The sequence below is a fragment of the Eleutherodactylus coqui genome, chromosome 11 (assembly GCF_035609145.1).
Source record: "Eleutherodactylus coqui strain aEleCoq1 chromosome 11, aEleCoq1.hap1, whole genome shotgun sequence".
NCBI classification, from domain to species: Eukaryota; Metazoa; Chordata; class Amphibia; order Anura; family Eleutherodactylidae; genus Eleutherodactylus; species Eleutherodactylus coqui.
Window position 1 is genome coordinate 106,152,916 of NC_089847.1, and position 142,657 is coordinate 106,295,572.

The 142,657-nt window shown below is 47.5% G+C and overlaps 1 protein-coding gene across 1 annotated transcript; it reads left to right on the forward strand.

The window, feature by feature from the left end:
- The first annotated feature begins 36,792 nt into the window (after window positions 1-36,792).
- On the forward strand, window positions 36,793-98,925 carry LOC136581769 (uncharacterized). Its single transcript, XM_066582393.1, has 7 exons — window positions 36,793-36,943; window positions 49,829-49,972; window positions 50,512-50,612; window positions 94,793-94,883; window positions 95,154-95,306; window positions 96,587-96,718; window positions 98,840-98,925. Exons 1-7 carry the CDS (start codon window positions 36,793-36,795, stop codon window positions 98,923-98,925), a joined length of 858 nt encoding a protein of 285 aa, XP_066438490.1.
- The last annotated feature ends 43,732 nt before the right edge of the window (window positions 98,926-142,657 follow it).

Genomic DNA, 142,657 nt, shown 5'->3' on the forward strand with positions numbered 1-142,657 from the left:
CTGTGTCATCATTACAGAATGTGAAGGCGCTGAGTATACCTGACTAGTAAAACAATAAAACATTCAGGCTTTAATCAATTGAGAACTAAGCGGATGGAAGGGGTGGGGGGGGGGGGTGAGACTACAAAAACAATATCTCAGCAGCTTTGTAAAACAAGTTCTAACATTATATTGAAAAATTACATGTTATCACCTTATAAAGCCTCGAATTTTCACTTTAAATAATCAAAAAACTCCTTTAACCCCTTGAGTGGCGGGTTTCCTACCACCCTGTTGTGCCCACCAGGGCAGGTTTTTTAAAATGGTCTAATCATTGAATTTCAACTAATTTTGCAGTTGCGTCTCAAGAGCCATAACTTTTTCATTTTTCCATTGACATGGCCATAGAAGGGCTTGTTTTTTGTGGGACAAGTTGTGATTTTTTTAAAACGGGGGAGGAAAAAAAGAAATGGGGGGGAAAAAGAAAAAAAGGGGCCATGTCATTAGGGGTTAAATAATGTATTAACTTCCTTCTCTGGGTCATTACGACGCATGGATACCACATGTGTGATTGTATTTTTGATTTTTTACAAAGTAAAGGGAGACAAGTGTTTTTATTATTTTTTTTATAATTTTTAAACTTTTTTTTATTTACTTTTCTTTTTAATTTTAATTTTTTGTCCCTTTAGGGGACTTCCACAGGGACCCATCAGGACCCCCTGATCACATTCCGGGGGTCCGATGGGGACAGCCCTTTACATGCTGCAGTGACAGCCCTTTACATGCTGCAGTCACATAGACTGCAGCGTGTAAAGGGTTAACACAGCAGAGATCAGAGGTTTTCTCTGACCTCTGCTGTAAGAGCAGGTACCTAGCTGTCCTCTCACAGCCAAGCAGCAAGCTCTCCCTGCCACAGAGACCATCGGCTTGCTTCTGACAAGCCGATGGTCTCTATGGCAACCTGTAAACAAAGCAGGAGATTGCCGGCACATCGGCAATATCTTCTGCTGGTTTTTCAAAGTCCTGCACTGCTCTATGTGGGTCTGTGCAGGCAGAGCACAGTGCCACAGCTTGTGGCATTGTGCTCTGCAGCTCCCATAGTGATACATAGCCCGGAAATCTTCCGGGCTATGTTGCTATGAGCAGTGGAGCTCGTCCCGGAAAATTTCCGGGCGTGCCACTCAAGGGGTTAATAGTCATGTTGTGCCTAAATTTGCTGACAGCACTTGTGTAAATTTTCTGTGCCACTGAGAGACCGAGAGTGGCTACTCCCTACCACAACATGTGCCGCCTAGGCATTGCTCACATGATTGCACCCGTCACTTCTTCATCGCCCAATATGCGCATAGCCTCTTGGATATAGGAGGACTTGTCACGTAGAACAATGTCCCCTGATTTCTCAGCTTTGGCCCATCCTATCACAGGATCCTTAGCTCACCAAACATATTCCACAAAATCTACAAATTACCTTAAGAAGGGCACGTATACCGAAATCAATATTGGCACCTTGTAAACTAAAATTGGCAGCAAAACCACAATGGCGTGCCCTTATTTTCCAATTAATATGTTGTTACCATTGTGGGAAAAGAGGCTACAAGAAAAAATGTTTTACAAGCTACGTGACTGACGAGAGCTTTCCAATTAAATCACCTTTAAATTGTTACTGAATTTTGTTATGTATTTACTAGAATGTCCCTGCCGCTTACATTGAATGTATCACCCAGGCATTAACCAGATAAACAAGCACAGATCCAACTCCAACTTTTTTAAACACAGCCTTTCCAGACATTACCCATAAGGCCAAATGCCCACGGCCGGGTCGGATTCCGACTGCAAAATCTCTGCAGATCCGAAACTCGCAGTGGGACGGACGGCTTCCATTCACTGCAATGGAAGCTGCCTGTGCAAGGCCGGCACTAGAATAGGACATGCTGCGATTTTTCTCCGTGAGCGGAAAATTGCAGTCGATTTCCGCTCGAAGGCATGGAAAATTGTTTTCTTTTCATGTCCCATGGGGAGTATCTACTGCGAGATCCGGGGGCGAACGCTCACTCCAGATCCCGCAGTACAAATACGGCCATGGACATTGGGGCTAACAAAGATTTTACAGTATTCTCTGTTACCATTTTGGAACAAGAAAGACTAGATAATCTTTATGATGGGCCATGGATCCCACAGGAAAGCAGCAGTTTGAAAAAAAAGTTTTTATTACGCATGTTCCCCGGCACACGAGGCGGCACTTCCACACACATCCACAGAAAAAAGAAGACCTGGACAGGTAAGCACTGGCCGTGGGCAGGTTCAGATTCCGCAGTGGGCTCTCGAATGCGGAATCTGACCCGCCCGTGGACATGAGGCCATAATGCAGCGGATGAGTAGATGCCAGAGAGTTAAACTTCAAAATATATTTATGAAATGTAATGTATCAGAATAAGGAACTCACAGGGCAATAGGCTTCTCGGTCTTGAATTCATGCTGCCCGTAGTTCAGGTAGCATAAATCTTTCAAAATAATCCCTTTAAACAGGAAGACAATGCAGAATGACAGATTATTCCCATTACTGAAGACCTGAGATTACTTCGGAATAACAATGGGTGTTTTTATAACCTGACAGCTATAGTAGGAATTGTAGCTCTGGAATTGCACTTCCATCAGCAAAGAGTTTGGACCCTGATCCTTGTTAATGGTACAACCCTAAATGATCATTAACAAAACCACCAGTATTATTTGCTGTACACATTTTTAAAAGGAGAATTACAACTAAAGGCCATAAGGTTAAATACAAGGTAGAATCTCAATGCTACGCTGTTTTGCTTCAGAGCTTTTAGTAGAAGACTCTGTTTCCAAGACCATCGGTTACCTCAAAAACTTGCATGGTGTTCTTGTTTTGAATGATTCGCTACCAACATAGCAGCATGCAATTAAGGCAGTTAGTAGACGATAATAAATGTGTAGCATGTGTTTACATCTGCAAATAAAGTTGAAGGCTAGAAAACGGCAAATCCCATCTACAGTTGGCTAGGGTACAAAATACAAGATTGTCTTATGTTTATATGTATTCATCCATTCCAACTGTATTCCCTCTAGCGAAGTACAGGAAACAATGCAAAACCGATCCTGCCGTTTTCTAAGGGGTCGGTTCGGATCAGGTGATGACAATGTTTGGACCAAATATATCAAGGAAAATGTATGTTACTGAAAGCACAGTTGGGTGGGGTCATGGTCTGTTTTTAAAGATGTTCTATGGTTTGTGTAGTGTCATGTCTATTTCTCATGTGTGGGTTCATTAAGGGGTTGCATCAGAATCACAAGTTACAACCTATTCACAATATAGGGGATAGCTCACTGATCGGTAGGGGTCCGACCACTGAGACACCCATTGCTCTCGAGAATGGGCGGTCCTGTGTACCCCTACTTTCCTACACCCCTCGCAGTGATGAGGAAGCTGAATGGTTAATTTTATATGGGACCGCCAGAGATAACCAAGTAGCAAGCACTCAAGTACTTCCGTCATCCCCATTGAAATTAATGGAGTCGCGACTGTGCATGCTCAGCAATCTTGGGATTGGTTTAAATGTGAACTAATAGTGCTTCCCCTGTAGGTTTAATCTCCAAAATGCAGCTATGCTCCGTACCGGTGATCGTAGTTGCGCATACGCCCATTTGAAGAAGTACTAAGTTAAATAAACTTTATTTGTGCAGTACTGAAACCCCCAAAAGTGTATCTGTTTGCTAGGGACATTAAAATTAATGAAAATGCTTAAAAAAAGTATTGCCCTCTAATAGCTAGACAGTGCAATCTTAGACAGTCTGAAAATGTATCTGATTTATCAGAGTGATGCATCCTGAATATCCATTGGATAGCGCCGATCGCAATGCTGGGGGGGGACTTCCCGCAGCACAGGATGATAGCTCCATGCTGTCGGCTACCTGTGGGCACTGACAGCATTGAGCTGTCACGTCTTCAGCTAAGAGGGCATTAATCCTAAGAGGACGCATGTTTCTACGTCCTCTAGGATTAAAGCCCACTTAGTGAGGACGTAGAAACATTATGGGGCCGTCACTAAGGGGTTAAAGCCCTGGAATGTTAGCTTGTGGGAAGAGTGAGCCGTGTGCATCAATTGCTCTTTAGTGCGGTGGAAGTGAAGTTTTAACACAATGTCCCTAGGGGGGCCGTTTGGGTTTGGTGCTTGCAAAGCTCTATGAACTCTGTCAAGTTCCAATCGGTCAATTGCGATGCTCGGGCAGAGCTCCTGGAACAGCACCGTCACTGTTTATTGTAGATCTTTGATCGATTCGGGGACTCCATGGGTGCGTATATTGTCCTGGCGTGCCCTATTTTCAACAGCTTCCAACTTATCATAAAGAAAGTGTATCTCGAAAACAAAGGTTTGGTACCGTGTTGGCCAGTAGAGCAGAATGTGATTGTTCCCAGCAAGAGAAATCACGTAATCTTGTAGATATGATACCCTTTAATGACTAACAAAAATACATGATGTTACAGCGAGCTTGCGAACCAACGCAGGGTTCTTCTTCAGGCTTATGGATTGGGTCTGAAGAGGCATGGATATTTATACACACTTATAACATACATACTTATGACAAGGCACAGATATGGATGTGATTGGTTCGCACTTAAAAGGAATTCTGCAACAGCAAACAAACTTTTTTGTCTAGGCACTGATAGCGGAGTAAAAGTTTTATGGTCCTAAATTACTGTTGGGGGGGGGGGGAGGTCATCAGGCTAGAAATGCTACAAGAGGTACACAAACATTTTTAGCTAAACACTGATAAGGGAGGGAAAGTTTATGGTCCCTGAATTACTGTTGATGGGGGTCTTATCTGTGCAATAAATGTCTCACACCTCCCATTCACACATAAATCCAGGGGAATAATTTAACCCAGCATTCCGTGTGTCAAAGGTTGTTATCAATTTATATTCCCAAATTCTTCTGTGGTTTTGTGACTTGAAACCACCCTTTAATGTCAAAACTCTCATATCTCCTATGTCATGTGCATGGTTAGAGAAGTGCTCGGCCACAGGTAATTCTCTCTTTCTGTGTTTAAACACAATTTAAACACGATTAAACGCAGAAAGAGAGAATTGCCTGTGGCCGAGCACTTTTCTAACCATGGACATGACATGGGAGATATGAGAGTTTTGATATTGAAGGATGGTTTGAAGTTGCAAAACCACAGAAGAATTTGGGAATATAAATTGATAACAACCTTTGACAAGCTGAATACTGGGTTAAATTGTTCCCCAGGATTTATGTGTGAATGGGAGGTGTGAGACATTTATTGCACAGATAAGACTGCTGGCCTGGTAAAAACCCCCATCCACAGTAATTCAGGGACCATAAACTTTCCCTCCCTTATCAGTGTTTAGCTAAAAATGTTTGTGTACCTCTTGTAGCATTTCTAGCCTGACGACCCCCCCCCCCCCCTTGAACAATCATTTAGGGACCATAAAACTGTCACCCCGCTATCAGTGCCTAGACAAAAAAGTTTGTTTGCTCTTGCAGAATTCCTTTTAAGTGCAAACCAATCACATCCATATCTGTGCCTTGTCATAAGTATGTATGTTATAAGTGTGTATAAATATCCAAGCCTCTTCAGATCCAATCCATTTAAGCCTGAAGAAGAACCCTGCGTTGGTTCGGAAGCTCGCTGTAACATCATGTATTTTTGTTAGCCATTAAAAGGTATCATACCTACAAGGTTACGTGGTTTCTCTTGCTGGGAACAATCACAAAAGTGTATCTCTTCGTGGCGCTGCTCTATTTCTTTTTCATGGGAGTTTAGGACTATGGTAGCATTGTCCATTCTGTCTTCAAGAGTAATTGTCCTCTGGCTAAGCTCTCAGAATTCGTTGGAAAGTTTAGTCGGTATTTTGGAGTCGATTTTGGAGAGTTCTTTCTGTAATAATATTTGCATTTGGGCTAGCAGATTTTCAGGCAGGGTGGAGGTTTGACTCTCTGAAGGGTTATGGTTAGGGCTCCCAGTGTTGGCCTTTGAGGGAAGCTGTAAGTCCTCCATCGACGAGCGAGATGTATCATCAGAGGAAATAGGGGGCCTCCTGCAGCGTTGACGATTTTTATGGACCCTGCTGCGAGCTTAGGCTATTTTTCCCTGCTCTGGATTGAATGGGGCGCATGGTTGCTGTGTTAGAGGTAAGTAGGCTGAAAGATGCTTCGTTCGGGTTCCTGGATAGGGTGGGTCTTAGGGTCTCTCCGGAGTTGTGATCACTATTCGTAGCCGTATGTGGGTAACGTTGCATTAGTATGACAACATTCTATTTAGAAACCAAAGTCTCTTTCTTGATACACTTTCGGTAGGATGCACTGGTGTGGCGATGCGTGCGTTATACGTATGTTTTACTGCAGAGGCTACGGCAAGCTTTCGTCTGCGCTGTAACTAAAGCACGATTGCTTTTTGCTTGTTATAGCAATACCGACCACTAGGTGGCAACAGATTCCTCCTACTATGCATATCTGGCAAGGTGTACTGCAGTTGGAGAAAACTTAGAGCTTTGCAGTGGGTCATGAACTACCAGCACTGGCCAATGTAGGTGAGGTGTTGTTCACAGTGCTGGGAGGGATAGAGAACCCTGCATGGGTCCACACAAGGTGGAGAATGCCCTTTTACAGAGCTGGCACTGGTTGTGGGGTGGAGCCAACTAGGAATGGTGGGAGAGTCCTGCCTTAGTGCAGGTGGTGGCCTTACAGGGATTGTAGCAGTAGGGACTCTATTATAAGAGGCCATATGCAGGGTGCCGTCTGTCCTATGTGGCGCCCCTGTGGTTCTGAGTGGCCTCTTGGTGTATGTGCTGCCGGCTCTGCTGTGCGGGGTGTAGCAGAGCAACAGGGGACTCACCCTGGTAGATGTTGCAGTCATTTCACCAGCACTCTGCAGGTCCAGCTGCCGTGCCTCCGCTGTGAATAGGGTTGCCACCCGACCTGTAAATCACCGGTCTGGACAGTATTTTTACCGCCCTGGCTGGTGCCGGTATTTTTTTTTACCGGCCCTATTACAGGCCGGTATTTTTGTCGGGCCCCGGGGACTGCAGCAGGCTGCGACAAAAATACTGGCCTGTATAGTCTGCAGGAGGCGACCCATGATGCAGGGCAGCGTCATTCAGCAGCCAGCAGACTATGGTGATGACGCGCCCCTGTCGAGTGTCCGCCAGAGCACAGGAAGTCTCGCACATGCTCTTTAGCCTCCTGGACTACTAGCGTGCGCGGGCAGCAGAGAGATACAGCCCGCGTGTGTATGGCGGGAGTCAGGACTCAGGTGTGGGAGTACTGACTCGGGACTTGGTCGGACCTTGGACATCGGTGGCTGTACAGGCAGGGCTGAGTCTGGTGGTGAGACCGTGACTGAGAGAGAGGTAAAAAGGCTGCAGAGCAGAACAGAAGACAAGTCAATATGGTGGCGAGGAGGGGGCTGCTCGCTGCTTGGGGAGTGGGGACTCGGGAGTCTGGGTCCCAGGGAGTGTGGGACACACAAAAGAGCCTGAACGGTGCCTGACTGCAGACATTCAATATAGGAGCACTGGGTGGATGGGGCTGTAGGAGCACTGGATGGGGCTACTATAGGAGCACTGTTATTGTATGGAGCTATAGGAGCACTGGATGGAGCTATAGGAGCACTGTATGGACTCCTATAGCTCCATACAGTGCTCCTATAGCTCCATACAGTGCTCCTATAGCTCCATACAGTGCTCCTATAGCTCCATACTGTGCTCCTATAGCTCCATACGGTGCTCCTATAGCTCCATACGGTGCTCCTATAGCTCCATACAGTGCTCCTATAGCTCCATACAGTGCTCCTATAGCTCCATACAGTGCTCCTATAGCTCCATACTGTGCTCCTATAGCTCCATACGGTGCTCCTATAGCTCCATACAGTGCTCCTATAGCTCCATACAGTGCTCCTGTAGCTCCATATAGTGCTCCTGTAGTAACACCATCCAGTGCTCCTGTAGTAGCCCTATCCAGTGCGCTTATAGCTCCATACTATGGAGATATAGGAGCACTGGATGGGGCTGTAGGAGCACTGGATGGGGCTACAGAAGCACTGAATGGCGCTGTAGGCGCACTGGATGGCAGTATATGGCATACTTGTACGGCATCCAGAGGTCAGGCACATGCTGCTGTCACTCCTGGTGGTCTGGGGGGTTTCTACAGTAGTCAGTGAGTGACACCAACTCTCCAGGTTGGATCACAACTGTTGCAGGAGGGGCAGGGGGCAGAGCAGTCACACAGAGATGTAGCAGAGCTCTGCTGCAGCCTGCGCCACATTACAGAAAAGTCACACTGAGATGTAGCAGAGCTCTGGGCATCTCCTGTATATAGTGATGTGCGGTCCGAATTTTCAATTGTGGGAAAGGGCACCAAGGGGGGAACTATAACCTCTGGAGCTACTGAGGGGGCACTATCACCAGCAGAATGCCGTGATAAGCCACACCCAAGCCACGCCCCCATTTAACCATAGCCGGTATTTTTTCGTGACAAAGGTGGCAATCCTAGCTGTAAAGCTTCTTTCTCCCGGGGTCAGGGGGTCTTCTCTGGCACCCGGGAGTACCTCAACCTGCAGAGGAGTGCTGTGAGCGTCTCGCGCTCTGTCCCTGATGGGGAGCCGCTGGTCCCTCATACGTGGTTCTCTGAGCTGCGTCTAGCTGCCGGAGCTCCCGCTACCAGCGGTATGAGGAGTGCGGTGTGTGGCCTGCTGCTACTCTCTCTGTGGGAGCCTGCAGCGGTCCTTCCAGGTTTGCGGCAGATGAAGTGTGGCTCCCGATTCCCGCTCTCCACATTGTAAACCATGTAAAATCACATTTTTTTCTCACACTCGCAGATACGAATTATGTATTCCGTGACCAGGGGAAAAATTGCCGCATGTCATATTTTGCTGCGGACTCCACACAGACGGCCTCCATTGAAGTCAGTGGAGTCAGTCTAACCTTGTGTATGGCCCGCGGGTACCCACGCCATTGCTAAGCGACTGCACCGGAAATACAAGTATTAAAAAAGGGAAAAAAACTACAGCACATGACCGACGGACAGAAAATTCAGGTATGTGGGGTCACCGGCTTCATAGCCCGAATCAGCTGCAGGCCCTTCCGCATGCGGAATCCGGTCTGCCTGTGTGCCTGTGTGAATCCGGTCCGCCCGTGTGAAGCCGGCCTATATTGTATCTTATCCATACAACGTTTCACAAATCTCTACTTTTTTATTTATGGCCCTAGGTCGCAGCAAAAAACAACCCAAGCATCCAGAGCTTCAAGATGCTGAACAAACTAATCAGGACGATGAAGCTGCTGTGTCACAACCTTCAAGGAGCCAAGAGGTATGTTATTATTATTTAGAAGGTTTTCCAGGACTACACTACTGATGACCTATCCTTAAAAGTAGGTCAACAATAGTTGATCATGGAGGATCCAGGGCTTGGGATCCCCTCCGATTGAAATGCTGTGCTTTGATGAGTGCCACGTCTTCTTCTCAGGCATGTGACATCACGTTCATCGGTCACATGGCTAGAGAGCAGCTCAGTCCATTTCACTTGAACTGCAGTACCAGGCACAGGCACTATACAGTGTATGGCGCTGTGCCTGGTATGGACTGAAGTGACAGAGGTTCTTATCCGAGTGTTGCTGTCTCTTCAGTCAGCTGATTGGTAGGGATCCCAAATAGTGGACCCTCACTGATCAACTATTATTGACCTATCCTGAGCATAGAAAAGCCCTTTAATGTTATTGGTCACAGCGTTCATCTGTTGCGCAGGGGGACATAATCTCTGTGGTAATGTAGGGAGTGCGGCATTCCACGTCAAATGATCTAATTTGGGAGAGGGTCCCTGCTCGAATATCCTTCAATTTTTCTGAAATTTTTACAGAATGTTCATTGTTCATACACCACCTGTATGAAGTTTTGCAAAGTTCCAGCTTAGGGCGCAGTCACACGGGCGTTTGTAACCGGCGTTTTTCCGCACGTCCAAAAATTCGCACCAGTTAGAACCAATGCTTTTCAATGTGAGCGGTCACATGGGCAAATTTTACATGCAGAAAAACGCCTGAGGTGAAAATTATAGAACAAACCAGTGTTCTGTGTATGCTGTCGCATCCGGGGGTTTCACCTTGTGCTTCATGTGGCCGGTGGAAGCAGTGCCGACCCCACTGAGAACAGATAGTGAAGATAGTGATCCTCTGCCATAGCTGTGAGAGCTGTGGAAGAGGAGAAAGATGTTCTTCCATTGAATTCAATGGAGCCGGCAATACAGCCGGCTCCATTGAAAGCAATGGGCTGCCAGCCAGCGCTGCAGTGATTTTCGGGGAAGGGCTTAAAATATAAGCCCATCCCCGAAAACCATCCTAAAAATGTGTAAGAAATAAAAAACAATGTATACTCACCTCTCTGCAGCTGCCGGGGCTCAGCCGTGTCCAGCCGCCTCTTCTCCTGCACTGCTCTGAGGAGCTTTCAGCAGGTGGGGATTTAAAATCAGTGCTATCAGTCGCCCCCCAGCCGGGGCGGCTGATCTCACACAGGGAGTGAAGGGTTAGGCTGCCTGTCCACAGGCGTCGCGGAGATTCACCGCAGCAGCAAGAGCCAGCAGACAGATCTCCGCGGTGAGCCTATCTGACAGCCTATATTGTGCTGTGCATATAGAAGAGCTGTGTGTGTAAATACAGAGCGGATCATGGCACCACACTGTTATAAAAACTGTCTCTGTTACCCATAGCAACCAGACACAGCTGTGCTGTGATTGGTTGCTTAGCCTCTAGCTTAGATGTAATCTGTGCTACAGATGGAGGCTCTAGTACCCTGTTGTCCCACCTCTAGCTTGGATACAAGGTGTGATATGGGTTGGTATGGAAGCCCTAGTACCCAGTTGTACCACCGCTAGCTTGGATACAAGATGTAATAGGGGGCATGGGGGCTCTAGTACCCTGTTCTACCGCCTCTAGCTTAGATACAAGATGAGATGGAGCATGGCGGCTCTAGTATCCTGTTGTACTGCCTCTAGCATGGATACAAGATGTGATACGGGCAGGCATGGAGGCTCTAGTTCCCTATTGTACCGACTCTAGCTTGGATAGAAGATGTGATACGGGCAAGCATGGAGGCTCTAGTACCCTATTGTACCGCCTCTAGCTTGGATAGAAGATGTGATACGGGCAGGCATGGAGGCTCTAGTACCCTGTTGTACCGCCTCTAGCTTGGATAGAAGATGTGATATGGGCAGGCATGGAGGCTCTAGTACCCTGTTGTAATACGGTACCTGTACCTTGGATAGAAGATGTGATATGGTCAGACATGGAGGCTCTAGTACCCTGTTGTACCGCCTCTAGCTTGGATAGAAGATGTGATATGGGCGGGCATGGAGGCTCTAGTACCCTGTTGTAATACAGTACCTGTACCTTGGATAGAAGATGTGATATGGTCAGACATGGAGGCTCTAGTACCCTGTTGTACTGCCTCTAGCTTGGATACAATATGTGATAGGGGCAGGCATGGAGGCCCTAGTATCTTGTTGTACCACCTCTAGCTTGGATACAAGATGTGATACAGGTGGGCATGGGAGCTAACGTAACCTGTTGTATCACCTCCAGCTTGGATACAAGGTGTGATATGGGTGGACATGGATGCTTAGTATCTTGTTGTACCACGTCTACCTTGGATACAAGATGTGATGCAGGCGGGCATGGAGACTCTTGGAGGCTTTTGTACAGCCTCTAGCTTGGATACAAGAAGTGATATGGGTGGGCATGCAGGCTCTAGTACCCTGTCGTACTGCCTCTAGCTTGGATACAGTATGTGATACGGACAGGCATAAGGGCTCTAGTACCCTGTTGTACCGCCTCTAGCTTGGATACAGTATGTGATAAGGGCAGGCATGGAGGCTCCAGTATCTTGCTGTACCCCCTTTAGCTTGAATACATGATGTGATACTGGCAGGCATTAAGGCTCTAGTACCCTGTTGTACCACATCTAGCTTAGACACAAGATGTGATACAGGTGGGCATGGAGGCTCTAGTACCCTGTTTTACTGCCTCTAGCTTAGATACAAGATATAATATAGGCGGGCATGGAGACTCTAGTACCCTGTTGTACCACCCCTAGCTTGGATACAAGGTGTGAGATGGGTTGGCATAAGGGCTCTAGTACCCCGATGGGCCACCTCAAGCTTGTATATAAAATGTGATACGGGCGGGCATGGATAATTTAGTATCGTGTTGTACCACCTCTAGCTTAGATACAAGATGTGTGACGGGCCACCTTAAGCTTGTATATAAGATGTGATACAGGTGGACATAGAGGCTCTAGTATCCTGTTGTACCGCCTCTAGCTTGTATATAAGATATGATACAGGTGGGCAAAGATGCTCTAGTATCCTGTTGTACTGCTTCTAACTTGTATATAAGATATGGTACGGGTGGGCATGGAGGCTCTAGTACCCTGTTGTACCGCCTCTAGTTTGCATACAATATGTGATAGGGACAGGCATGGAGGCTCTCGTACCCTGTTGTACCGCCTCTAGCTTGGATACAAGATGTCATACGGGTAGACATGGAGGCTCTAGTACCCTGTTGTAACGCCTTTAGCTTGGATACAAGATGTGATACAGGCAGGCATGGAGATTCTTGGAGCCTGTTGTACCACCTCTAGCTTGAATACATGATGTGATACGGGCGGGCATGAAAGCTCTAGTACCCTGTTGCACCGCCTCTAGCTTAGACAAAAGATGTGATACAGGTGAGCATGGAGGCTCTAGTACCCTGATGCGCCACCTCAAGCTTGAATATAAGATGTAATACAGGCGGGCATGGAGGCTCTAGTATCCTGTTGTACCGCCTCTAGCTTAGATACAAGATGTGATACGGGCGGACATGGAGGCTCTAGTACCCTGTTGGGCCACCTCAAGCTTGTATATAAGATATAATACGGGTGGGCATGGAGGCTCTAGTATCCTGTTGTACCCCTTCTAGCTTGTATATAAGATATAATACGGGTGGGCATGGAGGCTCTAGTATCCTGTTGTACTGCCTCTAGCTTGGTACAAGGTGTGATATAGGCGGGCATGGATATACATATTTTCTGTATGATACCCTGCAGCTCATCACTTCACATTTGCTGTTACTGAGCCTCTAGATCGTCCAAACTTGTTGTCTGTCGTAGTTGGCGCCAACGATGGTCCCATATATTAATCTGGTGCCCGGGCAGCCACGAAACTGTGACAATGTTGTGGAGGCTCCTGTGATGCCCTTGTGTGCGCGGCCAAGCATTATCCTGCTGGACAATATACAGAAGATGAATAACTTATACCAGCTGTACATATATACAGGTATACAAGGCCCCTGCAGCCTTTCTTTGTGTGTGCCCTCGCATCACATCTCCCATTGATTTCAATGGTGCCGGCGGCATCATCGTACCATGTGCTGGGTGCATGCAATGCGATGCCAGGTTTCCCTGTTGAAACTACTTCCCCAGAGTGATGCAAGACATTTTTGATACAAAAATGCCTCGCATCCGCGGTGAATTCGCATATTGGCGAGCGCGATATCGGGCCGTGATTCCTGAAGCCACTCTCATTCAGACTTTTTTTTCAATGATTACAGCGGCGTTTTGAACGCCGTGGTAATCGCAGTATAACGCTCTCATTGATTTCAATGGGGGCTCACAGACATGTGCTCAAACGGGGCGCTTTTCGAGCGCTGTCTGTTTTATTTTTTGCCTATAGCGCACTTCATCAATGATGTGGTGTGCTAAAGCCACTGTTGCAGCCAGAAACGCTGCCTCCGAAAACGAAGGTAAAATGGCGGCAAAGCGCGGTGCTTTGCCAGGGCCATGTGTGATAGAGGCTTAAGGGGTCCAGAAATAAGTCATGTTTGGAAATGCCACGGCGCCAGATCATGTATGGAAATTTGCTTTGCAGCTGTATGCAGCACGGTTTAGGTATGGGTGCCGGTAAAGAAAGGGGGGGCCCAAGCTGAACTTTTGTATCCGGGCCCCTGAGCCTTTAGTTACGCCCCTGCTATATGTGCACGCTGGGAGCTACAGCAGCTGTAAACTGCAATACGCTAGGGCCTAGTGGCCCATTACATATAGTGGGGCTTCCCGGTTCCCTTCACCCCTATGTGCCATCCTCATCCACCATGTCGTCCATGTAGTCCTCCGGTTCACTGAATGACATCTCCTCCTCGGTGGCTTTCTCTTCCTCCATGTCGCGCTCCGGCCCATCTATCGTGTTATCCGCCTGGTGCATTTCCAACTCTCACCGCTCCGCTCGTACTCGAGGTCTCCGTGCTTCCCCATGGAGCTGCAAGTTCGGTTCGGGATCTCCCTCAGACTTTGGGGGTCACGATGGAACGACGTTCGAGGCTCGGCGGCACTAACAGGCCATGTGCACTGGACCCGGCGGCGGGCGAAAAAGGAGCGAACCAACGGACGGCAGAGGGGAGTACTCATCCCGGGTCATGGCTCTACATAACCTGTGCTGATATATAGAAAGATAATTATTGCTGACCTGTCAGTGCCGTATCCAGTCTCTTGTAGTTACAGGAAATGAACGTGACACAGCAGCCTCTGATTGGCTGTAATCAACTGACTACCTGTGGTGGCCGCTGTCACAACAAACACCAGTACTGCAGCGCTGGATCCTATCAGAGTGGTAAGTGTAGCGATGTATTAATTTAGTACAGACAGCCCTATTAGGCCGCGTTCACACATGGCGTTTTTTGTTGAGTTTTTTTTTTATTCAGTTTTTAATTGCCGTTGAAAAACGCCATGTGTGAACACAGCTTTAAAGAGATTCTGTCTGGTAGTTGGACAACCCCTTTAAAAGCAACCAGTCGTCCCCTATAAGCACTATGAAGTTTTGGTGCACATAGGACAGGTTAGGAGGAGTCCGGGGTGTGTTCTGCTTACCTCCCCAGCTCATGGTTCCTGCGGCGTAGCCCCTGGAAGTTGGCACGCGGTCTGTGTGATTCTTCAGTCAGTGTGCGCGCATACTGATCTCCAAGGGAATGCGCCTGCGCTGGCTGAAAAGTCCCGCTCACATCCCCGGACTACTTCAGACCTGAACTATGGGCGCCATAAGGCCGGCTTCACATGGGGGATACAATCACTCAAGATTTGTGCATTTTGAGACGCACAAATATGAACCACCACCTTCTGAATGGAGTCACACACATGAGCGATGCGGGAAACAAACCGCGGCATGTTCTATCTGGCTGCGTGATCTCGCATCCCAGCATCCATTGTTTTCAATGGGGCCGGCGGCAGCAATGGGGGAGGAAAGCGATTGCGGAGTTCCTCCCATGCTCTGCGACAGCCGCGGCAGAGGATTGATTCCTTCCCGAAGCCGTGCAAGGCCGTTTTCACATGAAAACGCCTCTCACCCCTGTGAATTCACATGGTGGGGGCGCGATATGGTGGTTTGGATTCACGGCCCCGTATCGCGCTCACCCGTGTGAAGTTAGCCTAACTTAGTTGTGACTTTGGACAGTATTGTGTCTCCCATTACACTGTGCGGCACATGACCTGTACATAGAGACTGGCCTAATGTAAGCAATAATGCACTGCACTACAAAAGTACTGCAGTGCAACATCATAGCAAACAGAGCTTTTATGGTTCAAATCCCCCACAGTGACAAAAAAAAAAAAAAAAATAGAGTTAAAAACAGAAGTAAAGTTAAATTAACAAGAAAACTCTTTTACGCACTTTCTCCTTTCATTAAAAAATATATATATTTAAACCCACAATTTTGGTATCTGTAACGACTTGGACAGTAAATTGAACGCGCTATTCATCTTGCACAGCAAAAAACGTAAATATAAACCCTTAAAAAAGCAGAGGCAAAATGCTAATTTTGTTCATTTTGTCTCTCAAAATAACTCCAAGTCAGCGGAAAAATAAAAAAGTTATGTCTTTTGAAAATTGGAGATGAAAATACCCCAAAAATCTTCACGCCTTTATGGCCAAAATAGGCGGAGCGATCAGCTGGGGGGGCTGGACCACCTACTAGCAGCTTATTAGGCTTCAAAGTCCACCCCTCCCAACTCCTTAGCCGTGGATAACACAGTAGGCGTCATCCATGTAGCGCTGCCAAGTCTCACATGTGCGCCGCGAGGTCTTCCGCTGGCGCATGCACAGATGAACTGTCTCTTTGTGGGAATATTCCCGTTACTCGTTGTTCATGCAGCGGTTGTGACCTCACGGCGCACACAAGTGCAAGTGCAAAATAACGCAGCATGTCCTGTTTTCAGGCAATTCCACTGCAAGAACTGCTCATTCTTTCTTTTTTATTATTTTTCACGTTTAAAAACGCACCTACAGTGATGCGAATAGCGCATTTTGAACATGGGAACGTTTCGCAGAAACCTGAAAAACGCAGGTTTACAACTGTGATATATATATACGATTTTCTCTCACCTATATCGCACTGGCCTGTGTAAATACAGTGTAAAGCGCGCGGTGCGGAGCGCGGTGCGTAAGGGTATAGTCACACCAAATCTGAGAACCCCGCCAGTTTTGGCGCAGATGTGAAATGTGTTTTTTGGTCACATGGTTTTTACAGGTAAAAGTACTCGCGGTCTTTGATGTGGTTCTCAGCCGCACCCTGACTGCGACACGTGAATACACTTTACGGACGCTTTTACTCTCGCGCATTTATAGTGACGTATTTTTCGTGACGTTTTTCTGGATTATTTTTTTCCATAAACCCTGCGGCCGGATTTTAGCAGATCAACAGCGAAGTGTGGAGCTCCATAAACACTACAGGGATCCTTTGTGGGGGGGAGGGTTCTCCTTTAGTCGGGCGTTTCTTGGGTCAGTGGCTATTTTTGTAATCGCAGCATCCTGCAGGTTTGGCGTTACTGCAGGTCACCGCATTGTATGTGGTGCGGACTTGTCAGCGCTGGGACAGGAAGAACAGACGGCCTTGTTGCCCATAGCAACCAATCAGAGCGCAGCTGTCATGTAACTAGAGCCATTTCAGAAATCAGAGCTGTGCTGTGATTGGTTGCTATGGGCAACAAGGCCAAATTTTTTTTTCAGACAGCTTTGATAAATGAAGGCGAGAGAAGGGTGGTATCGCCAGCATCAGGGGGCAGGAGAGCGGTGGAAGACCCTGGTAGTGCCGGTATCTGGGGGCAGGAGAGCGGTGGAGGACCCTGGTAGTGCTGGCATCAGGGAGCAGGAGAGCGGTGGAGGACCCTGGTAGTGACGGTATCTGGGGGCAGGAGAGCGGTGGAGGACCCTGGTAGTGCCGGTATCTGGGGGCAGGAGAGCAGTGGAGGACCCTGGTAGTGACGGTATCTGGGGGCAGGAGAGCGGTGGAGGACCCTGGTAGTGCCGGTATGTGGGGTCAGGAGAGCGGTGGAGGACCTTGGTAGCGCCAGTATCTGGGGTCAGGAGAGCGGTGGAGGACCCTTGTAGTGCCGGTATCTGGGGGCAGGACAGCGGTGGAGGACCCTGGTAGTGACGGTATCTGGGGGCAGGAGAGCGGTGGAGGACCCTAGTAGTGCCGGTATCTGGGGGCAGTAGAGCAGTGGAGGACCCTGGTAGTGCCGGTATCTGGGGGCAGGAGAGCGGTGGAGGACCCTGGTAGTGCCGGTATGTGGGGTCAGGAGAGTGGTGGAGGACCTTGGTAGCGCCAGTATCTGGGGTCAGGAGAGCGGTGGAGGACCCTGGTAGTGCCGGTATCTGGGGGCAGGAGAGCGGTGGAGGACCCTGGTAGTGCCGGTATCTGGGGGCAGGAGAGCAGTGGAGGACCCTGGTAGTGATGGTATCTGGGGGCAGGAGAGCAGTGGAGGACCCTGGTAGTGCTGGCATCAGGGAGCAGGAGAGCGGTGGAGGACCCTGGTAGCGCCGGTATCTGGGGTCAGGGGAACAGTAATGTGACGGCTTCTTCTCTTATCTTACAAGATATATGATGTTTAACCCTCGCGATTCTATTGCACTAGCCGTTTTTATTAAGTCCAGGTCTCTGCAGGGTGTTAATGTGAGTGATTATCACATGTTTATGCTATATTGCCCTGCGATATTCCTTGTAGTATTCGCCTACAGGAACGCATTACACTGAATCTGTACCTGCAGCGTCATGCGGATCTGATCTTGTGATGGTGAAAATCCTGCATTGTCGTATTTTTTAGGTTTTTGACAGAAATCGTATTACAGAGCCCTCCCCAAGTAGCAACAAACGCGGCTCACACATTGCAGTATGGCGGCATAAGCTGCGTAACGCTGGTCTAAATATGGGGCGCTTCATCAGAACGTATAGCCAAATATTGGTGAAAGGGTCATAGTCCGGTTTGGTTGCTGATTTAGCACCGAAATTCCAATTAGAGCCAAATACCGGTGAATGGGGATTTCACTCACAGCGGAAAACAATCTGCCGTGGATTGGAGTCTCGCTGCGGATTTTCACCTTCCCAGCATGCTCTGCAGGTTGTGGATATTTCAAGGCGGATTTTATTCATTTTAATACGAGTGAAATCTGCGCCAAAAGCCTCAGAATTTGTTGTGGATTATTCTGCTGAATTCCAGTGTGGATTTACGCAATATGTGAGAAATGAGCCTAAAACGTGTATAGAAGATCCCTGGTTAGAGAGGCCTGCGGCCGGTCCTGCCCACCTGTGAGGGTGTGTGTATGTGCGGTCGAGTGAGGTCACAGGGGTTTCCATAGAATTCCTGTGAGGTCACAGCGGTCTGCAGTTCTAGAAGCAGATAGAACCCGTCCACACAGGCAGTTCCTGCAGCAGTGGCACTACAACAGTCACCGGAGCTCTGCTGCCTCTGCTACACCCCATAACTTCTCCTCAACCGTTGGCTGCGTACATCATCTCTGTCCGAGAGGAGCTTCTGGGCGCTCTAGGTGGACGTTACGTGGATATACCCGCTGCTGCTCGCTGTTAGCAGCCTACATCATCCCTGTCCGGGAGGAGCTTCTGGGCGCTCCAGATGGACGTTACGTGGATATAACCGCTGCTGCTCGCTGTTATCAGCCTACATCATCTCTGTCCGAGAGGAGTTTCTGGACGCTCTAGATAGACGTCACGTGGATATACCCGCTGCTGCTCGCTGTTAGCAGCCTACATCATCCCTGTCCGGGAGGAGCTTCTGGGCGCTCCAGATGGACGTTACGTGGATATAACCGCTGCTGCTCGCTGTTATCAGCCTACATCATCTCTGTCCGAGAGGAGTTTCTGGACGCTCTAGATAGACGTCACGTGGATATAACCGCTGTTGCTCGCTGTTAGCAGCCTACATCATCTCTGTCCGAGAGGAGCTTCTGGACGCCGCAGGTGGACGTTACGTGGATATAACCACTGCTGCTCGCTGTTAGCAGCCTTCATCATCCCTGTCCGGAGGAGCTTCTGGACGCTGCAGGTGGACGTTACGTGGATTTAACCGCTGCTGCTCGCTGTTAGCAGCCTTCATCATCCCTGTCCGGAGGAGCTTCTGGACGCTGCAGGTGGACGTTACGTGGATATAACCACTGCTGCTCGCTGTTAGCAGCCTTCATCATCCCTGTCCGGAGGAGCTTCTGGACGCTGCAGGTGGACGTTACGTGGATTTAACCGCTGCTGCTCGCTGTTAGCAGCCTTCATCATCCCTGTCCGGAGGAGCTTCTGGCCGCTCACAGATAAGTGTCACATCTCTCTGTGTTTTCATGTTTATATACTGAGCCGGTGATTGTTAGATATAAAGTCCTTCCTTTATACTGCAGGCGCATTTTTTTTGTGTGTCTTTTTGATGCGCTTTGCTGCTAAACTGCTGTGAAAAATCATTTTTTTAAAACCCCTTAAGGACCACTTTTTCTGGATTTTACCCGTATGGTGATTTTACTCCCCTATGTTTTGTTTGTTTTCTTTAGCTACCAAATTGATTTTTGCTGCATTTTTCTTTCTATGACATATAGGGCCATTATTTATTAATTTTTTTATTTTTTTTTAAATATCTAGTAATAAGCTAAAAAATGTTGTTTTTTTAAATAATAGTTGTTTATTTGTAAAATTGGAACATTTACACTAAAATAAAGTAGGGAATGGGTCCCTCATTTCGGTTTCGCTGTATAGATATATAATTTGTATAGTTTTAGATTACAGGGCGCAAATAGCGCTGATTTTGGCTGGCGTCGGTGTTGAGTCGTTTTATTTAATATATATTTAATTCTGTATTTATTTATTTTTACATCAAACACCTCCTGGGGGGTCATTCATATTACCTCTTTTCTATTTCACACTTTCCCACTATAGCTGAAGCATCCATATCAGCCCCAGTTAGGGCTCATGTCCACGGGCGTTTTCCCACCACGAATTCCGCATGCATTGCACGCATGAGTGATATGCAGAGAATGGAGGCAATGAAAGTATATGGGCTTCCATTGCGCCATACCCACCTGTGTGTGGGCACTGCCTATCGATACGCAAGGGAAATAAATTGCAGCATGCACTATCTCTCTGTGTGTCATATGCAGCCCTTGTTTGGGCTGCGTATCAATACGCTGTCCATACACAATACATTGATACAGGCAGCGTTTCCATACACATCCCTGCGCTGTTCAGAGCAGGGAATTAAAAAGAGAAAATCAGACTGCGCATGTGCGTGACGACAGATTCCCAGGCATGCGCAGCCATACACAGCCCATAAAAGGTCTCTGCCGGAGGAGTGTATTGGCTATATATGTGTACAACACTGCGGGAGACCCGGAGTATTTTATATATATACCCGTGGACATGAGCCCTTAAAGGGGAGACATCCCCCTATAGTGACAATAGTGTGGAGGAGGGGAAGAAAAATGGATGGAGCGCCCCCGGGGAAGAGGAAATGGGATAAAAATGGAAGTGGGACTGCTTGATCTCAGGTGTTTTGTCAAAAAAACTCAGTTTTTTTTCATTTAAAACCTGCTTGTATCCGCGTCTGGGGGTTTGGGAACGTCTTCCTCAGTACTTGCTGGGGTTACACGATACAACACATTCATATATGGTGTAGAGTCACAGTGGAGTAAAAGGTGACGTGGACAGTAGTTGGTAGTGTGATATACCAGGCGCTTTTACGCCACGCAGGAAAGATAGTCCTGGAACTATCTTTCCCGGCCGGAATATAGCCACTGCCATAGACTCCTATGGGAGCCAATGACAGCTGCCGGAGAGGGGAGGTGGGAGGGAGTTTAGCAGCGTGACTGCTGAACTCTCTCCCCCTTCTCTCCTCCTCTTTGCCCCTCGCCAGTTGTTTGCAATGGGAGGGAGCGGGGCGGGGACGGAGCTAAGCACCACCCCTCCTATTGCTGGCGGCCAACAAGGGACGGAGAGGGGGCGGGAGCTTGGCACACTAGCTCCTGCCCCGTCCTGCCTCCTCCCTTTGCAGAGAGTCGGTGAGGGGAAGGGAAGGGGGAGAACAGCTTAGCAGAGCTAAACTGTCTTCTTCCCCTGCCCAACGGCATTGCGGCCCGCAGTGCGATTGGCTGTGTGTTGGAAAAAGAAAAAAAAAGATGCCCGCAGTGTGATTGGCTGTGTGTGGCAAAAGGGAAAAAAAAAAAAAGATGCCTGCAGTGCGATTGGCAGTGTGTGGAAAAGAAAGGGTGTCTCTTATGCAATTGGCTGTGTGTGGTAAAAAGAAAAGAAAAAAAAAAGATGCCCGTAGTGCGATTGGCCGTGTGTGGCAAAAAGGAAAAAAAAAAAAGATGCCCGCAGTGCGATTGGCTGTGTGTGGCAAAAAGAAAATAAAGATGCCCGCAGTGCGATTGGCTGTGTGTGGCAAGAAGGAAAAAAAAAAAAAAGATGCCCGCAGTGCGATTGGCAGTATGTGGAAAAGAAAGGGTGTCTGTGATGCGATTGGCTGTGTGTGGCAAAAAGAAAAAAAAAAAGATGCCCGCAGTGCGATTGGCAGTATGTGGAAAAGAAAGGGTGTCTGTGATGCGATTGGCTGTGTGTGGCAAAAAGAAAAAAAAAACATGCCCGCAGTGCGATTGGCTGTGTGTGGCAAAAAGGAAAAAAAAAAAATAAGATGCCCGCAGTGCGCTTGGCTGTGTGTGGCAAAAAGAAAAAAACAAAAAGATGCCCGCAGTGCGATTGGCTGTGTGTGGAAAAAAAAGGGTGCCTGTGGTGCGATTGACTGTGTGTGGCAGAAAGCAAAAAAAAAAAACATGCCCACAGTGCGATTGGCTGTGTGTGGCAAAAAGAAAAAAAAAAACATGCCCGCAGTGCGATTGGCTGTGTGTGGCAAAAAGGAAAAAAAACATGCCCGCAGTGCGATTGGCTGTGTGTGACAAAAAAAGTCTGTCTATGGTGAGATTGGCTGTGTGTGGCAAAAAGAAAAAAAAAAGATGCCCGCAGTGCGATTGGCTGTGTGTGGCAAAAAGAAAAAAAAGATGCCCGCAGTGCGATTGGCTGTGTGTGGCAAAAAGAAAATAAAGATGCCCGCAGTGCAATTGGCTGTGTGTGGCAAAAAAAGTGTGTCTATGGTGAGATTGGCTGTGTGTGGCAAAATAAAAAAAAAACATGCCCGCAGTGCAATTGGCTGTGTGTGGCAAAAAGGAAAAAAAAAAAAAAAGATGCCCGCAGTGCGCTTGGCTGTGTGTGGCAAAAAGAAAAAAACAAAAAGATGCCCGCAGTGCGATTGGCTGTGTGTGGAAAAAAAAGGGTGCCTGTGGTGCGATTGACTGTGTGTGGCAGAAAGCAAAAAAAAAAAACATGCCCACAGTGCGATTGGCTGTGTGTGGCAAAAAGAAAAAAAAAAACATGCCCGCAGTGCGATTGGCTGTGTGTGGCAAAAAGGAAAAAAAACATGCCCGCAGTGCGATTGGCTGTGTGTGACAAAAAAAGTCTGTCTATGGTGAGATTGGCTGTGTGTGGCAAAAAGAAAAAAAAGATGCCCGCAGTGCGATTGGCTGTGTGTGGCAAAAAGAAAATAAAGATGCCCGCAGTGCAATTGGCTGTGTGTGGCAAAAAAAGTGTGTCTATGGTGAGATTGGCTGTGTGTGGCAAAATAAAAAAAAAAGATGCCCGCAGTGCAATTGGCTGTGTGTGGCAAAAAGAAAAAAAAGATACCCGCAGTGCGATTGGCTGTGTGTGGGGAAAAAAAAATAATGCCCGCAGTGCGATTAGCTGTGTGTGGAAACAAAGGATGTCTGTGGTGCGATTGGCTGTGTGTGGCAAAAAGAAAAAAAAAAGATGCCCGCAGTGCGATTGGCTGTGTGTGGAAAAAAAAGGATGTCTGTGGTGCGATTGGCTGTGTGTGGCAAAAAGAAAAAAAAAAAAGATGCCCGCAGTGCGATTGGCTGTGTGTGGCAAAAAGGAAAAAAAAACATGCCAGCAGTGCGATTGGCTGTGCGTGGCAAAAAGAAAAAAAAAAAAATGCCCGCAGTGCGATTGGCTGTGTGTGGCAAGAAGAAAAAAAAAAAAAAGATGCCCGCAGTGCGATTGGCAGTATGTGGAAAAGAAAGGGTGTCTATGGTGCGATTGGCTGTGTGTGGCAAAAAGAAAAAAAAAAGATGCCCGCAGTGCGATTGGCTGTGTGTGGCAAAAAGAAAAAAAAGATACCCGCAGTGCGATTGGCTGTGTGTGTGGGGAAAAAAATGATGCCCGCAGTGCGATTAGCTGTGTGTGGAAACAAAGGATGTCTGTGGTGCGATTGGCTGTGTGTGGCAAAAAGAAAAAAAAAAAAAGATGCCCGCAGTGCGATTGGCTGTGTGTGGCAAAAAGAAAATAAAGATGCCCGCAGTGCGATTGGCTGTGTGTGGCAAGAAGGAAAAAAAAAAAAAGATGCCCGCAGTGCGATTGGCAGTATGTGGAAAAGAAAGGGTGTCTGTGATGCGATTGGCTGTGTGGCAAAAAGAAAAAAAAAAAAGATGCCCGCAGTGCGATTGGCAGTATGTGGAAAAGAAAGGGTGTCTGTGATGCGATTGGCTGTGTGTGGCAAAAAGAAAAAAAAAAAACATGCCCGCAGTGCGATTGGCTGTGTGTGGCAAAAAGGAAAAAAAAAAGAAGAAGCCCGCAGTGCGATTGGCTGTGTGTGGAAAAGAAAGGGTGTCTGTGATGCGATTGGCTGTGTGTGGCAAAAAGAAGAAAAAAAAAGATGCCCGCAGTGCGATTGGCTGTGTGTGGCAAAAAAGTCTGTCTATGGTGAGATTGGCTGTGTGTGGCAAAAAGGAAAAAAAAAAAAGAAGCCCGCAGTGCGATTGGCTGTGTGTGGAAAAGAAAGGGTGTCTGTGATGCGATTGGCTGTGTGTGGCAAAAAGAAAAAAAAAAAAGATGCCCGCAGTGCGATTGGCTGTGTGTGGCAAAAAAGTCTGTCTATGGTGAGATTGGCTGTGTGTGGCAAAAAGAAAAAAAAAAAAAGATGCCCGCAGTGCGATTGGCTGTGTGTGGAAAAGAAAGGGTGTCTGTGATGCGATTGGCTGTGTGTGGCAAAAAGAAAAAAAAAAAAGATGCCCGCAGTGCGATTGGCTGTGTGTGGCAAAAAGAAAAAAAAAAAGATGCCCGCAGTGCGATTGGCTGTGTGTGGCAAAAAAGTCTGTCTATGGTGAGATTGGCTGTGTGTGGCAAAAAGAAATAAAGATGCCCGCAGTGCGATTGGCTGTGTGTGGCAAAAAGAAAAAAAAAAGATGCCCGCAGTGCGATTGGCTGTGTGTGGCAAAAAGAAAAAAAAGATGCCCGCAGTGCGATTGGCTGTGTGTGGCAAAAAGAAAATAAAGATGCCCGCAGTGCGATTGGCTGTGTGAGGCAAAAAGAAATAAAGATGCCCGCAGTGCGATTGGCTGTGTGTGGCAAAAAGAAAAAAAAAAGATGCCCGCAGTGCGATTGGCTGTGTGTGGCAAAAAGAAAAAAAAGATGCCCGCAGTGCGATTGGCTGTGTGTGGCAAAAAGAAAATAAAGATGCCCGCAGTGCGATTGGCTGTGTGTGGCAAGAAGGAAAAAAAAAAAAAAGATGCCCGCAGTGCGATTGGCAGTATGTGGAAAAGAAAGGGTGTCTGTGATGCGATTGGCTGTGTGTGGCAAAAAGAAAAAAAAAAAAGATGCCCGCAGTGCGATTGGCAGTATGTGGAAAAGAAAGGGTGTCTGTGATGCGATTGGCTGTGTGTGGCAAAAAGAAAAAAAAAAACATGCCCGCAGTGCGATTGGCTGTGTGTGGCAAAAAGGAAAAAAAGATGCCCGCAGTGCGATTGGCTGTGTGTGGCAAAAAGAAAATAAAGATGCCCGCAGTGCGATTGGCTGTGTGTGGCAAGAAGGAAAAAAAAAAAAAGATGCCCGCAGTGCGATTGGCAGTATGTGGAAAAGAAAGGGTGTCTGTGATGCGATTGGCTGTGTGTGGCAAAAAGAAAAAAAATAAGATGCCCGCAGTGCGATTGGCTGTGTGTGGCAAAAAGGAAAAAAAACATGCCCGCAGTGCGATTGGCTGTGTGTGACAAAAAAAGTCTGTCTATGGTGAGATTGGCTGTGTGTGGCAAAAAGAAAAAAAAAAGATGCCTGCAGTGCGATTGGCTGTGTGTGGCAAAAAGAAAAAAAAGATGCCCGCAGTGCGATTGGCTGTGTGCGCCAAAAAGAAAATAAAGATGCCCGCAGTGCGATTGGCTGTGTGTGGCAAGAAGGAAAAAAAAAAAAAAGATACCCGCAGTGCGATTGGCAGTATGTGGAAAAGAAAGGGTGTCTGTGATGCGATTGGCTGTGTGTGGCAAAAAGAAAAAAAAAAAAGATGCCCGCAGTGCGATTGGCAGTATGTGGAAAAGAAAGGGTGTCTGTGATGCGATTGGCTGTGTGTGGCAAAAAGGAAAAAAAACATGCCCGCAGTGCGATTGGCTGTGTGTGACAAAAAAAGTCTGTCTATGGTGAGATTGGCTGTGTGTGGCAAAAAGAAAAAAAAAAGATGCCCGCAGTGCGATTGGCTGTGTGTGGCAAAAAGAAAAAAAAGATGCCCGCAGTGCGATTGGCTGTGTGTGGCAAAAAGAAAATAAAGATGCCCGCAGTGCGATTGGCTGTGTGTGGCAAGAAGGAAAAAAAAAAAAAGATGCCCGCAGTGCAATTGGCAGTATGTGGAAAAGAAAGGGTGTCTGTGATGCGATTGGCTGTGTGTGGCAAAAAGAAAAAAAAAAAAGATGCCCGCAGTGCGATTGGCAGTATGTGGAAAACAAAAGGGTGTCTGTGATGCGATTGGCTGTGTGTGGCAAAAAGAAAAAAAAAAACATGCCCGCAGTGCAATTGGCTGTGTGTGGCAAAAAGGAAAAAAAAAAAAAAGATGCCCGCAGTGCGATTGGCTGTGTGTGGCAAAAAAGTCTGTCTATGGTGAGATTGGCTGTGTGTGGCAAAAAGAAAAAAAAAAAAAGATGCCCGCAGTGCGATTGGCTGTGTGAGGCAAAAAGAAATGAAGATGCCCGCAGTGCGATTGGCTGTGTGTGGCAAAAAGAAAAAAAAAAGATGCCCGCAGTGCGATTGGCTGTGTGTGGCAAAAAGAAAAAAAAGTTGCCCGCAGTGCGATTGGCTGTGTGTGGCAAAAAGAAAATAAAGATGCCCGCAGTGCGATTGGCTGTGTGTGGCAAGAAGGAAAAAAAAAAAAATGATGCCCGCAGTGCGATTGGCAGTATGTGGAAAAGAAAGGGTGTCTGTGATGCGATTGGCTGTGTGTGGCAAAAAGAAAAAAAAAAACATGCCCGCAGTGCGATTGGCTGTGTGTGGCAAAAAGGAAAAAAAACATGCCCGCAGTGCGATTGGCTGTGTGTGACAAAAAAAGTCTGTCTATGGTGAGATTGGCTGTGTGTGGCAAAAAGAAAAAAAAAAGATGCCCGCAGTGCGATTGGCTGTGTGTGGCAAAAAGAAAAAAAAGATGCCCGCAGTGCGATTGGCTGTGTGTGCCAAAAAGAAAATAAAGATGCCCGCAGTGCGATTGGCTGTGTGTGGCAAGAAGGAAAAAAAAAAAAAAGATGCCCGCAGTGCGATTGGCAGTATGTGGAAAAGAAAGGGTGTCTGTGATGCGATTGGCTGTGTGTGGCAAAAAGAAAAAAAAAAAAGATGCCCGCAGTGCGATTGGCAGTATGTGGAAAAGAAAGGGTGTCTGTGATGCGATTGGCTGTGTGTGGCAAAAAGAAAAAAAAAAACATGCCCGCAGTGCGATTGGCTGTGTGTGGCAAAAAGGAAAAAAAAAAAAAAAAGATGCCCGCAGTGCGATTGGCTGTGTGTGGCAAAAAGAAAAAAAAAAAAAGAAGCCCGCAGTGCGATTGGCTGGGTGTGGAAAAGAAAGGGTGTCTGTGATGCGATTGGCTGTGTGTGGCAAAAAGAAAAAAAAAAAAGATGCCCGCAGTGCGATTGGCTGTGTGTGGCAAAAAGAAAAAAAAAAAGATGCCCGCAGTGCGATTGGCTGTGTGTGGCAAAAAAGTCTGTCTATGGTGAGATTGGCTGTGTGTGGCAAAAAGAAAAAAAAAAAAAGATGCCCGCAGTGCGATTGGCTGTGTGAGGCAAAAAGAAATAAAGATGCCCGCAGTGCGATTGGCTGTGTGTGGCAAAAAGAAAAAAAAAAGATGCCCGCAGTGCGATTGGCTGTGTGTGGCAAAAAGAAAAAAAAATGCCCGCAGTGCGATTGGCTGTGTGTGGCAAAAAGGAAAGAAAAAAAAAAGATACCCGCAGTGCGATTGGCAGTATGTGGAAAAGAAAGGGTGTCTGTGATGCGATTGGCTGTGTGTGGCAAAAAGAAAAAAAAAAAGATGCCCGCAGTGCGATTGGCAGTATGTGGAAAAGAAAGGGTGTCTGTGATGCGATTGGCTGTGTGTGGCAAAAAGGAAAAAAAACATGCCCGCAGTGCGATTGGCTGTGTGTGACAAAAAAAGTCTGTCTATGGTGAGATTGGCTGTGTGTGGCAAAAAGAAAAAAAAAAGATGCCCGCAGTGCGATTGGCTGTGTGTGGCAAAAAGAAAAAAAAGATGCCCGCAGTGCGATTGGCTGTGTGTGGCAAAAAGAAAATAAAGATGCCCGCAGTGCGATTGGCTGTGTGTGGCAAGAAGGAAAAAAAAAAAAAAGATGCCCGCAGTGCAATTGGCAGTATGTGGAAAAGAAAGGGTGTCTGTGATGCGATTGGCTGTGTGTGGCAAAAAGAAAAAAAAAAAGGATGCCCGCAGTGCGATTGGCAGTATGTGGAAAACAAAAGGGTGTCTGTGATGCGATTGGCTGTGTGTGGCAAAAAGAAAAAAAAAAACATGCCCGCAGTGCAATTGGCTGTGTGTGGCAAAAAGGAAAAAAAAAAAAAAGATGCCCGCAGTGCGATTGGCTGTGTGTGGCAAAAAAGTCTGTCTATGGTGAGATTGGCTGTGTGTGGCAAAAAGAAAAAAAAAAAAAGATGCCCGCAGTGCGATTGGCTGTGTGAGGCAAAAAGAAATGAAGATGCCCGCAGTGCGATTGGCTGTGTGTGGCAAAAAGAAAAAAAAAAGATGCCCGCAGTGCGATTGGCTGTGTGTGGCAAAAAGAAAAAAAAGTTGCCCGCAGTGCGATTGGCTGTGTGTGGCAAAAAGAAAATAAAGATGCCCGCAGTGCGATTGGCTGTGTGTGGCAAGAAGGAAAAAAAAAAAAAAGATGCCCGCAGTGCAATTGGCAGTATGTGGAAAAGAAAGGGTGTCTGTGATGCGATTGGCTGTGTGTGGCAAAAAGAAAAAAAAAAACATGCCCGCAGTGCGATTGGCTGTGTGTGGCAAAAAGGAAAAAAAACATGCCCGCAGTGCGATTGGCTGTGTGTGACAAAAAAAGTCTGTCTATGGTGAGATTGGCTGTGTGTGGCAAAAAGAAAAAAAAAAGATGCCCGCAGTGCGATTGGCTGTGTGTGGCAAAAAGAAAAAAAAGATGCCCGCAGTGCGATTGGCTGTGTGTGCCAAAAAGAAAATAAAGATGCCCGCAGTGCGATTGGCTGTGTGTGGCAAGAAGGAAAAAAAAAAAAAGATGCCCGCAGTGCGATTGGCAGTATGTGGAAAAGAAAGGGTGTCTGTGATGCGATTGGCTGTGTGTGGCAAAAAGAAAAAAAAAAACATGCCCGCAGTGCGATTGGCTGTGTGTGGCAAAAAGGAAAAAAAAAAAAAAAAGATGCCCGCAGTGCGATTGGCTGTGTGTGGCAAAAAGAAAAAAAAAAAAAGAAGCCCGCAGTGCGATTGGCTGGGTGTGGAAAAGAAAGGGTGTCTGTGATGCGATTGGCTGTGTGTGGCAAAAAGAAAAAAAAAAAAGATGCCCGCAGTGCGATTGGCTGTGTGTGGCAAAAAGAAAAAAAAAAAGATGCCCGCAGTGCGATTGGCTGTGTGTGGCAAAAAAGTCTGTCTATGGTGAGATTGGCTGTGTGTGGCAAAAAGAAAAAAAAAAAAAGATGCCCGCAGTGCGATTGGCTGTGTGAGGCAAAAAGAAATAAAGATGCCCGCAGTGCGATTGGCTGTGTGTGGCAAAAAGAAAAAAAAAAGATGCCCGCAGTGCGATTGGCTGTGTGTGGCAAAAAGAAAAAAAAAATGCCCGCAGTGCGATTGGCTGTGTGTGGCAAAAAGAAAATAAAGATGCCCGCAGTGCGATTGGCAGTATGTGGAAAAGAAAGGGTGTCTGTGATGCGATTGGCTGTGTGTGGCAAAATGAAAAAAAAAACATGCCCGCAGTGCGATTGGCTGTGTGTGGCAAAAAGGAAAAAAAAAAAAAAGATGCCCGCAGTGCGATTGGCTGTGTGTGGCAAAAAGAAAAAAACAAAAAGATGCCCGCAGTGCGATTGGCAGTATGTGGAAAAGAAAGGGTGTCTGTGATGCGATTGGCTGTATGTGGCAAAAAGAAAAAAAAAAAAGATGCCCGCAGTGCGATTGGCAGTATGTGTAAAAGAAAGGGTTGTCTGTGATGCGATTGGCTGTGTGTGGCAAAAAGAAAAAAAAAAACATGCCCGCAGTGCGATTGGCTGTGTGTGGCAAAAAGGAAAAAAAAAAAAAAAGATGCCCGCAGTGCCATTGGCTGTGTGTGGCAAAAAAGTCTGTCTATGGTGAGATTGGCTGTGTGTGGCAAAAAGAAAAAAAAAAAGATGCCTGCAGTGCGATTGGCTGTGTGAGGCAAAAAGAAATAAAGATGCCCGCAGTGCGATTGGCTGTGTGTGGCAAAAAGAAAAAAAAAAGATGCCCGCAGTGCGATTGGCTGTGTGTGGCAAAAAGAAAAAAAAGATGCCCGCAGTGCGATTGGCTGTGTGTGGCAAAAAGAAAATAAAGATGCCCGCAGTGCGATTGGCTGTGTGTGGCAAGAAGGAAAAAAAAAAAAAGATGCCCGCAGTGCGATTGGCAGTATGTGGAAAAGAAAGGGTGTCTGTGATGCGATTGGCTGTGTGTGGCAAAAAGAAAAAAAAAAAGATGCCCGCAGTGCGATTGGCTGTGTGTGGCAAAAAGGAAAAAAAACATGCCCGCAGTGCGATTGGCTGTGTGTGACAAAAAAAGTCTGTCTATGGTGAGATTGGCTGTGTGTGGCAAAAAGAAAAAAAAAAGATGCCCGCAGTGCGATTGGCTGTGTGTGGCAAAAAGAAAAAAAAGATGCCCGCAGTGCGATTGGCTGTGTGTGCCAAAAGGAAAATAAAGATGCCCGCAGTGCGATTGGCTGTGTGTGGCAAGAAGGAAAAAAAAAAAAAAGATGCCCGCAGTGCGATTGGCAGTATGTGGAAAAGAAAGGGTGTCTGTGATGCGATTGGCTGTGTGTGGCAAAAAGAAAAAAAAAAAAGATGCCCGCAGTGCGATTGGCAGTATGTGGAAAAGAATGGGTGTCTGTGATGCGATTGGCTGTGTGTGGCAAAAAGAAAAAAAAAAACATGCCCGCAGTGCGATTGGCTGTGTGTGGCAAAAACGAAAAAAAAAAAAAAAGTTGCTCGCAGTGCGATTGGCTGTGTGTGGAAAAGAAAGGGTGTCTGTGATGCGATTGGCTGTGTGTGGCAAAAAAGTCTGTCTATGGTGAGATTGGCTGTGTGTGGCAAAAAGAAAAAAAAAAAAAGATGCCCGCAGTGCGATTGGCTGTGTGAGGCAAAAAGAAATAAAGATGCCCGCAGTGCGATTGGCTGTGTGTGGCAAAAAGAAAAAAAAGATGCCCGCAGTGCGATTGGCTGTGTGTGGCAAAAAGAAAATAAAGATGCCCGCAGTGCGATTGGCAGTATGTGGAAAAGAAAGGGTGTCTGTGATGCGAATGGCTGTGTGTGGCAAAAAGAAAAAAAAAACATGCCCGCAGTGCGATTGGCTGTGTGTGGCAAAAAGGAAAAAAAAAAAAAAAAGATGCCCGCAGTGCGATTGGCTGTGTGTGGCAAAAAGAAAAAAACAAAAAGATGCCCGCAGTGCGATAGGCAGTATGTGGAAAAGAAAGGGTGTCTGTGATGCAATTGGCTGTGTGTGGCAAAAAGAAAAAAAAAAACATGCCCGCAGTGCGATTGGCTGTGTGTGGCAAAAAGGAAAAAAAAAAAAAAAGATGCCCGCAGTGCGATTGGCTGTGTGTGGCAAAAAAGTCTGTCTATGGTGAGATTGGCTGTGTGTGGCAAAAAGAAAAACAAAAAAAGATGCCCGCAGTGCGATTGGCTGTGTGAGGCAAAAAGAAATAAAGATGCCCGCAGTGCGATTGGCTGTGTGTGGAAAAAAAAGGGTGTCTGTGGTGCGATTGACTGTGTGTGGCAGAAAGCAAAAAAAAAAAACATGCCCGCAGTGCGATTGGCTGTGTGTGGCAAAAAGAAAAAAAAAAAGATGCCCGCAGTGCGATTGGCTGTGTGTGGCAAAAAGGAAAAAAAACATGCCCGCAGTGCGATTGGCTGTGTGTGACAAAAAAAGTCTGTCTATGGTGAGATTGGCTGTGTGTGGCAAAAAGAAAAAAAAAAGATGCCCGCAGTGCGATTGGCTGTGTGTGGCAAAAAGAAAAAAAAGATGCCCGCAGTGCGATTGGCTGTGTGTGGCAAAAAGAAAATAAAGATGCCCGCAGTGCGATTGGCTGTGTGTGGCAAGAAGGAAAAAAAAAAAAAAGATGCCCGCAGTGCGATTGGCAGTATGTGGAAAAGAAAGGGTGTCTGTGATGCGATTGGCTGTGTGGCAAAAAGAAAAAAAAAAAAGATGCCAGCAGTGCGATTGGCAGTATGTGGAAAAGAAAGGGTGTCTGTGATGCGATTGGCTGTGTGTGGCAAAAAGAAAAAAAAAAACATGCCCGCAGTGCGATTGGCTGTGTGTGGCAAAAAGGAAAAAAAAAAAAAAAGATGCCCGCAGTGCGATTGGCTGTGTGTGGCAAAAAGAAAAAAAAAAAAAGAAGCCCGCAGTGCGATTGGCTGTGTGTGGAAAAGAAAGGGTGTCTGTGATGCGATTGGCTGTGTGTGGCAAAAAGAAAAAAAAAAAAGATGCCCGCAGTGCGATTGGCTGTGTGTGGCAAAAAGAAAAAAAAAAAGATGCCCGCAGTGCGATTGGCTGTGTGTGGCAAAAAAGTCTGTCTATGGTGAGATTGGCTGTGTGTGGCAAAAAGAAAAAAAAAAAAAGATGCCCGCAGTGCGATTGGCTGTGTGAGGCAAAAAGAAATAAAGATGCCCGCAGTGCGATTGGCTGTGTGTGGCAAAAAGAAAAAAAAAAGATGCCCGCAGTGCGATTGGCTGTGTGTGGCAAGAAGGAAAAAAAACATGCCCGCAGTGCGATTGGGTGTGTGTGGCAAAAAAAAGAAATGTGCTTGTGGTGCAATTGGCCATGTGTGTCGAAAAACAAAAAAAGATGCCCGCACTGCGATTATATATATTATATATGTGTTTATAAACGTTTGTGTGGGAGTGGCCTAAAGTTCAAAAACAGCGAATGTTTCTTGGATGTGTTTTGAGACTTTTCCAGCTTTATGGTTTCTTCACACCTTGCAAATTCACTGGATTTTCTGCAGCTACAAGATTCGCACCAAATCCGTGCTAAATGGCGCAGGTTTTGATGTAGATTTGCCTCGGATTTCAGCCCTTCATATGAAAGTGTGAACATGCCCAGTATGAATTGACCTGCTGTAGATGTAAAATCCGCGGCACGGCTCAATTTATGCTGCACTTTTTTTGCAGCCTGTGGATGGAATTTTTTGAAATCCTATCCATAACGCTCGTACTGTAAGATGCTGCAGATGTTCTGCAGCATTTCTGTCCTGTGTGAACACACTCTAAGGGTGGCTTCACACGAGCGTGTGCGTGTGCTGTGCATAGGTGCGCACAAAAGTGCGTACCCATGTATGTGCACAAACACGCATGAATGCAGGTCTGTGCCCATTGCCTTCAATGGGGCTGCAACTGCTGCCGATGGCCCCATTGCAAGCAATGGGCTGCCAGCAACCCCTGCAGTGATTTTCGGGGAAAGGCTTTAAATATCCCCATAGCGCAGAGAGAGTTGGTGGGGCTAGAGAGTGGGCGGAGCTATAGGGCTTCTCTCAGACTTCCCATAGCAAATATATAGAGGGTGGGGCTAGAGCGTGGATCCTCTAGCCCCACCCCCTCCACCCACGCTTTCTGGAAAGTCCTCAGAAAAGCCCCGTAACTACACCCCCTCTCTATTCCTGCTATATGGAAATCCCTGGGGGAGAGAGTCCCCTACTGCCCCCAACTGCTAGGGAATTGCCACCAGCAGAGCTGGAGGAATACCCCGCTGCTTACAGCAGGACAGTTTAAAACATGCTGCCGAGAAGCACATTGTAAATGTCCTGTTGTAAAGTCCTGTTAGTCCCCGCAGGGATTAAGGGAACCCTCAGGAAGTCCCCTCATCCCCGCGAGGACTAATAGGAGTTTACAGCAGTCATTTAAAACGTGCTTCTGGGCAGCAGGTTTTAAATGTCCTGCATAAGCTCCTGCTCCCATAGGGGTCAATGGAAACTCCTGCACAGAGCACACCAAAAATAGGACAGGTCCTATCTTTGGTGCACACCGCAGAGCTGCATGTGACCTGCAGCATGTCCTATCTTTGTTAGGTGTGCGAACCGTTTCACGCACCTACATTCTTTCATGTGAGCGCTTCTATAGGAACCCATTGGTTATTTTAAAAGCTCTTTTTTTTCCCGCGCAAAAAGTAAACACTTGCCTGACCCAGAAAAAGCCTTTAAATGAAATGTATAACCGGGTCACAAATGAATCATGTCAGCAAGGGGATTGGAATACCTAAGAGATGGTCTCTTGCCAGGAAAAACTGGGACAAGCCGGGAGTCGGCTAATTCTGACTAGGGGGCGCAATTTTTTTCAAATTTTAAGGGGGATTTCCTTTTCAGGTAGACACCTTTTTTCCCCCAGCAGATTTGTAGTGGTCACCTGGTTCATATATTCCCTGTGACACAGAGGGACAACCAACAGCCAATGCATGGCTAATAATTTCATTGACAAATCTAGGATCCACCTTTTAGCTCTCTTCACCGGGGTCATCAGCTGTCAAGTCCACAATACATAGGAATAGGAAAGGAACTGCTGTATCCGCCTATGTATTGTATCTACTATGGTGGACTAATAATTGCGGAAATGAATTCATCTCCAAACCACATGTAAGGTATGGGGCTGATGGATCGAGAACGTAGGATGTTAATGCTGATTTTCTGGTTGCATCGTCTTATTTGGTATTGTGATATAACCTGACTAAGTTTTTGGCAGGTTACTGAAGGCTCGTGGTTGTCATCTGGCAGAGAAGCTACTGGACGAGCCCCCACAGAAGATACTTTGGTGCAGATGGAGAAACAAGCAGGTATGTGAAATTATCCACTTATTGGTATGTAATAAACTATGGTAGGAGCTGGTGCCGTGCGCATGGCTGAACCACCAGGGAGCTGCAGTTACCGATGTGCTACAGAAGACTGGGAGCTCTAGCTATCAATATACCACAAAGGAATGGGAACTATATCACCAGGGCCTTTAAATGTCACCGGGTCGCCAGGGCCTCTGGATATTGCGGGGTCGCCAGGGCCACCAAAGACTGGGTGCTGGCAGTTATGCACTTAAGAATCTTAATGAGGTCATTCAAATCATTTGGGTTTCATTTTCTTGCAGACTTGGAAGAAGAGTGTGCAGTCTGGAAGAGTCATGAGGAAGAGGAAGAACCCCAACCCCAGCCTGAAGTTCTGGAGGGAAGAGAGCTGTCCAGATGCCATACAGATTCATCTTCCCTGTCAGATTGCAGCTGGAACATGCGGAGGACATTGGGTGCCAGATTCGGAATCCTTATTTTCCCAGTTTTCAAAATAAAGATTTCAAAATAAAATGGAGTTTTAACATGTGCTGTTCAAGGTTTTTTTTGAAAAGGCAAAAAAAAAAAAAAAGGGCCAACATTATGGACCGTAGATGCAGTGGTCGGCTAAGGGAGGTTGGTGCAGTAGATGAAAGACACATGCTTTCTTCCCTTCCAAATCAGAAAATGTCCAATAGTGCCATCAGCTCAGAACTAGTAGAGACCAATGGGACCCAGGTACACCCATCTACTGTTCAGAGAAGTCTGGTCAGAAGTGATCTTCATGGATGAATTGTGGCCAAAAAGCCAAACCTTCTAAGTAGAAACCAGACCGAGCGACTCGACTATACAAAAAACATAGTGCAGCAGATGAAAAACACATCAGAGCACATTTACAAAAGAGCACATTTCCCACAGTGAAAAAGTACGCAGGTGCCTGTAATTTCCTGGGACTGAGTCCCTTAGGCCTCATGTCCACGGGGAAAATCAGGCCCGCTACGGATTCTACATGTAGAATCCGTAGCGGGTCCCTCCTGCCCCGCGGACATGAGGGCTGAAAATAAGAATAAATGAGAATAAACTCACCTCCCATCCGCTCCGTTTCTTCTCTGCGTCGCGGCCGGATCTTCTTTCTTCGGCCGGCGGATGAATTCGTCACGCCGGCGGCACGTCGCGCGCGCATGCGCCGGGCACATCCGCCGAGCCGAAGCAAGAAAGATCCGGCCGTGAGGAAGAGAAGACCTTCCCGGTCCGCTCCGGATGGGTAAATTCTTTTATATTCCTATTTTAGGTCTCCCGCGGATCCGGACGGCTTCCATAGGCTTCAATAGAAGCCCGCGGGAGCCGACCCTGCGGGAGACCCGCACGAAAATGGAGCATGGTCCAGATTTTTTCATGCTCCATTTTTTTTTAAATCCCTTTTATTGACCATCCGCGGGTATTTATCTACCCGCAGGTGGTCAATGCATCCCTATGGGATGCGGATCCGCGTGCGGGAGATCCGCTGCGGATCTTAAATCATATTTTCCCCGTGGACATGAGGCCTTAGGGCTATTTCAGACGACCGTATATCGGCTCGGTTTTCACGCCGAGCCGATATACGGTGTCCTTGTCTGCAGGGTGGGGAGGATGGAAGAGCCAGGAGCAGGAATTGAGCTCCTGCCGCTTCCCCGCCCCTCACCACTATTTGCAATGGGAGGGGTGGGGGCAGAGCTAAGCACCGGGACTTAGCTCCACTCCTGTCTCGCCCCCTCCTATTGCAAATAGTGGCAAGGGGCGGAGAGGGGGCGGGAGCTCAGTTCCTGCTCCTGGCTCTTCCATCCTCGTCCCCCTAGCAGACAAGGACACCGTATACATTATATATACGGTTGTCTAAATAAGCCCTTAGGCAGAGATCCCTTCACATGTGCAATCCTCTGGTGAGTCTTATGCCCAAAAGTTTATAAACTAGAGACCTAAGGATGTAGCAGAGCCAGTAGGGTGTAGCTGTGTTTTCTCCAGTCATGGTAAGATTACGGCAACTCGCAATGAATCTTGTGATCATCAAAAGAAAATCTGACTGCATTCTCATAAGTAATTGTTCAGTTCAGAAAATGGTGACTGCCCTGCACTGGTGCCAGGTTGGCATTACCCCCTCAGTATGTGTTGTACATGGTACCAGTAATGCCTTCTTTTGCCTTGACAGAATTTGCAGTCATGATTGTCCGCATGGCTCCAGGATCCAACCTTTACCCAGTCTTGTTTGTAGATGACAAGCCGCTCAGCAATTATGCATTTGTGCTGACAAGTGGGAGCCCCGTGGCCACCGACAGGGGTGAGCATCTCGGAGATGAATGAGATTTACATAGATATTCTTACACTGTGGGTTGACATCTTGATGCCTGAATCTATAACTCTGTACTTGTTAGGTGCACTGTTCAGACACGGTCTTCTGTGTCTGGCAAACATGGATGTCGTCCCATTCTGTCTGTTCCCTGAGCTTGTGTTTGATGTCTTCCAGCACTCCTAGGGTTAATAGCTTCAGGCCTCCTGTAGCTGCCCTGGGCCTTTCAGACCTTGCTGCAGTGTTGTGTAAAAACACATGCATGTAAAGCATACCATTTTTGTTTTTAAGGGCTTATTCAGATGACCGTATATCGGCCGGGTATTCACGCCCGGCCAATATACGGCGTCCCTCTCTGGGGTGAGCTCAGAGCACTGCTCCCGGCTCTTCCAGCCTTCTCCTCCTGCAGAGAGGGACGCCGTATATCGGCCAGGTGTGAATACCCGGCCAATATACGGTCGTCTGAATAAGCCCTAATATTGTATGCACTGTATACCTTTTTGATAAATTTGATCCATTTTTGCAATTTTTTTTTTTTATGTTTAATAAAGTTTTGTAGTTGAACGCCTTTTTTTTTTTAAAGTCCCCTTTATGCCTACTAGAGATGAGCGAACGTACTCGTCCGAGCTTGATACTCATTCGAGTATTAGCGTGTTCGAGATGCTCGTTACTCGTAACGAGCACCACGCGATGTTCGGGTTACTTTCACTTTCATCTCTGAGACGTTAGCGCGCTTTTCTGGCCAATTGAAAGACAGGGAAGGCATTACAACTTCCCCCTGCGACGTTCAAGCCCTATACCACCCCCCTGCAGTGAGTGGCTGGCGAGATCAGGTGTCACCCGAGTATAAAAATCGGCCCCTTCCGCGGCTCGCCTCAGATGCGTTGTGACAGAGATCAGGGACAGTGCTGCTGGTGCCGGAGCTGCTATAGGGAGAGTGTTAGGAGTTAGTGTAGGCTTCAAGAACCCCAACGGTCCTTCTTAGGGCCACATCTAACCGTGTGCAGTACTGTGGAGGCTGCTTTTTGCAGTGTTGCACTTTTTTTTTTTGGTATATCGGCCGTGCAGAGCATTGCGCCCTGCAGTAATACTCCAGGGACAGAAGTGCGTAGGCAGGGACAGAAGACATATATTAATATTATTGATTGAATATAGGCAATAGGCCTTTGCTAAAAAAAATTTGGGCAAAAAATCTATTTGGCCTGCCTGTCACTGTGCTCAGTGTTCTGGGTCTGTCTGTGCTGGGTGTAGTAGTTCTACAAAATCATACGCAGCCAGCTAAGTGTTACAGCAGGCTTGCGCCAAATTATTTCCTGGCGTTCCGTAAGCGAAGTCAGCCTCCAACCACAGGCCAATAAGCGGCACATTTAATTACAGCGTTCTGTTTCTGCATTACTGGTAATACAGCATGCTGAGGGGTAGGGGTAGGCCTAGAGGACGTGGGCGCGGCCGAGGACGCGGAGGCCCAAGTCCGGGTGTGGGCACAGGCCGAGCTCCTGATCCAGGTGTATCGCAGCCGACTGCTGCGGGATTAGGAGAGAGGCACGTTTCTGGCGTCCCCACATTCATCGCACATTTAATGGGTCCACATGGTAGACCTTTATTAGAAAATGAGCAGTCTGAGCAGGTCCTGTCGTGGATGGCAGAAAGTGCTTCCAGAAATCTATCGTCCACCCACAGTTCTGCGCCGTCCACTGCTGCAACTCAGAATCCTCTGGCTGCTGCTCCTCCTTCCTCCCAGCCTCCTCACTCCATGAAAATGACACATTCTGAGGAGCGGGCAGACTCCCAGGAACTGTTCTCGGGCCCCTGCTCAGATTGGGCAGCAGTGGTTCCTCTCCCACCAGAGGAGTTTATGGTGACTGATGCCCAACCATTGGAAAGTTCCCGGGGTCCGGGGGATGAGGCTGGGGACTTCCGGAAACTGTCTCAAGACCTTTCAGTGGGTGAGGAGGACGATGACGATGAGACACAGTTGTCTATCAGTGAGGTAGTAGTAAGGGCATTAAGTCCGAGGGAGGAGCGCACCGAGGATTCTGAGGAAGAGCAGCAGGACGATGAGGTGACTGACCTCACCTGGTTTGCTACGCCTACTCAGGACAGGTCTTCAGAGGGGGAGGCAAGGGCAGCAGCAGGGCAGGTTGCAAGAGGCAGTGCGGTGTCCAGGGGTAGAGGCAGGGCCAGACCGAATAATCCACCAACTGTTTCCCAAAGTGCCCCCTCGCGCCATGCCACCCTGCAGAGGCCGAGGTGCTCAAAGGTCTGGCAGTTTTTCACTGAGAGTGCAGATGACCGACGAACAGTGGTGTGCAACCTTTCTCGCGCCAAGATCAGCCGGGGAGCCACCACCACCAGCCTCACCAGCATGCGCTGACATATGATGGCCAAGCACCCCACAAGGTGGGAAGAAGGCCGTTCACCGCCTCCGGTTTGCACCGCTGCCTCTCCCCCTGTGCCCCAACCTGCCACTGACATCCAACCCCGCTCTGAGGACACAGGCAGTACCGTCTCCTGGCCTGCACCCACACCCTCACCTCCGCTGTCCTCGGCCCCATCCAGCAATGTCTGTCAGCGCAGCGTCCAGCCGTCGCTAGCGCAAGTGTTTGAGCGCAAGCGCAAGTACGCCGCCACGCACCCGCACGCTCAAGCGTTAAACGTGCACATAGCCAAATTTATCAGCCTGGAGATGCTGCCATATAGGCTTGTGGAAACGGAGGCTTTCAAAAGCATGATGGCGGCGGCGGCCCCGCGCTACTCGGTTCCCAGTCGCCACTACTTTTCCCGATGTGCCGTCCCAGGCCTGCACGACCACGTCTCCCGCAACATTGTACGCGCCCTCACCAACGCGGTTACTGCCAAGGTCCACTTAACAACAGACACGTGGACAAGCACAGGCGGGCAGGGCCACTATATCTCCCTGACGGCACATTGGGTGAATTTAGTGGAGGCTGGGACAGAGTCCGAGCCTGGGACCGCTCACGTCCTACCCACCCCCCGAATTGCGTGCCCCAGCTCGGTGGTGGTATCTGCGGGGGTGTATGCTTCCTCCACTAAACCACCCTCCTCCTCCTCCTACGCAACCTCTGTCTCGCAATCAAGATGTGTCAGCAGCAGCAGCACGTCGCCAGCAGTCGGTGTCACGCGGCGTGGCAGCACAGCGGTGGGCAAGCGTCAGCAGGCCGTGCTGAAACGACTCAGCTTAGGAGATAAGAGGCACACGGCCCACGAACTGCTGCAGGGTCTGACAGAGCAGACCGACCGCTGGCTTGCGCCGCTGAGCCTCCAACCGGGCATGGTCGTGTGTGACAACGGCCGTAACCTGGTGGCGACTCTGCAGCTCGGCAGCCTCACGCACGTGCCATGCCTGGCCCACGTCTTTAATTTGGTGGTTCAGCGCTTTCTGAAAAGCTACCCACGCTTGTCATACCTGCTCGGAAAGGTGCGCCAGCTCTGCGCACATTTCCGCAAATCCCACACGCACGCTGCCACCCTGCGGACACTGCAACATCGGTTTAATCTGCCAGTGCACCGACTGCTGTGCGACGTGCCCACACAGTGGAACTCCACGCTCCACATGTTGGCCAGACTCTATGAGCAGCGTAGAGCTATAGTGGAATACCAACTCCAACATGGGCGGCGCAGTGGGAGTCAGCCTCCTCAATTATTTACAGAAGAGTGGGCCTAGTTGGCAGCCATCTGCCAGGTCCTTGGAAACTTTGAGGAGTCTACCCAGATGGTGAGCGGGGATGCTGCAATCATTAGCATCACCATTCCTCTGCTATGCCTCTTGAGAAGTTCCCTGCAAAGCATAAAGGCAGACGCTTTGGAATCAGAAATGGAGGCGGGGGAAGACAGTATGTCGCTGGATAGTCAGAGCAACCTCATGTCTATATCTCAGCGCGTTGAGGAGGAGGGGGAGGAGCATGAGGAGGAGGGGGAAGAGACAGCTTGGCCCACTGCTGAGGGGACAGATGCTGCTTGCCTGTCATCCTTTCAGCGTGTATGGCCGGAGGAGGAGGAGGGGGAAGAGACAGCTTGGCCCACTGCTGAGGGTACAGATGCAGCTTGCCTGTCATCCTTTCAGCGTGTATGGCCAGAGGAGGAGGAGGAGGATCCTGAAAGTGATCTTCCTAGTGAGGACAGCCATGCGTTGCATACAGGTACCCCGCAACACATGGCTGACTTCATGTTAGGATGCCTTTCTCGTGACCCTCGCGTTACACGCATTCTGGCCACTACGGATTACTGGGTGTACACACTGCTCGACCCACGGTATAAGGAGAGCCTTTCCACTCTCATTCCCGAAGAGGAAAGGGGTTCGAGAATGATGCTATACCACAGGGCGCTGGTGGACAAGCTGATGGTAAACTTCCCATCCGACAGCGCTAGTGGCCGAAGGCGCATTTCCGCGGCCCAGGTAGCAGGGGAGGCGCAGAGATCAGGCAGCATGTACAGCGCAGGCAGGGGAACACTCTCTAAGGCCTTTGACAGCTTTATGGCTCCCCAGCAAGACTGTGTCACCGGTCCCCAGTCAAGGCTGAGTTGGCGGGAGCACTGTCAAAGGATGGTGAGGGAGTACGTAGCCGATCGCGCGACCGTCCTCGGTGACGCCTCTGCCCCCTACAACTACTGGGTGTTGAAGCTGGACACGTGGCCTGAACTCGCGCTGTATGCCCTGGAGGTGCTTGCTTGTCCTGCGGCTAGCGTCTTGTCAGAGAGTGTGTTTAGTGTGGCTGGGGGAATCATCACGGATAAGCGTACCCACCTGTCAACCGACAGTGCCGACAGGCTTACACTCATCAAGATGAACAAAGCCTGGATTTCCCCAGACTTCTCTTCTCCACCAGCGGACAGCAGCAATACATAAACAATACGTAGGCTGCACCCGCGGATGGAAGCATCGTTCTCTATCACCATCCAAAACGGGGACCTTTTTGCTTCATCAATCTGTGTATAATATTCCTCCTCCTCCTCCGGCTCCTCCTCCTGAAACCTGACGTAATCACCCCGAACGTGCAATTTTTTTTAGGCCCACAAGGCTCAGTCATATAATTTTTCTAAACAATTTTTATACGTTTCAATGCTCATTAAAGCGTTGAAACTTTCACCTGAACCAATTTTTATTTTAACTGGGCTGCCTCCAGGCCTAGTTACCAATTAAGCCACATTAACCAAAGCGATTAATGGGTTTCACCTGCCCTCTCGGTTGGGCATGGGCAATTTTTCTCAGGTACATTAGTACTGTTGGTACACCAATTTTTGTGGGCCCTCGCCTACAGTGTAATCCAATTAATTTTTTGCCCACCTGCATTACAGCTGACGTAACATCAGCTGTGATGGGCAATGCAATGGGATATTTTTATGTACCGCCGGTGGGTTCCAGGGAGCCACCCATGCTGTGGGTCCACAGGGAGTTGTAAATGCATCTGTGTCCACTTCTAAAGAACCCCAGTCTGACTGGGGCATGCAGTGTGGGCCGAAGCCCACCTGCATTAAACATGACATTATTACCTCAGCTGTGATGGGCAATGCAATGGGATATTTTTATGTACCGCCGGTGGGTTCCAGGGAGCCACCCATGCTGTGGGTCCACACTGAGTTGTAACTACATGTGTCCACTTCTAAAGAACCCCAGTCTGACTGGGGCATGCAGTGTGGGCCGAAGCCCACCTGCATTAAACATGACATTATTACCTCAGCTGTGATGGGCAATGCAATGGGATATATTTATGTACCGCCGGTGGCTTCCTGGCACCCACCCATGCTGTGGGTCCACACGGCATTCCCATTGCGGAGTTGGGAATTCACAGTTGTACCTGCCTGTGACTATTAATAAAAAACCACGGTTTGACTGGGGCATGCAGACACCTTGACAGAATGAATAGTGTGTGGCACATAGGTTCCCCATTGCTATGCCCACGTGTGCAGCTCCAGATGGAGGTGGCACAGGATTGGATTTCTCATTGCTTCTGTACAGCATTGTGGGCTATTGCCCCGCCCCTTTTAAAGAGGGTCGCTGCCTAGCCGTGCCAACCCTCTGCAGTGTGTGCCTGCGGTTCCTCCTCATGGCAGACGCACTTATAAATAGACATGAGGGTGGCGTGGCATGAGGGCAGCTGAAGGCTGGGCAGGGACAGTTTGGTGTGCGCTGTGGACACTGGGTCGTGGGGGGGGGGTTGGTCAGCATGTAACCCAGGAGAAGTGGCAGCGGAGTGTCATGCAGGCAGTGATTGTGCTTTGTTGGAGGTAGTGTGGTGCTTAGCTAAGGTATCCATTGCTAATGAGGGCTTTTCAGAAGTAAAAGTTGTTGGGGGGGGGCCACTCTTGCCGCTATTGTGGCTTAATAGTGGGGCCTGGGAACTTGAGATGCAGCCCAACATGTAGCCCCTCGCCTGCCCTATCCGTTGCTGTGTCGTTCCCATCACTTTCTTGAATTGCCCAGATTTTCACAAATGAAAACCTTAGCGAGCATCGGCGATATACAAAAATGCTCGGGTCACCCATTGACTTCAATGGGCTTCGTTACTCGAAACGAACCCTCGAGCATCGCGAAAAGTTCGTCTCGAGTAACGAGCACCCGAGCATTTTTGTGCTCGCTCATCTCTATTTCTGGTTTTCTTTTTTTTAGAATTTCTGGTTTTGGAGTGCTTTTGAAGTGTAAAATTTGCTATATCAAAATGCCACAAAATTTAGTGAATAATTTTTGTTACATTTGTGGGGAAATAACATTTTCGTCACAGAAACGCAATCTGACGCTTCTTGTGAAGACTGCCTATCATCATTATTTTGGTATGAAGGTCGGGGACCAGGATAAGTCATGGGCTCCACATATATGTTGCAACTCTTGTCCAGTTAAACTATGAGAATGGCTGAAAAATAAAAAATGCTCTATGGCTTTTGCTATGCGTATAGTTTGGCGGGAGCCTACAAACCATACAGATGATTGTTATTACTGCTTAACTCTGTCTATAAAGGCAGGATTGTCAATGAAGAAAACAGGAACAGTTCAATACCCGAATCTTCCATCTGCTATTCGACCTATTCCACATTTAGATAGTTTACCAGTTCCTTCTCCACCACAACATTATGATCTTGAAGTAGAAAATGAAGAAAGTGTGGGAAAAGAAGAACCCAACAAGCCTTCCACGTACCATGACCCTGAGTTTGAGGTAAAAGATGATACAATGCACAGACTGAGTCGAGGGGAATTGAGTGATCTTATTCAAGACCATGACTTGTCAAAGGAGAAGGCTGAACTTCTAGAGTCAAGACTACAGCAATGGAATCTTCTCCAACGTGATGTCAGGGTCTTACAGTACAGAGAACGTCAGAGGGATCTGCTTCCTTTTTTTGAGAAGAAAAACAATCTGGTTGTTTGCTGTGACGTTAATGGCTTGATGAAATGTTTGAATTTGGACCATGATCCAACTGAATGAAGGCCAATCATAGACTCCTCCAAGCTTAGTTTGAAAGCTGTATTACTTCACAATGGCAACTGTCTTCCTTCTATTCCTGTTGGTCATGCAGTTCACATGAAGGAGACCTATACAAACATGACAGCCCCCTCGAATCAATCAAATGTGCTGAACACAAGTGGAGCGTGCTCGCTCATCTCTAGAAATCACGTTATATTCAAGAGGACTGGCCTGCAAGAAACGTACTGTTTGTACGTAGTTTGTAAAAGGGGTTTATGTTGGTGTGTGAGCGGAGTCTGCGGTGGAGGGGCAAGGAGGGTTTATTACTAAGTTCATAGTATCACTGACGGGACCAGCGTACTTTCTGTTCTATGGAGTCAGTAAGACAAAGATCCAGTTCAGTTCTAGCTCGAGATAATGCTTGGAGATTATTTTTAGATGGATGTTTTTTGGACACCTCTTCAAACTTAGAGACTCGTTCTAATTCTAGTTGTTGTGACATACGTTCCTGTTAACGGCGGGCGGCTATTTGTATTAGGTGACCTCAAATCACTACTTTGTGTGCTTCCCAGAGAGAAATGGGGGAGGAGGCGGACAGGTTGTTAATTTGAAAATATTCTTCCAGTTGTGGCGTTAATAGGGATACAACCTCAGGGATTGATAAAAGAGAGTCGTTAAGGATCCAAGATGTGTTTCTGGGTTTAGACATCACGGAATTACAGGTGATGGACAGCGGGCTATGGTCAGACCATGGCACCGACAGGATTTTAGACTGCAGTATTTGAGGTACGAAAATGTCAGGAACTACAATGTGGTCTATTCTCCTGTATAGGGAGTGCGAAGCTGAAAAATGTGTATAGTCTTTAGGGGTTGGGTTTTGTTCTCGCCAAGTCTACTAAGTGGTATTGCTGAGGGAGGGACTTAACGTTGTGCAACAGAGAATGGGCACGGAGAGTGATAGAATTTCTATCCAGATTCGGGTTAAGAATGCAGTTTGAGTCACCGCAGAAAATTACTGTGCCCCTTTTATTGGCCTTAACCAGTTTGAAAAGTTTTGTGAAATATTGAATTTGCCTTGAATTTAGAGTATAGTGGGAGACGATGGACATCTTGCATGGAGCCTGTTAATAATAGGTAGCGACTAGAGATGAGCGAACCTACTCGGCCATGCCCCTTTTTCACCCGAGCACCGCTATTTTCGAGTACTTCCGTACTCGGGTGAAAAGATTCGGGGGGCGCCGTGGGTGAGTGGCGGGTTGCAGCGGGGAGTGGGGGGGGAAAGGGAGAGAGAGAGAGCTCCCCCCTGTTCCCCACTGCTACCCACTGCTGCCACCACGCCATCCCCCGCTCCCCGGCGCCCCCCGAATCTTTGCACCCGAGTAGCCAGGTACTCGAAAATAGCGATGTTCGATCAAGTAATTACTCGAAACGAGTACGTTCGCTCATCTCTAGTAGCGACCCTCTAGGTCCACAATAGTGGAGGCATGTGTGAAAGGAACTGATTTACTAAAGAAGATGGTGACTCCCTTGGTTTTGGTTTGTGCTTTCGCTGAATAAAATGTGGGGTATTGAGAAGAAAGCTAACGTGGGGCAGAGTTGGTGGAGAAGTGGGTCTCTTGCAGGCACACTATATGTGCATGTCTGCTCTTGTAATATCGGAACGCCTTTGAACACTTTGGCGGGGAATTAAAGCCTTGTACATTCTCAGAAATTATTTTTAGGTCCATGGGCAGAAGTAAGGACTATTAAGAATGGAAACTGTCTTAGATCCTTCACCCCATGGGAGGGTAGGTTGGGGGGGAGTAGGGAGAGGGAAGAGGCAGGGGGAAACAGGGTGTGGCCAACAAATACAATTAGCTCTAGGAGCTAAGTCAGCTCCGAAATGGGGTGGTTTATAGTGCTGATGGCTAAAGATAAAAGGTAGGAAAAGACCCTATGGGAGATAGGGAGGGGAAGGGGGGGAAGCAGACAGGAGGGAGAGAGAGGGAAGCTTGTTTGTAGGTATTAATCTGTTTAGAAGGTGCGTTGTTCCATTCTCCTAAAGATTTGTCACCAGGAGCATGCCTGTCGTACTCTTTTCTCCTTGTTTGTTGGGTGGGAACTCATGAGTATTGTTGGGAGGTGATTTCCCACTCATTTGGATGCAAAGAAATGCTCACAACAGGTGAGGGAGAAAGAGCCAGCAGAAGAGTTCCAGGTCACTTTGCCTCGAAAATCTTAAATAACTGTGATACCAAGAGATTCTGTTTCCCTGAAAATAAGCCCTACCCCCAAAATAAACCCTAGCAAGATGTTTAAATAGTGTCCAGGCAGTTATACATGTAAAAAAGAAACATATTGGAGCAAAAATTAATGTAAGACACTGTCTTATTTTCGGGTAACAGGGGATTATGGATCATTTCTGGGAGTTGTGGCATTTTTCTCTCTGACTCCGGTGTAGGTATAGGAGGTGAGGGGATGTAGGAGATGAAGCTGCAGAGCCCAGCTGAGGAGGAGGTTTTTGAAGGTTTAATTCCTTATCAGCTTAAATGGAAAGCCCCATCTGTATTGTATCCTTTCCTGTTGTAGGGTCAATAAGTACGGCTTGAGGGCCCTCCTCTTGGATAGTGTTGATGGTGCCAAGTTGGGAAACAACTGATAGTTAAAGCCCTGGAATGTTAGCTTGCGGGAAGAGCGAGTGGCGCGCAACAATTGCTCTTTAGTGCGATTGAAGTGGAGTTTTAACACAATGTCCCTGGGGGGGCCGTTTGGGTTTGGTGCTCGCAAAGCTCTATGAATTCTGTCAAGTTCCAATCGGTCAATTGTGATGCTCGGGTAGAGCTCCTGGAACAACGCCGTCACTGTTGATTGAAGATCTTTGATGGATTTGATGGGGACTCCATGATTTGTATTTTCTCCCGACGCACCCTATTTTCAACAACTTCCAACTTATCATAAAGAAAGTATCTCTTCAGGGAGCTGCTCTATTTCTTTTTCATGGGAGTCTAGGACTACGGTAGCATTGCCCATCCTGTCTTCAAGAGTAATTGTCCTCTAGCCAAGCTCTCGAAATTCGTTGGAAAGTTTAGTCGCTATTTTGGAGAGTTGGACTCTCTGAAGGGTTATGGTTAGGGCTCCCAGTGTTGGCATTTGAGGGAAGCTGTAAGTCCTCCATCAGGGGAAATAGGGGGCCTCCTGCAGCGTTGATGATTTTTTAGCACCCTGCTGCGATCTTAGGCTATTTGTCCCTGCTCTGCATTGAATGGGGCGCATGGTTGCTGTGTTAGAAGTAAGTAGGCTGAAAGATGCTTTGTTCTAGTTCCTGGATAGGGTGGGTCTTAGGGTCTCTCCGGAGTTGTGATCACTATTCGTAGCCGTATGTGGTTAACGTTGCATTAGTATGACAGCATTCTATTTAGAAACCAGAGTCTCTTTCTTGATACACTTTCGGTAGGATGCACTGGTGTGGCGATGCTTACGTTATATGTATGTTGTACTGCAGAGGCTACGACAAGCTTTCGTCTGCGCTGTAACTAAAGCACGATTGCTTTTTGCTTGTTATAGCAATACCGACCACTAGGTGGCAACAGATTCCTCCTACTATGCATATCTGGCAAGGTGTACTGTAGTTGGAGAAAACTTAGAGCTTTGCAGTGGGTCCTGAACTACCAGCACTGACCAATGTAGGTGAGGTGTTGTTCACAGTGCTGGGAGGGATAGAGAACCCTGCATGGGTCCACACAAGGTGGAGAATGCCCTTTTACAGAGCTGGCACTGGTTGTGGGGTTAAGCCAACTAGGAATGGTGGGAGAGTCCTGCCTTAGTGCAGGTGGTGGCCTTACAGGGATTGTAGCAGTAGGGACTCTATTATAAGAGGCCATATGCAGGGTGCCGTCTGTCCTATGTGGTGCCCCTGTGGTTCTGAGTGGCCTCTTGGTGTATGTGCTGCCGGCTCTGCTGTGCGGGGTGTAGCAGAGCAGCAGGGGACTCACCCTGGTAGATGCTGCAGTCATTTCACCAGCACTCTGCAGGTCCAGCTGCCGTGCCTCCGCTGTGAATAGGGTTGCCACCCGACCGGTAAATCAGCGGTCTGGCCAGTATTTTTACCGCCCAGGCTGGTGCCGGTATTTTTTTTTTACCGGCCCTATTACAGGCCAGTGTTATTGTCGGGCCCCGGGGACTGCAGCAGGCTGCGACAAAAATGCTGGCCTGTATACTCTGCAGGAGACAACCCATGATACAGGGCAGCGTCAGTCAGCAGCCAGCAGACTATGGTGATGACGCGCCCCTGTCGAGTGTCCGCCAGAGCACAGGAAGTCTCGCACATGCTCTTCAGCCTGATGGACTACTAGCGTGCGCAGGCAGCAGAGAGATACAGCCCGCGTGTGTATGGCGGGAGTCAGGACTCAGGAGTGGTAGTACTGACTCGGGACTTGGTCGGACCTTGGACATCGGTGGCTGTACAGGCAGGGCTGAGTCTGGTGGTGAGACCGTGACTGAGAGAGAGAGATGTAAAAAGGCTGCAGAGCAGAACAGAAGACTAGTCAATATGGTGGCGAGGAGGGGGCTGCTCGCTGCTTGGGGAGTGGGGACTCGGGAGTCTGGGTCCCAGGGAGTGTGGGACACACAAAAGAGCCTGAACGGTGCTTGGCTGCAGACATTCAATATAGGAGCACTGGGTGCGTGGGGCTGTAGGAGCACTGGATGGGGCTACTATAGGAGCACTGTTATTGTATGGAGCTATAGGGGCACTAGATGGGGATACTACAGGAGCACTGTTATTGTATGGAGCTACAGGAGCACTGGATGGAGCTATAGGAGCACTGGATGGAGCTATAGGAGCACTGGATGGAGCTATAGGGGCACTGTATGGACTCCTCCTATAGCTCCATACAGTGCTCCTATAGCTCCATACAGTGCTCATGTAGTAACCCCATCCAGTGCTCCTGTAGTAGCCCTATCCAATGCGCTTATAGCTCCATACTATGGAGATATAGGAGCACTGAATGGCGCTGTAGGCGCACTGGATGGCAGTATATGGCATACTTGTACGGCATCCAGAGGTCAGGCACAGGCTGCTGTCACTCCTGGTGGTCTGGGGGGTTTCTACAGTAGTCAGTGAGTGACACCAACTTTCCAGGTTGGATCACAACTGTTGCAGGAGGGGCAGGGGGCAGAGCAGTCACACAGAGATGTAGCAGAGCTCTGCTGCAGCCTGCGCCACATTACAGAAAAGTCACACTGAGATGTAGTAGAGCTCTGGGCATCTCCTGTATATAGCGATGTGCGGTCCGAATTTTCAATTGTGGGGAAGGGCACCAAGGGGGGAACTATTACCACTGGAGCTACTGAGGGGGCACTATCACCAGCAGAATGCCGTGATAAGCCACACCCAAGCCACGCCCCCTTTTAACCATGGCCGGTATTTTTTCGTGACAAAGGTGGCAACCCTAGCTGTAAAGCTTCTTTCTCCCGGGGTCAGGGGGTCTCTCTGGCACCCGGGAGTACCTCAACCTGCAGAGGAGTGCTGTGAGCGTCTCGCGCTCTGTCCCTGATGGGGAGCCGCTGGTCCCTCACACGTGGTTCTCTGAGCTGCGTCTAGCTGCCGGAGCTCCCGCTACCAGCGGTATGAGGAGTGCGGTGTGTGGCTTGCTGCTACTCTCTCTGTGGGAGCCTGCAGCGGTCTTTCCAGGTTTGCGGCAGATGAAGTGTGGCTCCCGTTTCCCGCTCTCCACATTGTAAACCATGTTAAATCACATTTTTGCTCACACTCGCAGATACGAATTATGTATTCCGTGACCAGGGGAAAATTGCCACATGCCATATTTTGCTGCGGACTCCACACAGACGGCCTCCATTGAAGTCAGTAGAGTCAGTCCAACCCACAGCCCATACGCAACTAACATTGTGTATGGCCCGCGGGTACCCGCGCCATTGCTAAGCGACTGCACCGGAAATACAAGCATTAAAAAAGGGAAAAGAAAAACTACAGCACATGACCGACGGACAGAAAATTCAGGTATGTGGGGTCACCGGCTTCATAGCCCGAATCCACTGCAGGCCCTTCCGCATGCGGAATCCGGTCCGCCTGTGTGAAGCCGGCCTAAATTGTATCTTATCCATACAACGTTTCACAAATCTCTACTTTTTTATTTATGGCCCTAGGTCGCAGCAAAAAACAACCCAAGCATCCAGAGCTTCAAGATGCTGAGCAAACTAATCAGGACGATGAAGTTGCTGTGTCACAACCTTCAAGGAGCCAAGAGGTATGTTATTACTTAGAAGGTGTTCCAGGACTACACTATTGATGAGCTATCCTTAAAAGTAGGTCAACAATAGTTGATCATGAAGGATCCAGGGCTTGGGATCCCCTCCGATTGAAATGCTGTGCTTTGATGAGTGCCACGTCCTCTTCTCAGGCATGTGACATCACGTTCATCGGTCATGGCTAGAGAGCAGCTCAGTCCATTTCACTTGAACTGCAGTACCAGGCACAGGCACTATACAGTGTATGGTGCTGTGCCTGGCATGGACTGAAGTGACAGAGGTTCTTATCCGAGTGTTGCTGTCTCTTCAGTCAGCTGATTGGTGGGGATCCCAAATAGTGGACCCTCACTGATCAACTATTGATGACCTATCCTGAGCACAGAAAACCCCTTTAATGTTATTGGTCACAGCGTTCATCTGTTGCGCAGGGGGACATCATCTCTGTGGTAATGTAGGGAGTGCGTCATTCCACGTCAAATGATCTAATTTGGGAGAGGGTGCCTGCTCGAATATCTTCAATTTTTCTGAAATTTTTACAGAATGTTCATTGTTCATACACCACCTGTATGAAGTTTTGCAAAGTTCCAGCTTAGGGCGCAGTCACACGGGCGTTTGTAACCAGCGTTTTTCCGCAAGTCTGAAAATTCGCACTAGATAGAACCAATGCTTTTCAATGTGAGCGGTCACATGGGCAAATTCTACATGCGGAAAAACGCCTGCGCTGAAAATTATAGGACACCGGTTCGCAGAACGCATGTAACTGCGTTCTGCGACAAACCGGTGTTCTGTGTATGTGAAACCCCTGGATGCGACAGCATCCAGGGGTTTCACCTTGTGCTTCATGTGGCCGGTGGCAGCAGTGCCAACCCCATTGGGAACAGATAGTGAAGATAGTGATCCTCTGCCATAGCTGTGAGAGCTGTGAAAGAGGAGAAAGATGTTCTCCCATTGAATTCAATGGAGCCGGCAATACAGCCGGCTCCATTGAAAGCAATGGTCTGCCAGCCAGCGCTGCAGTGATTTTCGGGGAAGGGCTTAAAATATAAGCCCATCCCTGAAAACCATCCTAAAAATGTGTAAGGAATAAAACCAATGTATACTCACCTCTCTGCAGCTGCCAGGGCTCAGCCGTGTCCAGCCGGCTCTTCTCCTGCACTGCTCTGAGGAGCTTTCAGCAGGCGGGGATTTAAAATCAGTGCCATCAGTCACCCCCCAGCCGGGGCGGCTGATCTCACACAGGGAGTGAAGGGTTAGGCTGCCTGTCCACAGGCGTCGCGGAGATTCACCGCGGCAGCAAGAGCCAGCAGACAAATCTCCGCGGTGAGCCTATATTGTGCTGTGCATATAGAAGAGCTGTGTGTGTAAATACAGAGCGGATCATGGCACCACACTGTTATAAAAACTGTCTCTGTTACCCATAGCAACCAAACACAGCTGTGCTGTGATTGGTTGCTAAGCCTCTAGCTTAGATGTAATCTGTGCTACAGATGGAGGCTCTAGTACCCTGTTGTCCCACCTCTAGCTTGGATACAAGGTGTGATATGGGTTGGTATGGAAGCCCTAGTACCCAGTTGTACCACCGCTAGCTTGGATACAAGATGTAATAGGGGGCATGGAGGCTCTAGTACCCTGTTGTACTGCCTCTAGCATGGATACAAGATGTGATACGGGCAGGCATGGAGGCTCTAGTACCCTGTTGTACCGACTCTAGCTTGGATAGAAGATGTGATACGGGCAGGCATGGAGGCTCTAGTACCCTGTTGTACTGCCTCTAGCATGGATACAAGATGTGATACGGGCAGGCATGGAGGCTCTAGTACCCTGTTGTACCGACTCTAGCTTGGATAGAAGATGTGATACGGGCAGGCATGGAGGCTCTAGTACCCTATTGTACCGCCTCTAGCTTCGATACAAGATGTGATACGGGGGCAGGCATGGAGGCACGAAACTGTGACAATGTTGTGGAGGCTCCTGTGACCCCCTTGTGTGTGCGGCCGAGCATTATCCTGCTGGACAATATACAGAAGATGAATAACTTATACCAGCTGTACATATATACAGGTATACAAGGCCCCTGCAGCCTTTCTTTGTGTGTGCCCTCGCATCACATCTCCCATTGATTTCAATGGTGCCGGCGGCATCATCGTACCATGTGCTGGGTGCATGCAATGCGATGCCAGGTTTCCCTGTTGAAACTACTTCCCCGGAGTGATGCAAGACATTTTTGATACAAAAATGCCTCGCAGCCGCGGTGAATTCGCATATTGGCAAGCGCGATATCGGGCCGTGATTCCTGAAGCCACTCTCATTCAGACTTTTTTTTCAACGATTACAGTGCGTGGTAATCGCAGTATAACGCTCTCATTGATTTCAATGGGGGCTCACAGACATGTGCTCAAACGGGGCGCTTTTCGAGCGCTGTCTGTTTTATTTTTTGCCTATAGCGCACTTCATCAATGATGTGGTGTGCTAAAGCCACTGTTGCAGCCAGAAACGCTGCCTCGAAAACGAAGGTAAAATGGCGGCAAAGCGCGGTGCTTTGCCAGGGCCATGTGTGATAGAGGCTTAAGGGGTCCAGAAATAAGTCATGTTTGGAAATGCCACGGCGCCAGATCATGTATGGAAATTTGCTTTGCAGCTGTATGCAGCACGGTTTAGGTATGGGTGCCGGTAAAGAAAGGGGGGGGGGGGCCCAAGCTGAACTTTTGTATCCGGGCCCCTGAGCCTTTAGTTACGCCCCTGCTATATGTGCACGCTGGGAGCTACAGCAGCTTGAAACTGCAATACGCTAAGGCCTAGTGGCCCATTACATATAGTGGGGCTTCCCTGTTCCCTTCACCCCTATGTGCCATCCTCATCCACCATGTCGTCCATGTAGTCCTCCGGTTCACTGAATGACATCTCCTCCTCGGTGGCTTCCTCTTCCTCCATGTCGAGCTCCGGCCCATCTATCGTGTTATCCGCCTGGTGCATTTCCAACTCTCACCGCTCCGCTCGTACTCGAGGTCTCCGTGCTTCCCCATGGAGCTGCAAGTTGGGTTCGGGATCTCACTCAGACTTTGGGGGTCACGATGGAACGACGTTCGAGGCTCGGCGGCACTAACAGGCCATGTGCACTGGACCCGGCGGCGGGCGAAAAAGGAGCGAACCAACGGACGGCAGAGGGGAGTACTCATCCCGGGTCATGGCTCTACATAACCTGTGCTGATATATAGAAAGATAATTATTGCTGACCTGTCAGTGCCGTATCCAGTCTCTTGTAGTTACAGGAAATGAACGTGACACAGCAGCCTCTGATTGGCTGTAATCAACTGACTACCTGTGGTGGCCGCTGTCACAACAAACACCAGTACTGCAGCGCTGGATCCTATCAGAGTGGTAAGTGTAGCGATTTATTAATTTAGTACAGACAGCCCTATTAGGCCGCGTTCACACATGGCGTTTTTTGTTGAGTTTTTTTTTTATTCAGTTTTTAATTGCCGTTGAAAAACGCCATGTGTGAACACAGCTTTAAAGAGATTCTGTCTGGTAATTGGACAACCCCTTTAAAAGCAACCAGTCGTCCCCTATAAGCAGTATGAAGTTTTGGTGCACATAGGACAGGTTAGGAGGAGTCCGGGGGGTGTTCTGCTTACCTCCCCAGCTCACGGTTCCTGCAGCGTAGCCCCTGGAAGTCGGTACGCGGTCTGTGTGATTCACCAGTCAGTGCGCGCACATCCTATTCTCTAAGGGAATGCGCCTGCGCTGACTGAAAAGTCCCGCTCACATCCCCGGACTCCTCCGACCTGAACTATGGGCACCATAAGGCCGGCTTCACATGGGGGATACAATCACTCAAGATTTGTGCATTTTGAGATGCACAAATATGAACCACCACCTTGTGAATGGAGTCATACACATGAGCGATGCGGGAAACAAACCGCGGCATGTTCTATCTGGCTGCGTGATCTCGCATTGCAGCGTCCATTGTTTTTAATGGGGCCGGTGGCAGCAATGGGGGAGAGAACAGCCGCGGCAGAGGATTGAATTCACATGGTGGGGGCGCGATATGGTGGCGGGATTCACGGCCTCGTATCACGCATACCTGTGTGAAGTTAGGCCAACTTAGTTATGACTTTGGCCAGTATCGTGTCTCCCATTACACTGTGCGGCACATGACCTGTACATAGAGACTGGCCTATGGTAAGCAATAATGCACTGCACTACAAAAGTACTGCAGTGCAACATCATAGCAAACAGAGCTTTTATGGTTCAAATCCCCCACAGTAACATAAAAAATGAAAGAAAAAAAAAATAGTAAAAAAAGAAGTAAAATTAAATTACCAAAAAAACTCTTTTACGCACTTTCCCCTTTCTATAAAAAAAAAAAAAAAAAAAAAAAAAATATATATATATATATATATATATATATATATATATATATAAACCCACATTTCTGGTATCCGTAACGATCTCTACAGTGAATTGAACGCACTATTCATCTTGCAAAAAACGTAAATATAAACCCTAAAAGATGCAGAGGCAAAATGCTCATTTTGTTCATTTTGTCTCCCAAAATAACGCCAAGTCAACAGAAAAATAAAAAAGTTATGTCTTTTGAAAAATGGAGATGAAAATAACCCAGAAATCTTCACGCCTTTATGGCCAAAATAGGCGGAGCGATCAGCTGGGCGGGCTGGACCACCTACTAGCAGCTTATTCGGCTCCAAAGTCCACCCCTCCCAACTCCTTAGCCGTGGATAACACAGTAGGCGTCATCCATGTAGCGCTGCCGAGTCTCACATGTGCGCCGCGAGGTCTTCCGCTGGCGCATGCACAGATGAACTGTCTCTTTGTGGGAATATTCCCATTATTCGTTGCTCATGCAGCGGTTGTGACCTCACGGCGCACACAAGTGCAAGTGCAAAATAACGCAGCATGTCCTGTTTTCAGGCAATTCCACTGCAAGAACTGCTCATTCTTTCCTTTTTATTATTTTTCACATTTAAAAACGCACCTACAGTGATGCGAATAGCGCATTTTGAACATGGGAACGTTTCGCAGAAACCTGAAAAACGCAGGTTTACAACTGCGATATATATACGATTTTCTCTCACCTATATCGCACTGGCCTGTGTAAATACAGTGTAAAGTACGCGCTGCGGAGCGCGGTGTGTAAGGGTATAGTCACACCAAATCTGAGAACCCCGGCAGTTTTGCCGCAGATGTGAGATGTGTTTTTTGGTCACATGGTTTTTACAGGTAAAAGTACTCGCGGTCTTTGATGTGGTTCTCAGCCGCACCCTGACTGCGACACGTGAATACACCTTACGGACGCTTTTACTCCCGCGCATTTATAGTGACGTATTTTTAGGGACGTTTTTCTGGATTATTTTTCTCCATAAACCCTGCGGGCGGAGTTTAGCAGTAGATCAACAGTGAAGTGTGGAGCTCCATAAACACTACAGGGATCCTTTGTGGGGGTTTTCTCCTTTAGTCGTGTGTTTCTTGGGTCAGTGGCTATTTTTGTAATCGCAGCATCCTGCAGGTTTGGCGTTACTGCAGGTCGCCGCATTGTATGTGGTGCGGACATGTCAGCGCTGGGACAGGAAGAACAGACAGGCTCATTAATCTAATCTATCTAGAAGATAAACTGGCCTTGTTGCCCATAGCAACCAATCAGAGCGCAGCTGTCATGTAACTAGAGCCGTTTCAGAAATCAGAGCTGTGCTGTGATTGGTTGCTATGGGCAACAAGGCCAAATTTTTTTTTCAGACAGTTTTGATAAATGAAGGCGAGAGAAGGGTGGTATCGCCAGCATCAGAGGGCAGGAGAGTGGTGAAGGGTCTTGGTAGCGCCGGCATCAGGGGGCAAGAGAGCGGTGGAGGACCTTGGTAGCGCCAGTATCTGGGGGCAGGAGAGCGATGGAGGACCCTGGTAGTGCTGGCATCAGGGGGCAGGAGAGCGGTGGAGGACCCTGGTAGTGCTGGCATCAGGGGGCAGGAGAGCAGTGGAGGACCTTGGTAGCGCCAGTATCTGGGGGCAGGAGAGCGATGGAGGACCCTGGTAGTGCTGGCATCAGGGAGCAGGAGAGCGGTGGAGGACCCTGGTAGTGCTGGCATCAAGGTGCAGGAGAGCGGTGGAGGACCTTGGTAGCGCCAGTATCTGGGGTCAGGAGAGCGGTGGAGGACCCTGGTAGTGACGGTATCTAGGGGCAGGAGAGCGGTGGAGGACTTTGGTAGTGCTGGCATCAGGGAGCAGGGGAGCGGTGGAGGACCCTGGTAGCGCCAGTATCTGAGGTCAGGGGAACAGTAATGTGACGGCTTCTCCTCTTATCTTACAAGATATATGATGTTTAACCCTCACGATTCTATTGCACTAGCCGTTTTTATTAAGTCCAGGTCCCTGCAGGGTGTTAATGTGAGTGATTATCACATGTTTATGCTATATTGCACTGCGATATTCCTTGTAGTATTCGCCTACAGGAACGCATTACACTGAATCTGTACCTGCAGCGTCATGCGGATCTGATCTTGTGATGGTGAAAATCCCGCATTGTCGTATTTTTAGGTTTTTGACAGAAATCGTATTACAGAGCCCTCCCCAAGTAGCAACAAACGCGGCTCACACATTGCAGTATGGCGGCATAAGCTGCGTAACGCTGGTCTAAATATGGGGCGCTTCATCAGAACATATAGCCAAATATTGGTGACAGGGTCATAGTCCGGTTTGGTTGCTGATTTAGCACCGAAATTCCAATTAGAGCCAAATACCGGTGAATGGGGATTTCACTCACAGCGGAAAACAATCTGCCGTGGATTGGAGTCTCGCTGCGGATTTTCACCTTCCCAGCATGCTCTGCAGGTTGTGGATATTTCAAGGCGGATTTTATTCATTTTAATATGAGTGAAATCTGCGCCAAAAGCCTCAGAATTTGTTGTGGATTATTCTGCTGAATTTACGGATTTACGCAATATGTGAGAAATGAGCCTAAAATGTGTATAGAAGCTCCCTGGTTAGAGAGGCCTGCGGCCGGTCCTGCCCACCTGTGAGGGTGTGTGTATGTGCGGTCGAGTGAGGTCACAGGGGTTTCCATAGAATTCCTGTGAGGTCACAGCGGTCTGCAGTTCTAGAAGCAGATAGAACCCGTCCACACAGGCAGTTCCTGCAGCAGCGGCACTACAACAGTCACCGGAGCTCTGCTGCCTCTGCTACACCCCATAACTTCTCCTCAACCGTTGGCTGCGTACATCATCCCTGTCCGAGAGGAGCTTCTGGGCGCTCCAGGTGGACGTTACGTGGATGTAACCGCTGCTGCTCGCTGTTAGCAGCCTACATCATCTCTGTCCGGGAGGAGCTTCTGGGCGCTTTAGGTGGACGTTACGTGGATATAACCGCTGCTGTTCACTGTTAGCAGCCTTCATCATCCCTGTCTGAGAGGAGCTTCTGGACACTTTAGGTGGACGTTACGTGGATATAACCGCTGCTGTTCGCTGTTATCAGCCTACATCATCTCTGTCCGAGAGGAGTTTCTGGACGCTCTAGATAGACGTCACGTGGATATAACCGCTGCTGCTTGCTGTTAGCAGCCTACATCATCTCTGTCCGAGAGGAGCTTCTGGACGCTCTAGGTGGACGTTACGTGGATATACCCGCTGCTGTTCACTGTTAGCAGCCTTCATCATCCCTGTCTGAGAGGAGCTTCTGGACGCTCTAGGTGGACGTTACGTGGATATAACCGCTGCTGCTTGCTGTTAGCAGCCTACATCATCCCTGTCTGAGAGGAGCTTCTGGACGCTGCAGGTGGACGTTACATGGATTTAACCGCTGCTGCTTGCTGTTAGCAGCCTTCATCATCCCTGTCCGGAGGAGCTTCTGGCCGCTCACAGATAAGTGTCACATCTCTCTGGGTTTCCATGTTTATATACTGAGCCGGTGATTGTTAGATATCATGGGGAACCCTTTTATATGAGGGGATTGTATTCTCAGCCGCTCGCTAGAGAACATCTAATAGACAAGTCCTTCCTTTATACTGCAGGCGCATTTTTTTTGTGTCTTTTTGATGCGCTTTGCTGCTAAACTGCTGTGAAAAATCATTTTTTTTAAACCCCTTAAGGACCACTTTTTCTGGATTTTACCCGTATGGTGATTTTACTCCCCTATTTTTTGTTTGTTTTCTTTAGCTCCCAAAATGATTTTTGCTGCATTTTTCTTTCTATGACATATAGGGCCATTTTTTATTTATTTTTTATTTATTTTTTTAAATATCTAGTAATAAGCTAAAAAATGTTTGTTTTTTTTAATAATAGTTGTTTATTTGTAAAATTAGAACATTTACACTAAAATAAAGTAGGGAATGGGTTCCTCATTTCGGTTTCGCTGTATAGATATATAATTTGTATAGTTTTAGATTACAGGGCGCAAATAGCGCTGATTTTGGCTGGCGTCGGTGTTGAGTCGTTTTATTTAATATATATTTAATTCTGTATTTATTTATTTTTACATCAAACACCTCCTGGGGGGTCATTTATATTGCCTCTTTTCTATTTCACACTTTCCCACTATAGCTGCAGCATCCATATCAGCCCCAGTTCGGGCTCATGTCCACGGGCGTTTTCCCACCACGAATTCCGCATGCATTGCACGCATGAGTGATATGCAGAGAATGGAGGCAATGAAAGTATATGGGCTTCCATTGCGCCATACCCACCTGTGTGTGGGCACTGCCTATCGATACGCAAGGGAAATAAATTGCAGCATGCACTATCTCTCTGTGTGTCATATGCAGCCCTTGTTTGGGCTGCGTATCAATACGCTGTCCATACACAATACATTGATACAGGCAGCGTTTCCATACACATCCCTGCGCTGTTCAGAGCGGGGAATTAAAAAGAGAAAATCAGACTGCGCATGTGCGTGACGACAGATTCCCAGGCATGCGCAGTGCCATACACAGCCCATAAAAGGTCTCTGCCGGAGGAGTGTATTGGCTATATATGTGTACAACACTGCGGGAGACCCGGAGTGTTTTATATATATATATACCCGTGGACATGAGCCCTTAAAGGGGAGACATCCCCCTATAGTGACAATAGTGTGGAGGAGGGGAAGAAAAATGGATGGAGTGCCCCCGGGGAAGAGGAAATGGGATAAAAATGGAAGTGGGACTGCTTGATCTCGGGTGTTTTGTCAAAAAAACTCAGTTTTTTTTCATTTAAAACCAGCTTGTATCCGCGTCTGGGGGTTTGGGAACGTCTTCCTCAGTACTTGCTGGGGTTACACGATACAACACATTCATATATGGTGTAGAGTCACAGTGGAGTAAAAGGTGACGTGGACAGTAGTTGATAGTGTGATATACCAGGCGCTTTTACGCCACACAGGAAAGATAGTCCTGGAACTATCTTTCCCGGCCGGAATATAGCCACTGCCATAGACTCCTATGGGAGCCAATGACAGCTGCCGGAGAGGGGAGGTGGGAGGGAGTTTAGCAGCGTGACTGCTGAACTCTCTCCCCCTTCTCTCCTCCTCTTTGCCCCTCGCCAGTTGTTTGCAATGGGAGCTAAGCACCACCCCTCCTATTGCTGGCGGCCAACAAGGGACGGAGAGGGGGCGGGAGCTTGGCACACTAGCTCCTGCCCCGTCCCGCCTCCTCCCTTTGCAGACAGTCGGTGAGGGGAAGGGAAGGGGGAGAACAGCTTAGCAGAGCTAAACTGTCTTCTTCCCCTGCCCAACGGCATTGCGGCTTCAGCGTATATGCACTGGGCTCAGGCCGTCTGAACGGGCGCACAAACGTTAGATTTCTGTGCCCGTTCACACGTTTTTATGGCGCCGGTGGGCACACGTCAAAACACCAACGGCCGTGTGAAAGAGCCCTCATAGTAATAAAACCAATAGTAGCGATAATGGCAATAGAGACTATCAAATAAAATGAGTCTTGGCATAACGTTAGTCCCTGCATGGCAGCTATAGGGCAAAAGAAAATGTACATTTAAAAGACGATATAACTAACTGTATATATCGTATTTTTTGCTTTATAAGGCCTTAGTCACAGGGGTGTTTTCTCCTGCGATTTGCGGATCGCATGACGGATGCGCATCCGCAAATCGCGTGACCGGGGCCGAAAAATCGCCCAAATGACTGAGCCCTAAGGGTGCATTCAGATGAGTGTGTGCGTGTGCCATACATAGGTGCGCACAAAGCACGCACCCACGTATGTGCACAAACACGCGTGAATGCAGGTCCGTGTAGCATTGCTTTCAATGGAACACATAGGATGCCGGCAACCCCTGCAGTGATTTTCAGAGAAGGGTTTGAAATATAAGCCCTCCCCTGAAAATCAGCCATGGTTTCTCTTTAAGGAAAAAAATAATAATATATACATATATAGGCTGAAGAATTCCTCTGCCACAGCTCTTCCTGATTGGTTGAGCGCTTTGACCAATCACAGCTATAATATATATATTTTAAATTTTTTTTTCTGCATCTAGGGCTCATTTAAGGGCTTTGACTAAGATTTCATATTGTCAAAGTTGCATCCATTTGCACGAAAACAGCATTTTTGTGCGAATCAAAAAAACGTTGTCCTATTTTTTTGCAGGGGCGAATTGTTCACTAGTAAAAAATGGATATGTGACCACATTCATTAGAAAGCATTTGTTCTATGGATGCGGGGAAAAACGCTCCTCTGACTGAGCCCTAAAAATCTATATATCACTGCCAGACCGCCTTGATAAGCGGTGGACTTGGCGGTTAAATGACAACCTCCTAAAAGATGCCGTATGCATAGCTGACATAAAGGAGCACATTGAACTTTTCTTAGAAACACATGCATCAGACAGCACATCTGTACCCACCCAGTGGGAGGCGCTGAAATGTGTCCTTAGAGGCATCTTAATTAAACACGGTACGCGACTTAAGAAGGAAGGGGCTCATCAGATATCTAACCTCCTCCAAAAAATTCATGATTTAGAAACCGCTCACAAACATACCCTTTCTCCAGCTACTTTAGCAGACCTAGTCATAGCAAGGAAGGAACTCCAATCTAAGCTAGATAAAAAATACCTACGTTTTAGAGATCAATGCAAACGCTTCTATTACGAGTATTCCAACAAAGCGGGAAGGCACCTTTCACGACTGCTGCATCCACGGACGGCACACACTTACATCCCCAGGATTAAAAACTCAGTTGGTTTAGACACTTACAATCCCTCAGAGATCCTCGAGATATTTCGGACTTACTACTCACAGTTATATGATCTTAGGGGACAATTTGCAGACATGAACCCATCTACCCTAACGGAGCGAATCTCTGGTTACATTGCAGAGACAGCCTTACCTACATTAGACACTGATTCCAGAGAGACATTGGAGTCTGACATCACAGAGGAGGAGATAAAGGAGACAATTAAATCCACCCCAACAGGGAAGAATCCAGGTCCCGATGGCTTTACTCCCACCTTTTACAAATTATTTAGGGAACAACTGACCCCCATTCTAGCTAAAGTCTTTTCAGCGGTTTCTTCAGATTCCCCCTTCACACGACAATCCTTGGAAGCGCACATTAGTGTCCTGCCTAAACCTGGTAAGGATCTCACAGTCTCCACTAATTATAGACCTATATCACTGATAAACGTGGACATTAAACTTTTTTCTAAGACACTAGCTAACAGATTGTCTCCTCTCCTCCCTTCCGTTATACACACAGATCAGGTAGGATTTATCAAAGGTAGGGAGGCCAGAGACAACATTATAAAAACTCTACTAATAACATCTAGAGCGAGAGGTGGGCCTGATTCTCTCTGTCTGCTGTCCGTGGATGCAGAAAAGGCCTTCGACAGGGTCCATTGGGGATTCTTGTCAGCAACTCTCAAACAAATTGGACTAGGCCCTAAATTTGTGGACAGAGTACTGGCCCTTTACACGTGTCCTACCGCTAGGATAAGGGTGAATGGATTATTGTCCTCTTCCATACATATCAGAAATGGCACCAGGCAGGGTTGCCCTCTGTCACCTCTTCTGTATGTGTTGGTAATGGAACATCTCGCAGTAGCGATAAGAAACAACCCAAATATACAAGGTCTTCAAATTGGGGGGAACCATTATAAGACGGCCCTATACGCTGATGACCTCCTGCTGTACATCTCCCAGCCCCATACCACACTTCCGTCCTTAATACAGGAGTTTGAGAGATATGGACATCTGTCAAACTTTAAAATAAATTACTCCAAAACAGAAGCTCTGAACATCTCACTTCCGATAGCAGAACAGAAACATATCTCAGAGCAATTCCCATTTAGATGGCAACGGGAGGCCATTCAATATCTTGGGGTGTTTGTCCCTACTGACCAATCTAGGTTGTTCCCCTTAAATTATCAGGCCCTCCTAGAGCGCACACTGAAAGACCTCTCCAACTATGCAAACAGAGACATCTCATGGTTTGGGAGGATAAACACCCTAAAAATGGATGTGTTACCTAAATTCCTATATGTCTTCCAGGCTGTACCTATCATACCCCCTACATCGTTCTTTAATTCATTAAGGTCGGCTCTGATTAAATTTGTGTGGGGTTGCTCGAGACCCAGGGTGGGAGTGCGAACCCTCTTTCGCCCCAAGAAGGATGGAGGTGTAGGTCTGCCAAATTTCAGACTATACCATGCTGCAGCGGTTTTAACACATATTGTGGACTGGCACTACCACTCTGCACGCAAACAGTGGATACAGTTAGAACAGGTGGATTGCTCAATCCCGATCAGACTTCTCCCATGGATTCGTCCCCGAGATAGAGCTCAAATCCTATCTACCAATTACCTATTGAAAGAGACACTTAAACTCTGGGACTCGAAAATACAAAAGCAGATCCTGTCAAGGCTAGATAGTCCCCTCACACCGCTTTTCTCCAACCCAGCATTCCCACCAGGTAACAGCCGGGATCGCTTCATGGGGTGGGAGGCTCGAGGGGACCCCCGGGTTCGCAATGTCCTTGGTGACCCCTCGGTGCCTTCCTTCCAGGAATTAAGATCTAGGTTTGGTGAATTGAATCTCTCCTGGTTAGAATTTCACCAACTTCGTTCTTTTCTTAATACTCAAGGGGATAGAAACACTTTCCTAACAACCCTCACACCTTTTGAGAGTCTCTTTTCAGGGGGGTCTCCTCCGACACACGTAGTATCCCTAATATATGGTCTGCTGATCCAAGAAACATATACCACGGATCCTGGTTTCAAATGGGCTTGGGAACAGGAAATCGGAGTCATGATTTCAGAGAATGAGTGGCGGAAGGCATTCATCTTTACTCATAAACTGTCTATGGCCTGTGCTGCACAGGAAAAAAATTACAAAATTCTTACAAGATGGTATAGATATCCTACCCGCCTCCATGCTATATTTCCTTCGGTGTCTGAGATGTGTTGGCGCTGTGGAACTGATAGGGGTACAATGATGCACATCTGGTGGAGCTGTGACTTGTTGAGACCTTTCTGGGACAAGGTATTCTCCACATATAACTTAATCAGCCGGGGAAATATTACCAATAATGCCCAAATTGCTCTCCTTTCCATACTGCCGGGCTCAATAGGTTCACAGAAAAAGGGGTTACTCAGGTTCTGCCTAGCAGCAGCAAGAGCAGTTATCCCGCGCCATTGGCGTTCCACACAAATTCCTTCCATGACTGAGTGGCTTCAGGAAATGTCTCATCTGTGCCGTATGGAGGAATTAAGTGCAGAACATAATAGAGAATCTGAAAAATTTCTGTCGGTATGGCAATTGTGGATCGACTTTGAATCTTCTGCAGAGTTTCGAGCGCTGTTTTCCTAGTTGCTCCCTCCCCGCAGGGATAAGACGGGTTATTAGAAGGTAGTAATCCGGATATTAAACACGCCCGGGGGTGGCCCTGGATTTCCCCCCTCCCCTTTCCTCCCGCTTCCCTCAACCAACTACCTACCCCTTAGTTTACCCATTCTTTTCTACTTATTTAGAAATATTATTTATTTTTATTTATTCATTTTACCTTCTTGCTCTTCCTCTTTCCATAACTCATCTTCTCTCTTTTTGTCTCTCTTCTCTTTTCTATATCTCATTTTTGTTTTCATTGTTGCAAGAGGATAAGGCCTCGGGCCTCTACCCGAAGAATACAGACTGCAAACATTTTATTCTCAAATTGCATGTCCGGGTATTATTAGTATTATGGCCCCTCCAAGAGTCTGATTTGGATGGATATTTTCAAGAAAAGGCCGAATTATTTATGTTATTTCTTTTGTTGTTATACATGTTTTATAGGTCCTGTGAGACCTTTGTGAGATTTGTATGTTTGTAACCTATCCTATGGAAAATTTCAATAAAAACGGATTGAACATAAAAATCTATATATTTTGGAAGACGTTTTTCCATGAAATAGATCTTAAAAGACGCCCGCAGTGCAATTGGCTGTGTGTGTGGGAAAAAAAAGGATGTCTGTGGTGCGATTGGCTGTGTGTGGCAAAAAGAAAAAAAAAAAAGATGCCCGCAGTGCGATTGGCTGTGTGTGGCAAAAAGCAAAAAAAAAAATAAGATGCCCACAGTGCGATTGGCTGTGTGTGGCAAAAAGCAAAAAAATAAAAGATGCCCACACTGCGATTGGCTGTGTGTGGCAAAAAGAAAAAACAAAAAAGATGCCCGCAGTGCGATTGGCTGTGTGTGGCAAAAAGAAAAAAAAAAAAGATGCCTACACTGCGATTGGCTGTGTGTGGCAAAAAAAAAAAAAATTAAAGATGCCCGCAGTGCGATTGGCTGTGTGTGGCAAAAAGAAAAAAAAAAGATGCCCGCAGTGCGATTGGCTGTGTGTGGAAAAAAAAGGATGTCCGTGGTGCGATTGGCTGTGTGTGGCAAAAAGAAAAAAAAAAAAAAGATGCCCGCAGTGCGATTGGCTGTGTGTGGCAAAAAGCAAAAAAAAAAAAAGATGCCCACAGTGCGATTGGCTGTGTGTGGCAAAAAGAAAAAAAAAAAAAACATGTCCGCAGTGCGATTGGCTGTGTGTGGCAAAAAGAAAAAAAAAAGATGCCCGCAGTGCGATTGGCTGTGTGTGGAAAAAAAAGGATGTCTGTGGTGCGATTGGCTGTGTGTGGCAAAAAGAAAAAAAACATGCCCGCAGTGCGATTGGCTGTGTGTGGCAAAAAGAAAAAAAAAAGATGCCCGCAGTGCGATTGACAGTGTGTGGAGAAGAAAGGGTGTCTATGGTGCGATTGGCTGTGTGTGGCAAAAAGGAAAAAAAAAAGATGCCCGCAGTGCGATTGACTGTGTGTGGGAAAAAAAGGATGTCTGTGGTGCGATTGGCTGTGTGTGGCAAAAAGAAAAGAAACATGCCCGCAGTGCGATTGGCTGTGTGTGGCAAAAAGAAAAAAAAAAAGATGCCCGCAGTGCGATTGGCTGTGTGTGGCAAAAAGGAAAAAAAAAAGATGCCCGCAGTGCGATTGGCTGTGTGTGGCAAAAAGGAAAAAAAAAAGATGCCCGCAGTGCGATTGGCTGTGTGTGGCAAACAGGAAAAAAAAAAAGATGCCCGCACTGCGATTGGCTGTGTGTGGAAAAAAAAGGATGTCTGTGGTGCGATTGGCTGTGTGTGGCAAAAAGAAAAGAAACATGCCCGCCGTGCGATTGGCTGTGTGTGGCAAAAAGAAAAAAAAAGATGCCCACAGTGCGATTGGCTGTGTGTGGCAAAAAGGGGGAAAAAAAGATGCCCGCAGTGCGATTGGCTGTGTGTTGAAAAAAAAGGAAAAAAAAAAGATGCCCGCAGTGCGATTGGCTGTGTGTGGCAAAAAGAAAAAAAAACATGCCCGCAGTGCGATTGGCTGTGTGTGGAAAAAAAAGGATGTCTGTGGTGCGATTGGCTGTGTGGGGCAAAAAAAAATAAAAAAAAAAGATGCCCACAGTGCGATTGGCTGTGTGTGGCAAAAAGAAAAAAAAAAAAAACATGTCCGCAGTGCGATTGGCTGTGTGTGGCAAAAAGAAACAAAAAAGATGCCCGCAGTGCGATTAACTGTGTGTGGAAAAAAAGGATGTCTGTGGTGCGATTGGCTGTGTGTGGCAAAAAGAAAAAAAACATGCCCGCAGTGCGATTGGCTGTGTGTGGCAAAAAGAAAAAAAAAAGATGCCCGCAGTGCGATTGACAGTGTGTGGAGAAGAAAGGGTGTCTATGGTGCGATTGGCTGTGTGTGGCAAAAAGGAAAAAAAAACATGCCCGCAGTGCGATTGGCTGTGTGTGGCAAAAAGAAAAAAAAAAGATGCCCGCAGTGCGATTGGCTGTGTGTGGCAAAAAGGAAAAAAAAAAAGATGCCCGCAGTGCGATTGGCTGTGTGTGGGAAAAAAAGGATGTCTGTGGTGCGATTGGCTGTGTGTGGCAAAAAGAAAAAAAAAAAGATGCCCGCAGTGCGATTGGCTGTGTGTGGCAAAAAGGAAAAAAAAAAGATGCCCGCACTGCGATTGGCTGTGTGTGGGAAAAAAAGGATGTCTGTGGTGCGATTGGCTGTGTGTGGCAAAAAGAAAAGAAACATGCCAGCAGTGCGATTGGCTGTGTGTGGCAAAAAGAAAAAAAAAAGATGCCCACAGTGCGATTGGCTGTGTGTGGCAAAAAGGGGGAAAAAAAGATGCCCGCAGTGCGATTGGCTGTGTGTTGAAAAAAAAGGATATATGTGGTGCGATTGGCTGTGTGGCAAAAAGAAAAAAAACATGCCCGCAGTGCGATTGGCTGTGTGTGGCAAAAAGGAAAAAAAAAGATGCCCGCAGTGCGATTGGCTGTGTGTGGAAAAAAAAGGATGTCTGTGGTGCGATTGGATGTGTGTGGCAAAAAGAAAAAAAAAAAAAGATGCCTCGCAGTGCGATTGGCTGTGTGTGGCAAAAAAAAAAAAAAAAAAGATGCCCGCAGTGCGATTGGCTGTGTGTGTAAAAGAAAGGGTGTCTGTGATGCGATTGGCTGTGTGTGGCAAAAAGCGAAAAAAAAAAAAAGATGCCCACAGTGCGATTGGCTGTGTGTGGCAAAAAGCAAAAAAAATAAAGATGCCCACACTGCGATTGGCTGTGTGTGGCAAAAAGAAAAAAAAAAAAAGATGCCCGCAGTGCGATTGGCTGTGTGTGGCAAAAAGAAAAAAAAAAGATGCCCACACTGCGATTGGCTGTGTGTGGCAAAAAAAAAAAAAAAAAAAGATGCCCGCAGTGCGATTGGCTGTGTGTGGCAAAAAAAGGATGTCAGTGGTGCGATTGGCTGTGTGTGGCAAAAAGAAAAAAAAAAAAAAGATGCCCGCAGTGCGATTGGCTGTGTGTGGCAAAAAGAAAAGAAACATGCCCGCCGTGCGATTGGCTGTGTGTGGCAAAAAGAAAAAAAAAGATGCCCACAGTGCGATTGGCTGTGTGTGGCAAAAAGGGGGAAAAAAAGATGCCCGCAGTGCGATTGGCTGTGTGTTGAAAAAAAAGGAAAAAAAAAAGATGCCCGCAGTGCGATTGGCTGTGTGTGGCAAAAAGAAAAAAAAACATGCCCGCAGTGCGATTGGCTGTGTGTGGAAAAAAAAGGATGTCTGTGGTGCGATTGGCTGTGTGGGGCAAAAAAAAATAAAAAAAAAAGATGCCCACAGTGCGATTGGCTGTGTGTGGCAAAAAGAAAAAAAAAAAAAACATGTCCGCAGTGCGATTGGCTGTGTGTGGCAAAAAGAAACAAAAAAGATGCCCGCAGTGCGATTAACTGTGTGTGGAAAAAAAGGATGTCTGTGGTGCGATTGGCTGTGTGTGGCAAAAAGAAAAAAAACATGCCCGCAGTGCGATTGGCTGTGTGTGGCAAAAAGAAAAAAAAAAGATGCCCGCAGTGCGATTGACAGTGTGTGGAGAAGAAAGGGTGTCTATGGTGCGATTGGCTGTGTGTGGCAAAAAGGAAAAAAAAACATGCCCGCAGTGCGATTGGCTGTGTGTGGCAAAAAGAAAAAAAAAAGATGCCCGCAGTGCGATTGGCTGTGTGTGGCAAAAAGGAAAAAAAAAAAGATGCCCGCAGTGCGATTGGCTGTGTGTGGGAAAAAAAGGATGTCTGTGGTGCGATTGGCTGTGTGTGGCAAAAAGAAAAAAAAAAAGATGCCCGCAGTGCGATTGGCTGTGTGTGGCAAAAAGGAAAAAATAAAGATGCCCGCACTGCGATTGGCTGTGTGTGGGAAAAAAAGGATGTCTGTGGTGCGATTGGCTGTGTGTGGCAAAAAGAAAAGAAACATGCCAGCAGTGCGATTGGCTGTGTGTGGCAAAAAGAAAAAAAAAAGATGCCCACAGTGCGATTGGCTGTGTGTGGCAAAAAGGGGGAAAAAAAGATGCCCGCAGTGCGATTGGCTGTGTGTTGAAAAAAAAGGATATATGTGGTGCGATTGGCTGTGTGGCAAAAAGAAAAAAAACATGCCCGCAGTGCGATTGGCTGTGTGTGGCAAAAAGGAAAAAAAAAGATGCCCGCAGTGCGATTGGCTGTGTGTGGAAAAAAAAGGATGTCTGTGGTGCGATTGGATGTGTGTGGCAAAAAGAAAAAAAAAAAAAGATGCCCCGCAGTGCGATTGGCTGTGTGTGGCAAAAAAAAAAAAAAAAAAGATGCCCGCAGTGCGATTGGCTGTGTGTGTAAAAGAAAGGGTGTCTGTGATGCGATTGGCTGTGTGTGGCAAAAAGCGAAAAAAAAAAAAAGATGCCCACAGTGCGATTGGCTGTGTGTGGCAAAAAGCAAAAAAAATAAAGATGCCCACACTGCGATTGGCTGTGTGTGGCAAAAAGAAAAAAAAAAAAAGATGCCCGCAGTGCGATTGGCTGTGTGTGGCAAAAAGAAAAAAAAAAAGATGCCCACACTGCGATTGGCTGTGTGTGGCAAAAAAAAAAAAAAAAAAAGATGCCCGCAGTGCGATTGGCTGTGTGTGGCAAAAAAAGGATGTCAGTGGTGCGATTCGCTGTGTGTGGCAAAAAGAAAAAAAAAAAAAAGATGCCCGCAGTGCGATTGGCTGTGTGTGGCAAAAAGAAAAGAAACATGCCCGCCGTGCGATTGGCTGTGTGTGGCAAAAAGAAAAAAAAAGATGCCCACAGTGCGATTGGCTGTGTGTGGCAAAAAGGGGGAAAAAAAGATGCCCGCAGTGCGATTGGCTGTGTGTTGAAAAAAAAGGAAAAAAAAAAGATGCCCGCAGTGCGATTGGCTGTGTGTGGCAAAAAGAAAAAAAAACATGCCCGCAGTACGATTGGCTGTGTGTGGAAAAAAAAGGATGTCTGTGGTGCGATTGGCTGTGTGGGGCAAAAAAAAAATAAAAAGAAAAGATGCCCACAGTGCGATTGGCTGTGTGTGGCAAAAAGAAAAAAAAAAAAAACATGTCCGCAGTGCGATTGGCTGTGTGTGGCAAAAAGAAACAAAAAAGATGCCCGCAGTGCGATTAACTGTGTGTGGAAAAAAAGGATGTCTGTGGTGCGATTGGCTGTGTGTGGCAAAAAGAAAAAAAACATGCCCGCAGTGCGATTGGCTGTGTGTGGCAAAAAGAAAAAAAAAAGATGCCCGCAGTGCGATTGACAGTGTGTGGAGAAGAAAGGGTGTCTATGGTGCGATTGGCTGTGTGTGGCAAAAAGGAAAAAAAAACATGCCCGCAGTGCGATTGGCTGTGTGTGGCAAAAAGAAAAAAAAAAGATGCCCGCAGTGCGATTGGCTGTGTGTGGCAAAAAGGAAAAAAAAAAAGATGCCCGCAGTGCGATTGGCTGTGTGTGGGAAAAAAAGGATGTCTGTGGTGCGATTGGCTGTGTGTGGCAAAAAGAAAAAAAAAAAGATGCCCGCAGTGCGATTGGCTGTGTGTGGCAAAAAGGAAAAAAAAAAGATGCCCGCACTGCGATTGGCTGTGTTTGGGAAAAAAAGGATGTCTGTGGTGCGATTGGCTGTGTGTGGCAAAAAGAAAAGAAACATGCCAGCAGTGCGATTGGCTGTGTGTGGCAAAAAGAAAAAAAAAAGATGCCCACAGTGCGATTGGCTGTGTGTGGCAAAAAGGGGGAAAAAAAGATGCCCGCAGTGCGATTGGCTGTGTGTTGAAAAAAAAGGATATATGTGGTGCGATTGGCTGTGTGGCAAAAAGAAAAAAAACATGCCCGCAGTGCGATTGGCTGTGTGTGGCAAAAAGGAAAAAAAAAGATGCCCGCAGTGCGATTGGCTGTGTGTGGAAAAAAAAGGATGTCTGTGGTGCGATTGGATGTGTGTGGCAAAAAGAAAAAAAAAAAAAGATGACCCGCAGTGCGATTGGCTGTGTGTGGCAAAAAAAAAAAAAAAAAAGATGCCCGCAGTGCGATTGGCTGTGTGTGTAAAAGAAAGGGTGTCTGTGATGCGATTGGCTGTGTGTGGCAAAAAGCGAAAAAAAAAAAAAGATGCCCACAGTGCGATTGGCTGTGTGTGGCAAAAAGCAAAAAAAATAAAGATGCCCACACTGCGATTGGCTGTGTGTGGCAAAAAGAAAAAAAAAAAAAGATGCCCGCAGTGCGATTGGCTGTGTGTGGCAAAAAGAAAAAAAAAAAGATGCCCACACTGCGATTGGCTGTGTGTGGCAAAAAAAAAAAAAAAAAAAGATGCCCGCAGTGCGATTGGCTGTGTGTGGCAAAAAAAGGATGTCAGTGGTGCGATTGGCTGTGTGTGGCAAAAAGAAAAAAAAAAAAAAGATGCCCGCAGTGCGATTGGCTGTGTGTGGCAAAAAGAAAAGAAACATGCCCGCAGTGCGATTGGCTGTGTGTGGCAAAAAGGAAAAAAAAAAGATGCCCGCAGTGCGATTGGCTGTGTGTGGCAAAAAGGAAAAAAAAAAGATGCCCGCAGTGCGATTGGCTGTGTGTGGCAAAAAGAAAAAAAAACATGCCCGCAGTGCGATTGGCTGTGTGTGGAAAAAAAGGATGTCTGTGGTGCGATTGGCTGTGTGGGGCAAAAAAAAAAAAAAAACATGCCGCAGTGCGATTGGCTGTGTGTGGAAAAAAAAGGATGTCTGTGGTGCGATTGGCTGTGTGTGGCAAAAAGCAAAAAAAAAAAAAAAGATGCCCACAGTGCGATTGGCTGTGTGTGGCAAAAAGAAAAAAAAAAAAGATGCCCACACTGCGATTGGCTGTGTGTGGCAAAAAAAAAAAAAAATAAAGATGCCCGCAGTGCGATTGGCTGTGTGTGGCAAAAAGAAAAAAAAAAGATGCCCGCAGTGCGATTGGCTGTGTGTGGAAAAAAAAGGATGTCAGTGGTGCGATTGGCTGTGTGTGGCAAAAAGAAAAAAAAAAAAAAGATGCCCGCAGTGCGATTGGCTGTGTGTGGCAAAAAGCAAAAAAAAAAAAAGATGCCCACAGTGCGATTGGCTGTGTGTGGCAAAAAGAAAAAAAAAAAAAACATGTCCGCAGTGCGATTGGCTGTGTGTGGCAAAAAGAAAAAAAAAAGATGCCCGCAGTGCGATTGGCTGTGTGTGGAAAAAAAAGGATGTCTGTGGTGCGATTGGCTGTGTGTGGCAAAAAGAAAAAAAACATGCCCGCAGTGCGATTGGCTGTGTGTGGCAAAAAGAAAAAAAAAAGATGCCCGCAGTGCGATTGACAGTGTGTGGAGAAGAAAGGGTGTCTATGGTGCGATTGGCTGTGTGTGGCAAAAAGGAAAAAAAAAAGATGCCCGCAGTGCGATTGGCTGTGTGTGGCAAAAAGGAAAAAAAAAAGATGCCCGCAGTGCGATTGGCTGTGTGTGGCAAACAGGAAAAAAAAAAAGATGCCCGCACTGCGATTGGCTGTGTGTGGAAAAAAAAGGATGTCTGTGGTGCGATTGGCTGTGTGTGGCAAAAAGAAAAGAAACATGCCCGCCGTGCGATTGGCTGTGTGTGGCAAAAAGAAAAAAAAAGATGCCCACAGTGCGATTGGCTGTGTGTGGCAAAAAGGGGGAAAAAAAGATGCCCGCAGTGCGATTGGCTGTGTGTTGAAAAAAAAGGAAAAAAAAAAAGATGCCCGCAGTGCGATTGGCTGTGTGTGGCAAAAAGAAAAAAAAACATGCCCGCAGTGCGATTGGCTGTGTGTGGAAAAAAAAGGATGTCTGTGGTGCGATTGGCTGTGTGGGGCAAAAAAAAAAAAAGATGCCCACAGTGCGATTGGCTGTGTGTGGCAAAAAGAAAAAAAAAAAAAACATGTCCGCAGTGCGATTGGCTGTGTGTGGCAAAAAGAAAAAAAAAAGATGCCCGCAGTGCGATTAACTGTGTGTGGAAAAAAAGGATGTCTGTGGTGCGATTGGCTGTGTGTGGCAAAAAGAAAAAAAACATGCCCGCAGTGCGATTGGCTGTGTGTGGCAAAAAGAAAAAAAAAAGATGCCCGCAGTGCGATTGACAGTGTGTGGAGAAGAAAGGGTGTCTATGGTGCGATTGGCTGTGTGTGGCAAAAAGGAAAAAAAAACATGCCCGCAGTGCGATTGGCTGTGTGTGGCAAAAAGAAAAGAAACATGCCCGCCGTGCGATTGGCTGTGTGTGGCAAAAAGAAAAAAAAAAAAAACATGTCCGCAGTGCGATTGGCTGTGTGTGGCAAAAAGAAAAAAAAAAGATGCCCGCAGTGCGATTAACTGTGTGTGGAAAAAAAGGATGTCTGTGGTGCGATTGGCTGTGTGTGGCAAAAAGAAAAAAAACATGCCCGCAGTGCGATTGGCTGTGTGTGGCAAAAAGAAAAAAAAAAGATGCCCGCAGTGCGATTGACAGTGTGTGGAGAAGAAAGGGTGTCTATGGTGCGATTGGCTGTGTGTGGCAAAAAGGAAAAAAAAACATGCCCGCAGTGCGATTGGCTGTGTGTGGCAAAAAGAAAAGAAACATGCCCGCCGTGCGATTGGCTGTGTGTGGCAAAAAGAAAAAAAAAGATGCCCACAGTGCGATTGGCTGTGTGTGGCAAAAAGGGGGAAAAAAAGATGCCCGCAGTGCGATTGGCTGTGTGTTGAAAAAAAAGGAAAAAAAAAAGATGCCCGCAGTGCGATTGGCTGTGTGTGGCAAAAAGAAAAAAAAACATGCCCGCAGTGCGATTGGCTGTGTGTGGAAAAAAAAGGATGTCTGTGGTGCGATTGGCTGTGTGGGGCAAAAAAAAATAAAAAAAAAAGATGCCCACAGTGCGATTGGCTGTGTGTGGCAAAAAGAAAAAAAAAAAAAACATGTCCGCAGTGCGATTGGCTGTGTGTGGCAAAAAGAAACAAAAAAGATGCCCGCAGTGCGATTAACTGTGTGTGGAAAAAAAGGATGTCTGTGGTGCGATTGGCTGTGTGTGGCAAAAAGAAAAAAAACATGCCCGCAGTGCGATTGGCTGTGTGTGGCAAAAAGAAAAAAAAAAGATGCCCGCAGTGCGATTGACAGTGTGTGGAGAAGAAAGGGTGTCTATGGTGCGATTGGCTGTGTGTGGCAAAAAGGAAAAAAAAACATGCCCGCAGTGCGATTGGCTGTGTGTGGCAAAAAGAAAAAAAAAAGATGCCCGCAGTGCGATTGGCTGTGTGTGGCAAAAAGGAAAAAAAAAAAGATGCCCGCAGTGCGATTGGCTGTGTGTGGGAAAAAAAGGATGTCTGTGGTGCGATTGGCTGTGTGTGGCAAAAAGAAAAAAAAAAAGATGCCCGCAGTGCGATTGGCTGTGTGTGGCAAAAAGGAAAAAAAAAAGATGCCCGCACTGCGATTGGCTGTGTGTGGGAAAAAAAGGATGTCTGTGGTGCGATTGGCTGTGTGTGGCAAAAAGAAAAGAAACATGCCAGCAGTGCGATTGGCTGTGTGTGGCAAAAAGAAAAAAAAAAGATGCCCACAGTGCGATTGGCTGTGTGTGGCAAAAAGGGGGAAAAAAAGATGCCCGCAGTGCGATTGGCTGTGTGTTGAAAAAAAAGGATATATGTGGTGCGATTGGCTGTGTGGCAAAAAGAAAAAAAACATGCCCGCAGTGCGATTGGCTGTGTGTGGCAAAAAGGAAAAAAAAAGATGCCCGCAGTGCGATTGGCTGTGTGTGGAAAAAAAAGGATGTCTGTGGTGCGATTGGATGTGTGTGGCAAAAAGAAAAAAAAAAAAAGATGCCTCGCAGTGCGATTGGCTGTGTGTGGCAAAAAAAAAAAAAAAAAAGATGCCCGCAGTGCGATTGGCTGTGTGTGTAAAAGAAAGGGTGTCTGTGATGCGATTGGCTGTGTGTGGCAAAAAGCGAAAAAAAAAAAAAGATGCCCACAGTGCGATTGGCTGTGTGTGGCAAAAAGCAAAAAAAATAAAGATGCCCACACTGCGATTGGCTGTGTGTGGCAAAAAGAAAAAAAAAAAAAGATGCCCGCAGTGCGATTGGCTGTGTGTGGCAAAAAGAAAAAAAAAAAGATGCCCACACTGCGATTGGCTGTGTGTGGCAAAAAAAAAAAAAGATGCCCGCAGTGCGATTGGCTGTGTGTGGCAAAAAAAGGATGTCAGTGGTGCGATTGGCTGTGTGTGGCAAAAAGAAAAAAAAAAAAAAGATGCCCGCAGTGCGATTGGCTGTGTGTGGCAAAAAGAAAAGAAACATGCCCGCCGTGCGATTGGCTGTGTGTGGCAAAAAGAAAAAAAAAGATGCCCACAGTGCGATTGGCTGTGTGTGGCAAAAAGGGGGAAAAAAAGATGCCCGCAGTGCGATTGGCTGTGTGTTGAAAAAAAAGGAAAAAAAAAAGATGCCCGCAGTGCGATTGGCTGTGTGTGGCAAAAAGAAAAAAAAACATGCCCGCAGTGCGATTGGCTGTGTGTGGAAAAAAAAGGATGTCTGTGGTGCGATTGGCTGTGTGGGGCAAAAAAAAATAAAAAAAAAAGATGCCCACAGTGCGATTGGCTGTGTGTGGCAAAAAGAAAAAAAAAAAAAACATGTCCGCAGTGCGATTGGCTGTGTGTGGCAAAAAGAAACAAAAAAGATGCCCGCAGTGCGATTAACTGTGTGTGGAAAAAAAGGATGTCTGTGGTGCGATTCGCTGTGTGTGGCAAAAAGAAAAAAAACATGCCCGCAGTGCGATTGGCTGTGTGTGGCAAAAAGAAAAAAAAAAGATGCCCGCAGTGCGATTGACAGTGTGTGGAGAAGAAAGGGTGTCTATGGTGCGATTGGCTGTGTGTGGCAAAAAGGAAAAAAAAACATGCCCGCAGTGCGATTGGCTGTGTGTGGCAAAAAGAAAAAAAAAAGATGCCCGCAGTGCGATTGGCTGTGTGTGGCAAAAAGGAAAAAAAAAAAGATGCCCGCAGTGCGATTGGCTGTGTGTGGGAAAAAAAGGATGTCTGTGGTGCGATTGGCTGTGTGTGGCAAAAAGAAAAAAAAAAAGATGCCCGCAGTGCGATTGGCTGTGTGTGGCAAAAAGGAAAAAATAAAGATGCCCGCACTGCGATTGGCTGTGTGTGGGAAAAAAAGGATGTCTGTGGTGCGATTGGCTGTGTGTGGCAAAAAGAAAAGAAACATGCCAGCAGTGCGATTGGCTGTGTGTGGCAAAAAGAAAAAAAAAAGATGCCCACAGTGCGATTGGCTGTGTGTGGCAAAAAGGGGGAAAAAAAGATGCCCGCAGTGCGATTGGCTGTGTGTTGAAAAAAAAGGATATATGTGGTGCGATTGGCTGTGTGGCAAAAAGAAAAAAAACATGCCCGCAGTGCGATTGGCTGTGTGTGGCAAAAAGGAAAAAAAAAGATGCCCGCAGTGCGATTGGCTGTGTGTGGAAAAAAAAGGATGTCTGTGGTGCGATTGGATGTGTGTGGCAAAAAGAAAAAAAAAAAAAGATGCCCCGCAGTGCGATTGGCTGTGTGTGGCAAAAAAAAAAAAAAAAAAGATGCCCGCAGTGCGATTGGCTGTGTGTGTAAAAGAAAGGGTGTCTGTGATGCGATTGGCTGTGTGTGGCAAAAAGCGAAAAAAAAAAAAAGATGCCCACAGTGCGATTGGCTGTGTGTGGCAAAAAGCAAAAAAAATAAAGATGCCCACACTGCGATTGGCTGTGTGTGGCAAAAAGAAAAAAAAAAAAAGATGCCCGCAGTGCGATTGGCTGTGTGTGGCAAAAAGAAAAAAAAAAAGATGCCCACACTGCGATTGGCTGTGTGTGGCAAAAAAAAAAAAAAAAAAAGATGCCCGCAGTGCGATTGGCTGTGTGTGGCAAAAAAAGGATGTCAGTGGTGCGATTGGCTGTGTGTGGCAAAAAGAAAAAAAAAAAAAAGATGCCCGCAGTGCGATTGGCTGTGTGTGGCAAAAAGAAAAGAAACATGCCCGCCGTGCGATTGGCTGTGTGTGGCAAAAAGAAAAAAAAAGATGCCCACAGTGCGATTGGCTGTGTGTGGCAAAAAGGGGGAAAAAAAGATGCCCGCAGTGCGATTGGCTGTGTGTTGAAAAAAAAGGAAAAAAAAAAGATGCCCGCAGTGCGATTGGCTGTGTGTGGCAAAAAGAAAAAAAAACATGCCCGCAGTACGATTGGCTGTGTGTGGAAAAAAAAGGATGTCTGTGGTGCGATTGGCTGTGTGGGGCAAAAAAAAATAAAAAGAAAAGATGCCCACAGTGCGATTGGCTGTGTGTGGCAAAAAGAAAAAAAAAAAAAACATGTCCGCAGTGCGATTGGCTGTGTGTGGCAAAAAGAAACAAAAAAGATGCCCGCAGTGCGATTAACTGTGTGTGGAAAAAAAGGATGTCTGTGGTGCGATTGGCTGTGTGTGGCAAAAAGAAAAAAAACATGCCCGCAGTGCGATTGGCTGTGTGTGGCAAAAAGAAAAAAAAAAGATGCCCGCAGTGCGATTGACAGTGTGTGGAGAAGAAAGGGTGTCTATGGTGCGATTGGCTGTGTGTGGCAAAAAGGAAAAAAAAACATGCCCGCAGTGCGATTGGCTGTGTGTGGCAAAAAGAAAAAAAAAAGATGCCCGCAGTGCGATTGGCTGTGTGTGGCAAAAAGGAAAAAAAAAAAGATGCCCGCAGTGCGATTGGCTGTGTGTGGGAAAAAAAGGATGTCTGTGGTGCGATTGGCTGTGTGTGGCAAAAAGAAAAAAAAAAAGATGCCCGCAGTGCGATTGGCTGTGTGTGGCAAAAAGGAAAAAAAAAAGATGCCCGCACTGCGATTGGCTGTGTGTGGGAAAAAAAGGATGTCTGTGGTGCGATTGGCTGTGTGTGGCAAAAAGAAAAGAAACATGCCAGCAGTGCGATTGGCTGTGTGTGGCAAAAAGAAAAAAAAAAGATGCCCACAGTGCGATTGGCTGTGTGTGGCAAAAAGGGGGAAAAAAAGATGCCCGCAGTGCGATTGGCTGTGTGTTGAAAAAAAAGGATATATGTGGTGCGATTGGCTGTGTGGCAAAAAGAAAAAAAACATGCCCGCAGTGCGATTGGCTGTGTGTGGCAAAAAGGAAAAAAAAAGATGCCCGCAGTGCGATTGGCTGTGTGTGGAAAAAAAAGGATGTCTGTGGTGCGATTGGATGTGTGTGGCAAAAAGAAAAAAAAAAAAAGATGACCCGCAGTGCGATTGGCTGTGTGTGGCAAAAAAAAAAAAAAAAAAGATGCCCGCAGTGCGATTGGCTGTGTGTGTAAAAGAAAGGGTGTCTGTGATGCGATTGGCTGTGTGTGGCAAAAAGCGAAAAAAAAAAAAAGATGCCCACAGTGCGATTGGCTGTGTGTGGCAAAAAGCAAAAAAAATAAAGATGCCCACACTGCGATTGGCTGTGTGTGGCAAAAAGAAAAAAAAAAAAAGATGCCCGCAGTGCGATTGGCTGTGTGTGGCAAAAAGAAAAAAAAAAAGATGCCCACACTGCGATTGGCTGTGTGTGGCAAAAAAAAAAAAAAAAAAAGATGCCCGCAGTGCGATTGGCTGTGTGTGGCAAAAAAAGGATGTCAGTGGTGCGATTGGCTGTGTGTGGCAAAAAGAAAAAAAAAAAAAAGATGCCCGCAGTGCGATTGGCTGTGTGTGGCAAAAAGAAAAGAAACATGCCCGCAGTGCGATTGGCTGTGTGTGGCAAAAAGGAAAAAAAAAAGATGCCCGCAGTGCGATTGGCTGTGTGTGGCAAAAAGGAAAAAAAAAAGATGCCCGCAGTGCGATTGGCTGTGTGTGGCAAAAAGAAAAAAAAACATGCCCGCAGTGCGATTGGCTGTGTGTGGAAAAAAAGGATGTCTGTGGTGCGATTGGCTGTGTGGGGCAAAAAAAAAAAAAAAACATGCCGCAGTGCGATTGGCTGTGTGTGGAAAAAAAAGGATGTCTGTGGTGCGATTGGCTGTGTGTGGCAAAAAGCAAAAAAAAAAAAAAAGATGCCCACAGTGCGATTGGCTGTGTGTGGCAAAAAGAAAAAAAAAAAAGATGCCCACACTGCGATTGGCTGTGTGTGGCAAAAAAAAAAAAAAAAAAGATGCCCGCAGTGCGATTGGCTGTGTGTGGCAAAAAGAAAAAAAAAAGATGCCCGCAGTGCGATTGGCTGTGTGTGGAAAAAAAAGGATGTCAGTGGTGCGATTGGCTGTGTGTGGCAAAAAGAAAAAAAAAAAAAAGATGCCCGCAGTGCGATTGGCTGTGTGTGGCAAAAAGCAAAAAAAAAAAAAGATGCCCACAGTGCGATTGGCTGTGTGTGGCAAAAAGAAAAAAAAAAAAAACATGTCCGCAGTGCGATTGGCTGTGTGTGGCAAAAAGAAAAAAAAAAGATGCCCGCAGTGCGATTGGCTGTGTGTGGAAAAAAAAGGATGTCTGTGGTGCGATTGGCTGTGTGTGGCAAAAAGAAAAAAAACATGCCCGCAGTGCGATTGGCTGTGTGTGGCAAAAAGAAAAAAAAAAGATGCCCGCAGTGCGATTGACAGTGTGTGGAGAAGAAAGGGTGTCTATGGTGCGATTGGCTGTGTGTGGCAAAAAGGAAAAAAAAAAGATGCCCGCAGTGCGATTGGCTGTGTGTGGCAAAAAGGAAAAAAAAAAGATGCCCGCAGTGCGATTGGCTGTGTGTGGCAAACAGGAAAAAAAAAAAGATGCCCGCACTGCGATTGGCTGTGTGTGGAAAAAAAAGGATGTCTGTGGTGCGATTGGCTGTGTGTGGCAAAAAGAAAAGAAACATGCCCGCCGTGCGATTGGCTGTGTGTGGCAAAAAGAAAAAAAAAGATGCCCACAGTGCGATTGGCTGTGTGTGGCAAAAAGGGGGAAAAAAAGATGCCCGCAGTGCGATTGGCTGTGTGTTGAAAAAAAAGGAAAAAAAAAAGATGCCCGCAGTGCGATTGGCTGTGTGTGGCAAAAAGAAAAAAAAACATGCCCGCAGTGCGATTGGCTGTGTGTGGAAAAAAAAGGATGTCTGTGGTGCGATTGGCTGTGTGGGGCAAAAAAAAAAAAAGATGCCCACAGTGCGATTGGCTGTGTGTGGCAAAAAGAAAAAAAAAAAAAACATGTCCGCAGTGCGATTGGCTGTGTGTGGCAAAAAGAAAAAAAAAAGATGCCCGCAGTGCGATTAACTGTGTGTGGAAAAAAAGGATGTCTGTGGTGCGATTGGCTGTGTGTGGCAAAAAGAAAAAAAACATGCCCGCAGTGCGATTGGCTGTGTGTGGCAAAAAGAAAAAAAAAAGATGCCCGCAGTGCGATTGACAGTGTGTGGAGAAGAAAGGGTGTCTATGGTGCGATTGGCTGTGTGTGGCAAAAAGGAAAAAAAAACATGCCCGCAGTGCGATTGGCTGTGTGTGGCAAAAAGAAAAAAAAAAGATGCCCGCAGTGCCATTGGCTGTGTGTGGCAAAAAGGAAAAAAAAAAAGATGCCCGCAGTGCGATTGGCTGTGTGTGGGAAAAAAAGGATGTCTGTGGTGCGATTGGCTGTGTGTGGCAAAAAGAAAAAAAAAAAGATACCCGCAGTGCGATTGGCTGTGTGTGGCAAAAAGGAAAAAAAAAAGATGCCCGCACTGCGATTGGCTGTGTGTGGGAAAAAAAGGATGTCTGTGGTGCGATTGGCTGTGTGTGGCAAAAAGAAAAGAAACATGCCAGCAGTGCGATTGGCTGTGTGTGGCAAAAAGAAAAAAAAAAGATGCCCACAGTGCGATTGGCTGTGTGTGGCAAAAAGGGGGAAAAAAAGATGCCCGCAGTGCGATTGGCTGTGTGTTGAAAAAAAAGGATATATGTGGTGCGATTGGCTGTGTGGCAAAAAGAAAAAAAACATGCCCGCAGTGCGATTGGCTGTGTGTGGCAAAAAGGAAAAAAAAAGATGCCCGCAGTGCGATTGGCTGTGTGTGGAAAAAAAAGGATGTCTGTGGTGCGATTGGATGTGTGTGGCAAAAAGAAAAAAAAAAAAAGATGCCCCGCAGTGCGATTGGCTGTGTGTGGCAAAAAAAAAAAAAAGAAAAGATGCCCGCAGTGCGATTGGCTGTGTGTGTAAAAGAAAGGGTGTCTGTGATGCGATTGGCTGTGTGTGGCAAAAAGCGAAAAAAAAAAAAAGATGCCCACAGTGCGATTGGCTGTGTGTGGCAAAAAGCAAAAAAAATAAAGATGCCCACACTGCGATTGGCTGTGTGTGGCAAAAAGAAAAAAAATAAAAGATGCCCGCAGTGCGATTGGCTGTGTGTGGCAAAAAGAAAAAAAAAAAGATGCCCACACTGCGATTGGCTGTCTGTGGCAAAAAAAAAAAAAAAAAAAGATGCCCGCAGTGCGATTGGCTGTGTGTGGCAAAAAAAGGATGTCAGTGGTGCGATTGGCTGTGTGTGGCAAAAAGAAAAAAAAAAAAAAGATGCCCGCAGTGCGATTGGCTGTGTGTGGCAAAAAGCAAAAAAAAAACATGCCCGCAGTGCGATTGGCTGTGTGTGGCAAACAGGAAAAAAAAAAAGATGCCCGCACTGCGATTGGCTGTGTGTGGGAAAAAAAGGATGTCTGTGGTGCGATTGGCTGTGTGTGGCAAAAAGAAAAGAAACATGCCCGCAGTGCGATTGGCTGTGTGTGGCAAAAAGAAAAAAAAAGATGCCCACAGTGCGATTGGCTGTGTGTGGCAAAAAGGGGGAAAAAAAGATGCCCGCAGTGCGATTGGCTGTGTGTTGAAAAAAAAGGATATATGTGGTGCAATTGGCTGTGTGGCAAAAAGAAAAAAAAACATGCCCGCAGTGCGATTGGCTGTGTGTGGCAAAAAGGAAAAAAAAAAGATGCCCGCAGTGCGATTGGCTGTGTGTGGCAAAAAGGAAAAAAAAAAGATGCCCGCAGTGCGATTGGCTGTGTGTGGCAAAAAGAAAAAAAAACATGCCCGCAGTGCGATTGGCTGTGTGTGGAAAAAAAAGGATGTGTGTGGTGCGATTGGCTGTGTGGGGCAAAAAAAAAACAAAAACATGCCGCTGTGCGATTGGCAGTGTGTGTAAAAAAAGGGTGTCTGTGATACGATTGGCTGTGTGTGGCAAAAAGCAAAAAAAAAAAAGATGCCCGCAGTGCGATTGGCTGTGTGTGGCAAAAAGCAAAAAAATAAATAAACATGCCCACAGTGCGATTGGCTGTGTGTGGCAAAAAGAAAAAAAAAAGATGCCCGCAGTGCGATTGACAGTGTGTGGAGAAGAAAGGGTGTCTATGGTGCGATTGGCTGTGTGTGGCAAAAAGGAAAAAAAAACATGCCCGCAGTGCGATTGGCTGTGTGTGGCAAAAAGAAAAAAAAAAGATGCCCGCAGTGCCATTGGCTGTGTGTGGCAAAAAGGAAAAAAAAAAAGATGCCCGCAGTGCGATTGGCTGTGTGTGGGAAAAAAAGGATGTCTGTGGTGCAATTGGCTGTGTGTGGCAAAAAAAAAAAAAAAAAGATGCCCGCAGTGCGATTGGCTGTGTGTGGCAAAAAGGAAAAAAAAAAGATGCCCGCACTGCGATTGGCTGTGTGTGGGAAAAAAAGGATGTCTGTGGTGCGATTGGCTGTGTGTGGCAAAAAGAAAAGAAACATGCCAGCAGTGCGATTGGCTGTGTGTGGCAAAAAGAAAAAAAAAAGATGCCCACAGTGCGATTGGCTGTGTGTGGCAAAAAGGGGGAAAAAAAGATGCCCGCAGTGCGATTGGCTGTGTGTTGAAAAAAAAGGATATATGTGGTGCGATTGGCTGTGTGGCAAAAAGAAAAAAAACATGCCCGCAGTGCGATTGGCTGTGTGTGGCAAAAAGGAAAAAAAAAAAGATGCCCGCAGTGCGATTGGCTGTGTGTGGCAAAAAGAAAAAAAAAAGATGCCCGCAGTGCGATTGGCTGTGTGTGGCAAAAAGGAAAAAAAAACATGCCCGCAGTGCGATTGGCTGTGTGTGGCAAAAAGAAAAAAAAAAGATGCCCGCAGTGCGATTGGCTGTGTGTGGCAAAAAGGAAAAAAAAAAAGATGCCCGCAGTGCGATTGGCTGTGTGTGGGAAAAAAAGGATGTCTGTGGTGCGATTGGCTGTGTGTGGCAAAAAGAAAAAAAAAAAGATACCCGCAGTGCGATTGGCTGTGTGTGGCAAAAAGGAAAAAAAAAAGATGCCCGCACTGCGATTGGCTGTGTGTGGGAAAAAAAGGATGTCTGTGGTGCGATTGGCTGTGTGTGGCAAAAAGAAAAGAAACATGCCAGCAGTGCGATTGGCTGTGTGTGGCAAAAAGAAAAAAAAAAGATGCCCACAGTGCGATTGGCTGTGTGTGGCAAAAAGGGGGAAAAAAAGATGCCCGCAGTGCGATTGGCTGTGTGTTGAAAAAAAAGGATATATGTGGTGCGATTGGCTGTGTGGCAAAAAGAAAAAAAACATGCCCGCAGTGCGATTGGCTGTGTGTGGCAAAAAGGAAAAAAAAAGATGCCCGCAGTGCGATTGGCTGTGTGTGGAAAAAAAAGGATGTCTGTGGTGCGATTGGATGTGTGTGGCAAAAAGAAAAAAAAAAAAAGATGCCCCGCAGTGCGATTGGCTGTGTGTGGCAAAAAAAAAAAAAAGAAAAGATGCCCGCAGTGCGATTGGCTGTGTGTGTAAAAGAAAGGGTGTCTGTGATGCGATTGGCTGTGTGTGGCAAAAAGCGAAAAAAAAAAAAAGATGCCCACAGTGCGATTGGCTGTGTGTGGCAAAAAGCAAAAAAAATAAAGATGCCCACACTGCGATTGGCTGTGTGTGGCAAAAAGAAAAAAAAAAAAAGATGCCCGCAGTGCGATTGGCTGTGTGTGGCAAAAAGAAAAAAAAAAAGATGCCCACACTGCGATTGGCTGTCTGTGGCAAAAAAAAAAAAAAAAAAAGATGCCCGCAGTGCGATTGGCTGTGTGTGGCAAAAAAAGGATGTCAGTGGTGCGATTGGCTGTGTGTGGCAAAAAGAAAAAAAAAAAAAAGATGCCCGCAGTGCGATTGGCTGTGTGTGGCAAAAAGCAAAAAAAAAACATGCCCGCAGTGCGATTGGCTGTGTGTGGCAAACAGGAAAAAAAAAAAGATGCCCGCACTGCGATTGGCTGTGTGTGGGAAAAAAAGGATGTCTGTGGTGCGATTGGCTGTGTGTGGCAAAAAGAAAAGAAACATGCCCGCAGTGCGATTGGCTGTGTGTGGCAAAAAGAAAAAAAAAGATGCCCACAGTGCGATTGGCTGTGTGTGGCAAAAAGGGGGAAAAAAAGATGCCCGCAGTGCGATTGGCTGTGTGTTGAAAAAAAAGGATATATGTGGTGCAATTGGCTGTGTGGCAAAAAGAAAAAAAAACATGCCCGCAGTGCGATTGGCTGTGTGTGGCAAAAAGGAAAAAAAAAAGATGCCCGCAGTGCGATTGGCTGTGTGTGGCAAAAAGGAAAAAAAAAAGATGCCCGCAGTGCGATTGGCTGTGTGTGGCAAAAAGAAAAAAAAACATGCCCGCAGTGCGATTGGCTGTGTGTGGAAAAAAAAGGATGTGTGTGGTGCGATTGGCTGTGTGGGGCAAAAAAAAAAAAAAAACATGCCGCTGTGCGATTGGCAGTGTGTGTAAAAAAAGGGTGTCTGTGATACGATTGGCTGTGTGTGGCAAAAAGCAAAAAAAAAAAAGATGCCCGCAGTGCGATTGGCTGTGTGTGGCAAAAAGCAAAAAAAAAAATAAACATGCCCACAGTGCGATTGGCTGTGTGTGGCAAAAAGAAAAAAAAAAGATGCCCGCAGTGCGATTGACAGTGTGTGGAGAAGAAAGGGTGTCTATGGTGCGATTGGCTGTGTGTGGCAAAAAGGAAAAAAAAACATGCCCGCAGTGCGATTGGCTGTGTGTGGCAAAAAGAAAAAAAAAAGATGCCCGCAGTGCCATTGGCTGTGTGTGGCAAAAAGGAAAAAAAAAAAGATGCCCGCAGTGCGATTGGCTGTGTGTGGGAAAAAAAGGATGTCTGTGGTGCAATTGGCTGTGTGTGGCAAAAAAAAAAAAAAAAAGATGCCCGCAGTGCGATTGGCTGTGTGTGGCAAAAAGGAAAAAAAAAAGATGCCCGCACTGCGATTGGCTGTGTGTGGGAAAAAAAGGATGTCTGTGGTGCGATTGGCTGTGTGTGGCAAAAAGAAAAGAAACATGCCAGCAGTGCGATTGGCTGTGTGTGGCAAAAAGAAAAAAAAAAGATGCCCACAGTGCGATTGGCTGTGTGTGGCAAAAAGGGGGAAAAAAAGATGCCCGCAGTGCGATTGGCTGTGTGTTGAAAAAAAAGGATATATGTGGTGCGATTGGCTGTGTGGCAAAAAGAAAAAAAACATGCCCGCAGTGCGATTGGCTGTGTGTGGCAAAAAGGAAAAAAAAAAAGATGCCCGCAGTGCGATTGGCTGTGTGTGGCAAAAAGAAAAAAAAAAGATGCCCGCAGTGCGATTGGCTGTGTGTGGAAAAAAAAGGATGTCTGTGGTGCGATTGGATGTGTGTGGCAAAAAGAAAAAAAAAAAAAGATGCCCCGCAGTGCGATTGGCTGTGTGTGGCAAAAAAAAAAAAAAAAAGATGCCCGCAGTGCGATTGGCTGTGTGTGTAAACGAAAGGGTGTCTGTGATGCGATTGGCTGTGTGTGGCAAAAAGCAAAAAAAAAAAAAAGATGCCCACAGTGCGATTGGCTGTGTGTGGCAAAAAGCAAAAAAAAAAAAGATGCCCACACTGCGATTGGCTGTGTGTGGCAAAAAGAAAAAAAAATAAAGATGCCCGCAGTGCAATTGGCTGTGTGTGGCAAAAAGAAAAAAAAAAAAGATGCCCACACTGCGATTGGCTGTGTGTGGCAAAAAAAAAAAAAAAAAAAGATGCCCGCAGTGCGATTGGCTGTGTGTGGCAAAAAGAAAAAAAAAAGATGCCCGCAGTGCGATTGGCTGTGTGTGGAAAAAAAAGGATGTCAGTGGTGCGATTGGCTGTGTGTGGCAAAAAGAAAAAAAAAAAAAAGATGCCCGCAGTGCGATTGGCTGTGTGTGGCAAAAAGCAAAAAAAAAAAAAGATGCCCACAGTGCGATTGGCTGTGTGTGGCAAAAAGAAAAAAAATAAAAACATGTCCGCAGTGCGATTGGCTGTGTGTGGCAAAAAGAAAAAAAAAAGATGCCCGCAGTGCGATTGGCTGTGTGTGGAAAAAAAAGGATGTCTGTGGTGCGATTGGCTGTGTGTGGCAAAAAGAAAAAAAACATGCCCGCAGTGCGATTGGCTGTGTGTGGCAAAAAGAAAAAAAAAAGATGCCCGCAGTGCGATTGACAGTGTGTGGAGAAGAAAGGGTGTCTATGGTGCGATTGGCTGTGTGTGGCAAAAAGGGAAAAAAAACATGCCCGCAGTGCGATTGGCTGTGTGTGGCAAAAAGGAAAAAAAAAAGATGCCCGCAGTGCGATTGACTGTGTGTGGGAAAAAAAGGATGTCTGTGGTGCGATTGGCTGTGTGTGGCAAAAAGAAAAGAAACATGCCCGCAGTGCGATTGGCTGTGTGTGGCAAAAAGAAAAAAATAAAAGATGCCCGCAGTGCGATTGGCTGTGTGTGGCAAAAAGGAAAAAAAAAGGATGCCCGCAGTGCGATTGGCTGTGTGTGGCAAAAAGGAAAAAAAAAAGATGCCCGCAGTGCGATTGGCTGTGTGTGGCAAACAGGAAAAAAAAAAAGATGCCCGCACTGCGATTGGCTGTGTGTGGAAAAAAAAGGATGTCTGTGGTGCGATTGGCTGTGTGTGGCAAAAAGAAAAGAAACATGCCCGCAGTGCGATTGGCTGTGTGTGGCAAAAAGAAAAAAAAAGATGCCCACAGTGCGATTGGCTGTGTGTGGCAAAAAGGGGGGAAAAAAGATGCCCGCAGTGCGATTGGCTGTGTGTTGAAAAAAAAGGAAAAAAAAAAGATGCCCGCAGTGCGATTGGCTGTGTGTGGCAAAAAGAAAAAAAAACATGCCCGCAGTGCGATTGGCTGTGTGTGGAAAAAAAAGGATGTCTGTGGTGCGATTGGCTGTGTGGGGCAAAAAAAAACAACAAAAAAAGATGCCCACAGTGCGATTGGCTGTGTGTGGCAAAAAGAAAAAAAAATATAACATGTCCGCAGTGCGATTGGCTGTGTGTGGCAAAAAGAAAAAAAAAAGATGCCCGCAGTGCGATTAACTGTGTGTGGAAAAAAAGGATGTCTGTGGTGCGATTGGCTGTGTGTGGCAAAAAGAAAAAAAACATGCCCGCAGTGCGATTGGCTGTGTGTGGCAAAAAGAAAAAAAAAAGATGCCCGCAGTGCGATTGACAGTGTGTGGAGAAGAAACGGTGTCTATGGTGCGATTGGCTGTGTGTGGCGAAAAGGAAAAAAAAACATGCCCGCAGTGCGATTGGCTGTGTGTGGCAAAAAGAAAAAAAAAAGATGCCCGCAGTGCGATTGGCTGTGTGTGGCAAAAAGGAAAAAAAAAAAGATGCCCGCAGTGCGATTGGCTGTGTGTTGAAAAAAAAGGATATATGTGGTGCAATTGGCTGTGTGGCAAAAAGAAAAAAAAACATGCCCGCAGTGCGATTGGCTGTGTGTGGCAAAAAGGAAAAAAAAAAGATGCCCGCAGTGCGATTGGCTGTGTGTGGCAAAAAGGAAAAAAAAAAGATGCCCGCAGTGCGATTGGCTGTGTGTGGCAAAAAGAAAAAAAAACATGCCCGCAGTGCGATTGGCTGTGTGTGGAAAAAAAAGGATGTGTGTGGTGCGATTGGCTGTGTGGGCAAAAAAAAAAAAAAAACATGCCGCTGTGCGATTGGCAGTGTGTGTAAAAAAAGGGTGTCTGTGATACGATTGGCTGTGTGTGGCAAAAAGCAAAAAAAAAAAAGATGCCCGCAGTGCGATTGGCTGTGTGTGGCAAAAAGCAAAAAAAAAAATAAACATGCCCACAGTGCGATTGGCTGTGTGTGGCAAAAAGAAAAAAAAAAGATGCCCGCAGTGCGATTGACAGTGTGTGGAGAAGAAAGGGTGTCTATGGTGCGATTGGCTGTGTGTGGCAAAAAGGAAAAAAAAACATGCCCGCAGTGCGATTGGCTGTGTGTGGCAAAAAGAAAAAAAAAAGATGCCCGCAGTGCCATTGGCTGTGTGTGGCAAAAAGGAAAAAAAAAAAGATGCCCGCAGTGCGATTGGCTGTGTGTGGGAAAAAAAGGATGTCTGTGGTGCAATTGGCTGTGTGTGGCAAAAAAAAAAAAAAAAAGATGCCCGCAGTGCGATTGGCTGTGTGTGGCAAAAAGGAAAAAAAAAAGATGCCCGCACTGCGATTGGCTGTGTGTGGGAAAAAAAGGATGTCTGTGGTGCGATTGGCTGTGTGTGGCAAAAAGAAAAGAAACATGCCAGCAGTGCGATTGGCTGTGTGTGGCAAAAAGAAAAAAAAAAGATGCCCACAGTGCGATTGGCTGTGTGTGGCAAAAAGGGGGAAAAAAAGATGCCCGCAGTGCGATTGGCTGTGTGTTGAAAAAAAAGGATATATGTGGTGCGATTGGCTGTGTGGCAAAAAGAAAAAAAACATGCCCGCAGTGCGATTGGCTGTGTGTGGCAAAAAGGAAAAAAAAAAAGATGCCCGCAGTGCGATTGGCTGTGTGTGGCAAAAAGAAAAAAAAAAGATGCCCGCAGTGCGATTGGCTGTGTGTGGAAAAAAAAGGATGTCTGTGGTGCGATTGGATGTGTGTGGCAAAAAGAAAAAAAAAAAAAGATGCCCCGCAGTGCGATTGGCTGTGTGTGGCAAAAAAAAAAAAAAAAAGATGCCCGCAGTGCGATTGGCTGTGTGTGTAAACGAAAGGGTGTCTGTGATGCGATTGGCTGTGTGTGGCAAAAAGCAAAAAAAAAAAAAAAGATGCCCACAGTGCGATTGGCTGTGTGTGGCAAAAAGCAAAAAAAAAAAAGATGCCCACACTGCGATTGGCTGTGTGTGGCAAAAAGAAAAAAAAATAAAGATGCCCGCAGTGCAATTGGCTGTGTGTGGCAAAAAGAAAAAAAAAAAAGATGCCCACACTGCGATTGGCTGTGTGTGGCAAAAAAAAAAAAAAAAAAAAGATGCCCGCAGTGCGATTGGCTGTGTGTGGCAAAAAGAAAAAAAAAAGATGCCCGCAGTGCGATTGGCTGTGTGTGGAAAAAAAAGGATGTCAGTGGTGCGATTGGCTGTGTGTGGCAAAAAGAAAAAAAAAAAAAAGATGCCCGCAGTGCGATTGGCTGTGTGTGGCAAAAAGCAAAAAAAAAAAAAGATGCCCACAGTGCGATTGGCTGTGTGTGGCAAAAAGAAAAAAAATAAAAACATGTCCGCAGTGCGATTGGCTGTGTGTGGCAAAAAGAAAAAAAAAAGATGCCCGCAGTGCGATTGGCTGTGTGTGGAAAAAAAAGGATGTCTGTGGTGCGATTGGCTGTGTGTGGCAAAAAGAAAAAAAACATGCCCGCAGTGCGATTGGCTGTGTGTGGCAAAAAGAAAAAAAAAAGATGCCCGCAGTGCGATTGACAGTGTGTGGAGAAGAAAGGGTGTCTATGGTGCGATTGGCTGTGTGTGGCAAAAAGGGAAAAAAAACATGCCCGCAGTGCGATTGGCTGTGTGTGGCAAAAAGGAAAAAAAAAAGATGCCCGCAGTGCGATTGACTGTGTGTGGGAAAAAAAGGATGTCTGTGGTGCGATTGGCTGTGTGTGGCAAAAAGAAAAGAAACATGCCCGCAGTGCGATTGGCTGTGTGTGGCAAAAAGAAAAAAATAAAAGATGCCCGCAGTGCGATTGGCTGTGTGTGGCAAAAAGGAAAAAAAAAAGATGCCCGCAGTGCGATTGGCTGTGTGTGGCAAAAAGGAAAAAAAAAAGATGCCCGCAGTGCGATTGGCTGTGTGTGGCAAACAGGAAAAAAAAAAAGATGCCCGCACTGCGATTGGCTGTGTGTGGAAAAAAAAGGATGTCTGTGGTGCGATTGGCTGTGTGTGGCAAAAAGAAAAGAAACATGCCCGCAGTGCGATTGGCTGTGTGTGGCAAAAAGAAAAAAAAAGATGCCCACAGTGCGATTGGCTGTGTGTGGCAAAAAGGGGGGAAAAAAGATGCCCGCAGTGCGATTGGCTGTGTGTTGAAAAAAAAGGAAAAAAAAAAGATGCCCGCAGTGCGATTGGCTGTGTGTGGCAAAAAGAAAAAAAAACATGCCCGCAGTGCGATTGGCTGTGTGTGGAAAAAAAAGGATGTCTGTGGTGCGATTGGCTGTGTGGGGCAAAAAAAAACAACAAAAAAAGATGCCCACAGTGCGATTGGCTGTGTGTGGCAAAAAGAAAAAAAAATATAACATGTCCGCAGTGCGATTGGCTGTGTGTGGCAAAAAGAAAAAAAAAAGATGCCCGCAGTGCGATTAACTGTGTGTGGAAAAAAAGGATGTCTGTGGTGCGATTGGCTGTGTGTGGCAAAAAGAAAAAAAACATGCCCGCAGTGCGATTGGCTGTGTGTGGCAAAAAGAAAAAAAAAAGATGCCCGCAGTGCGATTGACAGTGTGTGGAGAAGAAACGGTGTCTATGGTGCGATTGGCTGTGTGTGGCGAAAAGGAAAAAAAAACATGCCCGCAGTGCGATTGGCTGTGTGTGGCAAAAAGAAAAAAAAAAGATGCCCGCAGTGCGATTGGCTGTGTGTGGCAAAAAGGAAAAAAAAAAAGATGCCCGCAGTGCGATTGGCTGTGTGTGGGAAAAAAAGGATGTCTGTGGTGCGATTGGCTGTGTGTGGCAAAAAGAAAAAAAAAAAGACGCCCGCAGTGCGATTGGCTGTGTGTGGCAAAAAGGAAAAAAAAAAGATGCCCGCACTGCGATTGGCTGTGTGTGGGAAAAAAAGGATGTCTGTGGTGCGATTGGCTGTGTGTGGCAAAAAGAAAAGAAACATGCCAGCAGTGCGATTGGCTGTGTGTGGCAAAAAGAAAAAAAAAAGATGCCCACAGTGCGATTAGCTGTGTGTGGCAAAAAGGGGGAAAAAAAGATGCCCGCAGTGCGATTGGCTGTGTGTTGAAAAAAAAGGATATATGTGGTGCGATTGGCTGTGTGGCAAAAAGAAAAAAAACATGCCCGCAGTGCGATTGGCTGTGTGTGGCAAAAAGGAAAAAAAAAGATGCCCGCAGTGCGATTGGCTGTGTGTGGCAAAAAGAAAAAAAAAAGATGCCCGCAGTGCGATTGGCTGTGTGTGGAAAAAAAAGGATGTCTGTGGTGCGATTGCATGTGTGTGGCAAAAAGAAAAAAAAAAAAAGATGCCCCGCAGTGCGATTGGCTGTGTGTGGCAAAAAAAAAAAAAAAAAAGATGCCCGCAGTGCGATTGGCTGTGTGTGTAAAAGAAAGGGTGTCTGTGATGCGATTGGCTGTGTGTGGCAAAAAGCGAAAAAAAAAAAAAGATGCCCACAGTGCGATTGGCTGTGTGTGGCAAAAAGCAAAAAAAAAAAAGATGCCCACACTGCGATTGGCTGTGTGTGGCAAAAAGAAAAAAAAAAAAAGATGCCCGCAGTGCGATTGGCTGTGTGTGGCAAAAAGAAAAAAAAAAAAGATGCCCACACTGCGATTGGCTGTGTGTGGCAAAAAAAAAAATAAAAAAGATGCCCGCAGTGCGATTGGCTGTGTGTGGCAAAAAAAGGATGTCAGTGGTGCGATTGGCTGTGTGTGGCAAAAAGAAAAAAAAAAAAAAGATGCCCGCAGTGCGATTGGCTGTGTGTGGCAAAAAGCAAAAAAAAAAGATGCCCGCAGTGCGATTGGCTGTGTGTGGCAAACAGGAAAAAAAAAAAGATGCCCGCACTGCGATTGGCTGTGTGTGGGAAAAAAAGGATGTCTGTGGTGCGATTGGCTGTGTGTGGCAAAAAGAAAAGAAACATGCCCGCAGTGCGATTGGCTGTGTGTGGCAAAAAGAAAAAAAAAGATGCCCACAGTGCGATTGGCTGTGTGTGGCAAAAAGGGGGAAAAAAAGATGCCCGCAGTGCGATTGGCTGTGTGTTGAAAAAAAAGGATATATGTGGTGCAATTGGCTGTGTGGCAAAAAGAAAAAAAAACATGCCCGCAGTGCGATTGGCTGTGTGTGGCAAAAAGGAAAAAAAAAAGATGCCCGCAGTGCGATTGGCTGTGTGTGGCAAAAAGGAAAAAAAAAAGATGCCCGCAGTGCGATTGGCTGTGTGTGGCAAAAAGAAAAAAAAACATGCCCGCAGTGCGATTGGCTGTGTGTGGAAAAAAAAGGATGTCTGTGGTGCGATTGGCTGTGTGGGGCAAAAAAAAAAAATAAACATGCCGCAGTGCGATTGGCAGTGTGTGTAAAAAAAGGGTGTCTGTGATACGATTGGCTGTGTGTGGCAAAAAGCAAAAAAAAAAAAGATGCCCGCAGTGCGATTGGCTGTGTGTGGCAAAAAGCAAAAACAAAACAAAAGATGCCCACAGTGCGATTGGCTGTGTGTGGCAAAAAGAAAAAAAAAAAAACATGCCCGCAGTGCGATTGGCAGTGTGTGTAAAAGAAAGGGTGTCTGTGATGCGATTGGCTGTGTGTGGCAAAAAGAAAAAAAACATGCCCGCAGTGTGATTGGCTGTGTGTGGCAAAAAGAAAAAAAAGATGCCCGCAGTGCGATTGGCTGTGTGTGGCAAAAAAAAAAAAAAAAAAAGATGCCCGCAGTGCAATTGGCTGTGTGTGGCAAAAAGAAAAAAAATAGATGCCTGCAGTGCGATTGGCTGTGTGTGGAAAAAAAAGGATGTCTGTGGTGCGATTGGCTGTGTGTGGCAAAAAGAAAAAAAAAAAAAGATGCCCGCAGTGCGATTGGCTGTGTGTGGCAAAAAGAAAAAAAAAAGATGCCCGCAGTGCGATTGGCTGTGTGTGGAAAAAAAAGGATGTCTGTGGTGCGATTGGCTGTGTGTGGCAAAAAAAAAAAAAAAAAAAAGATGCCCGCAGTGCGATTGGCTGTGTGTGGCAAAAAGCAAAAAAAAAAAAAAGATGCCCACAGTGCGATTGGCTGTGTGTGTGGCAAAAAGAAAAAAATAAAAAGATGCCCGCAGTGCGATTGGCTGTGTGTGGCAAAAAGAAAAAAAAAAGATGCCCGCAGTGCGATTGGCTGTGTGTGGAAAAAAAAGGATGTCTGTGGTGCGATTGGCTGTGTGTGGCAAAAAGAGAAAAAAAAAAGATGCCCGCAGTGCGATTGGCTGTGTGTGGCAAAAAGCAAAAAAAAATAAAAAGATGCCCGCAGTGCGATTGGCTGTGTGTGGCAAAAAGAAAAAAAAAAAAGATGCCCACACTGCGATTGGCTGTGTGTGGCAAAAAAAGGATGTCCACAGTGCGATTGGCTGTGTGTGGCAAAAAGAAAAAAAAAAAAAAGATGCCCGCAGTGCGATTGGCTGTGTGTGGCAAAAAGCAAAAAAAAAAGATGCCCGCAGTGCGATTGGCTGTGTGTGGCAAACAGGAAAAAAAAAAAGATGCCCGCACTGCGATTGGCTGTGTGTGGGAAAAAAAGGATGTCTGTGGTGCGATTGGCTGTGTGTGGCAAAAAGAAAAGAAACATGCCCGCAGTGCGATTGGCTGTGTGTGGCAAAAAGAAAAAAAAAGATGCCCACAGTGCGATTGGCTGTGTGTGGCAAAAAGGGGGAAAAAAAGATGCCCGCAGTGCGATTGGCTGTGTGTTGAAAAAAAAGGATATATGTGGTGCAATTGGCTGTGTGGCAAAAAGAAAAAAAAACATGCCCGCAGTGCGATTGGCTGTGTGTGGCAAAAAGGAAAAAAAAAAGATGCCCGCAGTGCGATTGGCTGTGTGTGGCAAAAAGGAAAAAAAAACATGCCCGCAGTGGGGGCGGAGCTATAGGGCTTCTCTCAGATTTCCCATAGCAAATATATAGAGGGTGGGGCTAGAGCTTGGATCCTCTAGCCCCACCCCCTCCACCCACGCTTTCTGGAAAGCCCTCGGGAAAGCCCCGTAACTCCACCCCCTCTCTATTTCTGCTATATGGAAATCCCTGGGGGAGAGCATCCCCTACTGCTCTGAACTGCTGGAGAATTGCCCACCAGCAGAGCTGGAGGAATACCCCGCTGGTTACAGCAGGACATTTTAAAACATGCTGCCGAGAAGCACATTGTAAATGTCCTGTTGTAAATTCCTGTTAGTCCCCGCAGGGATGAGGGGAACCCTCATCCCCGCGAGGACTAATAGGAGTTTTCAGCAGTCATTTAAAATGTGCTTCTGGACAGCGGGTTTTAAATGTCCTGCATAAGCTCCTGATCCCATAGGGGTCAATGGAAACTCCTGCACAGAGCACACCAAAAATAGGACAGGTCCTATCTTTGGTGCACACCGCAGAGCTGCATGTGACCTGCAGCATGTCCTATCTTTGTTAGGTGTGCGAACCGTTTCACGCACCTACATTCTTTCATGTGAGCCCTTCTATAGGAACCCATTGGTTCTTTTAGAAGCGCTCTTTTTGCCCGCGCAAAAAATAAACACTTGCCTGACCCAGAAAAAGCCTTTAAATGAAATGTATAACCGGGTCACTAATGAATCATGTCAGCAAGGGGATTGGAATACCTAAGAGGTGGTCTCTTGCCAGGAAAAACTGGGACAAGCCGGGAGTCGGCTAATTCTGACTAGGGGGCGCAATTTTTTTCAAATTTTAAGGGGGGTTTCCTTTTCAGGTAGACACCTTTTTTCCCCCAGCAGATTTGTAGTGGTCACCTGGTTCATATATTCCCTGTGACACAGAGGGACAACCAACAGCCAATGCATGGCTAATCATTTCATTGACAAATCTAGGATCCACCTTTTAGCTCTCTTCACCGGGGTCATCAGCTGTCAAGTCCACAATACATAGGAATAGGAAAGGAACTGCTGTATCCGCCTATGTATTGTATCTACTATGGTGGACTAATAATTGTGGAAATGAATTCATCTCCAAACCACATGTAAGGTATGGGGCTGATGGATCGAGAACGTAGGATGTTAATGCTGATTTTCTGGTTGCATCGTCTTATTTGGTATTGTGATATAACCTGACAAAGTTTTCAGCAGGTTACTGAAGGCTCGTGGTTGTCATCTGGCAGAGAAGCTACTGGACGAGCCCCCACAGAAGATACTTTGGTGCAGATGGAGAAACAAGCAGGTATGTGAAATTATCCACTTATTGGTATGTAATAAACTATGGTAGGAGCTGGTGCCGTGCGCATGGCTGAACCACCAGGCAGCTGCAGTTACCGATGTGCTACAGAAGACTGGGAGCTCTAGCTATCAATATACCACAAAGGAATGGGAACTATATCACCAGGGCCTTTAAATGTCACCGGGTCGCCAGGGCCTCTGGATATTGCGGCAGTTATGCACTTGAGAATCTTAATGAGGTCATTCAAATCATTTGGGTTTCATTTTCTTGCAGACTTGGAAGAAGAGTGTGCAGTCTGGAAGAGTCATGAGGAAGAGGAAGAACCCCAACCCCAGCCTGAAGTTCTGGAGGGAAGAGAGCTGTCCAGATGCCATACAAATTCATCTTCCCTGTCAGATTGCAGCTGGAACATGCGGAGGACATTGGGTGCCAGATTCGGAATCCTTATTTTCCCAGTTTTCGAAATAAAGATTTCAAAATAAAATGAAGTTTTAACAAGTGCTGTTCAGGTTTTTTTTTTTTTGAAAAGGCAAAAAAAAGGGCCAACATTGAGGACCGTAGATGCAGTGGTCGGCTAAGGGAGGTTGATGCAGTAGCTGAAAGACACATCATGCTTACTTCCCTTCCAAATCAGAAAATGTCCAATAGTGCCACCAGCTCAGAACTAGTAGAGACCAGTGGGACCCAGGCACACCCATCTACTGTTCAGAGAAGTCTGGTCAGAAGTGATCTTCATGGATGATTTGTGGCCAAAAAGTCAAACCTCCCAAGTAGAAACCAGACCGAGCGACTCAACTATACAAAAAACATAGTGCAGCAGATGAAAGACACATCAGAGCACATATACAAAAGAGCACATTTCCCACAGTAAAAAAGTACGCAGGTGCCTGTAATTTCCTGGGACCGAGTCCCTTAGGACTATTTCAGACGACCGTATAGCGGCTCGGTTTTCATGCCGAGCTGATATACGGTGTCCTTGTCTGCAGGGTGGGGAGGATGGAAGAGCCAGGAGCAGGAATTGAGCTCCCGCCGCTTCCCTGCCCCTCACCACTATTTGCAATGGGAGGGGTGGGGGCAGAGCTAAGCACCGGGACTTAGCTGCGCCCCTGTCTCGCCCCCTCCTGTTGCAAATAGTGGCAAGGGGCGGAGAGGGGGCGGGAGCTCAGTTCCTGCTCCTAGCTCTTCCATCCTCGCCCCCCTGCAGACAAGGACACCGTATACCGGCTCGGCGTGAAAACCGAGCCGATATACGGTCGTCTGAAATAGCCCTAAGGGACTCAGTCCCAGGAAATTACAGGCACCTGCGTACTTTTTCACTGTGGGAAATGTGCTCTTTTGTAAATGTGCTCTGATGTGTTTTTCATCTGTTGCACATTATATATACGGTTGTCTAAATAAGCCCTTAGGCAGAGATCCCTTCACATGTGCAATCCTTTGGTGAGTGTTATGCCCAAAAGTTTATAAACACCTAAAGACCTAAGGATGTAGCAGAGCCAGTAGGGTGTAGCTGTGTTTTCTCCAGTCATGGTAAGATTACGGCAACTCGCAATGAATCTTGTGATCATCAAAAGAAAATCTGACTGCATTCTCATAAGTAATTGTTCAGTTCAGAAAATGGTGACTGCCCTGCACTGGTGCCAGGTTGGCATTACCCCCTCAGTATGTGTTGTACATGGTACCAGTAATGCCTTCTTTTGCCTTGACAGAATTTGCAGTCATGATTGATGTCCGCACGGCTCCAGGATCCAACCTTTACCCAGTCTTGTTTGTAGATGACAAGCCGCTCAGCAAGTATGCATTTGTGCTGACAAGTGGGAGCCCCGTGGCCACCGACAGGGGTGAGCATCTCGGAGATGAATGAGATTTACATAGATATTCTTACACTGTGGGTTGACATCTTGATGCCTGAATCTATAACTCTGTACTTGTTAGCTGCACTGTTCAGACACGGTCTTCTGTGTCTGGCAAACATGGGTGTCGTCCCATTCTGTCTGTTCCCTGAGCTTGTTTGGTGTCTTCCAGCACTCCTAGGGTTAATAGCTTCAGGCCTCCTGTAGCTGCCCTGGGCCTTTCAGACCTTGCTGCAGTGTTGTGTAAAAACACATGCATGTAAAGCATACCATTTTTGTTTTTAAGGGCTTATTCAGATGACCGTATATCGGCCGGGTATTCACGCCCGGCCAATATACGGCGTCCCTCTCTGGGGTGAGCTCAGAGCACTGCTCCCGGCTCTTCCAGCCTTCTCCTCCTGCAGAGAGGGACGCCGTATATCGGCCAGGCGTGAATACCCGGCCAATATACGGTCGTCTGAATAAGCCCTAATATTGTATGCACTGTATACCTTTTTGATAAATTTGATCCATTTTTGCAAATTTTTTTTTTATGTTTAATAAAGTTTTGTAGTTGAACGCCTTTTTTTTTTTTTTTAAAGTCCCCATTTATGCCCATGTTTGCGGCTCCTGACAATTTTGCCACGGAGGTGGCATGGGATTGGAATTATAATCATACGTCAATTTATCATCAATTCTCATCAGCATTGTGGGCTATCGCCCACCACTTTCAAAGAGGGTCGCTGCCTGGCCCTGCCAACCCTCTGCAGTGTGTGCCTCTGGTTCCTCCTCACCCAAGACACACTTATAAATAGACATAATATATTGTAAAGATGTCCTGCAGCACCACTTTCAGTACCCAATCATGGGGAAGAACTCCTGCACAGCCGATTAATAAAGGTGAACCAACCTTTATATCCTGAAGTCCAAATTTTGATAAAGAAAATCCGCAGCAGATCCAGGGATGATGTAAAAGAAAACTCTTTATTCCAAATCCATAAAAGCAAAATGGTACAGGCAGCGACGTTTCGACCGTCTCCGGTCTTTATCAAGCATCATGCTTGATAAAGACCGGAGACGGTCGAAACGTCGCTGCCTGTACCATTTTGCTTTTATGGATTTGGAATAAAGAGTTTTCTTTTACATCATTCCTGGATCTGCTGCGGATTTTCTTTATCAAAATTTGGACTTATAAATAGACATGAGGCTGGTGTGGCTATCAAGACAGCGTGTGGCATGAAGGCAGCTGAACGCTGCGCATGGACAGTTTGGTGTGCGCTGTGGACGCAGGGTCGTGCGGGGGAGTTGGGCAGCATGTAACCCAGGAGAAGAGGCAGCGGTGTCACCCGCAGGCAGTTATTGTCCTTGGTTGCAGCTAGTGTGGTGCTTAGCTAAGATGTGCCAGCGCATGTGCCTTGCTACCTTTGGTCTGTCCCAAGTAAATTGTTAGAGGGGTGACCGCCAGGCTCTTGCCCCCAATTTGGCTTAATAGTGGGACCTGAGAGCCTCAGATGCACCCATGCATGCTGCCCCTGCCATTCCCTATCCATTTCTGTGGTGTTTCAATGACTTTCTGATTTTTTTTCAGATGTTTCACACAACCTCCCCTATGCGGAGCATCGGTCAGCTTGAAAAATGCTCCAGTCCCCCATTGACTTCAATGGGGTTCGTTATTCGAAACGAGCTCTCGAGCATTACGAAAAGTTCGACTCGAGTAACGAGCACCCGAGCATTTTGGTGCTCGCTCATCTCTAGTCCCAACCATCTGCTAAAAGCCACTGCCCTCTAATGTGGGCCACCATCTTCTACCATGGACTAGTGGCCTCTAATGAGGGTAACATCCTCTACCATGTGCTACTGGCCTTGTTGACAATCATCCCACCTCCAGTCAACGTTTTACAATAGTTAAAGCAACCACAGATACTGGAAGCCTTTTATATATTTACAAACAAATTATTGGTCTTGCTCAAATCCGTAATATACAGTATGTGATATTCTGTGTTTTGGCATTGTAAAAGACTTTTAATCACATGCAAAGTGAAAGTTGATACAAAAGAAGTAAACATTATTGTAGCGTTTGGCTTGAACAACTTAATAACTTTTTTAAAAGCCTTTCATTCAAACAAACAGGCTGTGCGGCTGCTCGGCGGGCGGAGATCTGTGGTGGGACGTTGCATTGGTCTCTTATCATTCACAAGTGTCATCACATTTCCTAAAGGTTAGTTGACATGACCGTTGGGAACCTCCGTCGCTGATTTTCACTTTAAAAAACAGGATGAAATAGCGCAGAAAGCAGAGATCTCTCTCCCTCTCTCTCTCCCTCTCCCGCCTTCTCTCCCGCCTTCTCTCCCCCCTCTCTTCCCCCCTCTCTTCCCCCCTTCTCTTCCCCCCTTCTCTTCCCCCCTCTGTTCCCCCCTTCTCTTCCCCCCCTCTCTTCCCCCCCCTCTCTTCCCCCCTCTCTTCCCCCTTCTCTTCCCCCCTCTCTTCCCCCTTCTCTTCCCCCCTCTCTTCCCCCTTCTCTTCCCCCCTCTCTTCACCCCTCTCTTCCCCACTCTCTTCCCCACTCTCTTCCCCCCTCTCTTCCCCTCTTCTCTTCCCCACTCTCTTCCCCCCTCTCTTCCCCCTCTCTTCCCCCCTTCTCTCCCCCCCTCTCTTCCCCACTCTCTTCCCCCCTCTCTTCCCCCCTCTCTTCCCCCCTCTCTTCCCCCCTCTCTTCCCCTCTTCTCTTCCCCTCTTCTTTTCCCCTCTTCTCTTCCCCTCTTCTCTTCCCCTCTTCTCTTCCCCTCTTCTCTTCCCCTCTTCTCTTCCCCCCTCTCTTCCCCACTCTCTTCCCCACTCTCTCTCTCCTCTCTCTCTCCTCCACAACCCCCCGCTCACCCCTGCGTTCCCCCCAAATCTTCAGTGACGAGCCAGCAGGTACTCAAAAAAGGCGATGCTCTCTCGAGTATATCGCCTTACCGAGTATGCTCGCTGATCTCTAATTATATTCCAGAGAGCCAAGTTGTCTATTAATCATTATGTGACATACTGTATGTTGTGAGTAAAAGAAATGAAAAAGGAGGGTGGAGCAAGACCCAGTGAGGGTAGTGGAATATTTATGGAGTACAAAGAGTTTTCAATGATTGAGTATTTTGAATGGTGGAGGTGCTGCCAACCAGATGACGCTCCACCAGTGTGGGCGTAAGTGTAGCGAAAAGGATGTGAAAAGAACTGGTATGGAGGCGCAACACTCTAAGCTACTAGAAGATGTAGATCAAAGTCCAATGTGTAATGGTGAAAGCACTTCTTTTTTATTATTTTTTCAGAAATTAAAAACCAGCAATGGAATACGCGTTTCGGGGAAGAACCCCTTCGTCAGTTCGGCTGGATAGGACTGTGTGATAAGTACAAATAGATAATGGAGGAGTGATTAACAAAGAAAGGGGAGGAGAGGGGAGAGGAAAAAAAAAATTCATATACATAATGAAGTCTCACAAATGTGTCAATAAGAACAATAAATATATGATGAAAGCATCGATCTGAACAGTGATAAAATATATATGAGACAAAAAACATAAAAGAATATGAGCATCCGTACATGTAAATTACCATGAAATGTATACAAAACAAATATCTGTTAAAATAGGATGAAGACAATCCTGAGTAAAATACCAATCTTAAAAGTACCAATATGAGAGCGGATGGACTCAAAATCGTATGTATATGAATTTTTTTTTTCCTCTCCCCTCTCCTCCCATTGCTGGTTTTTAATTTCTGAAAAAATAATAAAAAAGAAGTGCTTTCACCATTACACATTGGACTTTGATCTACATCTTCTAGTAGCTTAGAGTGTTGCGCCTCCATACCAGTTCTTTTCACATCCTTTTCGATACTGTATGTTGTGTCACTACAACTTCTGCGGTGCAACACGAACCCTCTGTACAGTAGATAAAGCTACACATAGAGGTAACAGCTTATTCAGAACGGGGTCAAAGTCTAGAGCCACAGCTATTAATGGGGTTGTCTGGGACTGCGATACTGATAAGCTATCCTCAGTCTATCAGTATCAGGACTCAAGCTGATCACCTGTCTAAAGTGACCGCAGCACTCAGGCGTACTCCATGGCCACTTCACTGCATATCACGCACAGCGCCATACATTTCATAGCAGCTGAACTTGGTATGACAGCAGCTCAATTGCATTTTCCTGAATTGGACTGAGCTGCTCCTAGGTCACCGATGAAAAGGATGCCCTAGTCCTGATAAGAGGCTGCAGTGCTCACCCAAGCACCATAGGGGATTGATCGTGGGGGTCCCAAGCAGCGTATCTCCACCAATCTGATATTGATGACCTATCCTGAGGATAGGTCATCAATATCTTAGTCAATGAAAACCCCGTTAGGTATAGAAGCTACTACCTACATAATTTAGAAGTATTGCAAGGTTTGTTCTTCTTCTAATAGGTGTAGGTACCGGTGGTACCATGTGCCTTAAAAAGGAGAGAGGAAAATAGCAACAAAAAAAACATTCTGTAAATTAAATTGTGATACGTTGTAATTGTGCACTGTGGACACCAGATGGCACTATTTATAATGTATAAAGTTAGTGAACTGCTTGCTGATTTGTCCCTATGTTAACCCTTGAGTGAACTGAAACAGTTGAAGCCTGTTTTAGATTCACCTTTGCTAAAAGTTTGGTTTGATGTTAAGCTGGACCATGGGTGGTTTGTCTCAGCCAAACCCAGTAAAAGGAGAAGGAAGGAGAAGAATAGGACGAGAAAGTAGGAAACAACAAGGGGAAGAAGGAAAAAGAAGAATGGAAAAGATGGAGAAGGGAAAGAAGAAAGGGGTGAAAAGGAAGAAAAAAGGGGAAGAATGGAAAAAGGAGAATAAAAAAAATATTTTTCTTCTTTCTTTTACATTCTCCTCATTCTTCTTCTCTTCCTTCTTCTTGTTTTATTTTCCTTTTCTTCCTTGTTGTTTCTTCTTTAACTTTACCTTAAAAACAGATGAAAGGTACTTAGATACACTCCTAGATGATCTGAGGGTGTTTTATGGCTGTGAGACAGTGCTATACAGCAGTTTTAGGGATATTGGGGAAGTTCCAGCCCAGATCGAACTAACTTGTGCGTAACCGAACTTCATGCCGAAGTTCAGCAAAGCGGCAGAGCCAAACTTATTAGTTGGCTCATCGCTACTATTGTATATTGAGTTGCCCTTATCGTGAGCTTTGTCATTGCACACCCTATCTTATCCACAGTAATGTCACATATATTATTTGTGAATTAACCCCAAAACATGATAGATCCCAGTAACAAATCTTCTGCTCTGTATTCAGCCTCATATACGATTGTCTACTTTTGGACCTCACAGGTCCCTGTGTCAGAGAGTCCCATTACATCCGTCTATCAGCTCAAACTTACTTGCAGCCGGATACAATTTCTTTACTGTACCTGACCTGTAGTGCCATCTTGTGTTGTACATGTGTGTCTCCACGCCCAGGAAAAGGATTCTTTAAAACAAAGTTCTACCTTTAAAGAGCGGGTTGGACGATTGTATAAATAGCAATAATCTAAATTACCTTTTTACTGGTAACTGCAGTTAGTGTTCTAAAAGTTCCCTACTTTATTCCCATACGGCCACCCATCTTCTTGGTGGTCAGCTCCTGTAAGAGAATCACTCCAATGTGTAATGTTGCCACAGCAATATAATGATGCAAAAATTGCATGAAGATTGTAGCGTGCACCAAAATTTGGTGTAGCATGCTCACTGGACACTAACCGATTGGTTGATGCCTTGACATAAAAAAAGGGCAATTTCTGAAGCGTAGAGAGTTGACTAGGTGCCGAACTGAAGAGTAAGGCCGGGGTCACATCTGCGCTGGAACCTTCACTCTAAGGTTCCATCCTAGATCCGGCACAAAATACCAAAAGAAATAGCACTGCATACAGCACTTTTTCTTCCAGTAAAATGCTGGGCAACTCAGTGGAAACTGAACGGACCCCATTATAGTCAATACGGTCTATTCAGCGCTGTTCAGTTCCATCATAAGACGGACCCGTTCAACCAGGGGATTCTCCTTTCCTGCTCCCCGACACAGATGTGAAAGCAGCCTAAGAAGTTGCTGGCCATGCTGCCTTGAGGTGAGAAAGTGAGAGTAAGATAGCAATAGCCTTGACAGTGGGAGGACTGGCGTAACTATAGGGGATGCAGAGGATGTGTTACCATGCAGGGTGGCGCAGGGTCCCGCGGTCGGCGCGAGCCGATCCGGTGTCGGCTCTGGTGTCCTGGACCTGTGGAGTCGGGGCTCTCCTGGCGGCGTGGGGCAGCCAGTGTGCGGCGGCGTGGGCGTGTCCGCCCGTAGGGTGCCGCCGGCACTCCTCCACCTTCTTATGCAGCAGTGGGAGAGTCGGCTCCTCCCACTCTCCACCCCTGGGCAGAGGCTTGCAGTCATAAGGCTGGCAGTGACCTGAGCTCACTGCCAGTTATTGGTTCGGTCAGCGTCTAGTAGTTCCTGTCTGCAGCTAGCCTCAGTTCAGCCTCTAGTTTGCCTGTCTGCTTCCATCTCCAACTTTGCTTTGCTCTGTATGTTCTGTTGGTCATTTCCATCTGCCTTCTCTGTCGGCACTCTGTCCCCCCATTTAGTTAGTCACATCTTGTCAGTCGCCAGGTCCCTAGCCAGTGCAGGGACCGCCGTCCAGTTGTCCGCTTGGGGTTAGCCAGGGCCGAGGCAAGTAGGCAGGGACAGTGGGGTGCGGGAAGTTCAGGGCACCCCACCTGGTGCTCGGGGGGTCAGAGTGCCGTAACAGAATGCAGTTGCACCCGGGCCCAGAAGCCTTAGGGGGCCCATAGGGCCTCTCTTCTCCATATAGGGAGCCCAGTACTATGAATAAAGCATTATAGTTGGGGACTCTGTTACAGGTTTTGAATTAGGGCCCAGGAACCTCAAGTTATTTACAGCACCTAGTGCCTGGAAATTTTGTGCTACTTGTCCATTAGAAGCCATAGACCAGCAGTCTGAAAATGTATATGAACCTCATTTGACATGCAAATTGACAATATCAGAAGTTCGTTAATGAATCAATGCAAGAAATGTGAAAGATATACGTGAGAGGTGGGCAAGCAAATTGGCGGGGGATGCAAGCAGTGGCACTCGGTAACTCAGCATCTCCAATCTCGACCTTTAGAGGCACTGAAACTCCCTCCAAGTACTCTGCCCAGACTGTAGTAGTTGAGGTATGCTTCAATCCCAAGCGCCTGGCACAACTCCTTCAGTTTTTTGGTATTTGCAGACTACTACAAACTGTCAGCAATCCACGTGTCTGGCAACATTTACTAATTGCAACTCCGCAGCTCAATTATTTGACTGCCTTATATTTTAGCTCTACCTTTTGGAAGACTTCCCTTGTGTAAAACTGGTATTTGTTCCCTAGCACCTAAGAGTACAAAATTTCAAACCTTAAAAACAAGATTACATTAAACAAAACTTTAGACACAGATCGCCTTCTTACAATAGTTAGTCTTGTCGAGTCTGCTTAGCTCTATTACATTGCCAGAACCCTGTTTGGCTATAATACACTGCAAGAACCTAACACAGATCTGGTATATCATTGTGAAGGCTTGTCTGCTGGTCTACGCAGCAGAATTATAATTCATTTATTACCATTGGTTGATAAAACAAACACAATATAAATATGCAAGATAAAGAATTTAACATCTAAAATGTCAAACAAACATACGTAGGCGCAGTAGAATCATACATGATTAACTCAGAACACGGGTACACAAATGAAAAGCAATAGAATATTTAGTATAAATATTTTGGAACATATGCGAACAGCGAGAAACATGTCACGTCGACACGGGGGCCAGTCTGGAGGCGTTTTCATTATCCTCTGGTTTTTGGAGTTCAGACTCCAACTGCTATTGTAGACATCGTCACACCAAGGAGTTGTGTTGGCCCTGCACTAATGTCTAAGTGGTCAATCTGTCCCTGTTGTGAATTTTTTTGTACCATTTCCCTGGGTAAAAATATTATGTACCTACTACTGTACACTTTGTAGATACAACCTATATCAAGCTTTTCTTTTCTCATCCATGAAGAATATTTTCAGCCATGTGATATTTGAGTGAATTCTTGAATGCACAACGCGTTTCAATTTTCCCCCTCAGCATCTTCATGGGGGAGGGTGTATATATTAAACAGATACCCTCAATATAACATCTTATTCATTACCTTGTGGCCTGTTTTCTACCTTTCAGCAAGTAAAGTAAGACACACGCTTCCAAACTAAACAGCATATGTTCTCTTGCCGATGAAATCCCCACAAAAGACTATTTGTGAGGAAGCAGAAAATCGTGAAAAGATCTGCAAATATAGGTGAAAATGAGAAAGTAAATATATTAAATGAATATATGGTATATTTAAATTCTCGTTTATTTTCGTTTTACAAGACCCAATTTGTTTAGACATGGTGGTAGATTTCTCCAGGGAACATTTAACTTCACTTTATTTAACATATAAAATTATACGATACAGGAAAAGAAAAGTGAGATATGTTAAAGTTCAGTCACATATCATACATATACTTGTTTATACATTTATGAGTTTTGCTGAACTACAAAGAAAAATAACAGGAGACAATGCTCCGTAATGCTGCCTTTGGTATTGTCATCTGAAGTTTGCCTTAACTGTATCTTCTTGCTTTATTCACATATTTATTATTTTTTATTTAACAATAACGATCTTGGTGTTGTTCATATCAAAAGGTTTGGAATAACTAAATAAACATTAACATATTAACCTTGAGCAATCTGTGCTGGTCGTGTTTTTATTTATTGGTATGTTCTTTTAGATTGAGGATAGCGTGGAGTAGGACTCCAGCCATGAGCCCCATATCTTATGGTATTTGTTTGGGCATCCTCTCTTTTGGTATATAATTTTTTCATATGGGATTATCGAGTTTACTAGTTGGATCCATTGTGTAGTTGAGGGTGGGTCTGTAGCCATCCAGTGCATGGCTATCACTTTACGTGCTAGGAAAAGTACTTCTTTAAGAAATATGGACGTGCATTTTGGCCAGTGCTCCTCCTCCAGTATTCCAAACAAAATTATCTTAGGGTCTGCGTTTATGGTATGGGGAGGTACTAGTAGTTGGTTTATTCGGACTATTACGTTGGACCAATAAGCCTTAATAGCTGGGCAGTTCCAGATTAAATGCCAAAAGTCCGCGTTCGGTTGGTTACACCTATGGCAGGAGTTTGACTGAGTGTTTCCCATTTTATATAAATGGCTGGGGGTTATATATGCTTGATGGATAATATATAGCTGAATCAATTTATTGTTTATAGCAGGGGATACTGTTAGGTGGGATTCCTCTATTTCTGCCCATTCTTCCGGTGTCAGGGAAGGGATATTGATTTTCCATTTGTCGAAGGCGGGGATTGGATTAGAATTTAGCTTTGCTGAGAGTAAGTGTGTGTAAAGGGTTGAGATCAGACCCTTAGGGCCCTGTGATTTTAGTATGCCGATCGTGGGGAATTTTGATATTTGGGTAGAGGTCGGCGGGAATTGAGTGTTCAGTGCATGTCTCAGCTGAAAAAACCTAAATAATTGCAGTTGTGGGGCCTGGAGCTGCTCCCGTAGTTGGGTAAATGTGGGGATCACTCCCTCCTTATATATGTCGCCTATCGTGGTAATTCCCAGGTTGGTCCAGTAGTGGGTGTCTGGAATGGATAGCAAGGCAGTCAGCCCTGGGTTGTCCCAAAGAGGTAGATCTGACATCACGTCGTGGAACTTTTGTAGTTTTTTAACTTCTCTCCATACACTGAGTGCTAGCTTGTGTATAGGTAGTATTTCGGCTGGGTTTGAGCATTCTGGAAATTCTAAGTAGTTTAATAGGTTATTGCCTTTTACTTGTTCCGCCAAGTAGCTGTCTGCCGTAGGCATCTTTTTGGAACGGAACCATGGTTGGATGTTCCTCAGCTGTCCTGCTAGGTAATATAATTGGAGGTCTGGGAGGACCATCCCCGCTCGGTCTTTTGGCCTTTGTAGTATCGTAAGGCTTAGTTTAGAGCGGGTGGAGTTCCACACAAATGACGTGATGAGGGAGTTAAAGGATTGAAAGAGCCGTTTGGGGACCTGCAATGGCATGTGCTGAAATATATATAGACATTTAGGTTGAATCGCCATTTTGATTAGATTTATGCGGCCTGCTACTGATAGTGGTAATTTGGTCCATTTCTTAAATTTGTGTCTTAGAGTTTCTTGTAAGGGGATAATGTTATCATCTATGGCGTTTTGGTATTCACGCGACATGATTATCCCTAGGTATCTAAACCTAGAGACTGTTGCAAGGTTGTATTTGATGACTTGGGGATCCGTTTTTGGGTTAGGGTCAGTATACATAATTGTGGATTTGGTCCAGTTCACAAATAGTCCAGAGAATTGGGAAAATTGGTCTATATAGGTCATGGCTTGGGAGAAGGAGGCTTCCGGATTTGATAGAAAAAGAATGGTATCGTCTGCGTATAAGCTCACCTTGCTCTCCACACCCCCCCATCTGATACCCGTCACGTTATCGGATGATCTCAACCGGATTGCCAAGGCTTCTATGGCTATGGCGAACAGAGCTGGGGATAATGGGCATCCCTGACGGGTGCCTTTCGTGAGTGGGAATTCTGCCGAGGGGACCCCATTCACTATTACATTAGCCTTTGGGGATTTGTATATGATATTGATCCATTGTCTGAACATGGGGCCAAACCCGAAGCGAGTTAAGCAGGCTTCCAGGAAATTCCACTCCAGAGAATCAAATGCTTTTTTCATGTCTAGTGAGACCAGGGCCCAGGGCATGTTGTATTTCCTGCCCAGCTGGATCACCGTTTGTACTTTACGGATATTAATTGTAGTGGACTTGCCTGGCATGAAACCCGTTTGATCAGGGTGTATAATGGATAATATTACTTGGTTCAGCCTGGTAGCAAGGATTTTGGTAAGGATTTTATAGTCCACATTTACTAGTGAGATGGGCCGGTATGAGTTACAGTCCGTTGGGTCCTTGTCAGGTTTTAGAAGGACTATAATAGATGCTTCATATAGAGATGGGGGGAGAGACTTTCCCAGTTGGGCCTGATGGAGGGTTTCGTGTAGGAGTGGGATTATTTGGTCGCTGTATTTCCGATATATCTCTATTGGTAGGCCGTCAGGTCCGGGGGATTTATTGGGTGCCATATCTTTAATTGTTTGTTGGATTTCCTCTATAGTTATTGGGGCTTCCAGCTGTTCTATTTGTTCGGTTGAGAGTGTTGGAAATTTTAGGTCTTGAAGATAATTAAGGGTGTCTGGGAGCGATTTGTCTGAGGATGACTTATAGAGGTCTTCATAGTATTCTTGGAAACGGGCTGTTATGGATTGTGCATCTGTTAGTTCTGTGCCCTGTGTGTTTTGGATTTTTAGGATTGTATTTGCTTGATTTTCTTGTTTGATGAGATTCGCCAGTAAATGGCTTGATTGGTTGCCCAATTCAAAGTAGTGTTGTTTCGTAAAGAATAGTTTACGTTTGGTTTTTTCATGTATTTGAATTTTGTATAGGCGGGCTAGGCCGAGCCAATTTGTTCTGTTGAAGTCTGTGGGGTTGGCGACATAGGTTTTTTCAGCTTCTAATGTTTGGGTCTCGAGTTCTTTGTCGGTTTGAGATGTTAGTTTTTTAATGTAGGAAATGGCTGATCTAAGGCTTCCCCTAAGGTATGCCTTGAAAGTGTCCCATTTCAGGGCGTAGTGGGTGTTACTCTCATGGGCCTCTAGAAACATTGAGATGTGTATTGGGGTTTGGTCGTTAGTTTTTAGGAGTTTGAGCCAAAAAGGATGTATTTTCCAGGTGGGGGCACGACTACAGCTGGGGAATTTAAGGGTTAAAAGTATTGGGCTGTGGTCCGATGTGCCTCGTGGGCAGTGTGTTACATCTGTTGCGTAGAGTGCCAGTGTCGGGGAGGATAGTATGTAGTCTATTCTTGACAGTGTGTTTTGGCCTGTGGAGTGGCATGTAAATTCAAGGGTGTCTGGGTGTTTTAGGCGCCAAAGGTCTATCCATCCTACACTTTCAACGAGTTGTTGCATTGGGGAGTTATTTGGGGTATGTGGTCTAGGAGACAAGTGGAGTCTGTCTTTATTTGGGTTCATTACCCGGTTGAAATCTCCCATGCAGATAATATGCGCCGAGGGGAACTGATGGGCGAACGTTATTGCCGCTTGTAAAAGGTGTAGGTTGTCATGGGGTGGGTTGTAAATGCACATGATGACGTATGGTTTAGAGTCAATTTCGGCATACACAAACACAAATCTGCCGTCAGGGTCTCTTTTTACACTTATGGGGTTCCATCTTAGTGATTTATGTATAAGTATAGAGACCCCTCTGGAGAGAGAGGTGTGGAAGGAGTGGCTCGTCCATTGCACCCAGGGTTTTTTAAGGGAGTCTGCTTTATCTGCAGTGAGATGAGTTTCCTGCAGGCCCACAATGTGGGGATTAAATTGTTTGATGTGTGAAAAGACGGCCCTGCGTTTGTTAAGAGCACCCAGGCCTCTCACATTCCAGCTAAGACATATCAGTGACATTAAAAAATGTTGTAATATATAGTTTAATCGGATGTTTTGGATAATGGAAATATATTTCTTTTTGCATTAAGGAAGGAATATTATACCAGCACAGACTTGCTTGTACCTCAACTAGTACATATTTATAACAGTTTAAACAATTAACGATTAACATTCCGCTAGACACGGATATGTCGCGGATATCTAGAATTTAGGAAAGAAAGTAAGCTACAATCTGGTTGAGAGTAGCTGTTGTTGTGAGTGGGGGGTATTCTTCTGGCCTATAGGGGGTTAATTCCGGACTACCGAGCATAGGCTATTACCGCTATGGCGGTAGCTGGGCTGCTGGCCGGTACCTCAGAGCCCATCTGTAATTGAAGGAGGTCCGCAGCTCCTTAATTTGTTCTTTTCCTTAATGCTATCACCTGTAGGCCAGTGAATCATAAATCTGGGTATACATTTATAGAAAAGACGTTTACATTATCTTTAGCTTACTGCACGGGTTATTCCGTCTCGGGCGACACCGGATGCATGTGGAGCCACTCCGCGGCCTCAGCTGGGGATTGCAGAAAAATCACTTTTTCGTTCGCCACAATCCGTAGGCGGGCTGGGTATGCCATAGAGTATTGAATGCCTCTCTCTCGGAGTTTCTTTTTAATGTCCATGAAAGAGGCTCTTTGTTTCTGTAAGTCCGCTGAAAAGTCAGGGAAAATAGAGATCGCTGCGTTATTATATTTGAGGGGGCCTTTCAGTCTGGCCTGGCGTAGTATTGTGTCCCGGTCTCTACAGTTCAGGATTCTTGCCAAGAATGGCCGTGGTGGGGCGCCCGGTATTGGTGGTCTGGTCGGGACTCGGTGGGCTCTTTCTACCGTAAAGGAGGCTGAAAAGGTGTCCTCGCCCAGCATAGTCTTGAGCCAGTTTTCTGCAAAGGATTCTGGTTGGGAACCTTCGGCTCTCTCCGGGAGGCCTATTATACGTACATTGTTACGACGAAGCCTGTTTTCAAGATTGTCCGTTTTGGATTGGCAGAATTCTGCTTGCCTCACGGCTTTTTGGACTGCTTTTGGGAGCGGATGTAGGGTGTCTTCTACTTTCGAGATTCGGTCTTCCATTTCGTGCATCCTGCCCCGCATGTTTTGTAGGTCTTGCCGTAACAAGGTGACATCTGTTTTAACTTCATCTATTTTCCCAGTAAGGGAGGACTTGCAAGTATTTATGGCTTCTAGTAGTTGACGCAGTGTAGGTTCCGTATTTTGTCCCGAGTCGGTTTCATTATCTCTGGTTTGTACGGTCCGGGACGATTGTGGTGTCTGTTCAGTTCCCTCCGTGCGGGAGAACTCTTTAAGTCTTTCTGCGGCGGTGCCGCCTTTGGCGCGAGTGCTCATGGTGGGTGATTATATAATCTGTATGATCGGTGAAACACTCGTTGGCGTCGTGTCGTTGTCTTGTTTAATTTAATAGGGCCATTCACTTTTCTCCTTTACGAGTCTTAGGAGGTTACTCTCCCGTTCAGGGTAAAGTCCCAGGTGGTCGTTTAGTTTTTGTGGCGTCAGGTTTGTCTAGCTGTTTAGTATCTGGTAAATAAGGAGTGTAGCTATATTGCTTTGCTGGTACGGAACCAATTATTTTGGAGACATCGCTGACTGTGTCAACTTTTAATGAAAGGCCCACAATAGTCCTCTGTGTTTTCGGTTGTAGTTACCGATTAGCTGGCGGTGTCTGCTAGGGGGGATGGGGGGGGTTTACTGTGGCACTATGTGGTTGGCAAAGTCACTCAAATTATGCCCCTTTCCCCCGACGTCTGCTTACTTTTTTATTGATGGCTCCTCCCGGAGCTAGGGTCCAGCCTCGGCCCTCCACGTCTCGTGGGTGCGGGGAGTTTCCCAGATGGTGTGTCTGGTGGTTTCTGGGCCGTGGGTTTCTGCGCCCAAGAGCCCCACCTGGCCAAATCCACAGTGCGGGCGCCGCGGTCTCCCTCCGACCCACCCGATCTGTCAGTTCAGGTCTTGAGTGAAGGATAAGATTCTCCCACCGTGCCGACAGGGGTGAAGTGCGACGCGGCGCGTATGATGCGCCCAGGGTCGGTACCAAAGGGGTGGTGGCGCGTGGTGTGGTCTTTTCCTGGTCGGTTGGAAAAATCCCCGGGGGAGGGGGAGAGCAGGCGGCAACCGACCTGCGGGGTCTGATCAACGCTGTTTGCCCATCAGCTGCTGCAGAGGCCGAGAGCAGCCCGTTGCACCCAACGCGCCCGGTGCCGGCAGTGAAGGGGTGCCGATGTGCAGTTTTTGCCTCCCCAGCTCCCCTTATGCGCAGATCTTCCTGCGGGGACTCGGACCGTTCTCCGACTGCCGGCGGAGGTGGAGGGAGGCGAGCTGTGGAGTTCCAGCGGGGCTCTCCGGCGCCTGCCGCGGGGCCGCGGGCAGCGGCGGCGCCGCTGTGAGTGTTAACGTCGGGCCGTTCCGGCTCCGCGCTCGTCCGGCGCAGAGCGCTCTAAGGGCCGGGCGGTGGGCAATGCACTCACCCGGTGGTGGCAGAGTCCCGCTGTGGAGTGCTACGTCGGGTATGTCCGGCTCCGGCGATGAGAGGGTGTCGGCGCGCCGCGTCGGATATTTCCGGGTCCGGCAGTGAGGGGGTGTCGGCGCGCGCTCTTCCCCGGTGTCGCTCCGGCGCCCCTATCCCGGTCGAGGAGCAGGACGTATGCTTGCCGTCAGCGGAGGTAGGAAGGTTGCTGGTACCTGTCAGGTGCGAGTTTGAGGGCAGTGTCGGCGGTGGAGGGTTTTGGCGCGCTGGCTGTTCCCGCCAGCGCCCGGCCTCATGCAGGGGAGTTCAGGAGGGAGGTGGGCTCCTCAGCACAAGCTAGCACCCGCAGCTGGGTTAAGGCAAGATTCGTGTCCGGTCCGGTGAGTAGTTTAAGGGAGAGCGGCCAGGATATTTACAGGATTTTGAGATCCCCTGGGGAGCTACACTCAAGTGCGACCGTCCATCTTGGTCGCTGGCCACGCCCCCTCTCCAGGGAACATTTAGATAAACTAATGGGTTGAAGTAAATAAGAAGACACTTACAACATACAAGACGATGTCTGTGTGACTGTGGCATCTCAAGAGTCGCTTGTCTAAGGAATCCTGAAACTCATTAAATACATGCTTGCAAATTAGGAAAATCAATTCAAAATATGTGCAGTGCAATTTCTTTAATGTGTCGTTAAAGCGACACTCTGGTTTCAGGGCAAAATTATATCCTGGTACTGGAGGGCTTGAAAAAATATTATCTGCAATTTTTCTTCTTTGCCGTCCGATCTGCTAGTTCTGGTCCTGGTTTTTGGCTGCTACAATTTCCTATCTAGCACACTGTGCACTGCTCTGATTGGCCAGTGCTGATCACGTGACCAACATCAGTCAATCAGAGAGCAGGTATAGTGCATTGATAGTCTAACACCACTAATGCTCTATGGATTGGGTAATCTGAAAATTGTGTCAGCCATCTTGAACAGCTGAACATGTGACCTGGAACCGGTAGATCAGACAGACAGCAGTGAGAAACATCTGCAGGTAATATACCACAGGTATACTGCAGATAATATACCACCCACTCTCTTCAGTCCCAGGATAGAATGTTGTCCAAAAACGGGAGGGTCGCTATAATGGGACAAGATATTCTGGATGATTGGACATTAATATAAACCTGTATGGAATTCACTTGTAGGGTTGATGGGCTTCAGGGAAGCAATTACAGATTTTCTCCCACTAATACTAGAACATTTTAACCCTTTAAATCCGTCTTCTTTTAAAATGTAGGTAGCACACCCAAACCAGATAAAGGTAAGGAAGAAATGGGGAGAAGAGAGAGGCACCTTCTGGATGTAGCAATAAAATACAAGGAGAAAAGTTTACTAAGACCAGCATTTCCAAAGCCGCTCTTAGTATAATTTCCGCCAATGCACTATCCACCTAATATATGAAGAGGCACACACTTCTTCATATATTAGGCAAATCTCTGCTCCTCTGTGCACTGACACAGAAATATATGTCACCTGGAAGCTGGCACAGTTTTATGATATACCGTATATACCGGCGTATAAGGCGACGGGGCGTATAAGACGACCCCCCAACTGTCACCTTATACGCCGGTATTCAGTGGAGAAAAAAAAAAAAATTCATTACTCACCTCCCCCGGTGTTCTGTCGCGCTCCGGCAGGATGTCGCTCGCTCCGGCAGGCTGTCGCTCGCTCCTCGTCCCGGCGCAGCATAGCTTTCTGAATGCGGGGCTTGAAATCCCCGCTTCCAGAAAGCTAATACACACGCCGGCAGCCATGACATCATTGAATGGCTGTGATTGGCTAAAGCACACGTGGCTTCAGCCAATCACACTATTCAATGACATCATTGAATGGGTGTGATTCAGCCAATCACAGCCATTCAATGCTGTCATGGCTGCCGGCGTGTGTATTAGCTTTCTGGAAGCGGGGATTTCAAGCCCCGCATTCAGAAAGCTATGCTGCGCCGGGACGAGGAGCGAGCGACATCCTGCCGGAGCGCAACAGAACGCCGGGGGAGGTGAGTAATGAATTTTTTTTTTTTACACTTTTTTTTTTTTTGAATTACCGGCGCATAAGACGACCCCCGACTGCAGAGCAGATTTTTCGGGGTTCAAAAGTCGTCTTATACGCCGGTATATACGGTAATTTACGCCAGTTTTTGTCGTAAATTATGCATAAATCTGTCTGGAGGGGTCACAGTCCCGAAGGCTCTGCCCATTTTTCACAAAAGTGGCAAGGCTGGCACAGAGGACAGAAAAGTCACAAAACTTTTGTGCAAGTGGGCGTTTTGCTAAATTTTGTGATTTTTCTACACCGGTATTCTGACATAAAGTGATAATCCTAGAAGGTTTGATAGAAAAACCAAGTAAGTATATTGTGACCTTTTTAGAATCGTGCAAACGATAAGCCCCACTCTATGAAGCACTTCATGGTCACTTTAGACCAATTGGTGGAAATGTTGAGCCTCAAGCCATTTGGCAGCATCAGAAAGCCTCCTGGAGGGTTCTACAATCTTACAGAAATCCATCCAAAGAAGAAAAAGGCAAGGCTGTCCTGATGTGACAAAAAGATGCTGAAATATCTAGATGAAGTCGATTAATCAAAGGAGTTTTAGTCCACACGGTATAATGTATTTCAACCATTAAATAAGGTCTTTGGAAGACTTCAGGTCCGGGCTTTCAATAGAACCTAGAGATGAGCGAGCACCAAAATGCTCAGGTGCTCGTTACTCGGGACGAAATTATCGCGATGCTCGAGGGTTCGTTTCGAATAACGAACCCCATTGAAGTCAATGGGCGACCCGAGCATTTTTGTATTTCGCCGATGCTCGCTAAGGTTTTCATGTGTGAAAATCTGGGCAATTCAAGAAAGTGATGGGAACGACACAGCAACAGATAGGGCAGGCGAGGGGCTACATGTTGGGCTGCATCTCAAGTTCACAGGTCCCACTATTAAGCCACAATAGCGGCAAGAGTGGGCCCCCCCCCTCCCAACAACTTTTACTTCTGAAAAGCCCTCATTAGCAATGCATACCTTAGCTAAGCACCACACTACCTCCAACAAAGCACAATCACTGCCTGCATGACACTCCGCTGCCACTTCTCCTGGGTTACATGCTGCCCAACCCCCCCCCCCCCCCCACAGAGCACACCAAAGTGTCCCTGCGCAGCCTTCAGCTGCCCTCATGCCACACCACCCTCATGTTTATTTATAAGTGCGTCTGCCATGAGGAGGAACCGCAGGCACACACTGCAGAGGGTTGGCACGGCTAGGCAGTGACCCTCTTTAAAAGGGGCGGGGCGATAGCCCACAATGCTGTACAGAAGCAATGAGAAATATAATCCTGTGCCACCATCAGGAGCTGCACACGTGGGCATAGCAATGGGGAACCTATGTGCCACACACTATTCATTCTGTCAAGGTGTCTGCATGCCCCAGTCAGACCGCGGTTTTTAATTCATAGACACAGGCAGGTACAACTCCCTATTGTGAAGTCCCTGTGGACCGACAGCATGGGTGGCTCCCTGGAACCCACCGGCGGTACATAAAAATATCCCATTGCATTGCCCAACACAGCTGAGGTAGTAATGTCGTGCTTAATGCAGGTGGGCTTCGGCCCACACTGCATGCCCCAGTCAGACTGGGGTTCTTTACAAGTGGACACATGTAGGTTAAACTCCGTGTGCACCTACAGCATGGGTGGCTCCCTGGAACCCACCGGCGGTATATAAAAATATCCCATTGCATTGCCCAACACAGCTGAGGTAGTAATGTTGTGCTTAATGCAGGTGGGCTTCGGCCCACACTGCATGCCCCAGTCAGACTGGGGTTCTTTAGAAGTGGAAACAGATGCATTTACAAGTCCCTGTGGACCCACAGCATGGGTGGGTGCCAGGAAGCCACCGGCGGTACATAAAAATATCCCATTGCATTGCCCAACACAGCTGAGGTAGTAATGTCGTGCTTAATGCAGGTGGGCTTCGGCCCACACTGCATGCCCCAGTCAGACTGGTAATATGTACCTTAACAGTAACCGCGTTGGTGGTAATGTGTTGGTGACTGCGGACCTAGTAGCGCGGTTTTATTTTGTTGGTTTTCGGAATGTGCCCAGGATTAAGTGGGCTGTGGCGGGGGATGTTTTTGAGGCACTACGTGTCCTCTCCACGTGTCCGTGGTTATATGCACCTTAACAGTAACAGCGTTGGTGGGAAATGGCCTCGCCGCCATCATGTCTTTGGGAAGCCTCTGTTTCCACACCCCAGAGACATACCATTAGCAGCGGTATAGGCAGAGCCCATAATTAGTAACATTTCAGCCGTAGCATTAGGACAGGCCCCACTAACATATCACTAGCAGCATTATAGGGGGAGCACAGTATGCGTTCCATTTCAGTAATAGTAGCACTCAAGACAGGCCCCAGTAACAATTCCGAAGCAGCAGTATAGTGGGAGCGCAGTCTTCGTTCCATTTCAGTAGCTGCAGTATAGACAAGGCACAAGTTACATTTATGTAGCTAAAGTGTAGGCCAACCCCACACACCTTTCTGTACCATGAGTGCAGGCGAAGAACATAGAAATTGCTATGATTACACTGTAGGCGAGGGGCCACAAAAATTGCTGTATCAACAGTACTAATGTACATCCAAAAAATTGGCCATGGCCAACCAAGAGGGCAGGTGAAACCTATTAATCGCTTTGGTTAATGTGGCTTAAGTGGTAACTAGGCCTGGAGGCAGCCCAGTTTAACGAAAAATTGGTTCAAGTTAAAGTTTCAACGCTTTTAGGAGCATTGAAACGTATAAAAATTGTTTAGAAAAATTATATGAGTGAGCCTTGTGGCCCTAAGAAAAATTGCCCGTTCGGCGTGATTACGTCAGGTTTCAGGAGGAGGAGCAGGAGGAGGAGGAGGAATATTATACACAGATTGATGAAGCAGAAATGTCCCCGTTTTGGATGGTGAGAGAGAACGATGCTTCCATCCGCGGGTGCAGAATACGTATTGCTTAGGTATCTCTGCTGTCCGCTGGTGCAGAAGAGAAGTCTGGGGAAATCCAGGCTTTGTTCATCTTGATGAGTGTAAGCCTGTCGGCACTGTCGGTTGACAGGTGGGTACGCTTATCCGTGATGATTCCCCCAGCCACACTAAACACACTCTCTGACAAGACGCTAGCCGCAGGACAAGCAAGCACCTCCAGGGCATACAGCGCGAGTTCAGGCCACGTGTCCAGCTTCGACATCCAGTAGTTGTAGGTGGCAGAGGCGTCACGGAGGATGGTTGTGCGATCGGCTACGTACTCCCTCACCATCCTTTTACAGTGCTCCCGCAGACTCAGCCTTGACTGGGGAGCGGTGACACAGTCTTGCTGGGGAGCCATAAAGCTGGCAAAGGCCTTGGAGAATGTTCCCCTGCCTGCGCTGTACATGCTGCATGATCTCTGCGCCTCCCCTGCTACCTGGCCCTCGGAACTGCGCCTTCTGCCACTAGCGCTGTCGGATGGGAAGTTTACCATCAGTTTGTCCACCAGCGCCCTGTGGTATAGCATCATTCTTGAACCCCTTTCCTCTTCGGGAATGAGAGTGCAAAGGCTCTCCTTATACCGTGGGTCGAGCAGTGTGTACACCCAGTAATCCGTAGTGGCCAGAATGCGTGTAACGCGAGGGTCACGAGAAAGGCATCCTAACATGAAGTCAGCCATGTGTGCCAGGGTACCTGTACGCAACACATGGCTGTCTTCACTCGGAAGATCACTTTCAGGATCCTCCTCCTCCTCCTCTTCCTCCTCCTCAGGCCATACACGCTGAAAGGATGACAGGCAAGCAGCATGGGTACCGTCAGCAGTGGGCCAAGCTGTCTCTTCCCCCTCCTCCTCATCCTCCTCATGCTCCTCCTCCTCCTCCTGAACGCGCTGAGATATAGACAGGAGGGTGCTCTGACTATCCAGCGACATACTGTCTTCCCCCGGCTCTGTTTCCGAGCGCAAAGCGTCTGCCTTTATGCTTTGCAGGGAACTTCTCAAGATGCATAGCAGAGGAATGGTGACGCTAATGATTGCAGCATCGCCGCTCACCACCTGGGTGGACTCCTCAAATTTTCCAAGGACCTGGCAGATGGCTGCCAACCAGGGCCACTCTTCTGTAAATAATTGAGGAGGCTGACTCCCACTGCGCCGCGCAAGTTGGAGTTGGTATTCCACTATAGCTCTACGCTGCTCATAGAGTCTGGCCAACATGTGGAGCGTAGAGTTCCACTGTGTGGGCACGTCGCACAGCAGTCGGTGCACTGGCAGATTAAACCGATGTTGCAGTGTCCGCAGGGTGGCAGCGTGCGTGTGGGATTTGAGGAAATGTGCGCAGAGCTGGCGCACCTTTCCGAGCAGGTATGACAAGTGGGGGTAGCTTTTCAGAAAGCGCTGAACCACCAAATTAAAGACATGGGCCAGGCATGGCACGTGCGTGAGGCTGCCGAGCTGCAGAGCCGCCACCAGCTTACGGCCGTTGTCACACACGACCATGCCCGGTTAGAGGCTCTGCGGCGCAAGCCAGCGGTCGGTCTGCTCTGTCAGACCCTGCAGCAGTTCGTGGGCCGTGTGCCTCTTCTCTCCTAAGCTGAGTAGTTTCAGCACGGCCTGCTGACGCTTGCCCACCGCTGTGCTGCCACGCCGCGTGACACAGACTGCTGGCGACGTGCTGCTGACACATCTTGATTGCGAGACAGAGGTTGCGTTGGAGGAGGAGGAGGAGGAAGGTGCTTTAGTGGAGGAAGCATACACCGCCGCAGATACCACCACCGAGCTGTGGCCCGCAATTCTGGGGGTGGGTAGGACGTGAGCGGTCCCAGGCTCTGACTCTGTCCCAGCCTCCGACTCTGTCCCAGCCTCCACTAAATTCACCCAATGTGCCGTCAGGGAGATATAGTGGCCCTGCCCGCCTGTGCTTGTCCACGTGTCTGTTGTTAAGTGGACCTTGGCAGTAACCGCGTTGGTGAGGGCGCGTACAATGTTGCGGGAGACGTGGTCGTGCAGGCCTGGGACGGCACATCGGGAAAAGTAGTGGCGACTGGGAACCGAGTAGCGCAGGGCAGCCGCCGCCATCATGCTTTTGAAAGCCTCTGTTTCCACAAGCCTATACGGCAGCATCTCTAGGCTGATCAATTTTGCAATGTGCACGTTTAACGCTTGAGCGTGCGGGTGCGTGGCGTCGTACTTGCGCTTGCGCTCAAACTGTGGCGGTAGCGACGTCTGGACGCTACGCTGAGAGACATTGCTGGATGGGGCCGAGGACAGCGGAGGTGAGGGTGTGGGTGCAGGCCAGGAGACGGTAGTGCCTGTGTCCTCAGAGGGGGGTTGGATCTCAGTGGCAGGTTGGGGCACAGGGGGAGAGGCAGTGGTGCAAACCGGAGGCGGTGAACGGGCATCATCCCACCTTGTGGGGTGCTTGGCCATCATATGCCTGCGCATGCTGTTGGTGGTGCCTCCCCAGCTGATCTTGGCGCGACAAAGGTAGTACACCACTGTTCGTCGGTCGTCAGGCGTCTCAGTGAAAAACTGCCACACCGTAAAGCAGCTTGACCTCTGTAGGGTGGCATGGCGCAAGGGGGCGCTTTGGGAAACAGTTGGTGGATTATTCGGTCTGGCCCTGCCTCTACCCCTGGACACCGCACTGGCTCGGCCTGTGCCCACAGCCTGACTTGGGCCTCCGCGTCCTCGCCCGCGTCCACGTCCTATAGGCCTACCCCTACCCCTCAGCAAGGTGTATTACCAGTGATTTGATTTCCCAGGCAGGAAAGAAAGTGGCGCAAGGCTGCTATAAAACGTAGCTGGTTGCGTCTGATTTTTTAACGTTCTCCACGCAGCACACACTTACCCAGAGCCCCGAGGACTGTCAGAGGCAGGCCAAATATACTTTTTTCCCTTTTTTGTAAAAGGAAAGGCCCACTGCGTCTATTCACTAAATAATAAGTTTAATAACTGTGTTGTGCAAATGTGTCAGAGAACTGCAGTGATGCAGAGTTATTCGCTACAGCAGATCAGGGATTTCCCAGGCAGGAAAAAAATTGGCGCAAGCCTGCAGCCAAAATAGAATTTTTTCCCTTGTTTTTCAAAGGACAAGCCACACTGCGTGTATTCAATGAATACTACTAAGTTTAATAACTGTGTTGTGGCCCTGCAAATGTGTCAGAGAACTGCAGTGATGCAAAGTTATTCGCTACAGCAGATCAGGGATTTCCCATGCAGGAAAAAAATTGGCGCAAGCCTGCAGCCAAAATAGAATTTTTTCCCTTGTTTTTCAAAGGACAAGCCACACTGCGTGTATTCAATGAATACTACTAAGTGTAATAACTGTGTTGTGGCCCTGCAAATGTGTCAGAGAACTGCAGTGATGCAAAGTTATTCGCTACAGCAGATGAGGGATTTCCCATGCAGGAAAGAAATTGGCGCAAGCCTGCAGCCAAAATAGAATTTTTTCCCTTGTTTTTCAAAGGACAAGCCACACTGCGTGTATTCAATGAATACTACTAAGTGTAATAACTGTGTTGTGGCCCTGCAAATGTGTCAGAGAACTGCAGTGATGCAAAGTTATTCGCTACAGCAGATCAGGGATTTCCCATGCAGGAAAAAAATTGGCGCAAGCCTGCAGCCAAAATAGAATTTTTTCCCTTGTTTTTCAAAGGACAAGCCACACCGCGTGTATTCAATGAATACTACTAAGTGTAATAACTGTGTTGTGGCCCTGCAAATGTGTCAGAGAACTGCAGTGATGCAAAGTTCTTCGCTACAGCAGATCAGGGATTTCCCATGCAGGAAAAAAATTGGCGCAAGCCTGCAGCCAAAATAGAATTTTTTCCCTTGTTTTTCAAAGGACAAGCCACACTGCGTGTATTCAATGAATACTACTAAGTGTAATAACTGTGTTGTGGCCCTGCAAATGTGTCAGAGAACTGCAGTGATGCAAAGTTATTCGCTACAGCAGATCAGGGATTTCCCATGCAGGAAAAAAATTAGCGCAAGCCTGCAGTAAAACGTAGCTGGCTGCGTCTGATTTTTTTTAACGTTCTGCACGCAGCACACACGTACCCAGAGCCCTGAGGACTGTCAGAGGCAGGCGAAATAGAATTTTTTCCCTTGTTTTTCAAAGGAAACGCCACACTGCGTCTATTCAATGAATAATGTATGTCTTCTGGCCCTGCCTACACAATTCTATCCCTGTAGTATTAATGCCGGGTGCAATGGTCTGCACAGCCGGTTTTGAGGAAAAAAAAAGAAATGCAACACTGCTAACAGCAGCCTGGACAGTACTGCACACGGATAGATGTGGCCCTAGAAAGGACCGTTGGGGTTCTTGAAGCCTACACTCACTGCTAACACTCTCCCTGCCTAACCACCACTTCTGTCCCTATTGCAGGGCGCAATGCTCTGCAGATCCAATTTTGAAAAAATAAAATAAAATACAGTGCTAACACAGTACTGCACACTATTAGATGTGGCCCTGAGAAGGACCGTTGGGGTTCTTGAAGCAGCTCCGGCACCAGCACTTTCCCTCAGCTAACTGAGTCACAAGGCATCTGAGGCGAGCCGCGGGAGGGGCCGACTTTTATACTCGGGTGACATCTGATCGCCCCAGCCACTCACAGCAGGGGGGTGGTATAGGGCTTGAACGTCACAGGGGGAAGTTGTAATGCCTTCCCTGTCTTTCAATTGGCCAGAAAAGCGCGCTAACGTCTCAGAGAGGAAACTGAAAGTAACCGGAACATCGCGTGGTACTCGTTACGAGTAACGAGCATCCCGAACACGCTAATATTCGCCCGAGCATAAAGCTCGGACGAGTACGTTCGCTCATCTCTAATCTGCTTCCTTTTTTTGAGAAGAAAAACAATCTGGTTGTTTGCTATGATGTTAATGGCTTGATGAAATGTTTGAATTTGAACCATGATCCAACTGAATGAAGGCCAATCATAGACTCCTCCAAGCTTAGTTTGAAAGCTGTATTACTTCACAATGGCAACTGTCTTCCTTCTATTCCTGTTGGTCATGCAGTTCACATGAAGGAGACCTATACAAACATGACAGCCCCCTCGAATCAATCAAATGTGCTGAACACAAGTGGAGCGTGCTTGCTCATCTCTAGAAATCACGTTATATTCAAGTGGACTGGCCTGCAAGAAACGTACTGTTTGTACGTAGTTTGTAAAAGGGGTTTATGTTGGTGTGTGAGCGGAGTCTGCGGTGGAGGGGCAAGGAGGGTTTATTACTAAGTTCATAGTATCACTGACGGGACCAGCGTACTTTCTGTTCTATAGAGTCAGTAAGACAAAGATCCAGTGCAGTTCTAGCTCGAGATAATGCTTGGAGATTATTTTTAGATGGATGTTTTTGGACACCTCTTCAAATTTAGAGACTCGTTCTAATTCCAGTTGTTGTGACATACGTTCCTGTTAAGGGCGGGCGGCTATTTGTATTAGGTGACCTCAAATCACTACTTTGTGTGCTTCCCAGAGAGAAATGGGAGAGGAGGCGGACAGGTTGTTAATTTGAAAATATTCTTCCAGTTGTGGCGTTAATAGGGATACAACCTCAGGGATTGATAAAAGAGAGTCGTTAAGGATCCAAGATGTGTTTCTGGGTTTAGACATCACGGAATTACAGGTGATGGACAGCGGGCTATGGTCAGACCATGGCACCGACAGGATTTTAGACTGCAGTATTTGAGGTACGAAAATGTCGGGAACTACAATGTGGTCTATTCTCCTGTATAGGGAGTGCGAAGCTGAAAAATGTGTATAGTCTTTAGGGGTTGGGTTTTGTTCCCGCCAAGTCTACTAAGTGGTATTGCGGAGGGACTTAACGTTGTGCAACAGAGAATGGGCACGGAGAGTGATAGAATTTCTATCCAGATTCGGGTTAAGAATGCAGTTTGAGTCACCGCAGAAAATTACTGTGCCCCTTTTATTGGCCTTAACCAGTTTGAAAAGTTTTGTGAAATATTGAATTTGCCTTGAATTTAGAGTATAGTGGGAGACGATGGACATCTTGCATGGAGCCTGTTAATAATAGGTAGCGACTAGAGATGAGCGAACGCGTTCGTCCGAGCTTGATATTCGTGCGAATATTAGGGTGTTCGGGATGTTCGTTATTCGTAACGAACACCATGCGGTGTTCTGGTTACTTTCACTTCCTTCCCTGAGACGTTTGCGCGCTTTTCTGGCCAATTGAAAGACAGGGAAGGCATTACAACTTCCCCCTGCAACGTTTAAGCCCTATACCACCCCCCTGCTGTGAGTGGCTGGGGAGATCAGGTGTTCGCCTAATATAAAAGTCGGCCCCTCCCGCGGCTCGCCTCAGATGCGGTGTGAGTTAGATGAGGGACAGTGCTGTTTATACCGGAGCTGCTGTAGGGAAAGAATTGGTAGTTAGTGTAGGCTTCAAGACCCCCCAAAGGTCCTTATTAGGGCCACTGATAGCTGTGTGTTGGCTGCTGTTAGCAGTGGCATTTTTTTTTTTCTCAAAATCGCCTCTGCAGACCGTTGCACCTGGCATTAGGGACAGAAGTGCTGCATAGGCAGGGAGAGTGTTAGGAGTGAGTGTAGCCTTCAAGAACCTCAACGGTCCTTTCTAGGGCCATATTTATCCGTGTGCAGTACTGTCCAGGCTGCTGTTGGCTGTGCTGCATTTTTTTTGGGCTTCTCAAAATCGCCTCTGCAGAGCATTCCACCCTCCATTGATACTGCAGGGAAAGAATTGTATAGGCAGGGCCACAACACAGTTATTATTCATAGAATATACGCAGTGCTGCCTTTTGGTGGGAAAAAACTGAAAACAAATCTATTTGTCCAGCCTCTGTCCGTCCTAACGCCTGTGGACACGTGTGAGCTGCGTGAAAAACATTGCTAAATCATACGCACCCAGCTACGCTTTACTGCTGGCTTCGCCATTTGCTTTCCTTAATTGGGGAAAAAAATACCTGCTCTGCCAGAGTTATAATAACTCTGCTACCCTCACGTTCTGTGACACATAAGCAGGGACACAGCACAGTTATTAAACTTCTCATGTTCATTGAATATACGCAGTGCTGCCTTTTGGTGGGAAAAAACTGAAAACAAATCAATTTGTCCAGCCTCTGTCCGTCCTAACGCCTGTGGACACGTGTGAGCTGCGTGAAAAACATTGCTAAATCATACGCACCCAGCTACGCTTTACTGCTGGCTTCGCCATTTGCTTTCCTTAATTGGGAAAAAAAATACCTGCTCTGCCAGAGTTATAATAACTCTGCTACCCTCACGTTCTGTGACACATAAGCAGGGACACAGCACAGTTATTAAACTTCTCATGTTCATTGAATATACGCAGTGCTGCCTTTTGGTGGGAAAAAACTGAAAACAAATCAATTTGTCCAGCCTCTGTCCGTCCTAACGCCTGTGGACACGTGTGAGCTGCGTGAAAAACATTGCTAAATCATACGCACCCAGCTACGCTTTACTGCTGGCTTCGCCATTTGCTTTCCTTAATTGGGAAAAAAAATACCTGCTCTGCCAGAGTTATAATAACTCTGCTACCCTCACGTTCTGTGACACATAAGCAGGGACACAGCACAGTTATTAAACTTCTCATGTTCATTGAATATACGCAGTGCTGCCTTTTGGTGGGAAAAAACTGAAAACAAATCAATTTGTCCAGCCTCTGTCCGTCCTAACGCCTGTGGACACGTGTGAGCTGCGTGAAAAACATTGCTAAATCATACGCACCCAGCTACGCTTTACTGCTGGCTTCGCCATTTGCTTTCCTTAATTGGGAAAAAAAATACCTGCTCTGCCAGAGTTATAATAACTCTGCTACCCTCACGTTCTGTGACACATAAGCAGGGACACAGCACAGTTATTAAACTTCTCATGTTCATTGAATATACGCAGTGCTGCCTTTTGGTGGGAAAAAACTGAAAACAAATCAATTTGTCCAGCCTCTGTCCGTCCTAACGCCTGTGGACACGTGTGAGCTGCGTGAAAAACATTGCTAAATCATACGCACCCAGCTACGCTTTACTGCTGGCTTCGCCATTTGCTTTCCTTAATTGGGAAAAAAAATACCTGCTCTGCCAGAGTTATAATAACTCTGCTACCCTCACGTTCTGTGACACATAAGCAGGGACACAGCACAGTTATTAAACTTAGATTATTCATTCACTAAAGGCAGTGGGGCCGTTCGTTTTCCAAAAAGAGCAAAAATAATATTTGGCCTGCAGTCTTGCGCCAATTTATTTCCTGCCTGTGAAATCAAATCACTGGTAATACAGCATGCTGAGGGGTAGGGGTAGGCCTAGAGGACGTGGACGCGGCCGAGGACGCGGAGGGCCAAGTCAGGGTGTGGGCACAGGCCGAGCTCCGGATCCCGGTGTGTCGCAGCCGACTGCTGCGCGATTAGGAGAGAGGCACGTTTCTGGCGTCCCCACATTCATCGCCCAATTAATGGGTCCACGCGGGAGACGGTTATTAGAAAATGAGCAGTGTGAGCAGGTCCTGTCCTGGATGGCAGAAAGTGCTTCGAGCAACCTATCGTCTACCCGCAGTTCTGCGCCGTCCACTGCTGCCAATCCGAATCCTCTGTCTGCTGCTCCTCCTTCCTCCCAGCCTCCTCACTCCACTACAATGACACATGCTCAGGAGCGGGCAGACTCCCAGGAACTGTTCTCGGGCCCCTGCTTAGATTGGGCAGCAGCGGTTCCTCTCCCACCAGAGGAGTTTATCGTCACTGATGCCCAACCATTCGAAAGTTCCCGGGGTCCGGGGGAAGAGGCTGGGGACTTCCGCCAACTGTCTCAACAACTTTCTGTGGGTGAGGAGGACGATGACGATCAGACACAGTTGTCTTGCAGTGAGGTAGTAGTAAGGGCAGTAAGTCCCAGGGAGCAGCGCACAGAGGATTCGGAGGAAGAGCAGCAGGACGATGAGGTGACTGACCCCACCTGGTGTGCAACGCTTACTCAGGAGGACAGGTCTTCAGAGGGGGAGTCAAGGGCATCAGCAGGGCAGGTTGCAAGAGGCAGTGCAGTGGCCAGGGGTAGAGGCAGGGCCAGACCGAATAATCCACCAACTGTTTCCCAAAGCGCCCCCTCGCGCCATGCCACCCTGCGGAGGCCGAGGTGCTCTAAGGTCTGGCAGTTTTTCACAGAGACGCCTGACGACCGACGAACAGTGGTGTGCAACCTTTGTCGCGCAAAGCTCAGCCGGGGAGCCAACACCAACAGCCTCACCACCACCACCATGCGCAGACATATGATGGCCAAGCACCCCGCAAGGTGGGACAAAGGCCGTTCACCGCCTCCGGTTTGCACCCCTGCCTCTCCCCCTGTGCCCCAACCTGCCACTGAGATGCAACCCCCCTCTCAGGACACAGGCACTACCGCCTCATGGCCTGCACCCACACCCTCATCTCCGCTGTCCTCGGCCCCATCCAGCAGTGTAGTTCAGCGCACCGTTCAGCCGTCGCTTGCGCAAGTGTTCGAGCGCAAGCGCAAGTACGCCGCCACGCACCCGCACGCTCAAACGTTAACCGTCCGCATAGCAAAATTCATCAGCCTTGAGATGCTGCCGTATAGGGTTGTGGAAACGGAGTCCTTCAAAAGTATCATGGAGGCGGCGGCCCCGCGATACTCAGTTCCCAGTCGCCACTACTTTTCCCGATGTGCCGTCCCAGCCCTGCACGACCACGTCTCCCGCAACATTGTGCGCGCCCTCACCAACGCGGTTACTGCCACGGTCCACTTAACTACGGACACGTGGACAAGCACAGGCGGGCAGGGCCACTACATCTCCCTGACGGCACATTGGGTGAATTTAGTGGAGGCTGGGACAGAGTCAGAGCCTGGGACCGCTCACGTCCTACCCACCCCCAGAATTGCGGGCCCCAGCTCGGTGCTGGTATCTGCGGAGGTGTATGCTTCCTCCACTAAAGCACCCTCCTCCTCCTCCTCCTCCTCTGTCTCACAATCAAGATGTGTTAGCAGCAGCATGTCGCCAGCAGTCGGTGTCGCGCGGTGTGGCAGCACAGCGGTGGGCAAGCGTCAGCAGGCCGTGCTGAAACTACTCAGCTTAGGCGATAAGAGGCACACGGCCCACGAACTGCTGCAGGGTCTGACACAGCAGACCGACCGCTGGCTTGCGCCGCTGAGCCTCCAACCGGGCATGGTCGTGTGTGACAACGGCCGTAACCTGGTGGCGGCTCTGCAGCTCGGCAGCCTCACGCACGTGCCATGCCTGGCCCACGTCTTTAATTTGGTGGTTCAGCGCTTTCTGAAAAGCTACCCACGCTTGTCAGACCTGCTCGTAAAGGCGCGCCGGCTCTGCGCACATTTCCGCAAGTCCCACACGGACGCTGCCACCCTGCGCACCCTGCAACATCACTTTAAGCTGCCAGTGCACCGACTGCTGTGCGACGTGCCCACACGGTGGAACTCTACGCTCCACATGTTGGCCAGGCTCTATGAACAACGTAGAGCTATAGTCGAATACCAACTCCAACATGGCCGGCGCAGTGGGAGTCAGCCTCCTCAATTCCTTTCAGAAGAGTGGGCCTGGTTGGCAGACATCTGCCATGTCCTTGGTAATTTTGAGGAGTCTACCCAGGTGGTGAGCGGCGATGCTACAATCATTAGCGTCACCATTCCTCTGCTATGCATCTTGAGAAATTCCCTGCAAACCATAAAGGCAGCTGCTTTGCGCTCGGAAACGGGGGCGGGGGAAGACAGTATGCCGCTGGATAGTCAGGGCACCCTCCTGTCTATTTCTCAGCGCGTACAGGAGGAGGAGGAGGAGCATGAGGAAGATGAGGAGGAGGGGGAAGAGACAGCTTGGGCCGCTGCTGACGGTACACCGGCTGATTGCCTGTCATCCTTTCAGCGTGTATGGCCTGAGGAGGAGGAGGAGGAGGAGGAGGAGGATCCTGAAAGTGATCTTCCTAGTGAAGACAGCCATGTGTTGCGTACAGGTACCCTGGCACACATGGCTGACTTCATGTTAGGATGCCTTTCTCGTGACCCTCGCGTTGCACGCATTCTGGCCACGACGGATTACTGGGTGTACACACTGCTCGATCCACGGTATAAGGAGAACCTGCCCACTCTGATTCCCGAAGAGGAAAGGGGTTCGAGAGTGTTGCTATACCACAGGACCCTTGCGGACAAGCTGATGGTAAAATTCCCAGCCGACAGCGCTAGTGGCAGAAGGCGCAGTACCGAGGGCAAGGTAGCAGGGGAGGTGCGGAGATCTAGCAGCATGTACATCCCAGGCAGTGCAACAGTCTTTAAGGGCCTGGCCAGCTTTACGGCTCCCCACCAAGACTATGTCACCGCTGCCCAGTCACGGCTGAGTCGGCGGGAGCACTGTAAAAGGATGGTGAGGGAGTACGTAGCGGATCGCACGACCATCCTTGGTGACGCCTCTGCCCCCTACAACTACTGGGTGTCGAAGCTGGACACGTGGCCTGAACTCGCGCTGTATGCCCTGGAGGTGCTTGCTTGTCCTGCGGCTAGCGTCTTGTCGGAAAGGGTGTTTAGTGCGGCTGGGGGAATCATCACAGATAAGCGTAGCCGCTTGTCAACCGACAGTGCCGACAGGCTAACACTCATCAAGATGAACAAAGGCTGGATTTCCCCAGACTTCTGTTCTCCACCAGCGGACAGCAGCGATACGTAAGCAATACGTAGGCTGCACCCGCGGATGGAAGCTACGTTCTCTCTCACCATCCAAAACGGGGACATTTCTGCTTCATCAATCTGTGTCTAATATTCCTCCTCCTCCTCCTGCTCCTCCTCCTGAAACCTCACGTAATCACGCTGAACGGGCAATTTTTCTTAGGGCCACAAGGCTCACTCAAATAATTTTTCTTAACAATTTTTATAAGTTTCAATGCGCTTAAAAGCGTTGGAACTTTAACTTGAACCAATTTTTCGTTACACTGGGCTGCCTACAGGCCTAGTTACCACTTAAGCCACATTAACCATTGCTTACATGGAACGAAGACTGCGCTCCCGCTATACTGCTGCTTCAGAATTGTTACTGGGGCCTGTCTTGAGTGCTACTATTGCTTACATGGAACGAAGACTGCGCTCCCGCTATACTGCTGCTTCAGAATTGTTACTGGGGCCTGTCTTGAGTGCTACTATTGCTTACATGGAACGAAGACTGCGCTCCCGCTATACTGCTGCTTCAGAATTGTTACTGGGGCCTGTCTTGAGTGCTACTATTGCTGACATGGAACGGACACGTGGAGAGGACACGTAGTGCCTCAAAAACATCCCCCTCCTCCTCCAACAGGGAAAACATTGTTGGCAAATGCCTTTGCATTGGTTCGTCTGGTGGCAGTCCAAGAATTTCACCTTTACCGACACTACAAGAGAGCCCCCCCACCATCCCCCCGCCACGGCCCACTTAATCCTGGCCACATTCCGAAAACCAACAAAATACAACCGTGGTACTAGGTCCGCAGTCACCACCACATTACCACCAACGCGGTTACTGTTAAGGTGCATATAACCAGTCTGACTGGGGCATGCAGACACCTTGACAGAATGAATAGTGTGTGGCACATAGGTTCCCCATTGCTATGCCCACGTGTGCAGCTCCTGATGGCGGTGGCACAGGATTATATTTCTCATTGCTTCTGTACAGCATTGTGGGCTATCGCCCCGCCCCTATTAAAGAGGGTCGCTACCTAGCCGTGCCAACCCTGTGCAGTGTGTGCCTGCGGTCCCTCGTCGTGGCAGACGCACTTCTAAATAGACATGAGGGTGGTGTGGCATGAGGGCAGCTGAAGGCTGCGCAGGGACAGTTTGGTGTGCGCTGTGGGGGGGAGGGGGTGCGGTTGGGCAGCATGTAACACAGGAGAAGTGGCAGTGGAGTGTCATGCAGGCAGTGATTGTGCTTTGTTGGAGGTAGTGTGGTGCTTAGCAAAGGTATGCCATGCTAATGAGGGCTTTTCAGAAGTAAAAGTTGTTGGGGGGGGGGGGGGCCCACTCTTGCCGCTATTGTGGCTTAATAGTGGGACCTGTGAACTTGAGATGCAGCCCAACATGTAGCCCCTCGCCTGCCCTATCCGTCACTGTGTCATTCCCATCACTTTCCTGAATTGCCCAGATTTTCACACATGAAAACCTTAGCGAGCATCGGCGAAATACAAAAATGTTCTGGTCGCCCATTGACTTCAATGGGGTTCGTTGTTCGAAACGAACCCTCGAGCATCACGGGAAGTTCGTTACGAATAACGAACACCCGAACATTTTGGTGTTCGCTCATCTCTAGTAGCGACTAGAGATGAGCGAACCTACTCGGCCATGCCCCTTTTTCACCCGAGCACCGCGATTTTCGAGTACTTCCGTACTCGGGTGAAAAGATTCGGGGGGCGCCGTGGGTGAGTGGCGGGTTGCAGCAGGGAGTGGGGGGGGAAAGGGAGAGAGAGAGAGCTCCCCCCCTGTTCCCCACTGCTACCCCCCGCTGCCACCACGCCATCCCCCGCTCCCCGGCGCCCCCCGAATCTTTGCACCCGAGTATCCAGGTACTCGAAAATAGCGATGTTCGATCGAGTAATTACTCGAAACGAGTACGTTCGCTCATCTCTAGTAGCGACCCTCTAGGTCCACAATAGTGGAGGCATGTGTGAAAGGAACTGATTTACTAAAGAAGATGGTGACTCCCTTGGTTTTGGTTTGTGCTTTCGCTGAATAAAATGTGGGGTATTGAGAAGAAAGCTAACGTGGGGCAGAGTTGGTGGAGAAGTGGGTCTCTTGCAGGCACACTATATGTGCATGTCTGCTCTTGTAATATCGGAACGCCTTTGAACACTTTGGTGGGGAATTAAAGCCTTGTACATTCTCAGAAATTATTTTTAGGTCCATGGGCGGAAGTAAGGACTATTAAGAATGGAAACTGTCTTAGATCCTTCACCCCATGGGAGGGTAGGTTGGGGGGGAGTAGGGAGAGGGAAGAGGCAGGGGGAAACAGGGTGTGGCCAACAAATACAATTAGCTCTAGGAGCTAAGTCAGCTCCGAAATGGGGTGGTTTATAGTGCTGATGGCTAAAGATAAAAGGTAGGAAAAGACCCTATGGGAGGTGGGGGAGCAGACAGGAAGGAGAGAGAGGGAAGCTTGTTTGTAGGTATTAATCTGTTTAGAAGGTGCGTTGTTCCATTCTTCTAAAGATTTGTCACCAGGAGCATGCCTGTCGTACTCTTTTCTCCTTGTTTGTTGGGTGGGAACTCATGAGTATTGTTGGGAGGTGATTTCCCACTCATTTGGATGCAAAGAAATGCTCACAACAGGTGAGGGAGAAAGAGCCAGCAGAAGAGTTCCAGGTCACTTTGCCTCGAAAATCTTATATAACCGTGATACCAAGAGATTCTGTTTCCCTGAAAATAAGCCCTACCCCCAAAATAAACCCTAGCAAGATGTTTAAATAGTGTCCAGGCAGTTATACATGTAAAAAAGAAACATATTGGAGCAAAAATTAATGTAAGACACTGTCTTATTTTCGGGGAACATGGGATTATGGATCATTTCTGGGAGTTGTGGCATTTTTCTCTCTGACTCCGGTGTAGGTATAGGAGGTGAGGGGATGTAGGAGATGAAGCTGCAGAGCCCAGCTGAGGAGGAGGTTTTTGAAGGTTTAATTCCTTATCAGCTTAAATGGAAAGCCCCATCTGTATTGTATCCTTTCCTGTTGCATGATCAATAAGTACGGCTTGAGGGCCCTCCTCTTGGATAGTGTTGATGGTGCCAAGTTGGGAAACAACTGATAGTTAAAGCCCTGGAATGTTAGCTTGCGGGAAGAGCGAGTGGCGCGCAACAATTGCTCTTTAGTGCGATTGAAGTGGAGTTTTAACACAATGTCCCTGGGGGGGCCGTTTGGGTTTGGTGCTCGCAAAGCTCTATGAATTCTGTCAAGTTCTAATTGGTCAATTGTGATGCTCGGGTAGAGCTCCTGGAACAACGCCGTCACTGTTGATTGGAGATCTTTGATGGATTTGATGGGGACTCCATGATTTGTATTTTCTCCCGACGCACCCTATTTTCAACAACTTCCAACTTATCACAAAGAAAGTATCTCTTCAGGGAGCTGCTCTATTTCTTTTTCATGGGAGTCTAGGACTACGGTAGCATTGCCCATCCTGTCTTCAAGAGTAATTGTCCTCTAGCCAAGCTCTCGAAATTCGTTGGAAAGTTTAGTCGCTATTTTGGAGAGTTGGACTCTCTGAAGGGTTATGGTTAGGGCTCCCAGTGTTGGCATTTGAGGGAAGCTGTAAGTCCTCCATCAGAGGAAATAGGGGGCCTCCTGCAGCGTTGATGATTTTTTAGCACCCTGCTGCGATCTTAGGCTATTTGTCCCTGCTCTGCATTGAATGGGGTGCATGGTTGCTGTGTTAGAGGTAAGTAGGCTGAAAGATGCTTCGTTCGGGTTCCTGGATAGGGTGGGTCTTAGGGTCTCTCCGGAGTTGTGATCACTATTCGTAGCCGTATGTGGTTAACGTTGCATTAGTATGACAGCATTCTATTTAGAAACCAGAGTCTCTTTCTTGATACACTTTCGGTAGGATGCACTGGTGTGGCGATGCTTACGTTATATGTATGTTGTACTGCAGAGGCTACGACAAGCTTTCGTCTGCGCTGTAACTAAAGCACGATTGCTTTTTGCTTGTTATAGCAATACCGACCACTAGGTGGCAACAGATTCCTCCTACTATGCATATCTGGCAAGGTGTACTGTAGTTGGAGAAAACTTAGAGCTTTGCAGTGGGTCATGAACTACCAGCACTGACCAATGTAGGTGAGGTGTTGTTCACAGTGCTGGGAGGGATAGAGAACCCTGCATGGGTCCATACAAGGTGGAGAATGCCCTTTTACAGAGCTGGCACTGGTTGTGGGGTGGAGCCAACTAGGAATGGTGGGAGAGTCCTGCCTTAGTGCAGGTGGTGGCCTTACAGGGATTGTAGCAGTAGGGACTCTATTATAAGAGGCCATATGCAGGATGCCGTCTGTCCTATGTGGTGCCCCTGTGGTTCTGAGTGGCCTCTTGGTGTATGCGCTGCCGGCTCTGCTGTGCGGGGTGTAGCAGAGCAACAGGGGACAGACCCTGGTAGATGCTGCAGTCATTTCACCAGCACTCTGCAGGTCCAGCTGCCGTGCCTCCGCTGTGAATAGGGTTGCCACCCGACCGGTAAATCACCGGTCTGGCCAGTATTTTTACCGCCCTGGCTGGTGCCGGTATTTTTTTTTTACCGGCCCTATTACAGGCCAGTGTTATTGTCGGGCCCCGGGGACTGCAGCAGGCTGCGACAAAAATGCTGGCCTGTATACTCTGCAGGAGGCAACCCATGATACAGGGCAGCGTCAGTCAGCAGCCAGCAGACTATGCTGATGACGCGCCCCTGTCCAGTGTCCGCGAGAGCACAGGAAGTCTCGCACATGCGCTTTAGCCTCCTGGACTACTAGCGTGTGCGGGCAGCAGAGAGATACAGCCCGCGTGTGTATGGCGGGAGTCAGGACTCAGGAGTGGTAGTACTGACTCGGGACTTGGTCGGACCTTGGACATCGGTGGCTGTACAGGCAGGGGTGAGTCTGGTGGTGAGACCGTGACTGAGAGACAGAGATGTAAAAAGGCTGCAGAGCAGAACAGAAGACTAGTCAATATGGTGGCGAGGAGGGGGCTGCTCGCTGCTTGGGGAGTGGGGACTCGGGAGTCTGGGTCCCAGGGAGTGTGGGACACACATAAGAGCCTGAACGCTGCCTGACTGCAGACATTCAATATAGGAGCACTGGGTGCGTGGGGCTGTAGGAGCACTGGATGGGGCTACTACAGGAGCACTGTTATTGTATGAAGCTATAGGAGCACTGGATGGAGCTATAGGGGCACTGGATGGAGCTATAGGAGCACTAGATGGGGATACTACAGGAGCACTGTTATTGTATGGAGCTACAGGAGCACTGGATGGAGCTATAGGAGCACTGTATGGACTCCTATAGCTCCATACAGTGTTCCTATAGCTCCATACAGTGCTCCTGTAGCTCCATATAGTGCTCCTGTAGCTCCATGCAGTGTTCCTGTAGCTCCATATAGTGCTCTTGTATCTCCATACAGTACTCCTGTAGCTCCATACAGTAATCCTGTAGCTCCATATAGTGCTCCTGTAGTAACCCCATCCAGTGCTCCTGTAGTAGCCCTATCCAATGCGCTTATAGCTCCATACTATGGAGATATAGGAGCACTGGAAGGGGCTGTAGGAGCACTGGATGGGGCTGTAGGAGCACTGGATGGGGCTACAGAAGCACTGAATGGCGCTGTAGGCGCACTGGATGGCAGTATATGGCATACTTGTACGGCATCCAGAGGTCAGGCACAGGCTGCTGTCACTCCTGGTGGTCTGGGGGGTTTCTACAGTAGTCAGTGAGTGACACCAACTTTCCAGGTTGGATCACAACTGTTGCAGGAGGGGCAGTGGGCAGAGCAGTCACACAGAGATGTAGCAGAGCTCTGCTGCAGCCTGCGCCACATTACAGAAAAGTCACACAGAGATGTAGCAGAGCTCTGGGCATCTCCTGTATATAGTGATGTGCGGTCCGAATTTTCAATTGTGGGGAAGGGCACCAAGGGGGGAACTATTACCACTGGAGCTACTGAGGGGGCACTATCACCAGCAGAATGCCGTGATAAGCCACACCCAAGCCACGCCCCCTTTTAACCATGGCCGGTATTTTTTCGTGACAAAGGTGGCAACCCTAGCTGTAAAGCTTCTTTCTCCCGGGGTCAGGGGGTCTCTCTGGCACCCGGGAGTACCTCAACCTGCAGAGGAGTGCTGTGAGCGTCTCGCGCTCTGTCCCTGATGGGGAGCCGCTGGTCCCTCATATGTGGTTCTCTGAGCTGCGTCTAGCTGCCGGAGCTCCCGCTACCAGCGGTATGAGGAGTGGCGTGTGTGGCCTGCTGCTACTCTCTCTGTGGGAGCCTGCAGCGGTCTTTCCAGGTTTGCGGTAGATGAAGTGTGGCTCCCGATTCCCGCTCTCCACATTGTAAACCATGTTAAATCACATTTTTGCTCACATTTGCAGATACGAATTATCTATTCCGTGACCAGGGGAAAATTGCCACATGTCATATTTTGCTGCGGACTCCACACAGACGGCCTCCATTGAAGTCAGTGGAGTCAGTCTAACCTGCAGCCCATACGCAGCTAACATTGTGTATGGCCCGCGGGTACCCGCGTCATTGCTAAGCGACTGCACCGGAAATACAAGCATTAAAAAAGGAAAAAAAACTACAGCACATGACCGACGGACAGAAAGTTCAGGTATGTGGGGTCACCGGCTTCATAGCCCGAATCGGCTGCAGGCCCTTCCGTAATGCGGAATCCGGCCCGCCCGTGTGAAGCCAGCCTAAATTGTATCTTATCCATACAACCTTTCACAAATCTCTACTTTTTTATTTATGGACCTAGGTCGCAGCAAAAAAACAACCCAAGCATCCAGAGCTTCAAGATGCTGAACAAACTAATCAGGACGATGAAGTTGCTGTGTCACAACCTTCAAGGAGCCAAGAGGTATGTTATTATTAGAAGGTTTTCCAGGACTACACTATTGATGACCTGTCCTTAAAAGTAGGTCAACAATAGTTGATCATGGAGGATCCAGGGCTTGGGATCCCCTCCGATTGAAATGCTGTGCTTTGATGAGTGCCACGTCTTCTTCTCAGGCATGTGACATCACGTTCATCGGTCATGGCTAGAGAGCAGCTCAGTCCATTTCACTTGAACTGCAGTACCAGGCACAGGCACTATACAGTGTATGGTGCTGTGCCTGGCATGGACTGAAGTGACAGAGGTTCTTATCCGAGTGTTGCTGTCTCTTCAGTCAGCTGATTGGTAGGGATCCCAAATAGTGGACCCTCACTGATCAACTATTGATGACCTATCCTGAGCACAGAAAAGCCCTTTAATGTTATTGGTCACAGCGTTCATCTGTTGTCCAGGGGGACATCATCTCTGCGGTTATGTAGGGAGTGCTTCATTCCACGTCAGATGATCTAATTTGGGAGAGGGTCCCTGCTCGAATATCTTCAATTTTCAGAATTCTTTACAGAATGTTCTTTGTTCATACACCACCTGTATGAAGTTTTGCAAAGTTCCAGCTTAGGGCGCAGTCACACGGGCGTTTGTAACCAGCGTTTTTCCGCAAGTCTGAAAATTCGCACTAGATAGAACCAATGCTTTTCAATGTGTGCGGTCACATGGGCAAATTTTACATGCGAAAAAACGCCTGTGCTGAAAATTATAGGACACCGGTTCGCAGACCGCATGTAACTGCCTTCTGCGACAAACCGGTGTTCTGTGTATGTGAAACCCCTGGATGCGATAGCATCCAGGGGTTTCACCTTGTGCTTCATGTGGCCGGTGGCAGCAGTGCCAACCCCATTGGGAACAGATAGTGAAGATAGTGATCCTCTGCCATAGCTGTGAGAGCTGTGGAAGAGGAGAAAGATGTTCTCCCATTGAATTCAATGGAGCCGGCAATACAGCCGACTGCATTGAAAGTAATGGTCTGCCAGCCAGCGCTGCAGTGATTTTCGGGGAAGGGCTTAAAATATAAGCCCATCCCCGAAAACCATCCTAAAAATGTGTAAGAAATAAAAAACAATGTATACTCACCTCTCTGCAGCTGCCGGGGCTCAGCCGTGTCCAGCCGCCTCTTCTCCTGCACTGCTCTGAGGAGCTTTCAGCAGGCGGGGATTTAAAATCAGTGCTATCAGTCACCCCCCAGCCGGGGCGGCTGATCTCACACACAGAGTGAAGGGTTAGGCTGCCTGTCCACAGGCGTTGCGGAGATTCACCGCGGCAGCAAGAACCGGCAGACAGATCTCCGCGGTGAGCCTATCTGACAGCCTATATTGTGCTGTGCATATAGAAGAGCTGTGTGTGTAAATGCAGAGCGGATCATGGCACCACACTGTTATAAAAACTGTCTCTGTTACCCATAGCAACCAAACACAGCTGTGCTGTGATTGGTTGCTAAGCCTCTAGCTTAGATGTAATCTGTGCTACAGATGGTGGCTCTAGTACCCTGTTGTCCCACCTCTAGCTTGGATACAAGGTGTGATATGGGTTGGTATGGAAGCCCTAGTACCCAGTTGTACCACCGCTAGCTTGGATACAAGATGTAATAGGGGGCATGGAGGCTCTAGTACCCTGTTCTACCGCCTCTAGCTTAGATACAAGATGAGATGGAGCATGGCGGCTCTAGTATCCTGTTGTACCGACTCTAGCTTGGATAGAAGATGTGATACGGGCAGGCATGGAGGCTCTAGTATCTTGTTGTATCATCTCTAGCTTGGATACAAGATGTGATACAGGTGGGCATGGGAGCTCAAGTAACATGTTGTACCACCTCCAGCTTGAATACAAGGTGTGATATGGGTGGGCATGGATGCTCTAGTTTCTTGTTGTACCACGTCTACCTTGGATACAAGATGTGATGCAGGCGGGCATGGAGACTCTTGGAGCCTTTTGTACCGCCTCTAGCGTGGATACAAGGAGTGATATGGGTGGGCATGCAGGCTCCAGTACCCTGTTGTACCACCTCTAGCTTGATACAGTATGTGATAAGGGCAGGCATGGAGGCTCCAGTATCTTGTTGTACCCCCTTTAGCTTGAATACATGATGTGATACTGGCAGGCATTAAGGCTCTAGTACCCTGTTATACCGCCTCTAGCTTAGACACAAGATGTGATACAGGTGGGCATAGAGGCTCTAGTACCCTGTTTTACTGCCTCTAGCTTAGATACAAGATGTAATATAGGCGGGCATGGAGACTCTAGTACCCTGTTGTACCACCCCTATCTTGGATACAAGGTGTGATATGGGTTGGCATAAGGGCTCTAGTACCCCGATGGGCCACCTCAAGCTTGTATATAAGATGTGATACGGGCGGGCATGGATAATTTAGTATCGTGTTGTACCACCTCTAGCTTAGATACAAGATGTGATACGGGCCACATTACGCTTGTATATAAGATGTGATACAGGTGGACATAGGGGCTCTAGTATCCTGTTGTACCGCCTCTAGCTTGTATATAAGATATGATACAGGTGGGCAAAGATGCTCTAGTATCCTGTTGTACTGCTTCTAACTTGTATATAAGATATGATACGGGTGGGCATGGAGGCTCTAGTACCCTGTTGTACCGCCTCTAGTTTGCATACAATATGTGATAGGGACAGGCATGGAGGCTCTAGTACCCTGTTGTACCACCTCAAGCTTGGATACAAGATGTCATACGGGTAGACATGGAGGCTCTAGTACCCTGTTGTACCACCTCTAGCTTGGATACAATATGTAATAGGGACAGGCATGGAGGCTCTAGTACCCTGTTGTACTGCCTCTAGCTTGCATATAAGATGTGATACTGGTGGGCATGGAGGCTCTAGTACCCTGTTGTACCACCTCTAGCTTGGATACAATATGTAATAGGGACAGGCATGGAGGCTCTAGTACCCTGTTGTACTGCCTCTAGCTTGGATACAAGATGTCATACGGGTAGACATGGAGGCTCTAGTACCCTGTTGTAACGCCTTTAGCTTAAATACAAGATGTGATACAGGCGGGCATGGAGATTCTTGGAGCCTGTTGTACCACCTCTAGCTTGAATACATGATGTGATACGGGCAGGCATGAAAGCTCTAGTATCCTGTTGTACCGCCTCTAGCTTAGACACAAGATGTGATACAGGTGAGCATGGAGGCTCTAGTACCCTTATGGGCCACCTCAAGCTTGGATAAAAGATGTGATACGGGTGGGCATGGAGGCTCTAGTATCCTGTTGTGCCGCCTCTAGCTTAGATACAAGATGTGATACAGGCAGGCATGGAGGCTCTAGTACCCTGTTGGGCCACCTCAAGCTTGTATATAAGATATAATACGGGTGGGCATGGAGGCTCTAGTATCCTGTTGTACCCCTTCTAGCTTGTATATAAGATGTGATACGGGTGGGCATGGAGGCATGGAGGCTCCAGTATCCTGTTGTACCCCTTCTAGCTTGTATATAAGATGTGATACGGGTGGGCATGGAGGCTCTAGTATCCTGTTGTACTGCCTACCAACGGACGGCAGAGGGGAGAACTCATCTCGGGTCATGGCTCTACATAACCTGTGCTGATATATAGAAAGATAATTATTGCTGACCTGTCAGTGCCGTATCCAGTCTCTTGTAGTTACAGGAAATGAACATGACACCGCAGCCTCCGATTGGCTGCAATCAACTGACTACCTGTGGTGGCCGCTGTCACAACAAACACCAGTACTGCAGCGCTGGATCCTATCAGAGTGGTAAGTGTAGCGATGTATTAATTTAGTACAGACAGCCCTATTAGGCCGCGTTCACACATGGCGTTTTTTGTAGAGTTTTTTTTTTATTCAGTTTTTAATTGCCGTTGAAAAACGCCATGTGTGAACACAGCTTTAAAGAGATTCTGTCTGGTAGTTGGACAACCCCTTTAAAAGCAACCAGTCGTCCCCTATAAGCACTATGAAGTTTTGGAGCACATAGGACGGGTCCGGAGGAGTCCGGGGGGTGTTCTGCTTACCTCCCCAGCTCACGGTTCCTGCACCGTAGCCCCTGGAAGTCGGTACGCGGTGTGTATGATTCACCAGTCAGTGTGCGCACATCCTGTTCTCTAAGGGTATGCGCCTGCGCTGACTGAAAAGTCCCACTCACATCCCCGGACTCCTCCGACCTGAACTATGGGCACCATAAGGCCGGCTTCACACGGGTGATACAATCACGCGAGATTTGTGCATTTTGAGACGCACAAATCTGAACCACCACCTTGTGAATGGAGTCATACACATGAGCAATGCGGGAAACAAACCGCGGCATGTTCTATCTGGCTGCGTGATCTCGCATTGCAGCGTCCATTGTTTTTAATGGGGCCGGTGGCAGCAATGGGGGAGAGAACAGCCGCGGCAGAGGATTGAATTCACATGGTGGGGGCGCGATATGGTGGCGGGATTCACGGCCTCGTATCACGCATACCTGTGTGAAGTTAGGCCAACTTAGTTGTGACTTTGGACAGTATTGTGTCTCCCATTACACTGTGCGGCACATGACCTGTACATAGAGACTGGCCTAATGTAAGCAATAATGCACTGCACTACAAAAGTACTGCAGTGCAACGTCATAGCAAACAGAGCTTTTATGGTTCAAGTCCCCCACAGTGACATAAAAAATGAAAGAAAAAAAAAATGGTAAAAAAAGAAGTAAAATTAAATTACCAAAAAAACTCTTTTACGCACTTTCCCCTTTCTATAAACATATATATATATATATATATATATATATATATACCCACATTTCTGGTATCCGTAACGATCTCTACAGTGAATTGAACGCACTATTCATCTTGCAAAAAACGTAAATATAAACCCTAAAAGATGCAGAGGCAAAATGCTCATTTTGTTCATTTTGCCTACCAAAATAACGCCAAGTCAGCGGAAAAATAAAAAAAGTTATGTCTTTCGAAAATTAGAGATGAAAATACCCCAAAAATCATCATGCCTTTATGGCCAAAATAGGCGGAGCGATCAGCTGGGCGGGCTGAACCATCTACTAGCAGCTTATTCGGCTCCAAAGTCCACCGCTCCCAACTCCCTAGCCGTGGATAACACAGTAGGCGTCATCCATGTAGCGCTGCCAAGTCTCACATGTGTGCCGCGAGGTCTTCAGCTGGCGCATGCACAGATGAACTGTCTCTTTGTGGGAATATTCCCGTTACTCGTTGCTCATGCAGCGGTTGTGACCTCACGGCGCACACAAGTGCAAGTGCAAAATAACGCAGCATGTCCTGTTTTGAGGCAATTCCACTGCAAGAACTGCTCATTCTTTCTTTTTTATTATTTTTCACGTTTAAAAACGCACCTACAGTGATGCGAATAGCGCATTTTGAACATGGGAACGTTTCGCAGAAACCTGAAAAACGCAGGTTTACAACTGTGATATATATATACGATTTTCTCTCACCTATATCGCACTGGCCTGTGTAAATACAGTGTAAAGCACGCGCTGCGGAGCGCGGTGTGTAAGGGTATAGTCACACCAAATCTGAGAACCCCGCCAGTTTTGCCGCAGATGTGAGATGTGTTTTTTGGTCACATGGTTTTTACAGGTAAAAGTACTCGCGGTCTTTGATGTGGTTCTCAGCCGCACCCTGACTGCGACACGTGAATACGCTTTACGGACGCTTTTACTCCCGCGCATTTATAGTGACGTATTTTTCGTGACGTTTTTCTGGATTATTTTTCTCCATAAACCCTGCGGCCGGATTTTAGCAGATCAACAGTGAAGTGTGGCGCACCATAAACACTACAGGGATCCTTTGTGGGGGGTTCTTCTTTAGTCGTGCGTTTCTTGGGTCGGTGACTATGTTTGTAATCGCAGCATCCTGCAGGTTTGGCGTTACTGCAGGTCGCCGCATTGTATGTGGTGCGGACATGTCAGCGCTGGGACAGGAAGAACAGACAGGCTCATTAATCTAATCTATCTAGAAGACAAACCTGCCTTGTTGCCCATAGCAACCAATCAGAGCGCAGCTGTCATGTAACTAGAGCCGTTTCAGAAATCAGAGCTGTGCTGTGATTGGTTGCTATGGGCAACAAGGCCAAATTTTTTTTTCAGACAGCTTTGATAAATGAAGGCGAGAGAAGGGTGGTATCGCCAGCATCAGGGGGCAGAAGAGTGGTGGAGGACCTTGGTAGCTCCAGTATCTGGGGGCAGGAGATCGGTGGAGGACCTTGGTAGCGCCAGTATCTGGGGGCAGGAGAGCGGGTGAGGACCCTGGTAGTGCTCGCATCAGGGGGCAGGAGAGCGGTGGAGGACCCTGGTAGTGCTGGCATCAGGGGGCAGGAGAGCGGTGGAGGACCCTGGTAGTGCTGGCATCAAGGTGCAGGAGAGCGGTGGAGGACCCTGGTAGTGACGGTATCTGGGGGCAGGAGAGCGGTGGAGGACTTTGGTAGTGCTGGCATCAGGGAGCAGGAGAGCGGTGGAGGACCCTGGTAGTGACGGTATCTGGGGGCAGGAGAGCGGTGGAGGACCCTGGTAGTGCTGGCATCAGGGAGCAGGAGAGCGGTGGAGGACCCTGGTAGCGCCGGTATCTGAGGTCAGGGGAACAGTAATGTGACGGCTTCTCCTCTTATCTTACAAGATATATGATGTTTAACCCTCGCGATTCTATTGCACTAGCCGTTTTTATTAAGTCCAGGTCTCTGCAGGGTGTTAATGTGAGTGATTATCACATGTTTATGCTATATTGCCCTGCGATATTCCTTGTAGTATTCGCCTACACGAACGCATTACACTGAATCTGTACCTGCAGCGTCATGCGGATCTGATCTTGTGATGGTGAAAATCCCGCATTGTCGTATTTTTTAGGTTTTTGACAGAAATCGTATTACAGAGCCCTCCCCAAGTAGCAACAAACGCGGCTCACACATTGCAGTATGGCGGCATAAGCTGCGTAACGCTGGTCTAAATATGGGGCGCTTCATCAGAACATATAGCCAAATATTGGAGAAAGGGTCATAGTCCGGTTTGGTTGCTGATTTAGCACCGAAATTCCAATTAGAGTCAAATACTGGTGAATGGGGATTTCACTCACAGCGGGAAACAATCTGCCGTGGATTGGAGTCTCGCTGCGGATTTTCACCTTCCCAGCATGCTCTGCAGGTTGTGGATATTTCAAGGCGGATTTTATTCATTTTAATATGAGTGAAATCTGCGCCAAAAGCCTCAGAATTTGTTGTGGATTATTCTGCTGAATTTACGGATTTACG

Bases quoted from the DNA above. Each gene is read 5' to 3' on its own strand.
- LOC136581769 (XM_066582393.1), top strand. From the start codon at position 36,793: ATGCCTTCTTTTGCCTTGACAGAATTTGCAGTCATGATTGTCCGCATG. The intron at 50,613-94,792 runs GTATGTTATTAC...AGTTTTCAGCAG, and splicing joins AACCTTCAAGGAGCCAAGAG to GTTACTGAAGGCTCGTGGTT. The intron at 95,307-96,586 runs GTGCCAGATTCG...TTGCCTTGACAG, and splicing joins GAACATGCGGAGGACATTGG to AATTTGCAGTCATGATTGAT.